The 143,747-nt window shown below is 44.7% G+C and overlaps 3 protein-coding genes across 6 annotated transcripts; 2 read left to right on the top strand and 1 right to left on the bottom strand.

Annotated features, from left to right (window-relative positions):
- Positions 1-36,135: 36,135 nt before the first annotated feature.
- Positions 36,136-41,237, top strand: TEX55 (testis expressed 55). Its single transcript, XM_069849903.1, has 4 exons — positions 36,136-36,204; positions 37,748-38,198; positions 38,470-38,532; positions 39,225-41,237. The coding sequence occupies exons 2-4, from the start codon at positions 38,019-38,021 to the stop codon at positions 39,336-39,338; spliced, it is 357 nt and encodes a 118-aa protein (XP_069706004.1). The 5' UTR covers positions 36,136-36,204; positions 37,748-38,018; the 3' UTR covers positions 39,339-41,237.
- Positions 41,238-51,654: 10,417 nt separating this feature from the next.
- Positions 51,655-63,332, top strand: UPK1B (uroplakin 1B). 4 transcript variants are annotated; one of them, XM_069849901.1, is made up of 8 exons: positions 51,655-51,742; positions 57,385-57,464; positions 58,009-58,209; positions 59,737-59,811; positions 60,540-60,662; positions 60,961-61,140; positions 61,901-61,984; positions 62,646-63,332. In XM_069849901.1, the coding sequence occupies exons 2-8, from the start codon at positions 57,396-57,398 to the stop codon at positions 62,694-62,696; spliced, it is 783 nt and encodes a 260-aa protein (XP_069706002.1). In that variant the 5' UTR covers positions 51,655-51,742; positions 57,385-57,395; the 3' UTR covers positions 62,697-63,332. The 4 variants fall into 4 exon arrangements, with proteins under 4 accessions (XP_069706002.1, XP_069706003.1, XP_069706001.1 ...); XM_069849902.1 differs by having other exon boundaries at positions 51,681-51,699; XM_069849900.1 differs by lacking the exon at positions 51,655-51,742 and adding an exon at positions 55,345-55,504.
- A 3,425-nt stretch (positions 63,333-66,757) lies between these two features.
- ARHGAP31 (Rho GTPase activating protein 31) lies at positions 66,758-133,208 on the bottom strand. Its single transcript, XM_069867295.1, has 12 exons — positions 132,401-133,208; positions 96,085-96,187; positions 95,436-95,580; positions 89,446-89,528; positions 88,825-88,932; positions 86,965-87,110; positions 84,979-85,177; positions 82,559-82,683; positions 80,176-80,235; positions 78,556-79,182; positions 77,908-78,221; positions 66,758-77,032 (listed from the first exon to the last, which is right to left on the bottom strand). The coding sequence occupies exons 1-12, from the start codon at positions 132,498-132,500 to the stop codon at positions 74,579-74,581; spliced, it is 4,464 nt and encodes a 1,487-aa protein (XP_069723396.1). The 5' UTR covers positions 132,501-133,208; the 3' UTR covers positions 66,758-74,578.
- Between the last annotated feature and the right edge of the window lie 10,539 nt (positions 133,209-143,747).

Below are 143,747 nucleotides of genomic sequence, written 5' to 3'. Positions count from 1 at the left end.
AAAATCCAGCACACTAGACATCAAGTGTGCATGTAGAGGGTGGAAAAGGAGGAAAGGAGTCCTTTACAGGTTTTGTGTGGTCGTCTGGGGAAAGGATAAAAGCAGATCATGTATACACAGATAGATTCCTTCCACATGCTCAGCACTCTGTCCAAGTCTGACCATGTTATATTTGCTTTTTGAAAATAAGCATTTTGATTAGAAAAATCCTCTAACAATTCTGCAAAGTGTATGATTGCTTTGTTTCCCTATTCAAAGTTTCCTCCCCACCAAAGAACGGCCATGCAACCTTTGCATCTGACAGCAGCCAGTTCACCTTATGAAGCTTCTTCCTACCTCCTTCCCAGCCAGAGGCCCTGGGAGCATTCCCATTGCCCAACCTACACTATCGCTCAGCACCTGACAGGTTTCTGCCACCTAAGTTGCCTCAAAAGCTGTATTGACCTTTTACATGGCTGCATTCTCACTTAGAAGGGGTGAGCTGGCCCTGGTAGAGAAGAAGACAAGGAAAAGCATCCAGGCCAGCAGAGCAGAAATGACTAAGTAACAGAAAAAAGCTAATTTGGTGTCTGTGGAAACAATAAACAGGAAACTGGCTACCATCTAACCAGCTTAGGTTAAGCTTTGCCTCATCTAGCATCAAGCTTTGGCACCCTTCTACCAAAGAACTACGTAAAAAATGTCAACCCAACAGTCCAGTTTTACCTGGAAAAAAAACCCCAAATGCTAACTATTTTTGAGGAGCAACAGCTTACCTGACCTTATCAGTCAGCAAAACTCCTGCTGACTCTTACATGGATTGGGATTTCTTTCAGTGAGTGGTGGTATGATGGAGTGAAAAGGCACCACATGGGCCTTCTGGGCACGTAGCCCCAGTCTCTTTCCAGGTCTGTCAGGTACCTGCTACATGTCTTCAGGCATCAAACCTGACAATGTGGACAGTGTCATAGGTGCAGCAATCTTGCAAAACACCCTCCACAGCAGCCCTGCCACAGGCAGGCAGGCTACGAGATCGTTTTGCTCCATTAAGGAGCCAGCTCTTGGCAAAGGCTCAAGCAGCTGAAGCATAACACTTCAGAAGAGTTCAGAAGAGCACTGAGGGGAAAGTCTCAGCCCAGCTGTTTCCCTCATTCTCCAACAATGCGGGAGCTGAAGTTTTCTCAGGCTTCCTCAGACTACTTCTCTTTCCACCACACGACCTGCTGTATTTTCCAATCTAGAAAAAGGTTAGAGGAACGTGATGCTGTTATTGATCAGCAGCAGGTCCGGGAGACCCCCATCCTTGTGGATACGCATAGCAACCACCTGGAGGAATGCTCTGTGTATGTCCACAGCCCTAACTGCAATGAAATCCCGTGAATGTTTCTTGGCAAACATAACCTCCTTCAAATTCAAGGGCAAAGATCACCGAGCATGTTGGGTACAGTGGCCTGCATCTACCCTTACTCCTTCAGATAACTCCTGGGGATAAAATGATGCAGCAACAAATCAAGTGAAAATAAGAAAACTTCATATTCTCCCTAGGACTGCAGCACTGCTTTCCTGGTCTGCCAAGACTTAGAAGCTCTCTTGACCTAATGGAAATAAGTATACTTTTTAGTATAAGGACACACTGCATTTGGCAAACACCATCCCAGTTCGCCTTGGACTGTTCCTTGCATCCTGCTGTGCATCAGCTGGCAGGTAAACAGCAAAGATCAGCTTGCCCTGCACAGTAGCTGAGTTAATGTGCTTCCTAAAGAGCACAGTGAGCAAAACATGAATTGAGATCCTGGTGGTCAGGGAAAGAATTTCTGCTCAGAATGGACCCAAATGATTTTCTCCCGATCCAAGCCGATAGGAGCAGGGAGTATTTTAATTACCTTTAGGATCTGGTCACCGCAGCAGATGCTATGCTGTAGCCACACAACACAGTGACACAGCAAGAGACTTTAGCTGCATCTTGCAGCACCTGCAAGAACAATCTGTGGCCCTGCTCCAGAAGGATGGAGCAGCCACAGTGAATAATAATCTTCAGATGCACTAGTCAGTCCTCTCACCCTGGCTCTCTCTCCACCTTACCACCACTTCCAAAAATAGCCTGCGGACTGTACAGAAAGGACATGGGCAAGGAGACATTCTTCCTGGAACTCTGAATTCCTGCTTGAGTTGTCCTTGAGCCTTCCCCAAAATCTTACGCTTACGCCAAATGTTTATTTAGTGAGTGCAGCGCACTTGAGCCAGTTGGGTGCTAGAGATACAAGCACACGTGTTTGCTGCTCCAGCAGTCTATTTTCCCACCAGTGAGTGTTTATACCTCTTCCTTGACACTGATGGGATAGCACAGCATTGATAGAGGAGTTATGTTTGCAATATCCCCAGCATCAGTTGCTGGCAGGTGACCACCGCAGGACTCAGTTGCGTTACATTGCTCACAAGAGCAGGCATGGGACCCTTAAACTGAACGGCCAAGATATTTGCCAAGACTTTACACGCTAGACTAAGCAAGGACAGAAAGAGTAAACTTAAACCACTCTCACTTGCTTTTTCTTTTGAAAGAATTATGATAAGTAATGCAATTCTCATGTCTCAGGGAAAAACATCTTTCTGAATCAAGTTTGAAAGGAAGGCTCTTTCCAGGATGATGCTTTTCATTTCTTTTTCTTTAATGTGGTTCTAAAAAAACCAGTGGGGATGCAGCTGGGTTCAAGAGCCGCAATAGATGCCAAGTCTTACATCACCTTTGCTGTCTCCCAGCTTGTTAGTGGGTTATCTGCTGTCAGAAGGGAATTTATTGAAGGTGACTTTGCTTACAAATTGATCAAAATCAGCTTCAGTGAAGTGCCCTTCCAAGATATAAAGAGATGGATAAAATTTACTCAGTTGATCATTAATAACTTCAGTCTGTGGAATTGGTTACCTCTTTTTGACAGAGGAAATAGAATTTGCAGATAGGATTAAAGCAGTTCAGTCTGAGAAGAAATATGACAGACCTTCGGAGATACACCTAATTAACTGCCTCTGTAACTTCACAATAAAAAAAAATTAAAGCAAAACCCTAGGTTTGTTTTTCCAAACACCTGTGTATATAAAACAGATGTCACCTATTAACCAGAAAATGAAACAGCAATACTTCTGTCAACTCATCTATCCCAGGAGATTTTTTTTGTCCTATCCATAGGAATGGCTATGTGGGAATACTGTCCCAGGTACAAAGTTTTGTGTTTTCTGAAGCCTGTGTATTGTAATTAGCAGGAACCTCAGGTCTGGGGGACGTGGGTATTTACTAGTTTCCCCTCATCTGTCCTCTCTGTACGGAGTCAGATACAGCCCAACACAGGCACAATGGGTCCAATGCATTGCCAATATAGGCTTTGGAGCAAGTGCTCCCTCGTGTCGGTCAGGATAACCTCATCCCTGCCACAACAATGACCTGTGTTTGCACGTCAGGAATATCTGAGCAAAACCAGCCCTGAAATAACAGACAAATTTCTGCACTCCTTCAATGCCAGATGGCAGGAACGGATGTGTCCATGGAAACCCGGGTGGATTAGGCGTACTTTCAAACTTCTCAGAGCTGAAGTAGGCCACTGTGCTGTATCTTTCTCCAGAGCCACTTTGACTCGCAACTCAAGCTCTGCAAGCACTCAGGAGCCGAGACACTGCTTTCCTCAGACCTTTTCACCCTCATGAACATGCTGGTTTGCCCATTTTCTTCATTTCAGGCATGTAATATCTGTGACAACAACTTTGCTTAGCATACTGCAAGGTGCCCCTTTCCTCAGTAGCATGGGGAATTTCTACACCACCCCCTCTACCCCTCTGGTTTCTATGTGCCCTGGAACATCTTGGTGTGCTTTGAGCTAATCCACAATCTTGTCAAGTCTCTCCACCTTCTCTACATCTGAGTTTTCCCTGGCTGCTCCCACAATAAAAACAAACCTTTACAGCTATGAAATCCTCTCCTCTCACCTCTTCCTGCCCATAGACCCCCTAATATTCCAGTGTACGTCTACAGAATTCAAAGCTTTTTATTCAACATTTTGAAATCCTTCATCTCTTCCTCACTCCACTCCCCAAAACTGAGTGCACATAGACATCTTTGGAACAAATTGCTCCCCAAGGCTTTAACTAAATCTTTTCTTTGGACACGCTGTTCTTGCTGTGGTTAACAACTGCCTGTTGTACCTTGTTGGACACATGCTGCCACCCCTGTTAGCAAATGGTGAATGCTACGTCCACATAAAAGCATTTCATAATACTGCTATTTACATAACAACTTTCCAAATTGTACATCGACAGATTTCCCCAAACCATTATAGTAGGTGAATTAAATCTTCCACTAAACACCAGCAAATGGTGATAATGACAAGCCTTCTAAGTAGCACAGTCCATAAAGCTCAGAAAATGGAAATCAATCATGCTTCCATTTTTTTTCCAGAACTGCTGAAAGAATTTATTACACACAGCTGTGACAGAAAATAAATAGATGACAAAATTGAGAAGAAATACACTAAAGTTAGGACTCATGTGGACATACTCCTGCAGTTGTGATACATAATGGGTCTTCAAGAATCTTGTTTACTAGCAGCATTTCTGTGGCTGTGATGGTATATGTGAGGTGCAATAACTTCTGTAGAGAAGCAATAACTTCTCCTAGACCAGCTGATGTAGCTGAAAAATATCAACATGGTTTGGGGCATATTGACCTGCAGAAGGGTTTCCATGCCTGAAAACTCATCTGTTTTTCCCCTTATTACATCCACTGGTCTAATAAGATATATTGCAGGCTTCTGCACTTCTTAACTGTTTGATGTTCTTTGGCAACTACTAGCCACACAATGTTTTTCAGCCACTGACTTGCTTTTTCTCTTGGGGGACTAAAAACAAATACAGACACAAACAAGAGGCTAAAATGCTTGTGCCAGTAGACATATGGACACTTTGCTTAATCTTGGTGTTGCTAATAGTGCCTGTATCAATGACTTAATGGATTGAAAGTTATTTTTGCAAGTTGTCTAGAAAGGCCAGCCGTATCCCAGATAGTGGTGAAAACCCCAGGGATATACAGGGCAGTCTGGGGAGCACACAGCAGAGACTTCCATGTTCAGCAAACATTAATTTTGCCAGGCCCACAGAGCAATGCAGGTATCTCTGTAGTACCCTCATAGCAGCTTCCAGTTCAGGAGGGTTGCTTGTCTCAAACAATGCTATGTTACTCTGTGGCTGAGCAAAGCATCTGTCTTGGACTAAGGCAAGCAAGAGCTCAGATCTTTTGTATCCACTGTGCAGTGTATCCATAGATGAGACAGGTGGCCTACGCAGTGATGGAGAATTTATGTGTTACTGTCCTAAAGGTCAATCTGGGCAAGGTTTCCACTTATAAAGTGTAATGCTACTTATTACCACACCATACAAGTGACTGAATTTTGGGGATCATGAACCTCAACCCTGTCTGTCAGTGCTTTCGTGAGACAAGTGCCCAGCATCTTCTGGGTCTGACTTGATTCTCCAACACAGGGGGCCAACCGTATCCAAATGGTAACTCCTTCAAAATCTAGGCAGCCTTATGGCAACAAATGAAGTATTCTCCTTAGAAGAAACATAAGAATAAAGTAATATAAGCATAAAATACAAGCTTGCACTTTGACACTACCTGCTTGTTAACATTTCTAATTGTCCATGTTCCACTTCAGACTCTGACTCTTTGTAGCAACATTTGCTTTGCTACTGGGAAGCTGCCTTGAGCCCATGCCAGCTGATCTTTCTTTCACCTGTTCTGGAAGGAGTCTAAACCACTCTGTAAATCACTGCTGACAGGAATGCAAGTTTCCAAGCTATTATTGACAGTATTGTCTGCTGTTGCTTAGTGTTAGCTGTGGGCCACATGGTATTTGTCAGAGCACACGGTGCCTGAGGAGTTAATAGTATCTTCGATGTGCACAAAATTAGCTCTGATGAACATATTGCTTTGGCACAGTATGCCATGGCTTCCTAAGCAGGGCAGGGGGTGCACAAGCTGCATTAGCCTGGACCAGAAAGGGTTTGTTTCACAGCAAAGAATAGAATTGTCTTCTTTTCAGAGACCTTACCATCCTCACTACATAAGGAAAGTCAAACGGGTTCACCAGGGCCGGGATTTAAGCTAAAGGAAGAAGTTATCAGGACTGACTTAAGGACAGTGGGAAAGATTAAACTCTGCCCTTACCAGATGCCACAGCCAAGAAGTCCTAAGAGCCTAAAGCAGTAGCTACAGTTAGCAAGGAAAGAAATAGTTCGCATATAACATAAGGTAGATTTGTGTCTCCCACCACAGTCCCACGATGTCAAAAGGTGAATTTTCAAAACATGTTCACCAACACTCTTTCAAATATTCATTTAGGGATTATAACTCCAGGGCCCAACTTGGATAAGAAACATAGGGCAGAGTACAGCCTCTCTCTCTCCATTTTGGACTATAGCTTTAAATAAGTTGGCAAGTAGCATTTATAAACAACATTTTCATGCTCATAAGTAACCAAGACACTCTTGTCCCAAGCAAAGATAGTGCTAACTGCCAGAAGGCTTTGTTTCCAAGTCTACTCTTAACCAATTTTTGCTTCCCTTTATGCATAAAGTGAGACATTTTCTTCTCCCTCCTTTGCACAAAGCAGTCATTATAGCGGGCAATTAACAGCACCGACACTAAAAACCTCAGACTCATAGAAGGTAGTGTCTTCTCAACTTAAACCATGTTTTTGCCAGGTCACCACAGGAACGAAGCTACAGTCCTGCTATTTGCCTTTAACTGTGAACACAGGATTTCAGCCTCCAGAGCAGAGTTGTCAGCCTTGCTCCTTCCCTTACCCCATCTTCTTTTAGTGGTGCTTAAAAAATGTATGCTTAAAAAGCAAAGTTAAGTTGTCTAAGTGCAAAGGAAAGCCTCTTAATTAACACGCAAATCAAAAGAAGGGGGGGAAATAAAGGAAAGACATAGTGATTTAACATTTTCAAGTGAATTTCTTGGACCTTCCCCATCCCTCCACCTCTTTTTTTTCCCAAATCTACCAAGATGACAGCCCCTTTGGGCCAGCTGGACTGAAGAGCACTGTCTGTAAAGCACTGCATTGGGACTGCCAGTTCATTTCACCCTGATGGCACTGGTCTGTACCAGTGACTGGTCAAGGATTAAACCCTCCATCAGATTTTAACAGCCCCTTGTCCCTTTAACAGTCCAATTTTTAGCAGGAACCCTTCTTAGACCCTGGTTGTCTCTATGGTAACACAACAAGTTCGTTTTGTTCTCTCACACAGCATTGTGTGCATATTGAAAAGCACAGTTAAGATATTTTCAAGTGGAGAGCTCAGATCAGCCAATTCTGAAGTCTTGCAAGAAAAATGATTATGCAAATTAAACTCCTAAAGGTGAATGGCAATGAATGCTTTCAACAACAATACGGTTACAGTATGAGAAATGAGAGCAGCGGTCTCAGCAAGGTGCCTTGCTCAGCAGTACAAAGCCCTCTACACCAGTTGCCTTACTTTTCGCTTATCTTTGCAAAATGGTTTGAGACAGAATGGGTCACGCTGGTAAAAGAAATTTTGGCTTTTACAGTTGTTGCTGCAGCACAGCCAAGATTGAGCATAGCCACTGCATGCAGAAGTCAAGTCTCCAGGAATCTTAAGAGAGACCCTCTCACATTAAGAGAGAGGAAAAAGATGTAGCAAGTAGAGCCCTGAGTTCAGGACATGACTGTCAGAGGAAGCAATTTGAATGTCTGCTTACGTCAACCTTTACAGGGCAAACTGCATCTCACCTATTTCCCTTGCGTCACCTGATTTGCATTCAGCAGTAACCTGTGGTAACTCTCACTTGCATGTTTCTCCAGAAAAGCTTGGCCTCCGAGTACAGCAAGTTGGGAGGGCAGGAGAATGTTTCATGGAGAATGTTTCATGTCAGAGGGCAAAAAGCTGAGACCAAGGAAGTTATTATCTCTTCTGGTCATGGTCATCGTTTCTTTATTTTTTCATGGCTATCACTCACCTGCTGAGTGCCACCATTGCACTCAAATTCTTGCTGTAGACAATATGGAAATAGACCTTATATGCAAACAAAGAATTTACTGTCTGTGTAATTGAAGTCTCATCAAAGAAATATTATTTGCCTAGATCTAATTATTAGCGGCAAAAATACAGAAGGACTATTATCTGGGAAAAGTCTAAGTGATAATACAGTTGACATTATTTAATACAGTTCCTGGCAAACATCCCATCTTTCTCTTCACAGGGAGGAGCACAGTGCCAATGCAGTTTCTATAGCAGCTTTATACATATTCGTCTGCCTTCCTTGGTCTGCAAGTCCACACTGCATCCAGATTTACTGCATCAGAGAATTTTTACATTTTTTCCCCTTCTTTAACACCGGTTTTCCCCTGCTCACATGTCCTCATTTCTATGATCACTGGTGATATGCTTATAGACCTAGGATGTACAATGTTATCCTGCACCTTTTCTCATCAGCCCATGCCTCTTCTCCTCTACAGTGCATCCTGTTATCACACCACACCTGCATTTCTCTACAGTGTATCAGTATGAGGAGCAGGGAGCGTGTGACCTTCACTTGGGCTGTCCTTTTGAAAACAGGCAGCTCCCAAAAAGATATGAAGTAGTAGCAGTTTCGTGTTGGTTAGCTAAGCAGTTCTGCTGGGGGAACATGTAATCCTTTAAGAACTATGGAGGACCAGACTTCCAGGAAACCAATTAGAGTTTTCTGTTTGGTAGCACAGATTCAACACAATTTAGCTAAATTGAGGCCTTAATAAAGTCACTTTGCTTCATCTGAGCGTTCTTTGAAGGGATGCACTGAACCAAACTATGGGAGCTTCATTACCAGTGGGCCCTTGGATTCAAGTGGAATGTGAATATGGAGCAATTCTGGGAAGTACTGGTTACCAACCCCAGTGTTATTCACCCTTTCTAGATACATCTGAAACTGAGCACAGACAAGGTCCAAATTTTTCAACTGAATTTGGCTTTTTCTTTTTATTCATTCTTTTTGTGGAAATATTCAAAAGATGGATTCAAAAGATATTTTTTCTTAAAGCTTTGCATTAAAAATGTTGCTTCTGAGGCAAATAAGTTGAGCAAAAAAAAAGAAGTAAGTTAAGAAAAAATATTTCTTACCTCAAAAAAATTAGCGAATGAACATTTTCGGCAAGGTCAACGTTCAATCCAGACTAGGTTCCTTGGGGATTTGACTAGTCAGTTCTTCAAAAATGCCAAGTACACAGACTCTACAACCACACTGAGCTACCTATTCCAGTACAGAGTCTGCCTCCATCTTCTCAATGACCCACACACACACATAAGAAGACAGAGGTTTGTTCCCCTGACCCCGCTCTTCTCCAGGCTGAAGAAGCCCAGCTCCCTCAGTTTCTCATTTTCACGTGTGGAGAAAACACAACCTCTACATCACCACAACAGTGTTTAATCTCAATTCAACTTAATCAGTAGAGACTCATAGTAAGCTTGTATCAATATGGGACATGTTTACCAACTCATTTTTTTTCCTCAGTGTAGCATCATTCTGGTATTACTCTGGTAACAATTTAAAATTTATTTAAGACATATGAGGTTTAAGTGACTTCCCTGGACATATCACTCTTTGAAAGTTAATACAGGTACTACAAAATTTCTGAGTAGGTTGACACATGTGCATAAGGTTATGTTTGGACACCTGTTATGGACTCCTGATCTGCATCTTGTGGCTCAGAGCAGCTTTTTCTGAAGTAACCCTCCCCCATTCATTCAACTCTCAGTTTAAGACGGCACAGATTTTTTCTGAGTATAGAAATATCAGCTCCAGTTACCAGGGATACTATGTTCTAGAATGGTTTCCAGGAGGTGTCATCTCCAAGGATGAATCCTTCTCCCAGAAGAGGAACAAAGCAGCTGGCTTTCTCTAGGAAGGCAAAGGCAAGCAGCTACAAACCAGATTTTGCAGAAGCATCTCATAAAATGTATCATGATACTGTGAAAAGACAAGAGCACCATACTTACCTTACATGTACCAGAAGGGGCCTAGAGTCACAGAGCAGAGCTTGACCTTCTTCAGATCAACAACACTCTTGTTTCTTTCCTCTTTAGCCCCATTCCTTATTACTCACATGTTGCTAGTAAGAAAATCAGAGGACCATGCGGCAATGTGTTTGTGTTGTGGATTTAAAATTTAAAGCCTTTCCCATTAGATTAACTAAATGCAGTGAGCAACATTAATCAACGGCCAAAATATGCCTTGGCCTGCAGCCCAATAAATGAATCCTTAAGGAGCTGGCATCTCACTTCCACCAAATATAGCTCTCTGCTCATTACCAATCCAGCCTGAAATACTAGGAAAGACTACAGGAAAATAGACACTCGACAGAGATGCCAAGTTATTTCCCTGCATGCTGATTTATGCAGTGATACTTCCTGAATCGCTAGCAAGGGGAGCACAAGCTCTGCAAAGAACAGTAGCCCCAGGGTGTGATGTGGAAGTGCACAGCAGAGCTCCTACAGCAGCCTTGCAAGTCCTACAGGTAGAGGTATAGCAGCAAGGTCTTCAGTGTGGCACCAGCAATGATGGGTTTTGACTGATGTCCACTTTGCAGTCATCTGGCTGGGGATTCTTGCCCTCAGTATAAAGGGGCAGCAGTTCAGTTTAAGCCTGCTTATCCTAGAATGCTCAGTGTTGAGAGATGAGCTTACAGCAAGGGCAACTAATGCCCTTACAGAATCAGAAATTCCAGCCTAGACAGCTTTCCTCAATGCCTTGATTGGACAGGCTACTTCCTTTACAGGCAAATTCCTATTCTTTTCTGTGTTACGGTTTCAGCCTACCAGAACCCTCATGAGAAAATCTTCAGCCTCTGGTGACTCTAGCACCCAAAACCCACATGATGAACAGCATCACCAGACGTTCACCTTTGCAATGCTTCTCCTGTCTGCTTAAATAGTCTTCCTCAGCTTATTTCTCCTTGGAGCAAAACTTGGCTTCTCTGAGGGACTGGCTGCAAAGACAGAAACTGGGACATTTAAGGAAATATTCAGGAATTCATTAAGCATGAAAGCTTCAGTAGTCTAACATTTCAACAATGAACATCACTGCCTTCCAAAATAGTCTCAATATTTTTCAGGTGTGTGTGCTCTCTCTCACATTGGATCTTTATTTCTGTTTGTACAGCATCAAACATGCTATGGCAGACACGTGGGTATGGTATTCCTAGTCTCTGCAGCTGTAGAAATAAAGAATGTGATATGCCTAATTGGAGGTGTGATCCAGGCTATAAATTATACAGTCCTGTCAAAACTGAATTAATCATATACCTTGCACCAGCTCAGCTGTACCCTACCCATTAATCCATCTTAACCAAGATGTATTCTAGTGTTACAAATAACTCATCAGTTTCAAAGGCATTACTCCCCAAACTATCCCCACTCAGGACAGACAAGATTCAGATTCAGCCTTGGGCGGGTGATGCTTTTCTAGGCATAAAAACCCTGTACAACAATAACCCTCTCATCTTTAATGTCTGATGATTGTGAAGGGCTAGAAATGGGAACTTCATGCTATTAGGAAAGGGCAATTCCCAGCTGTACAAAAGAGACATATGTCCTGAAAAGACTTGAGATTTTAATGTTATGACTTATTGTGCACAGAAATGCATTTGAGTAATTTTTAAATGGTTGCACAGCTAATTCCCTTTGAGTTCTGCACAGTTGGATTCATTGAAACGGAGGCAACTTTGTTCACAGTAGCTGCATTGTTGTAGTTGTGAAGGCTTTAGGCTGTAGCTGAGAAAAAGTTTATAAGGAAAGGAATTACTTTTTATTAGATCAGCCAAGAGACAGGAAAAAAAAACCAGACAATCTTTTAGGCACGCAAGGCCTTCAAGATTAAATAAAAATTAATCTCTGGATGTGAACGCTAGGGAGCCAAGGAGGAGAGAATTCTTGCAATAAAGGTTTTAAGCTCACTAAATTATGCCAGTGCTTTTGGGGTTTGGTTTGTTTTTTTTTTTTGGTGGTGTTGCTTTTGGTTTTGTTTTTTGCAATAGCAGTTGGCATGCAATGGGCTAAAAAGTTACCAGGGCTCCTTCAGGAGGAGACACATAAACAAGTTATACTTCAGGATACGTGAGGAACAATTCTATCCTCAACTCATTTGAAAAAGCTTATCTGGTACACAACTTGTTCTCATCCACACATCACACCACAGGAAAAACTTTCCCCCTCTAGCTGACAGCAAGAACCTGCAAGTCACTCTTAGCTGAGAGAACAAATGATTATACCCACGAAAATATTTTCTGCTGGAGTTTAGTCGATTTGTTTAGTTGTTTGCTTCATTTTGGCGGTTTTTTCCTAGCTGCTATGAAAAAAAGTAATGCCATGAAAGTAGTATTATGTACTGAAGAAGTTAGAGAAGGTACTTCAGTAGCAGAATACCATAGTTCCATCTGGGAGCAATCCAGGACTGCTGCAATGGCTGGAAAGTAAAGAACATACACAATTTAATGTTTCTCCATAAGAGGGCAAGCTCAGCACTCCCTAAACTTTCTTGCTTCTTGGGGTCAGTAAAGCCAGGAGGAGCAACATTTGTTACAGAAATAATAGGCCTTTAGGAGGAGAAGGCAAGAGAATTTAATCTGAGAAGATTGTGTTTTAAGGGTACCCTCAGGCAGCTTGAGCCAACAGATTTTTGGCCTCTTCCAGGTCTAGGGTATTAGCAGTCCTTGTATACTCTCTGTCCTGTGAGTTCTATCAGCTTCTTACACCATAGAGAGAAAAGCAAAATCTCTCATTCAAGACAACATTTGAGCTGAATTAAACTCCTTAGAGGCCTACTGGAGACAGACAGAGGTAGTGGCTAAAGTCGACCTCCCCTCAGTGCTCTAGACACTGCAAAGCATCTTCAGATTGACCAGGAAAGCATTGCCCCAACTTGAGGCTCATACAGGTCTGCAGCAGGCTGATTAAGACAAGTCACCAGTGAGTGACAAAAAGGTACAATAAAATAAGGCACAGCAAAGTCAGTATCAAATAATCCAGAGAGAAAACACTTAGCTACCCTTTCCATAAGCAGATGGTGCAATGAAGCTTATCTGAGATACAGCAGCATCAAAACCCCACTACAAGAGCCAAGCCACACCTATTTTTTGCTTCTATTTAAGCAGGCCCACTGACACCAGGGGATGACCCAACTCAAATTCACATTTGGCCCTACTTATATAATAACAAACATCAATAAGACTGCAAAGGAAGACTTTAGAGACCCTGTCAGTTGCCTCTATTTATTAACAGCATTTCCTCACTTAGCTCTCACAAGTTTCCTAGCAACATCCTTGCGTGCACATTAACACATATATTAGATGTTGCACAGGCACTTGTAGAACAGTCGGGGCTGAAAAACTTTGCTTTCGTGTTGACTCTGAGGTGAAATCAATTTGCTTTCAGAAGCAAAGACCTTTTAGGCAGCAAAGGCTACCAACACACTCATGACATGTTTGTAAAACCATGGTTCTCTTAGTGAAGGGAGGACCTGCTGCATCCAGTTTCATTACTGGCATTTTCCATGTAAGAAGGAAGTGGGTTATCCTCTCTCTGCAGCTTTCAAAGAAGGCAAATGTGAATATATAGAATAATGTTCTGAATAACACATAAAAAAGTCCAAATAGCCATACAGGTAGACACTGGACAAAGGGTCAAAAGGAGCAGTAATTCACTTCTACAAAACCAATATCAAATCCTCTGTGGCTCTAATATCTGCCTGTTCTGGCAGCCAGATGCTACCCTTATTTCTCACTGGTCAAGACAGTAGCTTTCTTGCCCAAACCGGTTAGCAGATGGGTTCACCTTTCCCAGTACCATTTCAATGAATCCATGGAGGAAGCACTTGTTCCAGTCTGCTGTGTGGGTCAGACTTCATGCCCCATGCACCAACTGTGTCTGCATACTAGGGAGATGAGGATTTGCCAAGTGCCCAGAGCAAAATCTTAATAACTAGTAGGAATGAGAAATTCTTCTTTGTTAAATCTCACTTGCAGCAGTGACACAGGGATAAATAACACCTCAGGCTTGGACAGGGCAGAAATTGTGCCAAGTGCCTCATACTTCCCAGTGTACCAGCACTTTCCAGGAGCAGCACATCACATTTGCCATGTGAATAACACAGAGCTGCATAACTTGCTTGGACTGAAACCACTTGGAGGATCCTAAGCAATTGAAGAGCTTTTGGGACACCCCTCAATGGAATCAAGACAGTCTTGAGGGCTTGGAAGGCACAACACTCACAGGATTCCTCACTCCATGCCCTTCATTTCCCTTGTGGTTTTGAACCACAATTTTTCACTTGGCTGGAAAATGATTTCAAGCATGCTTTGAAACCCAAGTGTACCTTGCATCTTACCCTGCTGAAGCTTCATGCAGTAGAGACATGTGTGGTGCATGAAAATTGCCTTGAGCTGAAATGCGTGCTTCAGGGAGAGTGCTTTGCTTTTGAGGTAAAGACAGCCTTAGCTTGGCTGTTGCCTAAAAAGAGACTTATGAGAAATATCTCAATTTGCCGCTGCCTTTGAAATGGGGTTTCCAGCCCTGGCAAAGGCTTATGCTGATGTGCAGAGGTCTTCCAGATTGGGGGGAAGCTGGTGCCTGGCAGGGTTGTGCCCAGTAGCAGGGAACTGGAGCCAGGAAGCATGCGCCTCTGGTTAATGCTCTCAGACGGCCTGTTGGTATAAGTAGCAAGAGTATTTGCAATGCCTAAGCTTATCATCATCACACTTGAGAAAATCCCTCTCCAAGAAATACTGTAAATAAATAAAGTTTTACAAGTTAGCAGACTCTTCTAATTGAGTAACCCTTGTAAATTAATAACATTGAAGCAAATATGCAAAGACTCTACTGACTTTCTGGAAGATGTCTAATACGGTTCAGGTTTACTAAAGAGCCCAGAGGAGCCGATCCTCAAGCCTTATTGTAATTTGTTGAGACACTAATGACAGTTAACTTTTAGAGGTTTATTCAAGAGCATGGTTACAAGGACAGAAGCACCATCAGTAGGTCTTCCCTCCCAACCAAGCCAGGCGTTAGTCATTCCTGCTACCTTGCAGTCCAACAGGGAATGCAGTGATGGTGTCTCTCCTTCCTTCCAGGAGGTCTTGTGGTGTAACAATGAAAAATCATCCTTGGAGCATTTTCCAGAGCCATTGTGGGAGGTCTCAGGGGTACCTCTGTGTTTTGCTGTTCCTGTCTGAGGGCTCCACATCCTCTCACCCTGAGCAAATGCATCTAAGAGTTTAGCACCGCTAGGTGAAACATGAAAATATGCTCAGTTTCTACCGTCAATGTTATTGCACCTTTTGCTTTGCCCTCTTTTTCCACCCATTACCAGATTGGTCTCCCTGAGGAGAAGCCGTGGTTGGGTGAATAATGCAGAGTGAATATACTTTTTTTCATGGATGAACTTTGTCTTTCTTTGCTCATGGACACTGACAGTGGTTCCTGCTACAACATTCACTGTTTGAATCTATTAGGCCGTTCAGACTATATTTACTTTGACTTTAATGGCTGTGAATATTCACATGCCCTCAGTCACATTGCTCAGAGCTTGTCCACCCATAAAATTGTACTGGTGTTACATGCACTTGGTTGAAAGCCCCTCGCCTTCCTTGCACACTGTAGGATTGGAAACAGCTTATGATGATCCAAGTTAAGTCTGTAAGGAAATTATAAATTAAAAAGCAGATGTAATCCACTTTTATATTGACATGAGAGAGCTCAGGGAGGAGATTGCACTGCTTTAACTAACCCAGGACAGGGTCATGAGTGAGAAAGGCCTCAGGTGATGGAAAGGTGCCTTGTCTCAGATACAGCCAAGCCAGTGGAAAAGCAGACATACCTCAGCTTGCTTTCACTGCCCCTGCAAGGATGGAGGGCCTACAGGGTGCTTCTGGGAGACCAGTTCACAGAAGCATTCTCAAATTCAAGCCATGGAAGAAACAGATTTGTTGAAGCCATCAAAATTGTTGACGTAAACTAAGCTTTTGCACAACTTGGAAAAGGGAATGAAACTCACACATGTTCCCCAACAGACTGGTCAGAGCTGGCAACTTCCAACAAGGTAACATCTTTTCCATCACTACAGCTACCTTAGCTCACTTGCGGAGGCAACTGGCATTGGCCTCAGACCACAACCTGTGTGGGTGCCAATGCAACCCACACCACTTGCAGCAGTGACCTGCTGTGCCCAACCCAACAGCTGTGAAAGGAAGGAAGAGGGCTTCCATTTGGCACAGCTCCCTTCTCTTGAGTCAAATATGTCAGACCAAGGGGTGCAAAGTGTGGGTCAATGACACCACTGCCTGCTTCACCTAAGCCAAATCACTGAGCCAGACTGGCTACTGCTGTGCTCAAACAGGCAGAGTACTGGTAGGACAGGGACTTGTAGCATGGAGGACATGAGAAGAGGAATGTTTTCAATAGTCCACCAAGTCCTCCTGAAAGTCCTGGCCTAGCCTCAGCCCTTCAGTCCTGACATGGTTCAGAAGCCCTGAGATAGCTCCAAGTGCCCAGAAGGGCTCCAGAGCTCCCAGGATTTCTGCCTCTCACCTGCTTGGTTGGAAAATACTCTAACACACAAGACTGAGCCCTGTTTGAGAGCACCAGGGGGCTTCATGTGTGCTTGTGTTAGAATGCCTTTAACAGGCAGCTCTTGCACAGTCCCTTTCTGAGTCATGGGCAGTTTTGGTCAGTGACACACCTGCTTTGTGCAAAAAAATAGCAAAGCAGCCATGCTGTGTGGCAGCCGCAGTGTGTGCACCTCTCCCAGGCAGAGCAGCAGAAGGCAGCCCCAGCTCAGGCAGGGACCTGATATGTACAGAGAAACACAGGCAGTGGTGCATTCCCACCTCATGCAGCATGATCAGCACCACAAAAACACACATCCCTTCAACACAGGGCTTTGAGGCTGCTCCTCATACTCACAACTCCTGAAACTCTCCTAGCAAGGAAATGGACTTTAGCATCAAGAGAGCAGTGATGCCTACCAGGTGCAGGTCTCTTTCTATTAATTCACTGGAACTCCTCATCAAAAGAATAGGAAGGCCTGCTGTGACCACAGAGAGCAAGTGTTTCGTGCAGCCTGATGACACGCAACCTAGCAGAGCAGCACCTCTGAAAGAAAGTAGAGTGAAAGGGGGAAAAAATGGATGCGGAATCAGGGACTGGTATCTGAGCCATGTTTCTCATAGACCCTATATCCCATTCCACTTGCCTTCTTACAACTTGGATGTGTACCATAAGCTTCAGATCAAGACCAGAGTGAGAGAGGAGGGCTTGTCCCCACCAGCCAGTTCTTCTATAGCACAACAGAGCACCTCTCTTTGTCCTGGCCACACCACAGGGAAAAGAAGTGATAATGTGATCTTTTGAGGAACATGGAGTGGGATGGGGATGAGGGACACAGCGCACAAGGCCATGGGATTGCCCTTACGGGCATGAGCTGAGCTTTTGGCTGACATAGAGAAACCAGAATGAATTGATTTCTGCAGATTAGAGGGGCCATCACCAGCCAGCAATAGCTCAGCTTTCCTCTGCACACATAGGTATAGTGGGCAAGAGACCATGACTGTCTTGCAGCCTCCTATAGCCTTCTGCCTTAGGTACCTCTGTGCCTAGACCAACCCCTGAGCTGCTCCAGGGCCTAGAGCTCACTGGTGCAGTGCAGAGAGGCCTGACAGTGCACAGAAGCTATTGCCACCATGGCTACCAAAGGCAGCAACGTTGCTGCAGACAGGCCTTAGTCCCCCGTGGAGTGGTGTGGCCCTCAAAAAACTATCCTTCTTTATCTGCCTGTCTACGCTCCCCTTTGAGTGTTTGGTGTCTCCTCTTGTTCTCAGTTCATGGTCCCCTGCATTGAGGCATCCCAGAGAAGCACTCCTGCACTAAGCCCAGTGCAGGCAGCAGGAGCTAGACATCCAATGCCTGCAAAAGGAGATGCAGTCTGTGGGTTTGAAACAGCAGAAATATATTCCTTCTGCACTACCAGAGCCAAACTTACTTCTGAGCTTGGCAAGCCAGAGATACCATGCCATGGCAAGGTCTTGTTCTTAATATTTAAATGTGAGTAACATCCCTTTGGCAAGTAGATGTCTGTCTGTGGTAAAACAAAGAGAATTTTTTGCCAATGCATCAAGCAGAAGGGAAATTTTACTTGCTTGTATCCCCAAGACACACAGCACAAAATGCGCTCCTGAATTTTGGTCAATATTTAAGTGTCAAAGCCAGTTCTCTGTAAGTACAATTCTGTTCCAGGCTTGTGGCATCTGCAGACTTACAAGCTACATGTCCCACAGGAGAGCACAGAAGTGGAGATGTTCATATAGGGGGAAATATGTATTTAAAATGCATCTGTGTTGTGCAGCTGCACTGTGCATTATTGCACCAGCTTCTCATTTTTTTTTTAAAATCAGATCACTGCAGAAAGAAAAGAGCTCAAATGCAGTGGTCCAATGGAACATCAAAATATGAAGTTAGTTTGCTTTAAGATAAAAAAACATGAAAGCTGCCGATAAATCCAGTAAAATAATCAGTGTATGAAATCATTCACATCAATAGATATAAAGGTGAAGGACGTGGTGAGAAACAGCAACTGGAGGTCCTCATAGATAGAATAAAAGAAGATAAAGCAGGAACTCAGCAATGCTTCTCTCCTCCCTGAGGAGCTCAACTAAGGTTCAGAACTCCTCACAGCCTTACGCTTCAGAAAACCAGGACCCTAAGCCAAGCTGAATCCCAGGACTGTCCTGGCTCTCACGAAAGCCCAGCTCTGCCGGTTGCTGCTGGCTAGATCTCCTGATGGGCTTGTATGGGTAATGGTTCCTCAGTGTCTCCTCTGTGGGTCTCATAGCAAGGAGATCGTGCCAAGAGTAGGTGACACAGGTCAGCCTCTTCTGCTCACAGCCATCCAGTTCCCCACTACCCCAATCAGGAAAGCAAAACAAACTTCTGGAAAGTGAGGTACTGCGCAGTCCTGAATTCCCTGGTTTTCATGCTACCAGCTGGTCTAATTTCTCTTGACATTTCTTCCGTAACAGCAACTGCAACGTGTCAGGATTGATTAAGCCAAACAGTGGGCGAGTCTCAAAGAAGAACACACATCTGCCGTGATCTGCCCCCATCTGAAAGCCAAGGAGCCTTTCCTGGCATGGGGAGGGGCAAAGGGAGAAGGAAGCAGGCATGGTGAGGAATCTTCCAGTGGAAAGAGCACAGCAAGCAGCCTTGAGCTTGAAGGGTTCAAACGCACACCAGCACAGCTATGGCACTTGAACCTGACAGCAGGCGCTTCATGCCTTGTTATTTAGCCCTTCAGATAGACTGCAATGGATTTTTGCAAGGCATACATTAGAGGTCTAGCAGGCTATTAAGGGCAATCCTCCCCAAATCTGAATATGGGACAGAGTTTGTTGGAAGATTTGCAGTAGTGGACGCATGTCTGTGCTCTGGAGACAGAGTTGACTCTCCACTCACAGCCCATACAGTAGCATAACACTGAGGAGCACAGCTATGCTCCTGAGTCGCAGGCTGGGAACAAATGCACGTCTCCAATATAACTAAGAACAAACACAGCTGGTGATGACAACAAAAGACACTAAGTCTGTGGCAGCTGCTTTTTGTGAAGTCACCCTTCTCCTTCCTGACTGTGGCCAGGAGAGGGGCTTACACAAGAGCATGTGCAGTAGTAAAGAATTCTCATACTTCCTGATAGCTGCAATAGCCAAATGGTGGTACAATCTCCAGCCATTTTCCCAGGCCCCCTTCCCAGCTAGAAGGTGAGGCTTGGATGGGTGCCTCAGCTTAGCGGGTGCTGATGGCACCCAGTGCAGAGGCATCCACAGAAACATAGGTTGAAACAGGAGTAAGGGCATCCAGTGGTCTCAATTTTTGGTCAATAACATAATGATGACCACCAGAAATGCTTGGGATATTCTCATTTCTTTTTCACCATTTCTCTCAATTCTAGCCCTGCTGCCAAACCTTTCAACCTTCCAGCAGTGAGACAAAGAGCCTGGGAAATCTCCTCTGTGCTTCCAGTTCAACATTAATTCACAGAAGTTGAGTCCCTGTCACTTTCACCAAGGCATCATGTGGCTTAATAATAAAAGAAATTCCCACAATTGTCATAATTTTTTAAGGCAAGAAAAGTATATTTTAGTAGTAAAAAGAAGCTCTCTCAGTAACTGGCAATACATGTAGGATAGACATGTCATAACATCCCGTACGGATATAATTACCTAAATACTAATATTGGTTGATTATCAAAAATCCTGATCCATTAATCAGCCTTCTACTTGACTCACTCTGCTTGATGTCGTTGTATGTCAGTATCTGAATAACCATGGAAATGCTAGGCTGAATGTCTTATAATTTTAGCAAAGATTTACATTTGTCTAAAAGACTTCACCAACAGTACATTTATTATCACGTCCTTAAAATTAATCCTCTCATCAGAGATCAGAAAGAATGATCACTGCATGACCAAGGAGGCCAACTACAGACAGAAACAAAGAATCTACTTCAAAACCTGTAGCTTATTAGTCAGAACTGTTTATTAATAACTTTTGAGAAAATCTACTGGGAGAAAATAGTATTGAGACACAATTCATGAACAGAAAAAAAGAGAGTTACATAAGCATTGAATGATTAAGCCCACTTTACCAGGTAGTTATACAAGAACAACAAACTCTAAGTTGTGATGTGCAGATGTTACAATACAGGACATTAAAGTTTAGACCTTATTTGTACACTCTGCGTTCTTCAAGTGCTAAGACAAAATTGCAGATGAGACACCCAGCCACACATCTGGTCCCTATCACAATAAGAACAGTTACTTGGCAGAAGATACACTAACCAGAACCGGCTGGGCATAGACAAGGATGGAAGACACTTGCAGGTATGTGGGTTTTTCCACATACGATGGTCTTGCAAACACCCAGAGCTGTGGATTCTCTCCTTAGCACAATCCTGATATATTTTGGTCTATGTATTACACATGCAGGTATTATAATGGTGTATACAACTAATTCCAATAAATCTGTTGTGCTCAGACATCTCTAGATATACCTGGATCACAAAACTCAAGCCTGACTCCAAATCCGAGTCCATCCTTGCCCCACTACTGATGAAGAGCTCCATCTCTGTCAGGGTCCATAATGAAGAGACACTATATCTCCAGAGACATAGTACACAATTCTCAAGGTCATTGTATGTCCTTAGGCATACTCCATCTGCATCCACATCCCACAGTTTATTGCACTTTAAGTCTGTCCACATGGTAAGTGGTTTTCTAATACCAACCATAATTTTGCACCCAGTTGGCATGTAGAAGGCTATATTAAGCCCGGACGATTAATGCTGTCTTTGCTGAGAAGCAAGAAAATAGTCTCTGTGCTATTATACTCTGTCAGCTTTCCCAAACACTTCAGGCAACTAATTCTGAGGATTTTTTGACTGAATTGACACAAAATGCATCCTTCCCATCTTGTTGCTTTTTAAATGCTTTAGGTTATTTTTATACTGCAGTCTCAGAGGTCATTGGCAAAAGCATGTTCTGCCTCCCACCAGGCACTCGAAATTTATGAAGACAGGCAGGTCCCATTTGTTCTGGTCATCCTTGGTGGGTTTACAAACTTGTATAACATGAATGAGCATCAAATTGTTGTTTGTCATCAGAAGCTCCCTGGCTCTGTCCATGGGGACGTGCTTTGGAGCAGATACAGAGGTTACTGCTTTCAATAGATACAGGGAGAAAATGTGATCATTGGTAGATGTGAAATGGGAAGGAGACCACCTGGAGAGAATTGAGAAAACTCGAGAAAATACATCAGAGCAAAACCAGGAGAAGTCGTCATTTATAAAATAGGCAAGGTGGGTGAAAGGTGTGAGAGAAATTCATATTTACATATTCTTGACTTCCAGGACTGAAAGTTTTGTGAACACACCATTCAGAAGACATTCCATCTCAGGATTCAGTTTCTAGATACTTTCTGCATCCCCGTGGTATGAAATGAAGTAGAAGGACAGACGTTAAACACTTAGTTGACATTTGCAGGGAAACAGAGATTATGCTTTGGTAATCACTTTTTACAGGAGCTTGCTATTGTTATTGACTGACAAGGCGCACACCAAGGTGAATTTTGCAGATCAGGAGTGAGTTAACTGTGTGCACTTACAGCAAATGTGAGATGTAGATGTATGGATGGTAGGTACCTACACACGAACCAGGGGCCAGGTGTCCATCTACAGATGACAAAAACTGAGTCAATGTAGGCTGCAGAGTCTGGTGAGCCATTCAGCTGAACAACTCTGTCTACTTCAGCAGGAGCAGCATAGCTCTCTACGGCAACACCTGCATTGACTGGATCTCTGCTAACTGCAGCATCATAGCTTTCCATGCACCCACATTTAAGCAGCAGAGTTGGAGCTAAATCCCGCTGTCAGTAAGAAGATCTGGAAATTCACTCACTGCCAGAGGCCAAAGTGAAACACACTTCAGTCACTGCAAGTCCAGCTGGCCTTGCCTTACTATTGTGTTCTGTTTTTCTTGTAGGTTGCGCTGACTAATATTAGGTATCTGCCTTCAAAGTGTCAATTGCAAACACAGCATGTCCTGATATCAAAAGCGTACGATATTCTTTTGCAGACTCAGGTTGCTTTATAACATCATTATCAGTGAGACTAATTTCTCTGGCTGGTGTCATCCAGGAGGCTTCAGCAATTTTGAACAAAAAGCAGTCCAAGGCCAATCAATTAGACCATTGGTTTGTATGCACAAAATTAGATGGTGCTCAACCAGAACATTTTGACTTATGCTAAACGGGAGATACAGTGGCATGGAACTGAACATGGGATGATTAAACTTCCCACTGTAGACAAATTGTCTCAGTAGCCTTTCTTCTGTCCACAGAGTTGCGATCTCTTACCCAATAAACCCTTTCCAAATGGATACTCTATTTTGCTGGCTGTCTTTCCATGAGCTTTGTGAATAGGCAGTTCCAGTGGTGCAAGCTCCTCCCTTGGAACAAAGAGAATGTTGATGAAAGCTGCTTTTAAGTCAGCTCAATCCCTCTTGGATCAAATGATGTTTGGGAGACAGTGGATCTTCTGTTGCAGCAGTTAGAACAAAGATATTTGTTTTCCTGTAGTTTAGAACATCAGCGCAGTCAACGTGCAGAACACAGCCAACAAAAGGGTCTGTACTGTTGTGCACCACCATTTCAGCAGGAAACCTAGAATCTGGGGAAGGTCCTTGATGCCTGACCTTCAAAAAGGCCAAAGAACGGGGTGCTTAAATTTGAAATCTCTACACCCGCTCCTAAGATATTTTTCCTACAGAGAGAGCTAGAAGCATACTTTCTACAGCATCCAAGTGGCTAAATTTTCCAGTCTTGGACAACTTAATTTTTGATAAGGGTAAGTTGCCCATGCAGAAAATAAGAAAAGAGGTGGAAAGATATTATTCATTTGCCATCCAAGATGTCCAAACATCAGAAGTAATCATGTACTCAGGCTTTCTCATTCCTGACAAAGTCTGAATTGGCAAAGAAGTCCAGGGCCTTATCCTCCACTCCTGCTGGATTGCAGGGCCACATTCTCCGCTCAGGAGCTTACTGGTGGAAGCTCCTGGGGGATCAGGAATTTTATGTCTGAAAACTATTGCCTTTACCATTCTCATAAATAACACAATAACATTTCAATATGATAGATAGCAACTTCTTTTTAATTATTTTTCAGGCAGATGATCATACCCATTTTCATGATTTATACAAATGCAAAGGAGCCATTTGCCTTGTTAGAGATATGAACATTACAGAGATCTTTTCTCACGTGTTGTTGCAAAGCTGAAAGGCAGTCTATAACAAAATCAATACCAAGGCTTCAGCAAAGAGGGAGGAAATAATCTGTACTCCATATGCTGGCTGGATAGGACAATACACTGATAAGGTGGGTAAAGAAAACGAAGCACTAGAATAGTTGCTCAGCTTGGGGGATGCTCTGAGCACTGGTTATACAGGTGGCAGGAAGGACACCAGTGCAGCTGCTACTGCTTTTTGGAGGGGGGGTTGATTAGGATAGCTTCTTGAAGTCTATTAAGGCCTTCAGCTCAGTAAAAACTACAGGGTCTGGTCAGGATCCAAGCCCCATAAGCAAGCATCAGTAACACAGGCCAGACAGGATAGTGGATGAATTAGTATGAAACTCATGGTCTGCAGTGCACCGATTTGTGCATTTCAAACCACCTGCTGGAGACAGCAGTTCGGATGTGTGGGGAAGCAGGACCGGTCCTCCGTATTCAAGCACTGAGAAGCTCCTAGGATATGGGCTGAAAAGAGCTCTCTGCCTCATGCAAAAACATTGCAAAACCCTTCACTTGAGTTGCTTGGTGCAAAATATCTCTGCTCATTGCTGCTGGAGTTACTAAATTAAGTGTGTTACTTTCTAGAAATCCTTCCTGTTGTCAGTGGGTTGCCTCTTACTTATGGCCATTGTCCCTTCTGTTGCTACCAAGGTAAGAAACATAGCAAAGAGCTTTTGTGTAATGAGCCATCACATTTAAACATCATTTGTCTCTGTTGTTTTCCTTTTCTCATCTACCTTTGCTCATTAAACTCCACCCTGCTTGGCCATTAACAGCATAATCATGGGGAGCAATCACATCACAAGATTCCTTGTACCAGCATGATGTTACTACCCCTGCTGCTTTCCCACTGTTCACCAGCTCTGATGGGTCTGTGCTAGCCTAGCATTAAAGCCAGAGTAGCAGTAGCTTCAGAGCCAGCTTACTCCAAAGGCCAAACAGCTGGAACTGTGATTCTCCATATGGAGCAGGTTTTGGGATGGATTTTCTTGGTGCTGTCTGTGACGTTCACCTTGTCCTTTTTCACGTCTGTCACAGCCAATCGCCAGACGTTTGCCTCCACAGAGGGTGCGGAGCCAGTGAAAGAGCCATCAGTCTGTTCTGTGCAGATGGTACATCAGCTGTGGTAACGCTCAATGGAGACAAAAACAGAAGAAGTGAGGTAAAGGAGTAGTGTTTGTGCCTCTCTGCAGAGCTGCTGCAGGATAGCCCCCAGCATAAGAGTTCTCCTATGCTTCCTTCCCTGGCCAGGAACTGCAGCAGTTCTACGCCAAGCAGCTGGAGGAAGCAGCAGCCTCACTAGCAGAGCAAGGCTTTGGGATAAGGGAGCTGCTCACTCCCATCGCTCTAAGGCTGCAGATCCTAGCCAGAGCTAAAGAACAAAGGCAGTTGTGTTCTCCACAGTTCTCACCTTCACACACACGCTTGAATCTCAGCCAAAATATTATTCTTGCATCCCCAAACCTCTTGCTGAGTGAGTTTTGGGGAAGAAGAACACACCAACTGACCCTTACCATGAGTCATTTTTAGCATGAAGAACTACAATGAAAATTCAGAGTCAACATCTGTTATCTAACTCTTAGGAGTAGCCCATCTCTTCTCAGCTGTCCAGCATGGGGACACTCAGATCCTGATAGATGGCACTTTTCACCTGTGCAGGAAGTGCTAAGACCAGGAAATTGCAGCAGTGTCCAGCAGTACCTGTTGCTTCCTATGTTGTCTGAGTGAAGGAACATGTGTGAAGAGTTTAGTCTGCCATTCACAGCAGCTGAGTAAGTCAGGGCCCCAGGGGTGGGAGACGCCAACTGTGGAGCTGTTACTCCTCAGACTCATGGGCAAATGGCTGAGTCTGAGATAGTCCCGAGTGGGCCAGTGACCCTACAGTGCTAACGAGGACCCTGTTAGCCTGGCTAGAAAGGCAAGTTCTCAAAGGAAGTGGCCATGTCCTTCCATCTGCACTAGCATTAACTAGCTCTCTCTGTTTCTTATCTGTATCAGTCAGATCGAGTATTTGTGTGGGATCGCATCAGAGGATACATCAAAGATCATAAGTTCAACAAAACAGCAAAGGCTGGTCATGAGGAAGATATTTCTGAGAATATATTATAGCCTCAAATCCCTGTAGAGGTGGTCAAATTTGAGGCAACTTGTCCGACCTCTAGGAACACTCAGCAGACATCATGATCTCCCAACAGAGGTAAGGTTAAGATCAACCTCAAATAAAGTCCATCTGCCATTTCTCCAGTCATTCAACCTTCCTGTCCAGGTCAGAAAATATGAACGCATTTGAGGTGTGAATATACCCACAATTTGCCAACTCACTGTACTTGACCCATGGGTAACTCTGAGCATCTTTTCTTGGGCTTAATTTGCCATGACAACTAAAAGGCTCACAAGCAAAAGTATTCCTCTGTCAGAGGGAGGAGCCAAGAAGCAGCACGTTTCTAATGGGTGGCAAGTGTACTTTTTTGTTGCCACCTATACCACACTCTACCCAGAAGCACACACAGAGCTGAGCCCAACTTTCTCAAGGCAGACAGGCCTACTTCTCGCAGGAAGCTCAGCCTCAGAAAGTCAGAGCTGAACATCTGTTTCTCCAAAGCTTAACCCAGCAAGCCCTAACAATGGGGTGCAACCTCTTCCATAGTGCAATACTATTCTAGTCTTACAGAGAGATAGAAGAGTTACAGCTCTTCAGTACTCACTAGGTGTTCCTGATCTTTGTCTCCCCATTTTCCACCCACGCAAGTTGGAAAATACTCTTCTAGCCTTGTTAATTAGTCTGTGTACATTTCCTTCACAGGTAAAAGAAAGACTTTCATAATATCATGTCCAACAGTGGTACAGCAGATCTGATCCCTCTTTTATGAAAGGCTTCCTCTTCAGGAAATTCCCCTTGCTCCTCTTCGATTCTCGTTGTCCAGATCCAACTTATTCATTTAAAGCTTTACCCTTTATTCAGCAATACCCTCTAGATTTTGTCAGTGCAGGGAAATTTTACCAGTGTAAACTTGGTTATGGAGTCTGAAAACTAAGTAGTTTTACTGGCAAACATATGGATATAAATCCCCTTCCTCCTTTGTTTTAGTGGTGTTTTGGAAGAGGCTTAAATAAACCAAAAAGTCATTTATTCTAAAAGAATGCCTGCAGGGAACATAAACCAATAGTGCCTTAATTATGCTTGTATGCTCATTTTGATTGCTTTAATGTTTCTAATTACAGTGGAAACACTTGTCCCATTTGACAAGCCAGGAAGACAATTTGGCTCAACCAAGGAAGCTGGAGCACGGGTTATGGGGGATGTACATCACCTTCCAAAATTACTTGCTTCTGCCAGCTTGGAAAGAAAGGATGCTCTCATTGGCATTCTGTTATTTCAGCCTGTCCCTCCTTTGGGACACTGATGGAGTAGCTTTTTCAATGACAGTGCAGTGGCAATTAAAATGCTGTGACTGCCACTTTTGGCAAGAAAACTTTGTGGGCATATGCAGAATCATAGAAAATGAAGTTGAAAGAAATCACAAAGAGTCATTTCTGCTTTTCTTCCAGGAGAAGACAAGAGAATTTCAGTGTGTTCATCCAAACTTCTCTACAGGCAGAAGGCCTCAAGCCATTTATGCTTGTGCTTTATTACTATACCATTAGTAAAGGCTTCTTAATGTCTAACCAGATCTTTGTCTAATCAGATCTTCCTTCTGTTTAAGCCAATTACACATTGTCGTATCCCCCAGGAGACACAGCACTGATTATTACCTCAAAGCATGTTAAGGCCAATACAAATTTAACAGTAAACACAAGGCTGTGAGTAAGGCATCTAAAGGCTGATACTTACATGCAGCTGGATGGAATCCACAGCCTGGACGATTTTTAAGGGGTCTCCATAGACAGTATAAAGTGCTAAAAACTTCACTGCAGAAAATTTTAATCCAATTTGCTTAGACAGAAGAGAAGCATTTTTCCTAATGCTTGCAAAGATGTGTTTCTCTTATATCTAGAAGGTTAATTCAGATCCCATAATAACATAGTCTGAACTATAATTTAGTTGGTAAGCAATAGATGATATTTATATCTTAGTAAGTGCACTCCTAAGTATCTGGCTCCATTTGAATGACAGAAAGCTCCAAGTTCAGTGCTACCTGGCATCCTCAAGAGATATCCTGAGTAGCAGAATGACCTCTGTTGGTGTTCTTTTCTAGCAGATCCTACAAAATGGTACCTCCAGCCTCCAAAGAAAAGTTCGGTGGAAAGAGGTTTCTTCCAGAGCTACAGCACACCAAGCTAAAACTGTACTCCTCATTTAAGAGCTGGGCTGGACCTAGCAAACTAGACCTTGACATTCATGGTGAAGCAGATGAGATCTTTCAAATAGTGGTCTATTTCCAAAAGTAATAGCCTCTGAAAAGCCAGCATATCCTTTAGCTGGCAATCCTACTTCTCCCTCTCTGTCCTCTATGCCACAGAGTCTCCTGTGTCTTTAAATTTGTGTATTACATATGTCCCCCCCAACATTCCTCCCCATTATGTTGATTCTATAGGGGAATTCTGTTGTCCTTTCTTACCTTGTTAACCATCACATCCTTCAAGAACCTGTCTTTAATGAAGGGCAGAATATGGCACTTCCCTCCTACGTTAGCTTGAATCCGAGTTAGCATCTTCATATTTAAATAGACCTTGCTGGATTGTCTTCCAGGAATTGCATGTGGGAATTGTTTCTAGCCTCTCAGCTCTCAGAGAAAAGTGCCCAAGACTTAGGCACATGCTCATGGCTAGACCAGGGTTTTGTCACCATGTTAATCACTGCTGAGCCAAGAGAGCGCATCTAAAACAGAAACAAGGCCAAGGAAAGAGTTAAAAAGAGACAGAAGATAACAGATGAATGTTTTGGATAAATGTATTACTGTCCTTGTAATAAATTCAACCCCATTTTTAGTCTTAGACCCAGACCCTGTATGTGCTCACTTCCAGACATGGAAACCTTTTTAGTTCCTTCTGAAAGCACTAAACCCATGTCTTTAAAGGTCAGTCAGCAAATAGCTCTGGAGTCATTGCTCTCTTTTCCTGGTTGATTCTCTAATCCTCTCTTTGGTCACACCCCAAGAAACTCGCCTGTGTCCATCCTGCCCCCTTCCACTCACCATATTAGAAGATCACCCTTTCCTAGCCACCGGCTCCTTCTGCTCTGAGGAAAGCACACCAGGTCTGATTTCTGTAGGCATTTGGGCTGCTCTTGGTTTTGCAGAGAACAGTAGTTATTCAGAGTCAGGTGGAGCACACACTCGTCCAACCCCTGCAGGTTAGGATTCATGAAAGTTAAGATAAATTAACCAAATACATGAAATTAATCTATATGAATTAAAGCATGTTAAGCCCCACATGGACATTCTTGGATAAAGTGACCTTGCTTTGCCTTTCTTAAAATGTCACCGTGGTGATTCAAGGCCATTTTCCATCTGTATCAGAGCACCCACACAGAGGTTTAATGCACTTTGACTTCTGCACATTAACTCACACCTCACACTAATTTGTCTTAACTCTCCATGTAAACAAGCCCTTAGAGGACTGATATTTTTTCTCTCTCATGTGACAGTTCACTTTATCACAAAGTAAAATGTGTTGGAGAAAACTATTTGTAGTGAATTTTCCCTTACTTGTGCCTGCAGTGACATCTTTTTTTTTGTGAATTGCTGCAAAACTTCTATCTCTGCCTAAGACAGTCTGCTTTTTTCCACTTTAAAACATCTACATTGGAACAGCTTATAATTAGTAAAGCAGCATCTCTCTACCAGTCAGTAAGGGAATGGTTGGCCTGATCTACTGGTGGGGTACAGAGGTGACCCAGGGAGATTAACTGCTGGACTCTGAGTCACACAGGATATCTGCAGCTGAGCATAGAAATTGTGTAAACCCAGGCCTCTTTTACCCCTAAAAACATTTTTCTCCTCCCATCAGTGGACTAGAGATAGTCAGTGAGCCTCTTCAAACCTTAAGATCGTGACAATTGTGTGGGAAAGAAAGAGAGAAAAATTATTGCTATCTGCATGAGTCCTGTGCAGGGACAAATCTCTGCTTCTCCCCCTTTTCCTCCACCCTCACTTCTTACTTAGTAGCAGTAGGAGACCTTCACATTAAGATACTGAACCCATCACAGTTGAAACAGACAAAGCCAGAGTGAGGAGGGGGTGATGGAGGCTGAGACAATGTATTTTTAGTCATTTCGATGAATTATGGAGATGTGGAGTTGATAATTTATTGAAGAAGAGAAACGGGGGACTCTATGTAAATGTTTTCAGATGAATAATTAATGTGGCTTTCTAGCATCAGGGTGTCTTTAATTAAAGCCTCTGTTAAACAAGGCAAGGCAGACGGGACCAGCTCCTTGCAGCAGCTAATTGCACCTTTCCCACGATTCAGAGATGAAGCATAATTTGCATCAATAAAGAAGGACAAATCCAACACAGGGTGAGTAGCATGAGGCTGCAGAGTCCACATTAGTGACCCCAGGACTGAGGTGGTTTGCATCACATTTTAAATTAGCTCGGCATACAGGCCAAATGAGGGACTGGGGGAAATGAGGCCAGAGGAGGCACTCCAGCCACAAGGCTTTGGGGAATGCAGAAAGCCACTCACAACAGCCAATGGATGACAGCCTCTTCAAGAGGGACCCACTGACAGGGCTATCTTGCTGTCACTGCGATATGTTTGCCTTCCAAAAGCCTGTCCCATACCATGTCTGCCTCCCCGTCCCATGGCAAAAGTTGGGTTCACAGCAGAGGGGAGCAAGCAATTAGGTGACATTCGCAGGATGGATTGAAGAGGCAAACCTGTGCCTTCTCACTACCCAGCTGCTATCCTTATCCCCAACATACTTCACAGATGCCACTCCTTCACGTGAACATCACACCTGGGCTCTCTCTTCCTTCAGGGATTTCACAGCTGATGTGCAGACGACTGGATGGAAGCTCACTGTGGACTTCAGTCAGAACAGAGCATCCCCTCCCTCTTGTGCCACATGACGGCAGGACAAAACTGAAGCCTTCTCCCTCACAAGGGTTTGGCCTCCCAGATGGTCTGTAGGGAAAGCATAAAACCATGATAGCTTCAAGAATTAGAATGGGACCATCAATAAATGACAGAAACTGCCTCAGTTAATATCACCGAGAGTCTTCCAGTATAATCCCTAAACTTGCTTCTTCAATCCCCTGAAGAAGAGCAGGTAAATTTCCAAACAGGGGACAAAGAATCATTTTCCTGGAGAAAATTCTCCAAAGTAGACACAGTTTAATTAGTTTTAACACCTTGGCAAAGAAGCAGTGTCTCATATTTTCCATTCATTTTCATCACTAATAACATTCACAATAACATTATAAAGTGAGGAGGGTATAAGAGACAGCTGAAACTTTATTTTCAACAGAAAGTGTTAAATCTAAAGTAAGCTGAACAAGTTCCCAAAGTAAATATCTCTCAACACAGAAGATGATAATGTTTGCTTCTTGCATTGCTACAGATGGGGCTGAAGGGGATCTCAAGAGGTTATTTAGTCCATGCCAGACAATTGTGAAGGAGATTTGCTGACACTGCTACAGGTGTCTCTCCACCTTCTGAAGCCATGCTTAAGGCATTCCCTTTCGGCACTGAGCACAAAGACAACCCAGAGAGCATCCCTTCAGGAAAGGTCACTGTTCTCCACGAACACCTCAGTTTTCAGGCAAACACCAGATCTTCGGGACTGTGAGCTCGTGTTCTTTCTTTGCCCGCACCAATGCTCTTGACAGGTTTGACACTCATCTGCGAGCTCAGGGAAGGTCTGCTGCTGTGTTATGTGGCGCCAAGGACTGCAAGAAAGGCTTGGGCTACACACTCGGAGTCCCTGCGAGCAGCTACGAGGCTCTGCTGCTCTCTGCTGGGAAAAGCGGGCAGAGCCCTAGCAAGACGCCGTACTTCGGGAAGAGCTGGATTTGCCAGCGTGCTGTTGCTTGGTCTGCACACGAGCACTCAGAGCTGCCTGGGCAAAAGCAGACACCTGGGTGCAGTCTCCTCCTTCACGTTGCTTTCGGAAGCGAGCCCACATCCAAAGTTGCTGATGCAGAAACCATCTGGGTGCACGCTGCAGCCCGAGCCTCTCTCTCTTCCCCTCACATCTCAGCCCTCTCTACAGCACACAGGAGCCAGGTTTCTCCACATTGCTCTGTTGCACTTGTACCTGCTCTCCTCCTAGCCTTTAATGCATTTACTTTCTCAGCCACCCTCTGGATGGACCCCACTATACACGTAAGGAACCAATATGTGGAGCAACTGCGTGACCCACCCAGAGTCACAGGTCAGCATGTGGGTGAGCAGAGATGTCTCTCCAAGAATCGCAGTCACTTCCTCACAAGCTGTTCTTTTGATCACTGCTCTGTGCCACAAAGCTGCTCTTTGCTCTCCAGACCTCAGGAGGCTTTAACCTTCCTTCTGGCTGCAACTGTGCAAAATCACAGGTCAGAGAGTCTCAGAGCCACAGCACGAAGGAAACAAGGCCACAGACAGCCTTGGGTATTGGCTACCTGGCCTGAGCCCAGGCAGCAGCTCTGTCACAAAGGAGGGGGATGAATTCCCCAGCCTGGTGCTGACCAGGGTCCTCTGCCGCTTTAAGCATATTTAATTTTGCAGTGTGTTATGTCTTATGCATCCCATTATGATTTTCAAGTACCAGATGAGGTGACAGCAGTTTACGACAGGCTTTTCCAGGATTTGGCTATTCTATATACATATTTACAGCTCAATAAAACAGGAAGAAATATTCAAAGTGAACAGACTGTGGAAAGTGGTTATTCCAACTCTTCACTGCAGACTTGAAACAAACCAATCAAAGAGGCTCAGGAGTGGTTTGAGTGTAATTTATTAACCCAAAAAGGAACGCATTGTTAACCAACATTATTTATCGTGAACAGCTCAACTAGCTCTACTGAACAACAGTGTGATACTGCAGGGACAAATGCAATGAGTTACTACACAGATAGGACAAAACCACCAGCAGATCTTTGTTACAGCTGTTAGAAAAAGTGTGCCCAGGAGACAGACACTGAATCTCTAATGGCCATCTTATTTCTCTGACAATTTATTTAAGTTTTAACTTAACAGCAGGAATGATAGCCACAGTTTCACAATGACTCCCAATAACAGATCGTATTGCTGATCTGCAGCTGGTGTTTTCTTATTTATTTCAAAGTCTTTAAGTTCCAGACTTAGCATATGGTGCCATATAAATAATGATATAATAATACGCTCTTGTTTTCCATGTGCCTGGATAGAAAAAAAAAGCCATGTGATTTATGTTACATGAGCATTGTTTTTAAGGCATTATTTTGCTCAGAATTTTTAATGCATTTAAAATGCATCTTCTGCTTTTTGTAATCTGCTCCTTTGAAAGAATAAACAGAGCAGTGATGTTTATTTAATAGAGTCATTCATCTTGCTTCCTTGTATAAAATCCTAGCCTTCCAGTTCAAGCAGCTAGATCCTTGCAATAGGCAGTAGGGTTGGAAATTGAGAGATCTGCTGTTTACCAATGAGGCATAGATGAAAGGAAGACAGGGGGCTCGAGATTTACCCACAGCAGGATGCTATTTGAAGCCAGCAGGCAGCTGAGAACTGCTTTAGTCCTGTCCAGTAAAGGATGGAGAGTAGAAACCCATGGGAGAAATTCAGCAAGAGTCATGCTGTGGAGAAAACAGCGCTGAGATGGCTCAGCACACAACTACCCATACACGCACAACTAAAAGCAGATGCCCACATCTGCTAAAGTTGTAACTGCAGTTAACTAGAGCAAACACTGCCCCCCTGAAGTGTGACAGGGATGTAACAGTTAAGACATTTCCCTCAGACCCTTATAAGCAGACAAACCAGTGAATATTCTGCCTATAAATTTAAGCCTGCTCCATAGGTCCACAGCTCCTGGAGAAAATCTGTCAGGGTCCACAAACCAAAGACTGACAATCCCAAGCACCAGGGAGTGTACAGTACCCTCTCTCACGTGAGGATGGCATAATCAGTGGAGGAGGAAGAAGTCAGATCCTGAAATCTCCCTAAGAGTTGATCCAACCAACTGCCTAAGACCTTTCAATAATTTTAGACTTTACCCAGCATCTTTTCAAGACCTTTCCCAGTGAACACAGACAAAAAAAACACCCTCACATTCAAAAAGCCATCAGTTCCATGCTGTCTGGGGCCATCACAGTCACACAGGAAAGTGAAAGAGGAGAGATGGACTTGGAAGAGTTGCAAAATGACCTAGCACTCCATGAGTGCAGACAGCAGTTCTCCAGTGATCCAAGATGATCTGAGCGGTCAGTGTGGCCAAGGATATGGACAACGTTGTAATGAGGCCAGTACTGGGAGGGAGGGGGCAGTTGTTTCTCTTAAAAGGTCAACAGCGCAACCTGAAAAACACACAAACTGAGCTGCTCTGAATTGAAATCACATCTGTTAGTTCAGCACAGATTTTGAAGTCTTGTATCTCCCTCACTCTCACTCTCTCATCAACCCCCTTGGCAGTTTCAGCCACTCGTGTTTCAATCCTAGCTCTTGTCACACTGGAGCATGAACCAGAGTATTTCAGAAGCTAGTTACTGTGGTAACCCAGCACAGCTTTTATCTTTACTCCTTTCATCTCCTCTTTGGGGGAAACAGGCAATCTGTTTATTTGCTTTTTCTGATGAAGTTCATCATGCAGCACACAGTCAGGATCTGTGTAAAATTGAGAAGAACAAATACCCTTTGCATGAATGCACATGTAAGTATTTCTCTCAGCACTCTACTACCCTGCCTCTTGCTTCCTTACTTCTCTTTACAAGCTATTGGACATGTTCTCTTCTATCTGACCTTCTCTTGGTCCTTGCAGCTTGGCCCTGCACCACTTGTCCTGACCGCCTCTCTACCATGGTACTTCTTTAAGAGGGCCAAGAAGAGCAAATAGCTGGGGGAGGGGGTGCAAATAATGCTGGCAAGGAGGCTACTGCCAGGCCATGGTCAGAGTCAGGAGTCATAGAATCATAGAATCACTGGGTTGGAAAGGACTTCTTAGATCATCGAGTCCAACTATTCCTATCAATCACTAAACCATGCCCCTCAGCACCTCATACACCCATCTTTTAAACAACTCCAGGGAAGGTGACTCAAACGCCTCCTTGGGCAGCCTGTTCCAGTGCCCAATGACCCTTTCTGTGAAAAAATTTTTCCCGATGTCAAGCCTGAACCTCCCCTGGTGGAGCTTGAGGCCATTCCCTCTTGTCCTGTCCCCTGTCACTTGGAAGAAGAGGCCAGCACCCTCCTCTCCACAACCTCCTTTCAGGTAGTTGTAGAGAGCAATGAGGTCACCCCTCAGCCTCCTCTTCTCCAGGCTAAACAACCCCAGCTCTCTCAGCCGTTCCTCATAAGGCCTGTTCTCCAGCCCCTTCACCAGCTTTGTTGCTCTTCTCTGGACTCGCTCCAGAGCCTCAACATCCTTCTTGTGGTGAGGGGCCCAGAACTGAACACAGGATTCGAGGAGTGGTCTCACCAGTGCCGAGTACAGAGGGAGAATAACCCCCTGGACCTGCTGGTCACACCGTTTCTGATACAAGCCAAGATGCCATTGGCCTTCTTGGCCACCTGGGCACACTGCTGGCTCATGTTCAGTCACTGTCAACCAACACCCCCAGGGCCTTCTCCTCCAGGCAGCTTTCTAGACATTCTTCTCCTAGTCTGTAGCACTGCACAGGGTTGTTGTGCCCCAAGTGCAGAACCCAGCACTTGGCCTTGTTAAGCCTCATGCCATTGGACTCAGCCCAGCGGTCCAGCCTGTTCAGATCCCTTTGCAGAGCCTCCCTACCCTCCAGCAGATCCACAGGACCAGAGTGAGCACCAAGGCCAGGGTCAGTACCAGAATCAGAGTAGAGCCCCCACCGGGACCAGGGCTGGGACCAGTGTCAGGGGTAGAGGCAGGGCCAGGGGCAGAGTTAGGTAAGAGTCAAGCTCAGGACACGGAGCAGGATGAAATCCAAGGCCAGGACCCGAGTCACAACCATGACCGTCACCAGACCCAAGGCCCAGCTCAGCGCCGCCCCCGCTCGGCGCTTCCGCCCTGACCCACGATGGCCGGGCGGCCCTCCCTGCCCACGTGACCGCGTAGGCCCCGCCCACCGAGGCGGGTGGGGACGGTTTCCCCGGCAACCGCTGAGGCGTCTTCCGCCCCACTCCCGGCCCTACGGCGGGCGACGAGCGGCACGAGAGGGCGCGCCGGGGGAAGGGGAAGCCGGGCCCTGCCCTGCCGGAGAGACACGGTGAGGGCGAGCGGCCCCGAGGCTCGGAGTCCTCTTAACCCGGGGGGCGCCCCTACACCCTCTCCGGCTGCGTTCGCCTGCGCTCCCGTTGCTGTCCCCTCTCCCCGGTACCCCCTGCTTCCCTTTCATAGAATCATAGAACGGTTTGGGCTGGAAGGGACCTTAAAGATCATCTGGTTCCAACCCTCCTGCCATGGGCAGGGACACCTCCCACCAGACCTGGCTGCCCAAGGCCCCATCCAACCTGGCCTTGAACACCTCCAGGGATGGGGCAGCCACAGCTTCCCTGGGCAACCTGTGCCGGTGCCTCACCACCCTCACTGTGAAGAAATTCCTCCTTATGTCTAGTCTAAACCTGCCCCTGTCCAGTTTATACCCATTGTCCCCAGTCCTGTCACTCCATGACCTTGTCAAAAAATCCCTCCCCAGCTTTTCTGTAGCCCCTTCAGGTACTGGAATGTCACTATAAGATCTCCTTGGAGCCTTCTCTTCTCCAGACTGAACAACCCCAACTCTCTCAGCCTGTCCTCATATGGAAGGTGCTCCAGCCCTCTGATCATCCTTGTAGCCCTCGTCTGGACCCTTTCCAACAGTTCCATATCCTTCTTATGTTGAGGACTCCAGAACTGGTCACAGTACTCCAGATGAGGTCTCATAGGAGAGGAATAAAGTGGCAGAACCACCTCCCTTGTCTTGCTGGCCACGCTTCTTTTATGCAGCCCAGGATACGGTTGGCCTTCTGGGCTGCGAGCACACACTGCCAGCTCATGTTGAGCTCCTCATCAATGAGCACCCCCAAGTCCTTCTCCGCAGGGCTGCTCTCAATCGCATCATCCCCCATCCTGTATTGAAATTGGGGATTGCCTTGACCCAGGTGTAGGTCCTTGCACTTGGCCTTGTTGAACCTCATGAGATTCACACGGGCCTTATTCTCTGGCTTGTCCAGGTCCCTCTGGATGACATCCTGTCCTTCTGGTGTGGCAATTGCACCACTTAGCTTGCAAACTTGCTGAGGGTGCACTCGATCTCACTGTCTGTATCATTGATGAAGATATTTAACAGCACCAGTCCCAGTAGCCACCTTCCCAATTGCAGCGAAGGGTGAGGGTGATACTGAAAATGCTGGCAAATAAACTACCTAAGACTCCTTTTGGAGTGTTAGAAAGCAAGCATCCTTTAATCAGGCCCAAGCAACACAAGGCGGTCACAGAAATTGGAACCCAGATGCCCAGGGAAGTTGTGGATGCCCCATCACTGGAAGTGTTCAAGGCCAGGTTGGATGGGGCCTTGGGCAGCCTAACCCAGTGAGACGTGTCCCTGCCCATGGCAGGAGGGTTGGAACTGAATGATCTTTAAGGTTCCTTCCAACCCAAACCATTCTATGATTCTATGATTCTATGATTCTATGATTCTATGATTCTAATTAGTGCTGGCACTAAGGGTGACTGAAACATATCTGCGGAAGGATGCAGTGATGTCATGCATCTGGTCTACAAGGCTACATATTAAGCATTCTTTGTTCTTTATTTGTTAAATATTTTAGCAAGAGCCACACCATCAGCTGGTGTGCCATCTGAGGACCCAACACCTATAGTTGAATCCCCACCATCACTGGATGACCCACCTGGAATTGAAATACCAGCATCTGCTACCCAGCCATCTGTAGTGGAATTGCCAGCATCTACAGACCAGCTAATTGTTGAGAACCATTGATTTCTGAGGACCAGTTATCTGCTGTTGAATGTCCTGCATCCAGGAAAAATTCACATGCAATAGGATTACTTGTGGGTGAATGGCCAGATTTCAAAGTCAAGATGTACACGTCTGATTCCACACAAGCTGGTGATAAAATACCAGAGGCTGGGCCATCGGCAACTGCAGTCAAGCCAGCAGACACTACATGTGAAACATCAGAGCATCCAATGGTATATGAAGACCCCTTTGAAGTCTCTGTTAATTACATGGAGAAACATAATATTCTGCAAATATTTCAGGTGAAGTATCTCTTTCCTTTCTCCCTCCAGAGGCTTGCTTGGGAACCTGGGCCTAAAGTTAGCTTGGACCAAATTATTCCTTCCCTGACCCTTCTTTATCTTCTCCTTTCTTAAGTGTAAATTTAGTAAAAACAATGAAAAAAGACCCTTTATCATCTTCGGGGATTGAAAGAGATACTTCTTAAAATGTGTCTAGTGTTGGACCAGAAAGTGCAGCTACCCATCTACCTGAGGATCAATACTTTTTTCCTTCTGTCTATCTCTGATTCAGGAGATCACAGAAAAACTGGTGTACCAGAAGCCTGATGACCCCTTGCAGTTCATATTGCTGCAGGTAAGGTGTCTTGCTGGGGCTCAGCGAGGACTGTTTGTTAGGGCCACAAAAGAAAATTTGCTTTGCTGAGCACACCAGAAACATGATCAACCCATGAATACTTCTTGGGTGGCAGAGAAGCACAGGGCATGAGCAGAGTGCCTGGGGTACAAGGAACCACATGTGCCCTAAAAGGAGAGGGAGGAAAGGTATGGAAGAGTGGGTGTGTGGAAGAGATGGGTGTAGGGGGAAGACTTTAGGACTATTATCTGAAAGGTGAAGGAAGCTTAGGGACAGAGATAGGGCCTCTCTATGACCCTGCAACCCCTATTCTGCTCCCTCTATCCCTCACTGGGAGAGAACACTTTTCCTGCCCACACACCTCTATTCAGGAGAGCTGTCTGCTGATCCTGCAGGGTATTAAAAAAGGAAATTAAAAGTTTGTGGAGTGAGTTGACAGTTTGTGAGTGAGTCAGAAGAAGTGTGCAGAGCTTCTTGAAGAGAGGAGGTTTGAGGAAGGACAGCAGACAGAGAAAAAGGGAGAGTCTTTTCTTTCACTGCCCTCTAGTCAGTCGGGGGAAGCACCACCTTTGTGATTTGCTGCTGGGTTCATGCCATACTGAATCCAGAACCTGCAGAAGAACGACAAGGTCTGTTCTGGGCACCAGTAGCAAGGAAATAGGCAGCCAGATGACCCTTTTCCTTCTTCCCAGGTGCAGTCCATGATAAATGCCAGGCAGGCAAAAATGGAGGGAATATTGCAGGAGAATGAAGATGCAGAGGTGTTTCTGGAAGAGGTCCCAAGCACTCCTTTTGTCCCCTACTGACCTTGAAATTGTGGTATTAAATGGAGACTCCACAGGACCATGCTTTTGTAATGATTGGCAGTAACTTGGAACAGGTCTGTTTGTATCTCCATTTCCTGTATTTTCTGTTCTGAATGCTTGTACTTTCCCTTGGGTTTAAATCCTGTGGCCAAGTATTGGTTTGGAGCACAAACTCAAATCTTAAAGGGTACATGGACCTGCATGCACATGTGGCACACCTTGATGTGGAAGATACACTGAACTTCTATGCAGTCTCTGCATGCAAATGCATAAGTCCCACATTTAGACCACTCCTAGACTCTGTTTTCCTGTGCATAGAAACATCACATCTCAGACAATGCAAGCACAAAAGCAAGTAGAATTAAAAAGCAGCCCTGCACAACCCACAGTTCTCTCTTTGCTTCATGCTGTATTGGCAGCTTACTGACTCCAGCTATGCAGCACCTCCAATGCCCATCTAATATTTTGAAAGGCTGGATTGGAGGCTTTCCTGCTGCACCCAGAGCCTCTCTAATGCAAGAAGCTGTCTCTCTGTCTCTTCCATACACTGGGCACAACTGTGTCACCCATAACCATCCCTGCTGGTTTCCAACCACTCTGCTTTTTGGGGTTGCCCTGCTGGTATCATTTCAAGTACAGTGTATATTTTTATAAACAGAACAGTAAAGCAACATTTGCATGTCCCCTCTGTGGCTTCAGAAGACTTTGGCACTCAGGAATGTGAGAGATGAATAAAACTAAACAAACCAAACCCAAGGACTGGTGGCCCAGGAAATTCAGAGTCAAGTTACACTTTGCAAACACGTCATTTGAACTGCTTTTGATTCTCAAAACACTTACAATCCTCATTTTTGTACTATTGAAGTGTCTGTTTCCACCCTGTAAAGAAAATTTGCCTGCTTTTTTTTTTTTCGTCTCTTGCCTGAAGATTATTGAAAATGTGCAACAGAGCGTACTGTTTTTTTGGCTTCATTTAATGTGCATGTGTAGTAGATGCCAGAAAGTCAGAAAGTTTTTTTGTCACTACAGACTTTTCTCTTTTTTAGGCAAGTGCTCTAATTTCATGACCAGTGGTAGTGTATTCCCAAATGACTGTCTTTGCTCCTGTGAAGACAGCACCATAGAAACTTATCTTTCATCTATCTATTTTCAGCTAAAGGTCTGATGTTAAGGTTGTGTGATAATGTACAGCAGAGCTTGGGCCCAAAAAGTCTGGCAATAACAGAGGCAAGTATTTGGCATACAAATTCTGTGTTTGAGAAGAGTTGCCTTTCTATCTAAGGTTCTTAAAAAGGATCAGTTAACTCCTGTGTTTCCAGGTTAAAGGCAGGTAAGCACCGCTGTTATACATAGGGCAGGAAGATTTTCAAGGTCATTTTGATTCAAAAGTTGGGTCAAGATTCAGAGAAAATCTTCATGTGTTTTATACGACATTTGATGTAGGCGTAGGCATCTAGATCCCACTGAAGCAGTGAGGTGCTTTTGAAAGCCCTACTTATCTTCAGCAACTGGAAGAACTTAATGAAACAGAGAGACTGTTTTTCAGCCTGATGTGTTTTTGATCAAGAATTTATAAACAGCCCTGTGCATACGTGCTCTGTGAATGTAAAGGAAGTGCTAATGCACCTCTGTAAAACAGGAACTGCGTGGAAGATGAAGATAATGGCTGAAGCCTTTTCATCTCTTTGGTCACTTTTCAGCATGCCTTCCCGTGAGATGGAGACATTGGCATGTCTTTGAATTTTGTTGTATGCCAGGACTAGGGTACTTTAGGGTACAGCCTTAACTGTGAATTTCCTGCTTCTGACATTTGTGTATTGTATTTTGTTGTTCTCTTTTATTTATGAAAAACTTCTGACTTATAATATGTTCTTGAACTAAAGGTGTGCCCCCTCAATTTCTTGTGCCTTTCTTTCAATTTAGGCAGTTATGTGTGCCCTTCTTTCAATTTAGGCAGTTATGCAAAGAAAAGTCCTTGATTTCTCTTTCAGATAAGTTGAAGTGAGCTAGAAAGTAGTTTTACAGATGACAGAAGTATTGCAAGAGAGACCCTAACCTCTGTTCCTTGGCAATCTCACGGTCAAAATTTTCTTTTGGTGGCCTCTCCACCTTGTCTCATGCTAATGAAATTGCTGTGTGGTAGCAAGAAGTTCTTCCAGTGCACGTAAGAGAGAGCAGCTGTCTTTCCTGTTTCTCAGGACTGAGGTCCCTCTCCTTTGAGGAGCAGCAGTTGTACAGAACTCAATGAGGCTGTATTCAGGACAGCAGTGTGGACCTGGAGTTGGCATGTGTAGGCTAAGGATGATTCTTCAGCTTTCACAGTACTAGGGGGCAGTTGAGGCAAGGGCTTTGAGCAGAAATCTTGGGGATCTCATAATGAGATGAGGAGAAATGTCATTTCCTTCTCCTCAAGCCTCTCAAATTATTAGATTATGTTTTGAACTGCATTTTTTTCAATAAAAAAAGTCCAGGACCTTAGCTTTATGAAAACAAAAAAGCATGCTCAAGAAGGTGTGCAGATTATTTTGTTTAAGCTAGTGACACACAGCTGTCCTTTTTCATTTGCTTTAGAGTTTTCCTGGAAAATATACAGCTCTAGAAAAATTCTTCTGCACATTAAGGCACTAATGCACCACTGCTGTTTCTGTGTAGGAAGGCTTTTCTATGGTTAAGAAAGGGAGAAAAGTTAGATTTAAAATGGAAGTATTCATTTTAGTCTTGATTCCAGAGTGACTGTCCCTTTTCCATATTTTTTCTCCAAATTATTAGATTCATGTTTCTTCTTCATAAATGGACATTTATCAACATGACATTAAACTGTCATTAAATTTCTTGCCTTGGATGCTCTGAAAGAATTCACAGTTCATTGTGTGTAACCAAAACTATTCCATATAAGTCTTCATAGCATGCTAGTCACAGTATATTTGAATACCCTCCAGTAGTGTGCTAAGCAACGTGACTAACATCTGTTGTTTGTTCTTTCTCCTCTCCATGAGGGAGATGTCTGCGCACTGAAGTGCATTCTTTTTAAGAGGGTGTTTTGTTTTTTTTACCCACACCTGAGTATTGCCGTGTGCTTCTAACAGATAAGGATAAGTCATGGGGTAGAAGGTGGGGAGGTTGAAGGCAGTTCGCAGTTCCCAAGGGTGTTTCTTCTGTAGTTTGAGCTGGGCACCGAGAAAGCGCAGTATTTTCACAGACAAGATTTTCGGTTGATCCATGGACTGGTACAGAAGCGTGACATCCAGTTCAGCTGCCAAATAGCATGAACTTATGGTCTACAGACCATTTCTGTTGCATGAACCTTGTACTCCCCCAGAAGCAGGATGTGGAGGGGCCAAGCCAGGGAAGTGTACTCGTTGTGAAATAAGTGACTTGGATCAAAATATCAATATATTTTTCTGCCACCTTTGTACAGAAGTTAAAATGACTCAGATGCCCCAAGCAATACTAAAGTTGCCTGGTTTCTGCCTCTAACCCTTAAAAAAAGCAACAAACAAATAATGTTGTAACTGCTGATGAAAGATCCTTCGAAAAGTTCACACAGAGACTGCTCTGCTTCTTAGTTAGGTGGAGGGCACAAGCAGGATCACTTTTCAATGGCCAGGTACTTACAGCATGAGACATTTCATTGTGACTCACTGGATATTAATCATTGCTACGTAACGCCAATTTTAAGCTAGTTTAATGCCATTGATTTCAAAGTTTCACAATCGTGTGAAACTCAAAGTACAAAGCAGTAGCTATTCAGGGTTTGCATGTTTGAAGTGGAAGGAATTAACGTCTGGGGAAAGCCAAGCAAAGAGCTTACCTCAAGAGAGAGCTCAAGCTGAAGACTAGAGCATGTAGAAGTGCTTAGAAAGAGAACATACCAGGACAAATTGCTGAAACCCTGTCTGATGTGCCTTCTGACTGTATTCAAGGGAAAGCTTCTTTTGACTATTTTTTCAGCCAGGTTAAATGCAGAAGAAAAAGAAGAAACTTTCCATTAAGGTCAATATTTTAGGCTGCATTCTTTTTTTGGGACTGCCTTCATGGGCAACATTGACATAGCAGCAGCATGTTCATGACCATGCCCCAACATACACAAATTAAAAGGGTAACTTTGAGTCATTGAGGTGGCATGGGTTGGATGAACAGTGTCTTGCCATCTTCTTCTGGGGAAAGGGGGTGGGCTGGAGTGTCACTGCAGAAAAGCTGAAGTTAGGCAAAGCAATCCCCAGAGATTTCGATGCACATAATTCAGGATGGGAAACTGATTGCAGACACTGCAGTAGTTGTTTTGTATTAGAAATGCTTGATATGAAAAAAGGAGTGACCCTTTCTCCCCCAAGGCTATCATCTCAATTCCCCATGCAACCCCTCTGACAGGTGAGAAGAGCTCACCCTCCTTTGTCACAGACCTTGCTGACTTCAAGCTATCTCCATGGGATGTTCATCAAAGAGTCTGCGGTAAATCTTTTATCTGCAGAAAATAAGAGTAACTGCTGGTGTCCTTTCGTAAACTGCAATGAAATAATACCAGGGAAGAAACAAACTTGGGTTTTTTGTTGTTACTTTGAGACTAAAACTAGCCTCCTGTTTATTGTCACTCCTAAATTGGCAAGAGATGGAGGAACAGGGGGCTGCACAGAACTGGACATATGAAGATGCGCCGCTATCTAGTGCAGTTCACAAATTAAAAAAGTAGGCAATGTATCTAAGGGAGTGCAACACACAGCTTACACTGGCTGTGAAAACATCACCATAAACTTGCAAGCCTTTAAGATAAACATCTTGAAGAAAAACAGCTCCTCCTTTGAGGCGTTTTTGGTGTTTGGACAGGTGAGTAGATATTAGGGAGAAGGCTATATTAAAATGCAGACAAGTGGTCAGAGAGCCAAACTTTTTTAACAATAATTCAAAGTTGCATAAACACCACGAGAACTACAGGAGTCCCTTTGAAGAGCAAAGTGATGTGTACTCTATCCTGCTACTGTTTTAGCACCCCCTTGGGTCTAGCATAATATCCTGCCTCATTGCAAGGAGACCCAGGGAACAGTGTTTCCAGTTTGCTGAAATCCCACAGTACTGAAAGCAAGTACTGCCTGTTGGAAAACCCAGTTTTTGGACCTGTTGTTTGAATCCTTGGTAGCATAAAAGAGTTTCCTTGAGAGACTCTTTGACTAGGGCATGATAACATGGTGCTGATAACGTGTTTGAAATGGTGGATGGGAGTGCATATGGGAGCTCATCCTGTTTTCTGGAGCAACAGCTCCCTACTTTTTGTGCTATTAGATATCTAAATCCTTCCAAATGAAGAGGAAAGCTCTTTAGAAAGGTAAGAGCTTGAGCGAAGTCCAGTACAACTATGGATAGAACTACTTTTCGTAGTTACCTTTCATAGACCTCCAAGAAATTGTTCGTAAACCTTCCTGGCTTATTCAAAAATCCTGTGTTGAAATCCGGCGCTTGCGTAGTAGGTCAAAATGCATTTCGAAGAACAGAGTAAAACTTAACCTTTCATGCATGTGCCCATGAGAGGGCAGCACAGACCGGCTGAGCCTTCGTTAAAGGCTATTTACGAGGCAGAGGGACTGAACCAAGAGCTATGTCCAGTCGTGGAGTAGCTACAAGTTGAGGACAAAATGTCAGCGTAAAAGGGCTCGGTGGCCAAAAGCCCAGCTCCATTCATCACCCACCTGAACCTAAAACGTAGGTACAGCTCAGTACGGGGTGGACTGGGTCAAACCTCAGTTACACAGCAGGGTCTGAGTCTCACAGTCTTCTCAAGGAAGTTTCTGTAAGTTACTGAAACCTTAAAAGAGAGTTTCAGAAGACGAGTATTGAACAGTGCCTACAGTTCTGTCTAAGCAATGAGTCAGTGTGAGACATAAACCACACCCTTGCCAAGGCAGAGGCTGTCACCCCCAAGAGCGCTATAAACTAACCCCAGGCATGCATGCTATTTATTTCCATCCCAGTGCTCCTAAGCACAGCACCAGCCAACACCCCTCTGGTATTTCCCTTTCCTCCTGCTGCTGAGGCTCTTGCGATGCAACTTTGACTTGACTGTCCTCCCTCTTTCTCTTGGATGCTTCAGCCCTCTGGTAAGGTGGATAGTGGAGATGCTGAGATAAATCAGACACACGCTTGCAGCAGTTGGATTACAGCGAGCGTGTTGGAAACTCGATAGTGACAGGCAACCATATGTAGATGGCAGTGCTCCACTGCCAGCCCACAGCTAATGCAGAGGAGGCAAACAGGATACCCACAAACACCCTTCAGTAATGAGCTGTAACAATTAATGCAAACAAATTTCTTCAGCTCCTTGCAAACAAGCAGTAAAGGTCTGCAAACAAAACCTCTTCTTTCTACAATGTTGTGGCTCATAACTGACACATGGGATTTCAGAGAGGAAGGTTTTAACCATCAGGAAAAGTAATGCAGTTACTGGTTCTAGATATAACAGCTTGTTCCCAGTTTGTTAGATGAAACTCAACAGAACCACTAGCAACACAGGATCATCACAGACCCAAGGCCGTTGAGGAGCTGGGACCACGTCCTAATAAATATAATGACACTGACATCTGCAGTCTTTCAGAGTTGAGAAAGCTTTTTAATTCACAATTAAGAGCAATATAGAGACACTTTCTAGCAGACCTTCATTGGACATCATGAGCCTTTTAAAGGAATTAACTAGAACACAAGAAGAAAATTTCTGTCTTCTCAAAAGTTTTTTCTCCTGCTACATATTTTGCAAGATCACAGCCAATCCTTTGCCCATGCAGAGTGAGATTTCTAACCTCCCTGTGGTCAGACTCCTCTTCAGAATGAGTTACCCTGCCCTCATCTGAAGATGAGATTCAAGAGGAAGCCACATCCCATTTACTGACTCTTTGACGCCATCAAGGGTGTTGGCTGGGAAGCATTGCTCTTGCAGGGCTTGGCTCCCCATCCCTACTAGGAGAACCTTCTGCCAGTAGGAGGGGAGCCAGGACAGAGCTTGACCTCAAGGTTCCCCCAGGCTCCTCCATGCTTTCTTCCCCCTGGTCTCTGCATGTACAAAATGTGACATGTAGGTTGCTGAAAGACCTGGGTGAGATCAGCAGCTCTGATGCAGGTGTTTTGGCCTGGGTTTTCTTTTGCAGAAATTAGTCTCAGGCCTGTAGTGGGGTTTTCCTTCTAGCTTCCAAGTCAGGAGGGTAAAAGAGATGTCCTTATGGGGAGATTTAGGGCCCAAAGCTCTCTCTGGGTGTGCAAGAGGGCACCTTAAGGGTCATCTTTATGAACAGTAGTAGCAGCCCATGGAGATAGCCCTTTATTTATATGATACAAATTTCTATTTTTGTCCACTATTTTTTTAAGCCTTTGGGTCAAGACCACTGAGAAAGGGACCCACAGCAGTTGGCCTAGTTGTTAGCAGAGTGGTACTGAGATCTGCACTATCATGACCAGTCCAAATCTCCCTGGAGAAGCACTTCCTAGCCTAAATCCAGTTCTTGTACCAGACCATGCAACTTCCTCCAAGTTGTTTGTTCTTTCTGATTACGCACTTCTCAGAAGGAGAAGCAGCAGTTTCTTCTGAAAACTTGGAAGTCCAGATTTTCATGCAATCATGGTAGCTTGGGCTTTACGCAAATACTCAAAACTGTAAGTCTTATCATCATCAAAATACAGCTGTGGTTATAAGCTCATGAATAAAATTACCGTACAAAATTAGAAAAATAAGGTGTATCCCTCTCCTTCCCCAAAATATTAAGAGACCTCCAGTACTTAAGAGTGTACTTTACAGCACATTTCTTAGGAATGAAGAGTGCAATGCCATATTCATGGGTGGATTATGCATCGCCAAATGCAAAATATGAGGTTTACTGGTGTCACAAAGATGCCTGTATCTGGGTTTTGTGCACTGCTCTTCTCCAAGGTATCTGAGGTTTTAGAAAGATGTTACTTACTGCATTCCACATTATACTAAACATATACATACAGTTCTGCTTTTCATTCTACATGTTTGCAGGCTTAGCTGGGGTGGCCAGCCCAGCGACCCAATGGTTTACCCTAGCCCACTATAATTAGCCCATGGTTGTTGCTAACGGTATGCCATTTGTCTCCCCACACTCAGCACTGTTTAGTAAACAGTTTCAGGGACAGAGTTGCTCTCCCCTGATCTCCCTAGGTGGTGTTCAGTTATTTATTTTCCACACCTCACAGTTATTCCTCTTTCTTGAGGCTGAGAATTGTAGAAGTGGCAAGAAAAGGGTCAAAACATTGCAGAAGGCAGGAGGCAGCTGTAGCAAAAGCCACTACCCTTCTGAGGGGGCAGGAGGCAAGGCTGGCGTGAGGCCAGCCCAGCCGAAAATCTGATGGACATAGCAGACATCTGTCCCGCACGGCTCACGTCCTCACCCCCCGTTCACCAAGACAAGAGAAGGGGTGGCCATGAGGAATTCCCTTCTCCTCTGTGGAAAAGCTGGCTCCTGGTCACAGCACATGGAGGGTTTTGGGTGGCAGGCATGAGCCTCAAACCAAAATCTGCCAGAGGGAAGGAAGGTCAAATGCTGGACTGTGAAGAAGTTGTTCACAGCCCTCCCAGGAATGCAGGAGCAAATCCGGCTAGCAGGACTGGGGCTGGGGCCACTGGCAGTGATGCACTCAGGTAGAGGTCACTGACCCAACTGTTGAAGTGGGAGACTTTGCCAGGAAAACCCCTCCCCAGCTCCTCCACTCATGGGCAGCAGCTGTGCAGCAGGCTGTGGCAGGAGTGCTCAGCCTCACCCCCAGCAGTGCTGGCATGCACTGGAAGGGCATTCATCAAAGAAGTTCTCCCTGTGAAAAACACACAGCGAGCTTAAAGCTGAGCCTGTGCACAGATGCATGGGCTTGGCCAACACCGCAGCCACACTACTAGGGATGTCAGATTTTCTGATCCCTCTCTAGCCTCTCTGTTAGCCATGAGATCTGCTCTTCCCATGCATCATCACAAATGCAGTTAGGAGCCTTCTGTTCATGGATGGCAGTTGTTCTTCCGTGATTCTGGTGTGAGGCAAGCACAGAAATTACTCGTGGGACTCTGTTGCTTTGACCATAAACTCCTTTTCCTCCTTGTGTGTTCTCTCCCTCCCTAATTCCTCCCTCTCACATTCTCTCATTCTTATGTCATTATTTCCATGCCATGAAAAAAAGAAATTCAAAGGATGCAGGAAGGTGAATAAGTATTCTTGGAGGTTAGGAGCAGGGCCAGCCAATTGGAATTATCGACTGCAACTAACCAGCCCTTTACAGGACCTTTGTTCTCACTATGTGTCAACCTCCAGCATCTATCCTGTGCCAATTTTGAAAAAAAACTTGGCATTCTGAGTGACAGGTGTGTTCTCACTTTGTCCTGTCACCCAAAGAGCACTTTGCTCTAGTCAAGTGATGTATCTCTTGAGAAATATCATTTTCCGCCTCTCTCTGAAAATACACCAGGCTGTGGCCTCAGCACCTGACCGTCTAGCTGAAACCCCACATGGCAGTGTGTTGTCTCTCCCAAGCCAGCACTTTGCCTTTATCCCACATGCAACACAGGTGTGCACATATGTGGACTGAATACACGTGAGGAAAGCACATGCATGTGTGGATTTGTACATGTGTGGATTTGTACATGGGCTTACACATATGTGGGTCTGTATGGCTCTGTCAGGAGGGGTGTGCACTCAAGAGTCAGTTGCTGTCACAAATGTAAGAGCTTGCACAAATTTATAGGTCTGGCTATGTAGCAGTGTTGGCAAGTTCCCATCTGAAGTACATCAGCACAGATGCAGACCTGCGGAGGAGGCTGAAGCAGCTGCGGGTACCTCACTGGAAGTACCAATGGTGGCACCTGGGCTTCCCACCCCGTTGTCTGTCAGCCCCACTGAACTCCCTCACTCAGGCAAGGTCTCTCTCTGACCATCTGCACAAATTCATGCAAACCCAGTCAACCCATAGTAACACCCACCAAAGGAAGTGCAAAGAACCAAAGAAAACCCAGTCCTAACTCTGTCCTTCCCAATACCAAATTTCTTTCCGGATATCAACAAAAGATATTCTTACCCACTAAACCAGATTTAAAACAAGCAGATGGTGATGGCAGTTTGGGACCGAACACCACCCTCCCCACCCTTACCCACTCTTCCAGGCCAAATGAGTATTTGCACTATCACCTGTTTGCAGCTTCCTGCACAGGGCTAGTGGGCAGCAAGAGCTCAGCTGCAACAGGGTGCTCTCCCAAACCCCATTGTTAGTGCTGGTGACTAGTAAGACCATCAACCTCGCTGTCAGCTTCCCCTCCACTCTCTCCTCCTTCCTCATCTTCTTTTTCCAGATTGGCATTTCCGTGCTTCCTACCTCTTCTCTCTCCCTAGCTGAAATGTTATGGGGTGTCTTACCACAACGGGGCTTGTGTGTAATCATTGCCCCATGACCTGCCAGGCTGTGATATTCAGGAGATGTGCTGCTTATCCCCCACCAGCTGCTCTCAATGTCCAACACTGATGACGGGAGCCTGCCTTCACAGATCCTGGCAGCCCAGCTGATGAGAAAACCGCAGTCCCCAGCACTATGGAAAGATGGGGTGGTGACTACACCAAAACACACTTCGTATGTTGTAGGGACCACAAATAATGGGCAAGAAGGTCTAAGTTATTTAGGTCTAGACAAATCTGCGTCCATACATTTGAGCACCGAAGAAACAAATTTCTTGTCCTCGTCTACTCGATCAGGCTGGCTGCAATGGCTGGGTAGTCTTCTGCTTATCACTGTGATAGCTCATGGAGCCGGAAATGCCAGAAGCACTGTCCTTTTGTCAGGGTGAAATCTCATGAGGATCTCACAGGATAGCCCAATCTTTCTTCAGTTGTCCCCAAGTACCAAGGGGATCCATAAAAGCTGGTGAGGGGGCTGGAGAGCAGGTCTTACGAGGAGCCGCTGAAAGAGCTGGGGTTATTTAGCCTGGAGAAGAGGAGGCTGAGGGGAGACCTCATTGCTCTCTACAAGTACCTGAAATGAGGTTGTAGAGAGGAGGGTGATGGCCTCTTCTCCCAAGTGACAGGGCACAGGACAAGAAGGAATGGCCTCAAGCTCTGCCAGGGGAGGTTTAGGCTGGACGTTAGGAAAAAATTCTTCACAGAAAGGGTCGTTGGGCACTGGAACAGGCTGCCCAGGGAGGTGGTTGAGTCACCTTCCCTGGAGTTGTTTAAGGCACGGGTGGACGAGGTGCTAAGGGGCATGGTTTAGTGTTTGATAGGAATGGTTGGACTCGATGATCCGGTGGGTCTCTTCCAACCTGGTTATTCTATGATTCTATGATAAAATGCTAGAGCTGTTGTAGTTCTGATTTCCCACAAGATGTATGCAAGTGTGCCTAACCAAGGAGATAGACATATATTCTTTCAATGTTTGCTTTTGTCTCGTGAAGGGCTTTAAAAACAGGAAGCTCCCATCACCCTTTCCAAGCTCATTATTCATTTGGCTGATTTTTACACCAGCAGATGAAGAACATCAAGCATAAGGACTTGTGCTTTTGCCAGAGACTCGCTCAAGACTCCAGTAATGGAAATCATGACTTTTGGCAGGCTTGTATTGGAGTGGGTGAGGGAGAGGAAGGTGAAAGTCATGCCTTTTCTTCTATGATCCTCAGCCTCAGTCCCTCTCAGTTCATGACAGGCCAATTAATGCATACGTCTGTGCTTGACTTTGCTCAATCTCAATAAGACTGGATGTGTTAAAAGTTCAGAGCACCTAAGGAAATGCAATGGTATTTCAATAGGCCTGCAATGGTATTGCAAATTTGGTGTTGCAAATGGTATTGCAATTTTTCATATGATCCACAGTGTCTTTCAGATCAGCCAACACCTACACTTCTGTTTCCAAAAAAAATCCCAAGCTAAATAAAATGAAAATGGATCCAACCCAAACCACTGGATTTTCCCCATGCAATGTAATTAAATAAAAGCATTCAAATTCATTTACTCTCTTCTTCTAGTCAGTACATTCTTCTTATGCCCATGTTCAAATAGCAGTCCAGCAATCCTAATATTTATATTTATGTCCTTCCAACTTGCTCATCCTCTTTAAAGTTCAAATATCTCCTACAAGTGAGTCATTTGTCCACCCTTTTGAGATTATAAAAATAGAAATTCTTTAAAGCTTTGTGTTTTCAGCACAACCACATTCCAACACGGTCTAAGATCACAGAGACACCCTCTGCTCCCAGGAGGACCGGGGAACAGGTTTGACCAGAAAAAAAGTTTTCCTCATGTGATGGGCACCCTACCAATCACACGGCATTCTCTTCAAGCAACCTGGACTCTTTAAAGCCCAGCAGAGTTGGGAGAAAGAGGCTTTTTCAGCTTTTCACGTGGGTCAGGATTTCTGCTGGGAAGCATCACGAGAAGGGAGGGGTGAGTGCCTTATTTCAACCATCGTCTTCCTCTTAATGAGGCATGTGAATGATAAGTGTCTGCTAGGAGTAAAGTAGGCTTTTATGTTTAATGGTTTTTATTTTGATCCCCTGGGCTGTGTTTAGTATGTGGGAGTCTGGTACCTGGATAAGGTTAACTGTGGAAGATTATTAAGTATTTCATTTTTCTTGCCGCCGGCTGTGTCTTCTCTATGGCTGTCTTAATTTGTTTCGTATTTTTTCTCTTAAAGACTGGGCAGAAGTGAATGGGAAAATTAAATCTGTTGCAAATACATCTAACTGAAAAAAAAAAGAAAAAGAAAAATTGTAGCAGAGAAAGATGAATCCTGTAATTTCCTTTCACTTGAGAAAATAGGAAGGCCGAAAACCCCCCAAATCCTCTTGTTTTGGCCGTGCTGAACTAATGAGGGAGAGAGGAAAAACCTACCTCCTAGCTCTATTTCCTAAGCAATTATGCCTGATGATGACTTACCAGCCACTCCACTGTTCACACAGGCTTAATTTCATCACAGTCTCTCTTGAAAGGAAACTTAATTAGTCTCTGACCCTTGCTTGATGCTGAGCTTTTATTTTTTTAGCTTTATTTTTTTCTCTTTTGGCAGCACAAAATAACTGGCTGGCTTTTCCTTTTCAGAGTGTGGTTGACTCCTGGTGTACAAGCTGTTCTCTGTCAGAGGTGGCTGCATTTCAGGGCGGGTGGAGCAATGAGGAAAGTCCAAGGGGGCAGGAGGAGTGTGTGGTTTTGTGTGTGCTGGAGGTGTTTGATTTAAAATAAGTAAACGAATCATGAATTGACACTTGTAAAATATTTGGTTTCTTGCAGCAAAGTCCAGGCGCTTCATCAATAACTTTTTAAATTGCATTTGCTTAAAAACTCTGTAACTCTGAGGCTGTCCCAAGTGCTTGGAAACTACCTTCTTTTTAAGCACCTTAAGGGCTAAATTTTCCACTAAAACAAATTGAAAAAAAAATATGCAGGTTTATTGCTGTCTGGCTCTTCAGGCTTCAATGTATCAGAGCCTACAGCAGGTCTTTGGCTTACAGAGGCTTCCCACGGCAGTGGCAGGAGCACGGCACCTCCAGCAGCGATTCCACCTTGCTGGCTTCCCTCCATCAGCACCCCAGCCCCTGCCCAGGCGTCTCACTCCTGCCTGTAGAGACATGCTCTCCAGCCAGGGCTGAGTGAGCGTGAGGGGCAGGAGGTGTGGTGCTCAAACTTCTGCACCAAAGGGTATGGGCAAGGACCAGGTTTCTGCCGTTGAGTGTCTGGGTTTGTTTAGTTGCACTTGAGTGGTTCTGAGCCCTTTGGCGAAGGTGTGTGGAGCCCTTAAGTAATAAAACAAATGTGTCTCTTGTCTCTGCCTCCTTACACCAGGGGATAAGAATGCAATGCTCTGCACAGGGACACTGAAACAAAATGGGATAGCAGGGGGTGAGGCGAAGTCTCTGTAAGCCCCAGCCCCATGCTGAGAGACCTCCAAGAGCAGCATGTAGAAACAAGTGATGCTCACAGAGGTATTTTTGGACATACCTTGGTCACAGTGCTGTGACTCCACCATGACAACTGACACAAAATGCAAGGCAATCAAGATGCACCCCACTTCTGCATGGGGCAATGCGAAACCAGTTCCCACCCATTGGCTTTTTAGGCTAGAGATGGAGTAGGTCTAGGCTAAGAAGGGTGTCATTCATCTATAAGACTGCTGAAATCCTGTCCTAATCTATAGACAGTTCAAAGGCTTCGAAAGACCAACCAGCCTAATGTGTGTGAGCAGTGCATAACAGAGACTGAATCCTGTTTGAAACCGGGAACTGTTGTGAGCAGGGCTTCTTTTGAAAGCCTGCATAGGGTTGTCACCTAAAATACAAGGGCAGAAGCCAACCTTTGCAGAAAGGGGCTTCATTTTCAGCTCCCACAGTTATGCTGCAGGTCTCACAGAGCCACTGTGAGTAGTGGAAGGGAGGAGAGAAAAGGAGGCTGAGGGGAGGCCTTATTGCTCTTTATAACCACCTGAAAGGAGGTTATAGTGGGGAGGGTGTTGGTCTCTTCTCTCAGGTAATAAGAGATAGGATGAGAGGAGATGGCCACAAGTTGTGCCGGGGAGGTTTAGACTGGGTATCAGGAAAAATGTCTTCACTGAAAGGGTTATCAGGCACTGGAACAGGCTGTTCGGGGAAGTGGTGGAGTCACTATTCTTGAAGGTATTTAAAAGATGTGTAGATGTGGCACTTAGGGGCATGGTTTAGTGGTGGATTTGGCAGTGTTAGGTTTACAGTTGGACTCAATGATCTTAAAGGTCATTTCCAATCTAAACGATTTTGTGATTCTGTGATTCTTAGAGGTCAAGAAAGCTTCAAAAGCATGGAAATAACAGATCCATTTGCAACTTGTGGAGGAACAGGGGGAGGCAGAGCTGCCACCAATCCTGGGCTCTGAGAAGCTCAGCTGGATGCCCATGAGTGTCAGGAGTGTCTTGGGGTGTGAGGGGAGAGGACAGGGGAGAAGCTGTAGCTTGGGTTGTGACCAGGGTGTAAGGAAGAGGAAGAAAGATGTGCTTCAGGAGGGATGTAGGGTTTTGTGGTACAATGGGAGCAACAGACACCTTTCCAAAGCTGCTCGGAGCATGGAACAAAGTCTATGGTAGTGATAACTGAATACCTGGGGCTGATGTAGACAGATCATGGCTAAATTGCAAGGTGCCTGGGATACACTGAGGAACACCAGGTTGATGCAAGTTCAAGGCTGAAATACCAGGACCTGGATGCCTTCTCATGTGGAAATTTTGGACGGTGGTTGCAGCTGAAACATTAGTTTCCTTGAGCGTTTCCCTGAAGACCCAGGAAACTGTATTTGGGTCCTAAAACTGATTTTAACTAGCCTGTGAAGAAGGCTCCTCTACCTTCAAACTGATTCGTGTCCACAGGCAGGAGCTGTTGGCACCTGTCTTTCTGAGGGCTGGGAGGAGGACTGCCTACCAATGTCACACCCCATGGGTGGCCATGAGTCATACCTGGATGCAGCTCACCTTGGGCAAGCCAGCCAAGGTTTGCCTTATGCCTCTGTAGTCATGTACCTGTGCCAAGTGCTGTGCAAGCTGCTCTTGCTTAATGCAGCTTACTTCCAAGAGGTGAAGAGCAGGCAGCAGGTAGAAAGCCCCAGATCTCCTATGGCTTCTCCTCTGGAGTGCATTGGTAGGTCAACTCTCCAGCTTCCCAGCTGTTGTCACAGCCTTGAAGCATCCCCCCAGTCTCTCATCTGTCATTCTGATATTAGATCCTCTACAATGGAGAAGGGGTCAGACAAGGGGCTGCCATATATGGCACAGGGGAATGAAGTGGACAGAGAGCAATTAACTTCTTTGGTGCAAATCACTTGGAGGCAGAGGGAGAATTCATTCTAATATGGTAACATCATTACAATGTTTATTTTTAGGTCTACAATAAAGGCTCTTCCTTCCCTTTTCCTCTTCCCGATCTCTTTGCTTCCCCCTGCCCTGCAATCCCATTGAGCTTAGGTAAGGTACCAGAGACCCTTAGTTGCTTAGAAGCTTGCCATTCTCCAGCTATTATCTGTGAACTGGTGACCATGTCCAGCTTTCCTTCCAGCTACTGTAGCCCAGGAGATGGGCTTGCTCCAGGACAAGATGCTTGCTTTCTGTGTCTGGCATGACTGCAGGAACACCTGACCAAGGAGAGGCAAGAGTGAGCCAGGTCCTGCCTGCCAGGGAGGAGAAGACAGCTGGTGGGGAGGCAAGCACATGTGTGGGGTGGACAGCCCACATACAAGGTGTGAGTGCTGTGATTACATTGCAGGAAGGTCCATAGGAGAGAAAGGGAGGAAGAAAGTACTACTCGCAGTGTCAAGGAGAGGGTTGTGACTTTGTTAATCACACTTGGTGTGACCTACGACGCTAGCTATGTTACGCGCTCAACCCTGCTCTATACATGGCAACTGGAGCAGATCTGCTTTTCCATGTAGAACTTGGAGTTCATGTGCCTGTATTTGATCAGGGGAGCTTTCCTTTCTTTTTGGACTGCTCTCTGATTTGGGATGTCTCTTAGCTGGCAATAATTAAAGGCTTTTCTAAATCTCTGGAATTCACAGCATGAAGATCCTTGAGCCAGGCAGTGGTCTCTACAGCTTTCAGATGAATAAAGGACCAGTGCCTGTCTCAGGTTTGGCAGACTCTGCAGTGTTGTATAGCAGGCCATATGTGGTCAAAGATTGCTCAGACCCAAATCTGATCTGCTGTTTTATATGGTCCCTGGGCATGCTGGTTGTTCAACAAGTTTGGTAGAGACAGGGCTTGAGGTAGACCTCAAGAGCCTGCCATTTTCAAGTACAGAGCTGTACAGCTTCAGGTTTATTGAGCTGGCTTCCAGCCACTTGGCTGAGAATAAAAATGGCATTTTACCTTGGAAATAATGGCCTTCCCCACTCACGCTATCATGTGAAACTACTTACATGCTGTGCTGCTGGTATAACGGTGAGACTACTGGAGATCTTTCCATGCCTAACCTTCAAACCATGGCAGAAGGGGTGGTAGAAAATTATGATTTTCCTGCTGGAAGTCCTGCCTGCTCTGAAAGGGCTGCTGATGAGGAGGCTAAAAGTGGTGTTTTTAGAAGGAGTCCACAATGACCTTTTCCTCAAGAAAATCCCCTTCATTGACAGCTCTATTTGCTCTTACTTTCCAACAGCTTCTTTGTCTGCCAAAGCTGGGCCCAATTCAGCTTTTCTTTTGTGGCTTATATTTTCTTAACCACCTAGCAAAGGCAGCTGTCTTGGGGTTGTGTTTTTTTCCCCTTCTCATGAACACATGCTCTCTATTCCTTTGAAAGAACGGCTTCGTTGGCATTTGCATCTGGGCTTGTTTCTCCAAGAGGTCTCACACCTCTGACTAGTGCCTTTATGCATCTCTCTGGAAGGGGATGAATTCAATGGGGGATGCCTGGCCCCAGCCTGCAGGATATGGCGCTTAGGAATTTGGTGGGAATGCTACTTGGCCCAGCTCCCATGGGCCAGCTGCAGCCTAAGCTTCTCGCTTTCTCCCTCATACCTGACAGGGGGGCAGCTCTGCTTCCCAGCATGGGTGGGAGATGGGGCTAACCTTAGCAAGGTGCTGTCAAGCTGTGCACTGTAGGTGTTGGGGGGGGATACCGCTAAAGCACCGTGGTTACCAGTTTGGTCCTGTGGTAGTGCTGGCAAAAATGAAAGAACTATCTAGGTGGATAGCATACCCTGGGGTAAAGCCAGCTTCTTTCTGAGACAAACAAGGTGAAGGCACTGAATTTGTCCCTTGTCCATGCAGGTGTAGCTGATGTTTCTAGTCAGGTTGAAAAGTAATACCATGAGCTGAGGGTTGCATAGATGTTGTTGATGAAAACCCTACCCAAAGACACTGGCTGCCCCAGAGTGGTTCAAATCATCTGTACCTCAAGTATCAGGAAGAGTTTGAGTTACCAGGTTCACACCTGCGGAGTTACTCCTCTGAAACTACTATGAAGCAAGGGATGGGAGGCATACAGACAGGGTCTGCCTGTGGTTCCCAGAGATATTTTTTATTTCTGATGAAACCGATTGTACTGGTCTAACTGAAGACTGTCATTGATTTTCCCCAGGTTGCAGGAAGATGGCAAAAAGTGATGATGGCATGCACATCTTGCAGGGTCTATTAGTCTTTGGAAATGTGATCATTGGGGTAAGTGTGGTGGGGCAAATATGGGTGAAAGCTTCCTTCCAGTATGGCACCTTTTAAAACAGCAGTTCCCAGCCGTGAAATCCCTCTTTACATGTGAAGTCCACACATCAAAAAACCAGTAAAGCAAAACAAGTGGTAAAGGACTGCTGCACCAGCTAATCAGTTGGGTGGGGAGGAGGCAGCAAGGGACATCAGGCACTGTTCTGCAAGACCAACAGGACCTCTAGGGGAACAGCTCTTGGTCCTGACCAACATCCTTCCAGCCACCTCCCTCCATATAGTGAGCTTCTGTTAACTCTTTCTTAACTTCCTCAAGTCTTAGATCTGACCTCTCAGGTCTAGACTGAGTGATTTTTGCCTGCAGTTCTTCTGTGAAGGCAGAAAGCACAATACAAGAGATTGTAGAGTTGGGCAGAGGAGGAGTTGAGTAGCTCCTGTTTGGCAGGAAGTTTAATGAAAAGAAAGCAGTCTCCATTATTCTATGTCCCTGCTGTTTCTTTGAGGAATCTTGATCTAATGGATTTCTCAAACTTATGCTTCTCAGATGTGTGGCATTGCCCTGACAGCAGAGTGCATCTTCTTTGTGTCCGATCCCCATGGTCTCTACCCTCTGCTGGAAGCCACAGAAAACGATGACATCTATGCTGCTGCCTGGATTGGCATCTTTGTTGGTTTTGCACTATTTGCTTTATCTATCCTTGGTATCATTGGAGTCATCAAGTCCAGCAGGACCTTACTGCTGGTGGTAAGTGTAGCAAATTTGCCTACCTACTGCTGCCAGACTGAAAAAATACCACCATAGTTCCCCTGCTCACCTTGGTAAACACCCACTGAGCAAATACAGCTATTATTGGGGAGAAGGAGCCAAATATTATTCTTGATCATGGATGTGGTGTTCCAAAAGGTGACTCCTGTGAGGACACGAGCATGAGAAGCTCTTGAACCAGGTTAAGGGAATTAATGGTGATAGCTACAATGGAAGTTTAAGCTGATTGTCTTGACCCTGACCTTGCCCTGAAGCAATGCAGAGGCACTTGTGCAATCAGATGTAACTGGGATGTGGCTTAGATCCTTGTTTCTCCCCACCCCTTACAGCCTTTCAGCTGTCATATACCATTCAGTTTGGAGGCTGATAAGTAGTGTACAAGGCATTAGTATGTGTTACTATACCAAACATGGGTGCAATTGAGAACATTAGACATCAGCAGGCAGGCATAAATTACAGGGGTGGGGACAGAGAGCTTTGGGTAAGCCAAGGACAATGTTAAGATGTGAACAAATCTCTGTACAGTTTCTTACTTAATCCTTTATGTTGGCAGTGACAAAAAGTAATTGGTGCTTTCATTAATGAAGGGTAGGGCTGAAAACTCTGGGATCATCTCTCTCAGATTACTGTGGAATGGTAGAGTGCCTGTTTTAAACAGGAGACACTTAGAGATCTGAACTCTTGTGCCAGGAAATTTGCCAGCAAACAGCTGAGGGAACAGAATTCCCTTAGCTCTGAATTTCGGTGTCTTGGCTGAAACCCAAGGCTGTGGTTTAGAAGATAGAAGAGGGTACAAAGGGCAGCAGCTGGAGTAAGAAGGGAACAAATGCCCTGAATCTGAGAAGAACATTATAAAATGTGGGGGGACAAATAGAGGCACAAGAATTCTGAAGGAAATATGGGAAAGCTTAAAGGGACTGTGCTGAGAAGTGAACAGAAACAGTGAAATACACTATGAGAGGTGATTCTCAGGGTCCCTTATCATGAAAGAACTTTGCTCAAAAAGTAGGAGTGCTGAGGAAATCTGACCGTGTGAAATCAGGAGGATCTGAGCAACACCCTAAACTGCACCTTCTCCTTCCCCAAAGTATAGGTTCTCCTCCTAGGAGTGAGCAGCTTCTTGCTGAAAACCTTATAACTGGCAAGTGGAAGTGGAAGGAGGAGACATGGTTCAAGCAGAAGTTGCCAACAAGACGCAACAATTAAAAGGGCAAATGTTATTCTAGAACCTATCAAGTAAGGTATTTTCCATGGAGGCAGGGTGGTGTTAATGCCATGAGGTTCTGATGAAATCTTGTCTGTGAGATGAAGAACAATTCCAGTCATACACCTTCAAGAAAGCAGATTGTGAATGGAAACAAGCACAGGGAAGGGCCACGTAAACATTCATGGGCATGGAGGAGATTAAGGAGACTAGGATAGCCTTTGAGAAGGGTTTCATTCTTAATCTTAAAAAACTGCTTAACTGCTTCTCCAAGAGTTAACTCTGCTGTCTGTCTCCCACAGTATATTATTCTGATGCTGATCACTTACGCCTTTGAAATGGCTTCCTGCATCACAGCAGCAACCCACCGAGACTTTGTGAGTATTTCTTTCTTCATATATCTTTGCAATCACACTGGGAAACATTGCAGTTCTAGGGAACACCACGGTCCTATTTAGTTTAGTAAACACCCTGCGTGGTGGTACACTGTAAACTCCAAGGACTGCTGCTGAGTTAGAAGAGGACCCAACGAGGAATGTTTCCGACATCATAATTCTAATCAATGAAATAACTTTGTTTCTTTTCCCATAGTTTTCTTCTTTTTCACACAGTTTTGTTCTTTTAACATTTTAAAATGCTTACAACCTTGTAGTTAAGGAAATAATAGCGTGGGTTAGCTGAATCATCAATACAGTGTTTAGTCTTTCAGCTACAGGGTGATTAATTTATCATACATACAGAAGACAATCTTCAGCATTACCCTAATCAGTGTTACTAGTAAGGGAACACAAGTTATTTGAGATACTGGCAGGGATGACTTGAGGTGCTTCAATTCCAAGCAACATATCAAATGTAACCCATAACTTCTGCACATCTCCTGTGATCTGGTAGAGCTGCCTAAGAGAAGATCTATGTCTTTGTTGTTACTGCTCCTCAAATCCTACTCTTTACTCTCCTCAGTGTAAAACTGGGGGAGAAACAGCATTCCTGATCTCCAGCAGAGTGCTGAAACAAGCACATAAACCTGCCCCGAATAACCCCATATTTGCTTTACATAGCTAGTTATTTACATAGTTCCTGCATTCTTGTCTGTTTTTTTCTGTAGCTCACTCCAAATCTCTTCCTGAAGCAAATGCTGGAGAGGTATCAGAAGTCAGAGACAGACAATAACAATGACAAATGGATGTCTGAAGGGGTCACAAAGACATGGGATAAACTCATGCTTCAGGTAATAATAACACTGAAAACTCTCATTAATTACTAAATGCTCTGCAGCCTTTGAATTTCAAGTCCTCCTTGGGGCAGCTCAGTAATAAAGAGGATGGCATCTGCCTTGAACCTTAGCGAAAGTCCTGCACACTCCCTGTTTTGATTGTTTATCAGATGGCAGACTGTCAAAGGCAGGCACTTCAAAAATCTCTCCCATAAATCTGTGGTTAATGCCTAACCACCCATGTATAGGGTCCAGCCATGTGCGGGGTTGTGAGCTGGGCCCATAAAGACTTCTCCCTTCTCTTGTCCTGCAGAACCAGTGCTGCGGTGTGCGGGGCCCCTCCGACTGGCAGGAGTACACATCTGCCTTCCGTGTTACACACAACGATGCTGATTTCCCTTGGCCACGCAATTGCTGTGTGTTGGATGCCCGAGGGTCTCCCGTCAATCTTGATGGCTGCAAGCTTGGAGTCCCTGGCTACTATAACAGCAATGTAAGATCATCCCAGCTTTTTCCAGTTAACATACATTAGTCAAAAATGCCTTGCTGGAAGGGAAGAAAACAGGGAATAGACTTCCTCCTTCACTGTAAGCTACAGGTGTTTGAAAGCTTTCTGAAGGAGAAATGCTCATAGAGTCCTGGCCGTGTTGCTGATTACAGGGTAGGTTGCAATAAAGGCTTTCCTGATAGAGTGAGAATTATTGAGAAAACTCTCCCAATTACACCACTAAGAAGTGGTATCTCCAACATGTAGATGGGAAATTGCTAAATCAAACTTAGCCCAAATATGGGTGAGCAAGTCAGCAGTTATCTTCGCCTTTTCAGTAGACCAGCTTGTCCTATTCAGACAAATCGCTGGGTCATGAGCATCAACTTCTACACTAATAAGCTTTTCCAGAAGGCATTCAAGCTTTGAAATTTGCCTGTAGCTTCTTGATTCTGGAGGTCAGCTCTCTGTTAGCTGTGTTTGGTTATACTCATATATGTATACTTGGCAAGTCGATGGCATAGGAAGCTGTCCTTGAAGTGTCAGAGAGGAGTCTACTTTGTATTTGGAGCTAGAAGCAGGTAAGCTATCTGAAAGCCATCAAAAAGCTGTGTAGCTCTGGTTTGTCTCCTTGAGATCGTGTGAAATATACCCAAATTGCAATATGAAAGGAGCATGCCATCTCAGTCTCTCAGAAGTGGATAAGCTTGTCGACTTATGGTACAAGCTCAAAGCTGGTGTTGATTCATTCACGGTTGTCTTACAGGGTTGTTATGATGCTATTTCTGGGCCATTGAATACACATGCCTGGGGTGTTGCCTGGTTTGGTTTTGCCATCCTCTGCTGGACTGTGAGTACTTAATATTTGCCTTTCTTTCCTTTTCTCTTTTCTTGCTATTCCACATCCTGTTGGGTGGAGGCAGACAACAGGACTGACGCATTTAAAATGTCTGGAGATTATAGTTAACCATTTGTCACTGATCTCACTTTAGCCTGTTCCACTAACAGGACTACATTTACAAGTTTGCCTCCATTCTGCCTTCCACAAGTGAGGAGATAGATGGCCCTCCAGCTGCTGAGGCTTGCTGCCATCTCAGCAATGTAACACAGTAAACACAGCTTGCACATACGTGTTTGTGAAGGGTATTGGATCATTGAAACAGTAGTCATGACAGATAATTCAGTTTCTATTTCAACGACTTTGTATGAGTTTTTTAAGTATTCAGGGTTCAGCAGCTTTGTGACAGATAATCCCCAGGGAGCCGAGTGATCCAGTAAAATAGTTATTGCTATTATAACTATTCCTAATAGTTAGGCTGCACTTATCTTCTTTCTTCAGTGTGAAGCTTCTGTGCAGACAGAAAGCTTTAAGCTGCCTCTGCCTGAACAGACTTTGCTTTTCAAGAGTTTCTGTTGCTCTCTTCTGCCACTTGGACTAAATGGGACTGGGGGAGAGGTGGGCAAAAAGAAATGGGGAGCAGAGAAACTTAGTTACTATCTTATTGTTTCAGTTCTGTGTCCTCCTTGGTACCATGTTCTACTGGAGCAGAATTGGATACTGAAGGCCCAGTGTCCTCGGCGCTGTCCTGAAGCACTGTGTGAAACCGCATTCGTCTGTCTCCTGCTTCATTCTCCTGTGTCATGGAGGATTTGAAGTTTTCCCGCTACCTCTCCCATGTGTACTTCTGCCCCTGCAAAAACTTGACACACACAGCTGATGAATACAAGAAAGAATCTTCTTATCTCTTCATTGTCCCTTGTTCTGCAGCCTTAATGCCTCCTGGCAGAGGCACAATCCTTCTTTCACTGTGCAAGAAACCCTTGGAGCAAAAGATAAGAAGTGATCTGATTTGTTCTATGATGACATAAGAAATGAAAAAGTCCATATACGCTTGCTCCAGAAAAATGTTTTTCTAAAACTAGGTTGAATGTAAATCATAACGCTAAAGGCTCCAGCAAGGGCTACGTGAGCAAAATTGTAACCTCCCATGACCAATAAAGACGGATGCTGCAAGGGAGAAGACTATAGACATCTCTAATGTATTTTATTTTGCAACTTCTGTTCCTGGTCTCTGTCAACCCTTGCCTTAGAATAAGGCAGATTCTCCAAGAGTTTCAGTGTGTCTGCCGTAAAGACTTGTCATAGATAAAAAGCCTGTTGCTAGTCAAGCCCAGTAAAAGGGTTGCTCACTCCTCAGCAATATGCTGCCTATATTCAAGCCTACCTCCTGTCACTGACGAAACTACTGCATGCGCTCCTGTCTTCAGAAATGCCAGTCCAGAAAAAGCTCCTCTTATTAACAAGTGACTCCTTCAAAAAAGCTGTTATGTTCTTCACACAAGTTTTCACACATCTGCAGGCTGGAATTTGTGCAGAATATGAGGGGTCATGTGCTGTAGTTGGCTTTGCAAATGTGGCTGTCCCACACGCCTAGGTTACTATGCTTCTTGTTTCAGCTACCTGCATGTAGATGGTTACATTCCCTGTGTATTCCCCTTCCTAATCCCCAGATCAGGCAGAACAAACAGAAAATAATGGCAATGAGTAACTCTTGTGAAAAATGTGAGCAAGGAGCTTACTGAACCAAATCCAGTCCTTGTATCTGCAGTTACAATTCTCACTCAGTTAAACAAAGGCTGTTTACTTTGGCCCAGACTCTTCTGGTGTCTTTCCTAGTGAACAATTCAGCAGTTACATGTGTCGTGTGAAATATGCTCCTGTATAGAACATGTTAAGGTGAAGTCTCTTCCTAAGGTTTACTGATTCAGGTCCTGACACTTAACAGCTGCCTTGATTCTTTGGTTTTTGTATATTCACCAAAATACCAATTAAAAAAGAATTCAAGTGAAATTTTTTCCTTGTTCAAGATTGTGTGTTTGGGAAGGGGAAATTATGAAGTTCTGTATCTGGGACATCTGGGGCATTGCAAAGGCAGGTTACACAGTCCTGTGACCCATCCTCCAGATTGGAATGCAAAGTACCATGCTACAAAAGCTCTGTAGCTAAACAGTCCCTTTTTGGGGTACTGTGGGAGAGCAAGAGGCAGCTATGAGGGTGAACAGCTTGAAGGAGAAACATCTCCTTGCAACCCAGAGGGGTTTTGCTGTATGTGTGTGCCTTTGGAAAGGAAAATCCACATAGTTCGGCCACTCCACTTGGTCAGTGGTGTTGTGTCTGTCTTGGAGAGCATGAACTGTCAGTAATTTCCATAAGGAACTTAATCTTCAGCACTTTCTTGTAAGACTCAAAGACATGGGACATGGATGGATCATAAGGGCTGTGTATGGAAGCAGTCAGGGTTTGGGTTTTAATTATTTTTGTGTATGTGTGTGTATGTTGCTGAAAGCTACAGTAACACGTAATTCTAAAGAAATGTAAAGAGAATCGGTGTCTGCCTAAATTAGGCAGAAATAGTAAAAACTCCACTCTGTGCTACTTACCATGAACAATGAATCCCTGGCAACTACAACAGTAGAGGGGAGATAAATGGGGGAGGAGGGACAGTGCAGGCACATAGCCTCTGTCCTTGCTTGGCCAAACACCTACAATGTCTCTTCAGGTCATGGCAGCCTTTGTGGGTAGCTGCACACCTGTATAAAGGTCTCTTCCTCTAGTTATTTCTGAAACTCAAGTAGCTCTGCAGATGGGTGAAACAACTGGCTGTGGGACTTTCTAGAGACTAGTAAGTCCTTCTGCATACAGATGTGGCTGGAGACACGGCCTATAGAAAACTTTAGGACGACAGAAGCAGGTAATTTCAAATATTATCTTCCTTTCCTGATTCTTTGCTTTGCACCCAGAGGTCTCTTCCTTCCTGCTAAATGTGGTACGATTATAGCACTGCATTCAATATAGGGAAAATGCTGCAGGATTTTTCAGGTGAAAAGGAACTGAAACTACTTTGAATAGTCTATTGCTGTCTTAATTGTTCCAACCAGTTGCAAATGATACCATTGACCTGTTGCATAAATGGCAGTTTAAACCAATGAAGTCTGAGTTCTTCTAATTTGCCTCTGCTTCCTAAGACTTTCCTTCACATGTCATATTATGATTTGCATTTTCCGAAAACAAAAGCAGTGCTGAAGAAATTATCTGGGCAATGGTAGATCTATGCAGAAGTGCCAAGCATGCCACCACGCGACCAGAAAACCCCAGCTTTATCCACCTGAACTAAGGAGGAAGAAGGCTGTGCCATCTACACAATGATGTTGAGCAGGCTCATGAAAATTCCTGCACAGCTTTTTCTGGTTTTTCAGCTTCTGAAGGTTGATTCCAATCTCTGCAAGTTCCCTACCTGGGATGCCAAGGGAGGGTGAGAGAGGAATGAACTCCATGACAGGCATGGTGGTGAATGGGTTCATGTGTTGGTTGAGGCTTGTAAAGAAATCCTGGTCATTCTCAGCTGTTTAAATTGCTGCCTTAAAGTATGGATGTATGTGGTCTTCAGAGCAGGCAATATGCACAGATGCACGAAAATTGCTGGACTGAGACAGGATGATGGAAAAAAAATCACCAGATGGAAGCTGTGCAATTTGTTTGCAGATTTGCTCTATATTTCTTCTCTGTAGGTGTGAATATTCACAGTTCTGTCCTGGCAAAACCAGCATGTTTCAATTCTCTCACAGAGTTATCAAATGCATTTTTAGATTATTAATTTATTGTAATATTGTCAGCTCTGAGAAGTCAGTCTCATCAAGAAACATCCTCTGTTCATACTTGACAGAGCAGCATTGCCTCCAAGCCAACAAGAATCCCAAACCCCAGCTGCTCCTCAGCCGCCGTACACACACAAACAAAACCTGATGCTTTTCACATTGTTGGAAGTTTGTGGCTGGCAGTACTGAAGGTTTTTGATCTTTCAGGAAACAGGGCAATGTGTGGCTGCCTTTGTGTCTTTTGTGCCTTGCTCCTATTTTTTCCAATATAATTTTATACATCTTCTTACTTTCCCCACACTACTTCTTCTTCTGCATGTCTTTGCAAAAATCCTCTCAGTCCCTGTTTCTCCTTTCCTTGCTGGTTCATCTATGACATACAATGCCCACTATGCTACATGCTTGCATCTGGCTTCCCACGTCACTGTGAAAATCAGCTCCAGACTGTCAGTGGTGTTTGCTATCCTCTAACTTGGACAATTTATTCCACATTCTGCTCACTGCCTTGGCATCTTAGTTTTTCACATTCCTTACAACAGGGACTCGTGCCAAGCAAATGCTTCTTGGGACCAAGTATGACCTAAAACTAGCTCATAAATGAAGCCTTCTTCTCCCACCCCTTGTCAGCCTTGCCGTCTTTGGCAACTGGGGAAAGCCTGTGCAACGTGTGGTATGCTGGGAACCTCCTGCAAGGACTCTCCCTGTAATCTCAGGCATCTATCTTTAGGAGATCCGGCTGCAAGAGGAGTTGAGGATGACTGATGAGGGTTTATCCTCAACAAGAAAAAAGGTGAAGGTGTTTCTGATCGTGTTAGCTTGCATGCGAGGTGAAATTCCAGCATAGGCAAGGTCATCTGAAGTTCTTGCACGATCACTGATTGATATAAACTCTGAAGGAGTGATCAGCAGTGAGCTGCTCTGGTTATCCAGGCTCTTACTGACTGTGAGTGAATGTGGGACTGAAAACCTTCCCTCTCTATATTTTTCCAAAGAATGCTCATCCTTAGCAGAGTACTGTGACTGGCACAAAGGCTGGGAAAGGTAAAGCCAAGCCACTTCAAATAATCCCTGCAAACAACCAGCCAAGACTTTTTACATCTCTTTTCCACCTCAGCTGTCAGATGCTTGGTGTTTAAAGCAACTTAACTCACAATACAATAAAAAAAAAAGGTGAGGAAAGCAGTTTGTGAGCACCTGTTTTTTTCTGATCTAAACTTCTTCCTGACTCTTATGAAGGAGGAGGGAAAGAAGAAGTTATCTGGTATTTTTCAGACTGGTTTAAGTCTATCTTACAGGTAGATTTTTGAGGTTCTTTTTTTTTCCTTTTCTGGTTTTACTTATTGGGAAACTTTCTCTGTTTAATAACCATCATGTGTGTTATACTTTTTCCTCCAGCTCTGGTAGTTCCCATGTTCCTGTTCCTTGTGGTTTGTTCTTAAGCAGCTACTAAGTTTTCTTTGAAGTCATTTCCTCTCACTGATTTAAAATATTTCCCGATCTTTTCAGAAAAAGGATTTAAATGAGAGAAAGATACGTGCTCCCTGTAGCAGAAGTGCTATGGAAGGAAACAGGTCCAGTTTCAAGATGGATCTGGATCCAAAGTGCACAATGTAATTCCTACGAATTTTCCAGGTTTGCAAAATGTGATTCATCTTACACTGAAGTCTGCAAACAAGACACAAGAAAATAGCGACCCTTTTTTTATTATGAAGTGAACTAAATATCCTTGTTTTAACTCTCATACTGTATCTAACTTTTGAGTGCATCGGGACTTGCCAGGTCTAAGCTCTGCAGTTCCCGTTCATTTCTAATCATTAATTCTGAAAATGTTCACCCTTTACCGTTGTGGTGAGACATGTTCTTCAAAATGTTTATCCTGCATAGACAGAAAATGAACTCAGAGGTCTCACTGACTTGGCCATTAGGATCCTACTCTTTCTGCTGTTGTTGATGCCTTGTACCAGCTTGGCCTAAGTCGCCTTTACTGGGCTAAATTTCCTTCCCTGTTCTGCCTGCCTTCCCTTTGGTGCCGGTTGATCTTTAGCTCCATCCAGTGGGATACCAGCATGATGTCCTGTTGCCCATGGCTGCTGGACTCCTGCATTGCAAGGAGGATGCGTGAAACACTGGTATCAAATGCTCTTTGGCACTGGGTTAGATTGTTTCCTGGTTAACTGCCAGTGTGGGATTTTGCTTAATCCTGGTTTTGGCGTAGTTGAAAGTATCCAAGATGTTATAGATGTTGCTTCAATGCAACCTACACAGATGACTCTGCTGAATTAGACTTTCAAACTCATGGTGATGGGAAAACAGGCAAAAGGAACTGGCTGAAATTGTTTTCAAGCACTACCATGTATTTAAAACCTTGGTTTAGGGCACAGTTCTGAGTGGAGCATGAACAGGTCTGCTGCGTACCTTTTGCATGATTTTCATAAAATAATGTAGGCAGGGAGGGGGTAGTTTGAGATTATTCTCTTGTTTTGTGGCCAACTCATTGCTAGACCCTGTGGCACAAAGAATACAAAAATACTGTTTCTTGTACAACACTAACAATTGACTACAGCTAACAACAATTCCAGAGTTCAACAGACATGGTTTTCTCTCTCATTTTGTGTGCCAGTTGCCATGGTAAGCAGGAAGAACAACGCAGGCATTTTCCTAAAGGGAAACTGAAGTCATGAAAGAGGTAGGAAAGGGAGTCAAGCCCTAAGTTCAGATGCTGAGTAGGAAAAAAAACCCAACAAGGTATTTTATTTAACCTAATGATTCATCTGTTTTTTTAGGGAGAACAAAAGCAGACTGAACTGCAGTTATATCTACTGAGGCTAAAACCACAAGAACCCCTCTCTTTTTGGTTTGTTTTTTTTTTCGTTCCCGGAGTAGAATAATGGGCAGACACTAATAATATTCACTTGCATGCTGCAGCTCCGAGACTGGATCAATGAGGGCACTGCAAGAATCCAGGGAACCAGGGAACTTAATTCAGAACTTTTAAAGTTCTTACTTGTCCTTTACAAATCAACAGAAGTGCATACATGATACACCAGAGGCTTCTTAGTAATTTCTGTTGTTCCAGTTTGGCTTCCCCTCTACAAGCATTGGGAAACCAAAGTATTTCCATACTCTGCTCTGACTTGATCTACATGATCACAGGCAAGGCAGAATTCTACAGGATGTGCTAAATAGGAGGATGTGATTGAGCATCACTGAAATTTCAGCCTGCTAGAACTAGAAATTGTAAGAAAAAAGATTAATTTTGACCTCAGAAATTTTAAAGCATTTTAGATAATAGTAATCCTACAGAAATCTCCAAGCCTTCACTTCATTTTCAGAGGTTTAGAGCAGCTGCAGCCCTCATAACTTCCAATCAGAAAAGTGTGTAATCAGGCTCTAACCTTCATCTCCACAATCAAAATCCAGACAAGCACAGCTTAACAACCTGGCCACTCACACAACAAAATAAGGGCGCAAACTCCATGTCAGAAGACATGCATTTGCACTGCATTCATAAACCAAATCCAGGAAAAAGAAAGTGTTGCAAAACATCACTAGCGCGCAGGTCAGTTTTTATAAAAAATCCAGTTTAATCTCATGGCTGAGACCTGGCAAAACATCTTCTGTGGCATGTGTTTTTCTTTCTTTTTTAAAGCAATAAGGCAAAAAAAGGCAGGCAAGTGCACACAAAGAACAAAGCTTAACAAAAATGCAATCCATCAGAGCTAGCAGGAGAAATAATCACAAACCAGGGCCAGTGTGATGAGGACAGTCCTTTTCACAGTGTCCGACTTCCAGCCCTTCCCTTGACCTGGCACCAAATAATATTTCAAAGGGGACTAGTGCCTGCGAGAACAAGATCTAAGGTCTGGGCTGCTGCATGGAGCCCTCGAGAAGCTTTTGTGTCCTGCCATCCTTCCTTCACAAGACTGTTAAAGTCCTGCTCCATCTCCAGGGGAACTCAGAAGCAAGCTTTCCGTTCCTTGCTTGGAGCAGAATTAGCTAGCACCAAGCCTTTGCATCAACTGGGAGCAGGCAAAAGCTAAACGAAACAGGGATAAGCTACAGCTCCTTCCCCAACCCTAGAGATTATTTTTTCCTAGAGACGGAGAGGAGCAAAAGGGACAACTGCAAAACTTGGGCAGGCCTGAAAGTAATATATGCTCCAGTATATTGTTTGCATTTTCAAGCACTGAGGAAAAGCTTGTAGTGGAAAGCTGAATCAGTCTCTGGTGTCCCCTGATCTCATCCCTCCTCTCCCAGGACAGGGTCCTGCTCAGGTAGGCAGATTCAGGTCTTCTGCACACCTCAGATTAGCCAGAACTAATTAACCTCTCCTCTATGAGCAAAAAGGCAGTTGATCTCACACCCTCAGTGCAACAAAAGTTGCAGCAGAAAATGGTTCCAAGTATCAGCCCAAGTTTCACAGATGTGCAGGATTCCATTTAGGCAATTCCTTTGTTTTAATCACCTTTCATTTTTACATATTTATATAGAATGTTCTTTTATTTATATATATATATAAAAATTTAACACAATATTCACCACTACAGGCATTTCAGAATTCATAAAGAAAGAAAAAAAATACTTTGATTGCACCACTTGGACTCTGGATGGGGGAAAATGTTGCAGGGCTTATGGATTCTCTCTAACACAGAAATACGTTCCTCTGAAATCCTAAAGGTGAAAAAAAGTTCTTCAGTCTTTCTGAAGTGATAGCACGGGTTGGACAGCTCAGAGGAATGTGGTTTATAAGGTAAGATACAATCCTCATTTCTGTTTACTCTTCCACCAGTAAGGCAGCTCCCACATAAGCTAACATTCCATCAGGGAATTCTCATCTTTGCCAGCCCAACCATTTCACTCTGAGCATTTTTACATATTCACTTACCAAGACCTGCACAACCCCCCTGACTACATGGAAAGAATAAGTGGAATTTAGTCACTTGTCTCCCATTGACAGAAGTTCACAAGCAACACATGCTAGTGATACCATATCACAACTGGGGCCATCTGCAAACTTGGGGATAGCTTTCACACTCTTCATAGTCTCAGGAAAACTGAAATGTACTGCAGTGTCCCTGAAATGATTCCTGTAGAGCTGCAAAAGGTGTTCCAGTCTATTCAGAAAGGTCCTTTCCATAATGCAAAGACCAACTGACCTAGCTCTCCTGTTCACAAAACTTCAAATTCTGGGCCAGACCCATCTTCCACAAACATGATCTATCCCTCTCCATAATGCTTTCCAAAAAAAAAAAATCAAACCCAAAACTAAGCAAAAAACCAAAATCCTTTCTTAAAATCTGTAGTATTCAGTGTAGTGCTGGAAAGCAGGAGTTTGGTAGCCATGAGATACCACTGCAAAACCCTGAACTTCAGAAGAGCTTCCAGTGTCAGGTTCAGTCTGCTACTGCAGGGTGGCAGAGGACAGCCTAAGCGCTCTGAAGGAAAGATGACATCAGGTCTGACCCGGAGGCTGACCTCAGGAATGGCTTAGTAAAGTTGGATCTCAGGAAGCTCCAACCACACAGTTGGCATCATTCAATGGGAGATGACTTCTGTCTTCTGACTCTGCCCAACTATCAAATTCTGGTCCTTGAAGCTGATATCAGTGTCAACATGGATTCATCATTAAACATTGCAAACCCTGCAGAAGTCCAAGTCTGGAGCTGGGAATGGTGACACTTACGCAATGGTGCTCATGGGAACTAAACAAGTACTCTCAGCTATGTAGGATGTGGGGCTCTATGTCAGCACTCTTGATACAAGTCCAGTTGTGACCACAGAGCTATGGTGACATGCTTGCATTAAGCCCAGTTGGCTAGGCTCTTGGACATTTGATACGAGTTGAAGGCTGAAGATGAAATTGTAGGTAGAGATGGGATTGCAGTTGAAAATAGACATGTCATTAAAGAATCTCTGCTTAATTACAGTCCAGGACCTGAATCTGCGTTCAAATTCTGAAATACCTTTAAAAAGTATAGTCTGGATATGATTTTAGCTGAGGCTGATCTTTAATATTAAGTAAACATTTCTAATAATTTTCTCTTGCAGGACTTTAATCACTTATGCCAAAAGTACTATCACTTATTGGAGTACTGTTGAGAGTTGAAACAGTGTATTATATACAAATTGCCAGACCTCATTTCTTGTTCATAGATCAGCTTATATGAGAATAAGGAGGAGGAGGGGAAAGAACAGTTTTAAGGTGCCAATGTTTCATCACATTTTCTTTTTCTTTTGATACATTTCTTCATGAGCTTCACTGGCTCTGCTCCAGATGTCTTGGCAGTCAAAACTTCTAGGAACTGAGAGAATATAAATCCCTGCCCAAATTAAATTATTCTGATGATGCCAAAAAGCCCTGGGCATCGTTTTCACGACTTTTACTTTCTGCAAAGCCTTATTACAATACCTTGTATCACACCTTCCTGAGCCATTTGCCATTACCCCATCTGTGGTGGTATAAAGCTTTCCCATGAGACAGTAAAAAGCACATTTGGGTGTCATGTAAGTGCAGTGCAGATCTGTGGTAACTATGAGGGGCGTGGAGGACTGGCATTCCCATAATTCTAGTGAGAGGCTGCGCAGGCATCTTATGGTCTGGGAGAAGGACAATACAATTGTCATGAAGCTGCTTATCCTGGACCTTCTGTCCACAACTTGCCCAGGCAAAATATCACCTGACATCTCTGAGAGACCATGGACCTGAACAATAACTCTGAACTCTAGACTGGTTTAATATTCTCCCTCAACAAAACTGACAGCACAGACTCAGTTTTCTGCTCTGTTCACTTTTACATGCTGTTGCGCACAAGTGAGAAGTACAATGGGAAGGATCAAAACCTGCAACTGGTAACAAGGAAAAGCCCTCGGCCCTCCTATTTTTTCATACTCCCTTTGGATATGTCAGGAGAAAATTCCACATTCCTTCTGCTTGTGGGTCCAAAAGTTCTCAAAAGTACTCCCTCCCCTCTAGCAATCAAAGAGACCAGAGAAAGCACTGTACAGACTCTGGGCCCTCCAGCCACAATGACACTAATTTACACATTCAGTACAAAGAACTCATGGGTTGAATTTGCTGACAAAGCCTAAACATGCATCCATTGGGAAATTCTGACTGACACTCGTTGTGGTGGCTATAGCACTTCCTACTAGATGCTCAGTTACTGCTCAGACTATTAGCCCATAACACCCATCTGAGGGCCTGCAGACTCAGACATCTCTGTGACTGATGGCCCCTGCAAGCACTGTTACAAGCACAATCTCAGGGCTGGCAGCACTACCTGTATTTCTGTCTCCTCCATAGTCACTAGTGACATCTAAGTTGCAGAAACAGCATGAGCTGTACCTGACTTCACAGTCGCCTACAGTCATATTCTAGACAATAGATGAGCCTGTGGTTAACATAGAGTTAGAGGATTTATAAAGGAAGATTTAATTCTATTCCTGTGGCAGCTGTTGCTTATATGAATGTGTATTTGCCTATAACAATAACAGCCTTTCACGAGAGAATTTAATTCCCTTCAAATCCCCCTCTCAGCATATTGTTCGTGATCTGTTCGGCAGTCCCACAAATCATCCTCTTTACCATACTCTTAATCAATTTGAAGGCACTGAGCAGCAGGGAGGTGACAAACAGCTATGCTCTCAAAGAAACAGTAAAAAATCACAAGGAGAGGAAGTTTAAAGGAGGAAGAAGCACCTGGGGACATGCCACACAGTGGCAATGAAAGACCAAAAGTCAAAGATGTGTCAGCCAGGGTGCAAGAGGGCAATAGCCCAAGGACATGCAGATCAGAAGATCCTCTTCTTTTCTCTACTGTTGGTACCATACAGCGCAGCTGAAGATAGTTGTAGAGGTGTCATCTGGCTGTAAGAAATTATGAAAACAGTCGATTCTGGCCTTTGCTATGACCACATCTTTGCTCTCATTGATAAGCAGCCTGAGAAGTCTCTACTACTCAACATCTAGTTACACACTTATTCCCCACTTACACAGATCTTGTCTGCCCAAGGAAGGCGTGGCTGAGCACAACAAAACTCGTGAGCAGGACTTGAAGATTAAAAGAACAACTAGGCGTTTCCTGTCCAACTACTTTCATTCCAGCCCTTGCACATCCTGGAAAGAGCACATCTTTGATGCAAGGAGAGAGCTGGAGGCAGTGCCTTCAGGTTGTATGTTTGTCACTGAAACCTCCTTGGATGTCTCACACCCTGCATGACTTGCTTACACCAGCTCCACCTTTCTCTTCAGCTATCCCCAACCTGCTGCACTGTTTATTTACACCAATTCAGACAACAGGGATTGATAGGCATAGCCCTTCACTGGTGGCTGGGAAACAATGGAAGGAGGTCCCAAACATCTGGACTAACCACCTCAGCAGATGTTGTGCCCCTGCACTCTGGGTTGTAGTGCTTTGGAACAGTGCTTCCTCCTAGCCCTATTTTCTAATTATACCAAGATTTATTTTTCCTTTTTTTCCATAGGGAGGATGAGACTTTTACAGGGCTTATTAGACAATAAGTATGAGGAAATGCAAGTTCCTTGGGACTGGCTTACAAAAAAAAAAAAAAAAAAGCAGACTTTGCAGGACTTGACAGGGGAGAGAAAGGGAAGGAAAAGCATGACAAAAAGACTATGACCCTCTGTAGTAAAATGCTTTGCAGGAAACTGTAAAGGGTTTGGGTCCATCTTGCACAAAATAGTTATAACAACAGCAAAATGGCAACAGACTTGGTCTTGGACACTCCCATCTCATCCACTACAGAAAAAGAATAAGAGAAGCAGGTGCTATTCAATCTGCCTCCCACTTCGTCCATCCAGAATCACAGAGCGCCTCTGGGGCTGGTAAAAGCAACTGGTAGAGGTCTCCAGTCTCTGGCCATTCTTGGGGATGGTCATTTTGTTCCGCAGCGTCACCCCCTCAGGCGTTGTCCATGAAGTCTCAGTCAGATCACCACAAATGGGACTTGAAGATGTGGTCTGAGTGGGGCTCCTTATGGGTGATAACAAGACCCTGGAGTCTGCTGAAGAGGAGGGGTGGTCCATAATGGGGAAAGGAGGACTGAAGAGAATCAGACTCTGGGGCCTTCCAGGCCTAGATCTATAGGAAGGCTTGGAGAACCCTGATGGCCTCTCCATCTTTGAGGACTGTGGGTTATCTCCGGATGCCTCTCCCTCAGAGGTGCGCTTTCGGCGCAGAACAGGGGCATCCAGAGCTGGGTGATGACTGGACTGCGATGGGTCTAGTGGAGAGCCAAGGCTGTTGTACCAAGGACAGGCTGATTCCTTTTGAGCTGGGTCACTGTTTTCTTTCTCTGCTTTGGCTTTCTTCTCTGTCAGTGGGCTCGTGGGGTCCTCATGGTGGCTCCATGCCACCCGTTGAGTCTGCCTGATGGTCTGCTTGGCTTCTGCTTCCTTTTTCTCAGCTGACAGAGTGGCATTCTGAGCCTGCAGGGGCTGAGGGATCTGGGTGTACTGAATCTTAGGTGGTATCACAGGCACTGCTCTAGCCTGGCACATCTTAATCATGAAGGAGGTCCTGACTGCTGAGACGCTGACAGGGGCAGAGTTACGACGGCCAGTGGTGGCATGGGCCATTGCCAGGTAATCCAAGTCTAGGTCCACGTGGGCATTGAAATGAGACCCCCAGGAAACACCTTTACTGGCAGCAGGGCAGGCAGTTGGCAAAGATGGAACAGAATCACTGCTTCTTACTTCCTTCTGCCCACATAGGAGGTTCCCAGGGGCAGAGGCCATGGAAAGGCTCTCAAACGTGAAGAAATCTGGGGCTGGAAGGAGTGAATCCAAGTTGAGGGATGAGGGCCTAGTCTTCACTTTGCGAGGTGTATCTTCACCTTTATTACTCTGCTGTGACTCAGTGGGAGATGTTTTGGTAATAGTCTCTTCTGCCAGAGCAGTGTCCTGAGACATAGGTAACTCTTTCTCTGTGTTCTTTGCCTGTGAAGAACCGCTTGGGCTATTTTGGTACGGTAAAGACAGCTCAAGCTTTGAGGTCCAAGGGTTTTCTTTGCTCACATCCACTTTCTTTTCTTCTAGCTCTGACAAAGGGATTTTAGAGGATCCTTCTTTCTCAGTTGGTATTTCATCCCTGCTGGGGGGGTACCTCAGCTCCTCAGGTTTTGAAGGTTCTTTTGGAGGACTTATGCCACTCTCATCTTGCTGAGTTTTGCCCAGAGCAGATGAAGAGATGGGTTGTGTTTTGGACAGCTCACAAGTCACTGGCACAATGTCACTGCATGGTTGTTGCTGGTCAGTGGCATCAATGAAAGGGAACGGGATCGTCCACAGACTCATCACTGTGTCTTTACTGTCCAGGGAGAGGCTGCGACTGAATCGTGGTCTGAGAGAAAGGCCTGTCCCTGCTCTCTGGTTCTGTGGCTTAAACTCCTGTATCTCCTGCATGTCCTTAAAGGTAGGGGAATGGAGTGGGCTTGTAACCCACTGGTGATCCTCCCATGGCTCCACAAGTTCTAAGCTTTGCACATTATTTGTCCAGGTATCCTCATCATCCTGGTCACCAGCATCGTGGATTCTGCTAACAGTATTGCCCTCCTCCAGCTCCTGGATTCCAGCTCCACTTAGTGCCTTGGAGGACAACGTGTCCCTTTCATCAACAGCCATTATCTCAGGCTTCTCCCTCTGAGTCTGGACTCTAGTAAGACCATCCTTTTCCCTCTGCAGCTGGCAAATGCAATGTTTTTCTCTCCCTGACTCTGGACGTGCTCCTTTGGAACAAGAAAACTCATCATTTGGGGCAACCTCATTAGATTCTGATTGACTATTAAGCTTCCAGTCCAGGGGAGGAGCTAGACATTCATTCCTACTGTCCACCACTGGGTGGTGGTTCTCTGGAGGGGCTGTGCCAGCTGGAAGAGTACCCAGTTTGAGTAGGGCTGAAGCACAGCTCTGCTGTGCAGCTACATCAGACTGGCACTTGTGGAGGCTGTCTTGTTGTTCCATGTTAGTGGCACCAAATAGTGTCACAGGAGTTTTTGTCTGTGGTGTTCTACTTGCAGATTTCTGCTCAGAGAGAATTGGACTCTTCCCTGGGGCAGAGGAAGAACTATCTGCTTGTACTGAAGAAGAGGATTCAGAAATTAGGCCCATCTTGGGAACAGCAGCTGGCAAGAGCAAGAGCTCCTCTTCAGGTTCAATGATTTTCAGTTCCTGCTGTATCTCTGGCCACAGCGGTTCTAGAAGGGCATTTGCAGGGTCCTCAGTCTGAAAAACAGAAGAAATGTCGTGACATGGCAGCTCACAACTTACTAGTGAACATCCCTCCATTTTTCTCAAACAGCCCTCTTAGAATAGACAGGATCCTGGATGAGCGCAGTCATAGGTACAGAAACACAGACACATGTGCTGCTACCAGTCCAAGGAAGGAAATACATCTATAAACAAGTGGGTTCTTGGAGGAGAAGATCTGAGGTGCAGCCAAAATGAGGCCTGGACAGATGTAAGAAGAGTGAGATGAATGAGTAGTTGGAATGTCTCAGACACTTTCCCAGCTCTTCCCATTCAGTCTCTCTTGGCCTTGCCAGAGGATCTGCATTCCCAGATTGCACACACACTGCAATGAGTAATCTATTCAAGGAGCTATGCCAACAGATCTTTAAATAGCTGTCCAAAGATGAGTACTGCTGTAAGCAACTCAGTGAAAAAGATCTGCTAAAGATACAGAGGACCTAAATAATAATAATTAAAATAATAGTGTGTAGGGAATTGAAATAAAAGGACTATTATGGCTGTACAGGACAAATAGGACAGTAAAAAGAGAAGGGAAATTCAGAGACCATGGGTCAAAATGCTCAGACATCCAGGCAGTCTCACATCTGGAGTGTCTCAGTGCAGACAGATTCTACTGACTACAATAGTATAGTTACAGGAAAAGAAGATTGAAAGTAGCCATGTAAAGGTAAATCACCACATTATGATGTGGACAGAAGTGACATCAGTACACGGTCAATACTTCACTGCTTAGCATAGGTCAGAGACTGAGTTTTCATGACTACAGACACCCAAAGAAACTTTAAACAACTTCCCAGACACCATCATGACATTGTCGCCCATCTATTTTCTCTCGCCTACTTCCTTACCACATCTCTTAAGCGTGACCTTCCTTCTGTCTTAGCCGCCTCAATCTCCTGCTGAGCACAGCTGCCTTCTGAGGAGACATCCTTCATCTTGAGTTGTCCTTGCTCTGCTTTGTCTGTAGGGAGTGGCCTCATACGATCCTCTGAGGATGGTGTTTGTTTCAAGGTGGGACTCTTCTCTGAGGACTGCTGGGTGCTACTGGTGCTGCTCGTGCAGCTGCTTTGCCCACATAACATCTCCTGATTTTCTGCTGCTGGCTGTGGAGTTTCTAAGGGCTCGGGCTTCCTGCCTGCCAACAGCTCCTCAGGTTGAGAGCCTGGATCAGAAACACAAATGAATGATGTAACTACTTCTGTCTGAATACACGAGCCCTAAGAAAAAACAATGCTGTTTCAACTCAATGCCAATTAACAAAGCTGAAGAGTTTCCCCTGAACGCAACTGGATATTTCTGGGAGGCCACCCACCTCCCCAGTCTCTTTAGTGCAACAAGAACCAGCCTAACCTGTTACCATCAGCTACCACCCTGCTACAGCTCAGTCTCTTTCCTGCCACAAGAACAGTCTGGAGTGACCTCCACACCACTGAGCTGCAGGGCAACTCCAGTAGCCCAACAAAGGCTCCACATAGCCCTCTGTAACACACTTTTACCTCTGGATGTTGCTGCTGGTAGAGTGGGCTCCAGTTGTTTTTCCTTCTGCTCCAGCACCTGCTCTGTCCTCGTGTGAGTCCCTGCTTCCAGGGCACAGGGGCTCGTGCCCTCAGCCACCAGGGAAGACAACTCCTCCAGGCTGGAGAGGGAAAGCTTCTCCTTGGCAGGGACACGGCAGGGAGTGCTGTTAGTGCTGATGACTGCAGATACCCGCAGGGGGACAGAGACGGCAAAAGGCTCTGAGATGTTCAGGGCTTTCCTCTGGTGACGAGGGGAGGCCTCCAAGGGAAAGAGGCTGCTTGGGAAGCCTGACTTGGAGGCTGTTTCAGAGGTGTAGAACATGCGGCCACCTTTGGAGGAAGTCTGCTCATTTTCAGCATCCTCTGCTGCCCGGAAGACTTTCAGCTGCTCAGGGGGTGACTTTGCCTGAGGTGTCCGGGAAGGACCTTTCTCCCCACTCAGGTCTGAGTTTCCTTTGGCCCCCATGGCAGATCCTTCCCGCTCCCACTCATTCTCCTTGCTGAGGTCATATGAGCTGCCTGTGCCTCCTGTCCGCATCTTCATCACCGGAACAAAAAACCCTCCAGTAGTCACTGTCCGTTTGAATCTGCTCTTTTCATCGTCCCCTAGAAATGGGAAGAAAGGAGGAAGCCAGGGGGAAGCAAAACACTAGCAAACAACCTTCCTCTATAAGCAGCCCTCTTCAGACCCTGCAGGGATGAGTCCTGCCCTGGTGAACACCCATATTTCCCCAAACAGGTGGAGACAGCAGGTGCTGAAGACCTTACAGGCTCCAGCCCTGGGGCTTCCTACAAACTAGTTAGGCAGGATAGGATACTCTTCAATGGAAATCACAGAGTCATAGAATCATGGAACGGTTTGGGTTGGAAAGGACCTTAAAGATATTCAATTCCAATCCCGATGTGATGGGCAGGGACGTTTCCCACCAGATCAGGCTGCCCAAGGCCCCATCCAACCTCAGATGGGGCATCCACAACTTCCCTGGGCAACCTGTTCCAGTGCCTCACCAGCTTCATTGCGAAGAAATTCCTTCTTATATCTAGTCTAAATGTATCCCTCTACAATTTCTAGCCATTCCCTCTCATCCTATCACTACATGCCTTTGTAAAAAGTCCGTCCCTAGCTTTCTTTTAGTACCTTTCAGGTACTGCAAGTTCACTGTAAGTCACCTAAGACTATTATTAGAGGCCACTTTTAAGCAGATGCAGCCAAGTCTAGGGCTAGCATGCATTCCACAAAGATCATAGTGCTAGGCTTTGTTGGCTTATTGCAAGCACTTTTCACTTATGAATGCGAATTTTGTGCCCAGAATAACCAAGAAGGAAATTGAAGCAATCCCACTGCTAATAAAGATGCAATAGACACAGTGGTAACTCTCAGGTGCTTGCACCAATATTAAAGACACAGAAAAAGGTTAAAAATGCATGCACACAAAGATGTGGGCACATGTCAGCAGCCATGGCATGAGCATACAAAGGTGCACATCACCATGAGATAGGCAAAGAAACAGACCACTGCATCCTCGGAAGCACAGGGGAAAGCTTAGAGTGCAGAGATGTAATTCTTCACCATTACAGTAGAGGTTATTGATATCTCACCTTCCACTGGCAGAGAACACAGCGAGTCCATGCTCTTCGCAGGCCGAATAGTTGCTTTTTCTGTGGAAAAGTTTTAGAAGCAGGCTTCAGACCCTGCAGCTTTGCAGATCTCAGCCCATAAAGACCAAAGGCAGACATCAAAGTTATTTTCCATTTCCAGGCATTCCCCTTCTATAACCACACCATGCAGTTTATTACCCACAACACTTGTCCACACAGCTGGTGATCTGTTAGTGCTAACAACAGCTTTGCACCTGCTGGACATGTGGAGAGCTATACTTAACCCAGCCAGTCAACCCCTTCTCCACTGTGCAGCAGTTACACATCCCCAAACCTGTTATGTGCCATGGCCCTTCCTGATCAATTCAGACTATTGGTTGTGGGGGCTTTACAATTAAACTGACATAAATGCCTTCTCACCTGTCATTACGGATAGGAAAAGCTAAGTGATTTTTACATTGCACTCTCAGGCTTTTTTGCTGGCATGAGCACACCTTGCCTCTAGCAAGCACTCCAGGAAATTTATGAGGCTAGTAGGCAACCTGTTTTCCTTGTCATCTTCTCTGTACTCGTTTGTCCTGAAACAAGCTGCTTTTTTTCGCCAGACACTCTACAGGTCTGTTCCTGAGAAGTTTTGGAAGTGTGTAGCTGTTACTGCTCTGAAAAGGGGAGATGGGGGGAATGTAGCTGGCAAAGAAGACAAGTTAGTTTCTGGCAGCCCCAAAAGGGTGCAGGGAGCTCTGGAAAATGTCTGGGTGCTATTTAGAATGCTGGACAAAGTAGGTATGAAAGTGAGTGGGCTTGTTGGACTTCATCTGTTTATATAGTTAAGGCACTGGGACTGACTTTCACACCAGCATAGGAGAAATTCCAGCTAGTTTTTGCATTTATATGGAAACCTGGCTACTTTTTATGTTCAAATGCCATGATGTCTTGAGCGCTGGCTCCACTTTCCCAGAGGAACAGAATTTAAACTGTGGAGATCACATTTTATGACTTGCAGATTTGTGTGCGTGGACACAATCTGTGTTAAAACTATGTTTTGAGTTTCAAGAGCAAGTCCATCTGTTTACTTACATTAGACTGTAAGCAGAGAGCACACAAAAATACAACATGGCAGCTTCTCTAAAGCTCTACTTAAATGCTTAAATCTCTGCACAAGGTTGTGCATTCTTGTGTCCTGCTAGTGAAAACGTACAGCCTCCTGTTACTCAGTACTGTGCCTGGAACAAAGTTTGGCCCCCACAGTCACTGGGCTCCAGTCATTCCTGGGCATCCTTGGGTTAGCACTATTTTGGGACAGAGTAATCCTTATCAAAGTGAGGTGATTCCATGATCAAAATAGGACCAAGAGCTATTTTGAGATCTGCATGGGCACCCTTTGTGAGGCCATCTGTACATGGGGGAAGGCAGGGGTCCAGGAAGAGCTGGATCCAACATTTGGCTTCACACTCATTTCTGATCCTACTACAGCCTCTCTTACATGTGGCAGTAGGCAATGTTGCCAATATTAACTATTTTATTATAAGTCTTGCAATGCTTGGTAGTGCTCCTCCAAACACCAGCTCCTGGAATCATGAGATTAAAAATATCACACCTTCATCTTCTTCTTAAAAAGCAAGTTTCTTGTCCTGGAGATACTAAAAAACCTAGAACATAGAAACCTAAAACACATCTTTATGAACTCAGGTAAAAAAAGGGTATGCTTTCTTCTAAAAACTCTGGCTACTTTTAAGTCAACTTCATGATTTTTAGAACTTGAGTGATCATTTCTGAAGACTTGGAATTGGCACTGCCATGTGATTTTCTAGGAAAGAGGGTGTTCAAGAGATTGCAGCTCAGGACAGGCTGGAATTTGGGATTACAACCAGCAGAAAAAACAACTTCTTTCTTATAAATCCTGCAAAAATAATAGCTTCCCTCAAAGTGCTAAGAGCAAGGAGCCATAGGAACTCCTGGCACTTGGTTTTTCACAGACATTGAACACAGTTGTTTCTTAAACGTCTTTTAGTGGAAGAACAGCCATTCAGGCAGTGCCGTATAAAGAACGTGAGGAGTCAGAGGCTGGCTGGACCAGAAGAGTGGACTAATCCAAACCTACAATGCATTTTCTAGTCCCCAAGCTTGACAGCTGAATAACAGGAGCCTGCTTATTTTGTACCAAAACAGAATATTTACTGCAACTGCCTGGCATATCCTCCTAAAAAGGTGCTTCTCACCACTTGAAAATGAGATGTCCATGAAGAAAGCAACAAACATGACCCCTGTAGATTATCTCATGTTTAACAATATTAGTGTTGTGTGGATACAGGTTGCCCCATGCTATCAATATTGCAGGAGAAAACTGCAGAGAAAAATACTTTATTGAAAAGTGTGTTCTTACCAGAGAGCTTCTGTGCCCTTACAAAGACACTTCCATTTCGACTCAGTTTAGACTTTGATTCTGAGCCAGAACGGCCCAAGTTAAATATTGACTTCCATTTCTTGGACTTGGTAGATAATTTTCTCCTGGAAGGAAAAAAGGGGTCAGAAGGTTATCAAACCCTAGACATTTGTGTTTTTAATATCCCACAGAAGCTTCTGAGCATTCTCCCCTCAACACTGTCCCTCTTTTCTTCTCACACTTCTTTTAATTCTGAGGCATGCAAAGCATGCCACACAACAAACTCTTGCTTTCCTGGAAGTGATTTATCTTTATTGCTGATTTAACTATGTCATGGATAGATGGAAAGACACCTAAGTCAACGTTTCAGAGAGCTCACTCTGGCATCATGCTAGCACAGCTGAAATTGACTGAGTGATCAACCATGCTTGTATCCAGAAAGGAAAGGTTTCTGAGGCTAGAACTATCTTGAAATACAGTAAAGAAAAGTTGCCTTTTTAACAGGTTTTAATGACAGAATGGAAGATAAATTCTAGAGAACTGATAGAACTGGTACTATTGCTTGGTGTGCAAAGCTATTCTCTAAAGTACTCATGCTATAGTTTTTATGAATTTGCAAAAATAAAAGGATCCTGTAGTACAAACTAGCTATTAATGCTTCTTATGCCAACATTAATTTAATTATAGGTGTTATATGATTACATGCAAGTATAATGTACTAACCAAAAAGGAGGAAGCTTAAAGGAATTAAATCAGTTTCTCACAACTGTCAGAGGAACTGGGACACCAGTTCCCTATGTCGTTTTGGAAATCCCAGGTTTAAACAGAAAGAAGCTGCTACTCCTGAAGCCAATTTTATTCTATGCCTATTACCATATGAAGCTCTGTTTTAGTTGCTTTACATACCCATTATGACTCCTCTTTCAGTCTCTCCTTTTGCAGAACAAGAATCATCTTATCTCCTTGTCTTGCTCTCCCTAATGGGCTTTCTGCCCCCCTCATTCTGCTTTTCTTTCAGATCAGTACCCAGAAGAGCACAAATCAGACCTACAAAGAGGATTATATCTTGGGTTCTCCTCTTGACAGTAATCTGCTAGATGGCTCCTTTTTGCTTTTCTATATCAAGTGCAAAGATATATCTTTGCTCTGGTGTCTTATGGGTCAGTAGATTAATGAGCCTCCTGCTGCAGAGGCTGCAACCTCTCAAAACCAGGCAGTAGAGCGGTCATATATTAACAGATAGATAGACCAATAGACAAATACTTATGCTGAGCAGCAGTGCCAACAACTGCAGTAACCTCCGCTGAAATTGGACTCTTCTCTTGGCATAGGCACAAATGGCATAGGAGCCACTATGTAAACATCTCTCCATCCTAGAAGTGAAAATTTGCCCTTCTTCTTGGCTATGAGTGCAGAAGAACCTGGAGAATGATGAAGCTGAGCAGATCAATGCCACCAGACATGTCATGGAGCAGCTGCCAGCAGTTAGAACTCATAGGAGAGCTGTGTCTGGACCTGCTCCATGCTCAGCCCAAGTTTAGCCAAATCCTGAGCTGACACAAGGATACAAATACAATTAATTTCTCCTGCGGGAGTTCTGTGAGGTTCTGCCCCAGCAGAGGGATGATGTGCTGATTTTGGCTGGGATAGACTTAGTTTTATCCATAGTAGCTAGTGTTGGACTCTGTTTAAGATTTGTGCTGGGAAAAAAAGTGTTAATAATACAGGGATGTTTCAGTTATTGCTGTGCAGTGCTTAGACAGAGTCAAGGCCTTTTCTGCTCCTCATATCACCCCACCAGTGAGTAGGCTGGGGCACAGCAGGGACAGCTGACCCCAACCAACCAAATGGATTTTACACACTGTGTGTTGCCATGTTCATCATATAAAGCTGTGGGAAGAAGAAGGAACAGGAGGACATTCAGATTTATAGTGTTTTGTCTTCCCAAGTAACCATTATGCGTGATGGAGTCCTGCTTTCCTGAAGATGGCTGAATAACTTCCTGCCAATGGGAAGTGGTGAATGAATTCCTTGTTTTGCTTTGCTTGCATGTGCAGCTTTCACTTTTTTTATTAAACTGTCTTTGTCTCAACCCAGGAGTTTTCTCACTTTTACCCTTCTGATTCTCTCCCCCATCTCACTCAGGGAGGATTGAATAAGTGACTGTGTTGTGCTTAGTTGCCGGCTGGGGTTAAACCACGACACATGAGGTTTAGTGGGGCTATGAACACAGCAAGTGCAATGCTTCTGAGGAGCAGCTGTGCCTCTTTTGAGATGGTCACAGAATTTTTTCTCAATAGTGGCTGTAAATTCAGGTGTGCAAGTGTGCGGGTGTCTGTCTTAAAAAAAAGTCTCGTTCACAATCATGCTGGGGAACCTGCGCTTTTTTGTTTGTGTTTCACGCTCCTCTTGGCACTTACTTGCTGTCAGGGAGGTCAACAACTGTGTGAAAGAGGGACCCAGTTACAGGTACAATTTCAGGCAAGCTGTTCTCTCTCCTCTCCTTCCGAGCAGGGTGGGAGGCAGACAGACTCCGTGCCTGTGCTTCTTCCAGGCTTACCAGTTTCATTGGCAGGGAAGCTGAGGGGAGGGTCAGACTTTTCACAACCGATGCGCTCTCTGAAAAGCAAGAAAATACATTCCAGCCTGGGGTGAGGAGAGAGGAGAGCAAGAGCTTCATGTCTTTATTTGACTGGAACATCTCTTGTGGAGGGGGGAAAGGAGCAGCACGTGCAGGGAGAGAGGCTTTTTGTCAGATAAGTCTTCCATCTCCCCAGCAACCTTATCCATCTGAGTGCATTCCCAGCAGGGGCCACGCTTGCCAGCCAAAGGCTGTGTTACACAGACTTGCTGCCTCTGCTGTAGATGCTTTGGTATGAAAGAGGCATCTCAGAAAACCACCAGGATTCATACATTCCCCTTATTCCCTTCCTTCCTCCCTCCCAAGATGTGTGATTAGTTCAGTCCCCAATCCAAATCTGGTGCCTAATTCTTTCTCTCACTTCCACATCTTTCTCCTTGTCTTGTTCCAGGAAGAGGAGCAGTTCTGAAAAACACATTACTTTACCTTCCTAGTGCATTTCAGGGCTCTGGAAGGCAGTGTGACCAATAGCCCTAAGAACTGAAGGTCTCTGTTACCATGAGCAGTGGCAAAGCCAACTTCCCATATGCCACCCCAATAACAGCCCTGTCTTAAATAGACCACCTCAAAGTGCTTGAAGGAGGCACGGGCTCTGGAGTCCATTCAGTACTTAGCCCTGCTGCTGAAGTAGGGTGCAAGCTACTGCCTGTGCAGAGGAGCTGGGTGAATGTGCACTTTCCGATGAAGAAATCAAATGACACCATCAAATGGGTTCCTCTCTTGACTCCATACAGCTGTTAAAAGGGCAGTGGTGTTCAGCACTTATCAGACTTGGGCCAGTTTGGGGCCTGTGACCAGCAGTACAACTAAAAGCCTTAGAATTTACTAACCAGCATTTTGTTACAATGCTTCAGGCAGTACAGGAGCAGTTCCTCACTCCATGCCTTCTGTCAGAGTATAAATAAGGGCAGAGGAATGGCACTCGCACTGGCAGAGCAGGATTGCTACAGGTCAAGCAGGGCACCACACTGGAAATGCAAGGTCCAGGGACAGACTGGGAGATATTAGCAAAGAATGTCACATGCTATGGGAAAGGCAGACAGGACAAGCTGATACAGGGCTGGAAAGCAGAAAAGTGGTTACTCCCTCACTTCTGAAGCTATTACAAGTTTTCCCAGTGTGTTAGAGAGAAAGATGCATAGTTCTGAAATTATGTGAGGTCAGTGTGGATCCAAAACCTCTCACTTTACAGACTTAAGAGCATTTTGACAACAAGCCCGTCACTAAATGACAAAAACAACATCTCTGAAAACTGTTGATGTCCCACAATAAAAAAGCCTCTTTTATGAAATGTCTCCAAGTACAAGACATAAGTATTTAGAACACAAGCTTGTCCTGGGAGCGTGGCCTCTGATTTGGGTGAATATGGTGGCTGCAGGGCAGTTATCATCTGTATGAGGACTTATAACTGGGGAGCTTGAGAGAAGAATTGAGACTGTGGCTGATGAGCTTAGATAAAAAGCTTAGTCCAGGACTGAAAAACAATCAGTCCTTTTGTCAAAAGGGTTAAGCCAGGTGAGATTATGCAAAAGATGAGCCATAGGACAATCTAGGAGTACGATAAAGCTTGCTAGTATCCAAAAAGAAGATGCTGGAGATGGGGATGAAGAGAACAAGAGTAATGAGAGATTGGGCTCAAGGTGTGTTCGGGGATGTCTGTGAGCACAGTAAGGGTTGATATAGTTGAAATATTAGTGGAAGAGGACACAATTAGAGCTGAAGTACATGGCAAGTGACACACAGAGTGGTTCAGGAAAGTTGTTACCAATGCTCTCCGCACAGCTGGCTTTTCTGTTTGTGCTGAAGATCTGATCCACATGATTCAGGATGAACTCGATCACCAGCTGCTGCACTCGCACCTCCAGGAAAGCTGCATCCCCATTGCAGCCAACAGCCTCGATCTCCTTTGACCTGCACCAAGAAAGAGGTAGCCAGCATTGTCACACACAGCCCCTATGTAGGAGATATCGGCTTTCTTCCTGCAAGGCTTAGAACAGGAATATTTTCCCCACTCTTTCCGCACCTTTTGCTCTTCTTCCCTCTCAGGCCCTCATCCTCTCTGCCTTTTCACTCTTTAAAAAAAAAATTCCCTGTTTTCTCTGTCACCTCTGCTGCTTTCTTTCCTGCCTGTGTGATTTTCCCTACTTCCCTTTTACGTTCATCAGCAGGAGATAAAACTGTGACTCTCAAAGTCCACTCTTCTCCCTCCGTGCTCTTCTTTCAGCTGTTGCAAATTTGGGCCTGAAAGGCAATGCAGGAGCCTTCAAACACTGCTTCCAGATCTCTACTCAATGCTTCAGTCATCTCTCAGTGAAATCCCTTAGAATCTTTCTCAGGTCTTACCCCCCATCAATTTTTTCAGTGCTTTGGCGTGTGCTCCAGTAGTCTCTTCTCTGCCTTCCTGCACTCCCCCTTTCTCACTCTTACTCTCAGCAAAGAAACATTCTTTATCTTGACATGCCAAAGTGTTGCTGAAGAAATTATCTCTGGGCAATGGATCCTTTGTAAAGTTAATGACTGGTATGTTAGATAATAGCTTGGGGCATTGCCAAGAGGATAACCCTGTAAGGAGACTGCAGTTGCATTACTTGCTCCTTTCTTTTTCTCCCTAGGACTTGCACTTATGAAAGACTGCAAAAGGAATCAGACTTCAGGTTTTTTTGACAAGGTCAGATGTTAGAATAAATATATCTCTGTAGCAAAGGTCCACTTTGTGATATTCAAGAAAGTCAACATTTGATTCATCTTCAGAACCTGCTCTGCCTGTTTTGTGATTTAAAAGGGTGAGATAACTCTTCAGAGAATGCTTTTCAGGCCTGTACCTTTCTAGCCAATGTCGCTCCCTCCTGTCCTCTGCCAGCCCAAGTCTTCACCCACCAGCTCCGACATCATCCCTCTACTACCTAGCTGCAGTCCTGGACTCTGGCTGCATAGTTCATTCTTCTCAATACATGGGCATGGGATGGACAGCAAAATGATTAACAGGATAAAAAATATTTCAATATTTTTTTCCAGATACTATTTTTTCTGGTTCTGCGTAGCTCTACAACATATCAGCCAAACTTCTGCTTGCACCTTGTCCAGGCCTCTTTCCAGCAGAGTGCCAGGCATAGCTAATATGACAAACTACCTGGTGGTCTTGAGGTCTGACACTAGCTGACACCTTAATCCCACAAAGTTTATCTGATTTACGCTCAAGCAGATTTGGGCACAGGCCTGTAGTATTATTACTGCGTTGTCCTCCCTTCCAGGCCTTACTGTCTCTTACTGCCCCACTGCAGAAGCACTGGCACTGTCAGAAACGTCATTTCCGTTCCACAGTGATGAGCTAACTCCTCATTTTTAAATCAATGTGCTCAACTTGCAAATAACAGTGCTTTTTTATAAGAAACACACAAAACCACAAACTGCCTTGAATGCTGGCAGTAAAACCTCAGATTATTCAACCTGGAAGAATCTTTTTCTTCTCCTAAAAGCTATTTGCTCTGCTCTGCTCTTCCCTTTAGTTGCTCTGCTTTTCCCTGTTTTTCCATTTCCCTCAAGGGATGGGCCTGCAGGCTTAGGTGCTGGCATTCCACTTGGAGCGTCCGCATTGGTCTCTGGATTAGAGGATTCTCTACTGTACCTGAGGAGATTGGGAGCCCACACCAAGGCCAGGTTTCTGGTGTGCATGTTGGTCATATTGCTGAAGGAGGCCAAGTGAGTCAGGTGCTTGATCAAGTATTCCAGTGTTCTGCAGTGGTTTCATAAAAGAGAGAAAACAGCATCAAGTGATCAATGCCTGATAGCAGCGAGCATCTGAATAACTGTGATCTGGAGTGGCCAATGGTGGGGCAGGATCCAAACAATCTTTAGTGTGATGAGCGTGAAGAAGATGGAAGATGGATGGGAGAAGGAGTGGCATGCTGCAAAGGCTTAGGGCTTAACTCTTGCTCAAGTGCCTCTAGGAGATCATCATCTCACCACCACTCCCAGGACACTGATCAAGGTTGCCATGGGAGTCCTACCGAGGGAAGTCGTACCGATGATAGACTGCAGCAGCGAGAGCTTGTTTGATCTCTAACAACAGTTTGTACAGTTATATTTAAATGCTAGATAAATTGGTGTCAGAATTGAAGTCAGCTTTTGGGAGTGAACTTCTGGGTGTTAACTCCTGGGTGTTAACTCCAGTGTTTTTTCAGGCAATATTCCCTGATGGTGAGGGTTACTGCACTGTTCCTCAGCACCTTGCTGGACACCTTCTCACCTGTAGTGCGATGGGGGGAGCTCCTGGATGACATTCTGAATTCTTGCCAACTGCTCATCCTCAGGAAAGCGTGATACTGCTTCCTGTGGAAACAAAAGGAAACAGTCCGCCTTGGCAATGGACTCAGGGGAAAAGGAAGAAGGATAAGGGCAGTCACATGAGACAGTTGGTCTCAGAGGGAATGCTCTTTTGTTACCTTGCAAAGCTATTGGTATCAATAGTTCCTTTCATTCCCAGCACAACAGAGATTTGCTGTTTTGTTATTTCATGTTTCAGCACATCCTTGCCACATGTTGAGACAGGGTAGTGTTTTAGGGAGAGGGGCATTTAAGGACTTAGAGTCTCAATTAGGAGTTAGGTTTCTTGTAATATTTTTGGCTGTCATATGAAGAGAACTAAAGGGAGTAAGTTTCCATCTTTTATTGTTGAAGAAATTTTAACAAAATCACTGTCCAGGTAGATTCATTTAATTCTTATACTCAGGTTTAGACTAGGTTAGACAGAATCAAGGTCTATATGTCTTGGTATTGAGCAAGTCTCTGTGGACCAAAAGCTTATAGAGCCATGATAAGCTTTTGTCTGTATTCCTAGGGGTTTTACTGCATTGGTATTCATCTGTTCAGCTATTCCTTTTCAGTATTTGTGCTGGGGGAGGACAAACCACCAGCAAGCTCAAACCATCCATGACTGTCTGGGAACCTCCTGGCTACCCTGCTGCCACTGGAGTTTGGAGCAACTTCAAAGAGAGATGCTGGGATTCATGCTGCCAACAGAAGCCTTGCCTACAGTCAGATATCAGCATTGCTAGGAAAGGAAGGAAATAAACTGTCCCAAACCACCCATTGCTTAAACATTACAAACCTGAAATTACCAGCCACAACTAGAGAAGCATCTTGTAGCAGTCACTACAACATCCACACTGACACTGCTATCTCTGTTCTGGTCACTATCCTTTTCCCAGCAGACCATTTCTCAAGCACAACCATCAGCAAATCGAATATTGCCCATTTCAAGGCCAGAGATGGATATGAATCATAGAATCATAGAATCATAGAATCATAGAATCATAGAATAACCAGGTTGGAAGAGACCTACCGGATCATTGAGTCCAACCATTCCTATCAAACACTAAACCATGCCCCTTAGTACCTAGTCCACCCATGCCTTAAACACCTCCAGGGAAGGTGACTCAAACGCCTCCCTGGGCAGCCCGTTCCAGTGCCCAATTACCCTTTCTGTGAAACATTTTTTCCTAATGTCCAGCCTAAATCTCCCCTGGCGGAGCTTGATGCCATTCCCTCTTGTCCTGTCCCCTGTCACTTGGGAGAAGAGGCCAGCACCCTCCTCTCTACAATCTCCTTTCAGGTAGTTACAGAAAGCAAAGAGGTCTCCCCTCAGTCTCCTCTTCTCAAGGCTAAACAACCCCAGCTCCCTCAGCCGTTCCTCATAAGGCCTGTTCTCCAGCCCCTTCACCAGCTTCGTTGCTCTTCTCTGGACTCGCTCCAGAACCTCAACATCCTTCTTGTGGTGAGGGGCCCAGAACTGAACACAGGATTCGAGGAGCGGTCTCACCAGTGCCGAGTACAGAGGGAGAATAACCTCCCTGGACCTGCTGGTCATGCCGTTTCTGATAGAAGCCAAGATGCCATTGGCCTTCTTGGCCACCTGGGCACACTGCTGGCTCACGTTCAGTCGGCTGTCAACCAACACCCCCAGGTCCCTCTCCTCCAGGCAGCTTTCTAGCAAGACTTCTCCTAGTCTGTAGCACTGCATAGGGTTGTTGTGCCCCAAGTGCAGGACCCGGCATTTGGCCTTGTTAAACCTCATGCCATTGGTCTCAGCCCAGTGGTCCAGCCTGTTCAGATCCCTTTGCAGAGCCTCCCTACCATCCAGCAGATAAACGCTTCCACCCAGCTTAGTGTCATCTGCAAACTTGCTAAGGGTGCACTCAATGCCTTCATCCAGGTCATTGATAAAGACATTGAACAGGGTTGGACCCAGCACTGAGCCCTGGGGAACCCCACTTGTCACTGGCCTCCAGCTGGATTTCACACCATTTACCACCACTTTCTGGGCCCGGCCATCCAACCAGTTTTCCACCCAGGAGAGTGTGCGCCTGTCCAGGCCAGAGGCTGACAGTTTCTGAAGCAGAATGCTGTGAGAAACTGTGTCAAAGGCTTTACTGAAGTCCAGGAAGATACATCCACAGCCTTTCCCTCATCCATCAGTCGAGTCACTTTGCCATAGAAGGCGATCAGGTTAGTTTGGCAAGACCTGCCTTTTGTGAACCCATGTTGACTGGGCTTGATCACCTGGTTCTCTTGCACGTGTTTCATGATAGCACACAAGATCACCTGCTCCTCTTGCATGTGTTTCATGATAGCACTCAAGATCACCTGCTCCATGACTTTCCCTGGCACTGAGGTCAGACTGACAGGCCTGTAGTTCCCTGGATCCTCCCTGCAACCCTTCTTGTAGATGGGCACAACATCAGCCATCCTCCAGTCCAGTCCAGTCCAGAATCATGATTTATTCCCTAACACTGGGAATTGACACCTATTCCCTCTAGTTTGAACTTGCTCACTGATAAGAATAGAAAAGAAAAACAAGTGAACTCATTAGTTTGGTGTACATGAGATGTGGATGTACTTGTTTTGCCCAAATTAAGGGTAGATTAACTCCTTGTAGTACAATAGTCCATAACTACAGATCCCTTCTTAAAAAAAAAAAAAAGCCTATTATCATTAGCCCAGAAATCCCAAGTATAAAAACTCTGTGATCTTCATACCAGCTTTCTAGTTGAATGGCCTTGCCTGAAAATGAAGAAGGAGAGAAATGCAAACTCACTGGTGCATCTAAATCACTATATTTCAGCTAGATTGCACAGACTATATTCTCCCCCAGTGCTGATTTACATTCCTATATTTATCTTCCAGATCTCAAAGACCCAATGCTTAGCAAGTGAATATTAGCTTCTCTGAAGACACAACCCATACAAACCCCCAGCTCACATTTCTGACCCATATGTGTTGTGCCTTTCAAATCCGAGGCCCCTTCCAAAACTCAGGATTATGGCAGCAGAATATAGAATTCAAGGAGGAACCAATAATTCAATTTATTACATGTCTGTTAATCATGATATGATTCATGCCATTTAGGATTTTTTTAATCCACTGGTGAATCTGGGAGTGCACAACTCACCAGCCTTGGTTAACAAGTGGAATAGAGTCCAAAAGAGAAATTCAGTCTGGCCCCATATAGCTGATTTTCTTTGAGGGAGTACCCAGTCCCCCCATGCCCAGGCAAGAGCAAGCCAAGCAGAGTCGATTTATCTCTTCTGTGAAACAAGCATCCATCACCAGAATACAAGGTGGCAAACTGGAGAGGATGAGAGGGCATCATTCTGCAAAAACTGATAGGCAGTGAGGTCATGACTGGGATTTACATCCGTGAACTTAATACAGTGATGACCAAAAGGCCAATCTCTCCCCAGCCATTAAGAATTCATCTTTCCTTAGGCAGAAATGTCTAAATCACTCTGGTGGTTTAAAGTGGAGCCTATCCCACCTCAGAGACAGCTCTGACTGAGTCAGGCTGGGATTAGCATGCATCTTTTATCCCTACCAGCACTTTTCTGCTGAGGCACAGCTGCCACCATTCCCTGTCCTGACACCCCATGCATACACGTGCTCCTAGCATTTTTTCTACTCCCTGGGGAACAGGTCTTTTTTCTTTCTTTCCTCCTGGTATCTGACTGTGCTTCCTGTCAGCTGGGTTACCCATTATAAATCCCTAATGCGTAGATTTACATGAATAATGGATCTTGTGGCTGGGCAGACAAACTAAAAAGTCGAAGATTAAATAAAAAAAAAAACAAAACCAACCACTTTTAGGTCAATCCAAAGTGATTACAATATGGGGACCTGACACGAGTCTTAACAATACAATTGTTTGAGGTTGACTGGAGTGTCACACTCAACTAAAAGTGAAAGAAATTGTCATTTAAACTTGGGGCTATTTAACCCTTTTCTGAAAGATGTTTTATTGAGGAGTTCAATGTGTTGATTTAATGTTGAAATGTTTCTTAACAAAGTATTTGTAAAAGAAACATTTCAACAGTTACAGAAGTGTTTTTTCCTTTTGTTTTTGAATAAAAGTATTTACCAAATGTATCTAATGAAAATCTGCAAGTCATCATCCCAAAACTGCACTTTTCAGCAAACATTCTTTCCTAAAATTTTCCATCTAAATCTTCGTGTTTCCTTTAGAGCGTTTCTTTTTCATAAATCAGTTCTGATAGCCAGGAAGACAGCAGCCAAAGAGCTTCAACAAGAATGAGACTCATCAGTTACTGTAAACGGCTAAATAATACTCTATATTTTCAAGGTCCTATTCATCCTGACTGTCACTAGTTTAGAGTTCCTATCCTATATCCTCAAGATCCCTATATCCTGAGGATATAGGTCAGTTTTCCAGATCTACTTGGAAGCTTGACTAAGTTTTGACTATACATCACCTGGAAACACAATGTTACTTAAAATTTGACATCAAAACAGCAAGACACCTAACACTGTTGCAGGTCTATCAGGCAGCACAGCGAACAAATTCCCACCTTGTGTTCCCCCTAGCTGTAGTCCCTAACAACTACCTGACTTCTTATGGAAGATTGCTGGTTGGCTGGTCCCATCTGTCGTTGCTCTACAGCAAACCCCTTGGAGCAAGTGTGCCTGCCTCTTCTGAGAGCAAGCAACAGGAAGTTTTTGGAAAACATCATCTTTTGTGGACCACGCAGGTCTCTCTCAGTGCCATAGCAGCACTGCCTGGAAGTGCTTGAGTCAGGACAGAGGCAATGCAGACAGCAACACCTGAAGCTAAGGTTGCTTGAAACTTCCCATTTCATTTGGACATTATTTTGTGAAACTTCTCTGACATTTGTGGCTATGTCCATCCCCTCCACCTCCCAACAAATGGGAAAGAATAGAATGACAGAAACTACTAACAAAGGATGCAATGTCCCCATGTCAGTTGTTTTAAGAAGCTGGTGAAAATTCACACCTCTGGCACGAAAGATTTCAGCCTGAATGACTGGATTTAAATCTGTTGGTGTCATAAACAACTGCAAGTGGATTTAGAGTGGTAAAAAGCAGGAAACCTTAACAACAAGCTTAGCTCGCTGTGCCACCTTTTAATAAAATATTATCTGTCATCAAAATTAGACAGCCCTCTTAGAAATTCAGGCTTTGTGGTCTTATTTTCCTGCTCCCCCGCAGTCTGCTCTGAGGCTCCAACTCTATCCATGTGTAATCTATTGTTGTTTTGCAAACCGAGTTAGTACTCTTTGAATTATAATCCCTTTAAACAAGATTAGAGATTTCTGCTTGGCTAGCTGCCATTTTCCTCCACCATTTGTATTTATGACATGGTCATGATGGACGTGATATGCCATAGCTGGCATAGTCTGTGTCATCATTTGCACTCTGACAAACTCTGTGAAAAATGCTGCAGATGCAGAAAAGTTGGTGCTTTATAGATGAGCTGAGCAGTCCATTTGTACAGGCATCAGGGACTGTCAGAGAGACAGGGAGAAGGAAACTGCACCCTTATGTTTATGATCACAAGCCCCAGGTGACCTAGAAGTCTCTTCATGATGGACAGTAATGAGGAAAAGAAACAGAATTAGTAATTCTGGGAGGAGGTGCACAGTGGGGAGAAAGAATAACAGCAAGGAAGTAATGCAGTGAAAAAATGAACAAGATGAAGGGGGAGAAGCAGCAAAGAAACCAAGAGAAATAAATATGAAATGGGGGAAAGAAACAATGACAGGGAAAGAGAGCCAGCACAGGCCAAGAAGAGAAGAGCACCGAGAAGTGTTTATACAGATATATGCACCAGAAGCCAGAACATTGGAGTGAATCCCAAAGAGCTCTCATGGAGAAACCTGCAGCACATCCATACTGCTGGAAAGGAACACGAACAGCAAAGGATCTCACCGTGAATTTCTTGTAGAGCTCATAAGTGAGGAGAGGGTTAGGCAGTTCCCTGAAGTACAGCTTGCAGAGCGACCCCACACAGTGGATGTCCTGGAGGTAAACTTCCCTTGTCAGATCTGGGCATTGGTCAGAAACAAATTCTTGTCTGAAACAATATGGAAACACAAAAATGTAGGTGAATAAGAGCTATTAGCCTCCCAGCACTCCACCCTAAATATTCTTTTACAGCTAGAGGAAAAAAAATAAACTGGGAAACAGAGGTGCCTCTGCAGCCTGGTACAAATAGTGTCCCAGGATCAGGCCCCAAGATTCCAACTAGTCTCTAGTTTCCGTAACATAGTCACATGAGTGGACCTCAAACCGGTATAAAGAGGTTACTTTGTCTTGAAGTGAGAGAGAACAAGTCAGCATTTGTTCTGAGGCTCTCCAGGCCTTTCCCATTAATAGATACAGAGGGAGATACCATTTTCCTTTGTGGTGGACTAATCCCTAAAAGATTGTATTTCCCCAATGCCATCTTGAGAGACAGCTTCTCTTCTGTATCTGGGTAGAGGTCTGTTGGCCCCCACCTATGCCTTAGGGGCTAATACTGAAAAGGTACTGAGCAAGGTAACCGAGTCCCTCTGTCACACAGACAGATTGCCCTTACCTCAGCTTTTGTATGTTGGATGTCACTCCTGAGAGGCGGTAGATCCCATCCACAATGCCATGAGTCTCAATGAATTCCGCACAGCTCTTCAGCACATAGGGTACTAGGAGGAGAAAGCAAAACGAGATGCCCAATGAATACACACTGAGAATGTCCACGAGTCACCACAGGAGAGACGGTTTGATGGAGTGACAGAGGAGGCTGTCTGCAGATGCAGGGATGGGTACAACAATGGGAGAAATACAGGGCAAACCAAAAGTAAACTCCACAAAGTATCCATAGCCAGTTTTCAGAGCGAGGATGCACCATGGTTGGGCCATGCCATGCTCATTGCCATGTGACAGTGACTGAGCCTGAAGTCATAGAAACATTGTGGTAAGAAAGGTAGCATCTCCCTCTCTTTTTTTCTTTCCTACCCAGAAAAAAAAAGAGGTAATTTCATCCTAATTGAATGCATGAGCTAAAGCATGAGGTCCTAGGAACCTCCCCCCTCCCCAAGACAGAGCTCCAGCCTCACTGAATCATGCCAAAAGGTCTGATTGGCTTGGATGAAAATCAGAGAAGCATTTGCACTTCCATATAAGCCGACATACCCACAGTTTAGTGCTCATAAACTCCCACAGAGGGGGCATAAAGTTCAAATATTGACTAGATCTGCACACTGACAAAATACAACATTGGCTTCAAAAGAACTCCATCAACAGAACCAGCCAAAGACTTAACCAGCCTTAAAGCTGAGAGGAGCCAGAGGAAGAACACTTACATCCAGACCTGGACCCGAAGTGTATGTTTATTTTTTCCCCATTATATAGGTATAGGAAACCCTGATCCTCTTGGTCAGACCAAGCCTCCCTGTCCCCAGTGCTATAACAACCCTAGCTATAACAATAACAGTAAGAGAGCCTTTCCTTATTAGGTGCTAGAAACTACTATGTATTTAATGCAATGCTTCACATAGCCATAAGCATAAAAGTCAGTAAATGCAGAAGTTAGAGTTCCCAGCTGTAATGCTGACTTTGCTGCGCTGTGCATTCAGGAAGCTGTGTGGAAGAAAACAGACTAAGCCACACATTTGACTGGAAAGCGAAGCATAGCAATTACTGCATCTTTGCAACACCACAGAGATAATGCTTTGGCTGGACCTTTCCTGACTACTTCTGCTTGAAGTTCAGAACCATGATGACATTAGCACATGCTTCATCAGGTGGGATTGAAAGACAGCACTGAACAGCTTGAACAAAAGACAGCTGGCATATTGGTGTATTTCTCACTGAGGCCAGAGCCAGCTTGTGGGTAGACTTGCCCCTACCACGCTGCCTGGGGCACAGGCTGCAGGGAAGAGGGCTCTCAAGCTGCCCCCTATCCCAGTGACACGCTGTTACCAAATGAGGTTCCCACCAATCTGGGAAGTGCTACCCTTCTGCTTCCCGACTCTTACTGAGGGAGGTAAAGAGGTCCTTCTAGTGTGTTTCCTCTCTTCTCTTTTGGCCAAATGCAGGAATGCACGAAGTGCCAGTGATTACTTGGGAATCTGAATGGTCCAAATAGACTATTTCTCCTTAGTTGACAGAGCCCCTCCAGAACAACAGGGGAAATTTGACCCATAATGCAGGTACATTAGCCATGCTGTATCACACCCAAAGCCCTTGGGTTGATTTTTAAGACGCTGAGCGTGTTGGGCTAAGTTTAACAGTGGAGCTTCTGGCAGGGGCCCTGGCCTACTAAAACAATGTTCATGGGAAACCACGAAATCACCAGGAGAACAAGTGACGTCTACAGAGTCAAAGCTTTGTCCACAGTAGTCACACAGCTATAGGATTTTTTCTCAAGGTCTTTTGAGGGGAAGACACATCGGCACCTTCCAGAAGGAACTTGGGAAGCATTCCTTTCAGTGCCTACAGCACCAGCTTCCTAAGAGGACTAGATGATGTGGGAGGAGACAGAACAACAGAAAAGTATGATGTTAAAATCCTGCCAAGAAAAGCCCATGTGACACATCTAGAAAGAGGACCTTCATATCTCTGAGTAAGGCCTGATTATCTGTAACAGCAGTAGGGAACTCAGATCATATGATGATGAGCATGCAAGAAATAGAAACAAAACAAAACGGAAAAGCAAAGTACTTCAGGCCCCTTCTTCACTTCTATCTGGTCAGGCCATACCATCTTTGTGGCAGGAGTTATGCATACATAACATGTTAAGACTTCCCTCTTTGTAGGAATCTCTAGGAATAAATCTAGCAAAACCAAAAAAGACAGACAGATCCATGTTCACTTTAGACCCACTTGGGTGGGAGAACAGGTGAATTGTTCCATGCCACCTCAAAAAACAAGAATTAATTGAACAGAAAACCTGATTCAGCAGGAGAGCTACGTGACAAGGTTTGTTAAAAAACTAAATAGCCTTTCATACAGACAAACTTCATCTGATGGTGCTTGGTTCCCACACAAATGGAGTCCCTGCCTACAGCACTCTTTGTTAGATACTTTTTGAAATCTCAGTGTTATGAATAAGCACACCAACTAAAAGTGCATATACTGATGTTTATTGTGACTAATTAGACCTTTAGCAAGTAAGACCATTTCAATCACACTTTTTTTCTTTTGCTGAGTTTTAAGATTCCTTGGGATAAATTAGGTCAAGGGGCCTCAGGCAGGTAAGCAAACCTCTTACGCAAAAACCAGCAAGATCCATCTGTTGAGGACTGGTAAGCAGAAAAAAAAAGGGGCCTAAGGGAAATAATCTGTAGCAAACACAAAACTCAACCCATTTTTAAAAGTGAATGAAGACTCCACAGCAGAGACAACCTTATAGACTACTAATAGACAATATGCACTGAGTTCTACAGATATCTCTTATTCCAGCCCTGAAATCCCCCATGCTTTTCTGGCCTGGGGCTTCTCACATACCTCTGCCAGTGCCCTTTCCTCATTGTGTATGTGATTTCTCATCCTACTAGGTCTTTGGCTCTTATGAAGAGAAACAGCCAGTTATACCAAAATGCATGGCAGTTTTGTGATGTCAAAACAATCCCAGATAGGACACATTTCACTTGCAGCCAAAAATTACAAACTTTGACCTTAGATCCCCAGAAATGAAGGGACTGCATCAGCTTCCTGCAAAGCAAGCCCCTAAATGCAGCAGTTGTATAAAACTGAAGCATAATACGTTTGCTTTGGGCAGAATCTGCAACTCTGAAATTCCCTAGGAGCTCTGATCTCCTACAAAGCTGAGTCTTTGATGCACTTGGGAGAGGTGAGATTAGACTGGCAGTGAGAAGCTCCATCCCACCTCCAGCTGTCTCTGAGGTGCTCTGATTATTTTAGATGGGGGTCCCAGTGAACCAAAGCAAAGGCTGTGATCAGCCCTGAATGGAGGGACGTAGAGATTCTAGCATGTGATTTACAACCAGACCCAACTGGTGTTACAGAGCACACGTAAATCAGAGAGTTAAGTCTGAAGGAAAAGTGGACATGAATGGGGATTTGCAGGGGCTGCGCGTGTGCATGCAGGCATAGAAAGAGGTGTGTGGGGGATGTTCAGTCTTGACAATTCTATAATTAAAATTGTGCTGGAGGCTTAGAAATTTGGAAGAGCAGCTGGTGTCACACAGACCCTGCTTGTTCTTCCAGACGGCCAAACTGTCCTCATTTAAAACTACAATAGAAAACAGATGGAGGAGGAGAAGAGAGCGTGGAGCAAGGCATCAGTCAGAAGGGAAATTGAGTTATAAACATACTGCTCACAAAAGACAATACTTCTCTTCCCCTAGACAAAAATAAACCAGAAGGGCAGTCACAGTAACTCGTTCCACTCTCACTGGATATCACCCCCAAGTTCAGTGTATGCAGACATTCACCTTCACCAAGGTCTTTTCCTTAACCACAGCTCACACCTCCTCCTTTATATGCATGTGCTACTCCTGCTTGGTCAGGTAGTGTGTCTCCCTCTCCTTCCAGTCCCTCCAGCATTGCAGTGCCAGTGGTGGGCTCTGAGCATCTCACCTCCCACCACTGCTGGAATGGATGAGGGGCTCTCCCTTTTCCTGTCCCTTCCCAGTCATGGTCCTACCATCCACAAAACCTCCCCACCAGTGAGCTAGACAAAGACTTCATCTGGCACAGGGGTGAACATTTTGTATCAAAGCTGGGGAGACCTCCAAGTCCATCTCTATCTGAATCACCAGGCAGCTAAAGTATGTGAGAATGCTAGCTGGGAGGGAGTCACCCCATCTAATGACCAGTGGGGCGATGGACTCCTGGCCTCTCACCAAAGCCAGCAAAGAGGGAGAAAGGCCCTGGTACAGCAGGAGCTGCAAGCAATGCCCTGTGGCCTTCAGTGCTGCCTTCTAGAAGAGACTCTCAGTCTCAATGGGCTACAGAAGAACCCTAAGGAGGAGGTTGTTAAGTCAGCTGCTGTAACCAGTCAGTATGAATACTGTCTAGTAAGATTGTGCTTAGTGGTTTCTTAGACTGTTCAGGGTACACTGTATTGAACTGGACTGAATAGCAGCAGACTTAATTTTTGTTTTTATCCTTCTGTTGTTCTCTCAGAGAGCTCTTTGCAAAAATAAAAACCAGTGACAGAGCTCCTCAGGTCCTCCTTCAGGGTTGGTTTATGCCACATGGAGGACATTTCACGTCCTCTTTAATTTTATTTTTATTGTAATTCAAGTAACGGAATGATAAATGCAGACATTTCATTTCACCTGAAACTGCAACTTCTTGATGTTTGACTTGCAGGAAATAGTTTGAGTTTGTTGTTTGGGATTTTTTTTTTCCCAAAAATGAATATTGTGCCATAAAAAAAAATGTTGTGGGGATTTTTATTTCATCATTTTTTATTTCTTATGTATTAGCACCTAAATTTATTATTTTTAAACTGTCTTTCACTGCACTCAATAGCAGTTCATGCTTCCTATCCTGCCTCTTGTTTCAATTTAAATAACAATTAGGAAACATTTCCTCCTAAAAAAATAAGTGCTTCAATTTGTACTAAGCAAGAGCTGTTATTTTGTACAAACAAAATAAGAAAACAGTACACATTTCAGAAGAAACAATATATTAAACTTGGCCACCTAATTACAGCAAAGGAAGTATTGCATAAATGGCAACATACTGGAGAGTTAGTATATCTAATGTGACATTTTTCTGCATTTCCTGATGCCTCCTACTTTAAATCACAAGCTTTAATGCTGATTCACTAGATTTCTTTTTTTTTTTCTTTTTTTTGCTGATCTTGCCTGATTTTTACTAGGCATAAGGTTTACTGAGAAGCAGATTCCAGAGGAGATCAAAGTGTGCTCTCCTTCCTGCAGCTTACCCGAGCCTTGGCTCAGCACGGCAGTCACAATTCCAGTTTGATTCCCAATGTGTAGTCCTAACCCATGCTGGGCTAGGATAAATTCTGCCTTGCCCCCAGGTATCATGTCCTTTGCCTCCCACTGTTTCCTTGTCAACAGTGGCCAGTGGTGGAAAGAACCGCAGCATCCATAATTTCTGTGAAGGTTCACTCCTGCTCAGAGACTAGGCGCCATGGCAGAGCCGTGGATGAGGAGAGTTTGCCCTGCCTGGGTGTAACTGCTACTAGTACAAACAGAAGGCTTCAGACTCCAGGATGTGTATGCATGCTTTTCACCAGCGCTAAATTCATTTTACAGAAGATGAAAAAATAAACTATCTTGCCATCAAATTTCAGTGTTTAGTTTGGCTGTGAGCGCTGAGCTTCCACAACCCCACCATGCGCACACACACCTGTGTTTGAATAGTGTGAGATAGCAAAACAACACCAAAGAGGCCCAAAACCAAATCACCTCGTTAGAGTCCTCCTTGCCTCTTCCCCCTTAGCTACCATAAACACATTTTAAAAAGGATGAATAGCTGGCGCCGAGGTGATCCTGCCTGCACAGACAGCACAAATGAATCACCATGTAAGTCACACGTTTCATTTGTTTTTTTCTTCTACTTCTGTGGGAAATGTCCCTGCGATGAAAGCATCATCCTGAATGCAGTTGTAATTCTGGTGGGCAAAGACATGGGGAAAATAGACCTCAAATCTGTCATATGCTGTAAGCCATCCCCCTCCATGGCCTGAGTGGGAAGTGGAACCACTGAGCACTGTTCAGGATGTGACACTTTGATTTCAAGCAAATTAATTTCAACACAGCCTACAGGCCCACTGTGAGTTTGAATGAAGACAGTGGCACAACTATCAAGGGGTTTTTTTGCCACTGATATACCCGGCTTAGATTTCACATATCTAAATAGGATGTGTTGAAACACTTGATTTTCCAGAGCATATCTGACAACTCTGACGTTCCAGGCAGAAATAAAAGAGCCCGTGGCAGACCTGGCCAGCTCATCGACAACACACATCAAAGAAAGTTTAAGAGAAAGCACTGCACAAGCAGATATTGAATGCTGACTCTCAACCCCAGCGGTCACCATGCCCCTCTGAAATGTGGCTTGTACCTTGACATAGCTAGCAAATTCTGTCACGCAGGCACTTTTGAAAAGAGTTTGTACTAAATACTACAATAGTTTTGTAGGGAAACATCCTGCTGTGGGTTTCCTGAAAAAAAAAAAGACCAGATAACCGAACAGGATATCTCCACTCCTAACTTTTATGGCTCTGTGGTAGAGCCACCTCGGAAAACAGCAGCTTAGGTTCTGCAGGGCAGGTCAATGAGCTGCGCACGTCCTCAGCTGGCCATCTGAATCTGAACAATTCTGATCCACAGCTGATTAGGGTGCATATGTTCACTACAGCACAAGCAATTGGGGTAACTAATCCTGGAGGTAAGAGTAGTGAGCAATTTATGCTGTCTCAGAAAAGGGAGTTAGGTATAACTATAGAAAAGATCAGAACAGTTTTGAAGCTTGCATATAATGAATTTACCACCATCTTGGGAAATGCCTAGATACTATGAGGATAAGCAGGCTATGAGGCAGGAATTCTGCTATTAACCTAATTTCTGATGACACATGCTAAAAACACTACTGAATCCAATGGCTGCATCATCACAGAGGGAGCGCAGGAGTGAGCGGGGCAGTGGTGATGACGCAGCTCAAGGAAGCAGGGAGAAGCAACCTGCAAAGGAAGAGTGCAGGTAAGTGTTAAGCACTGGGATGGATGGCCTGTGACATAGGCTCCATTTGAAGTCTCTTTCATCAAGATCAATATATCAGCACTACACTATTGTGGTTTTTTTTCCTTTCTTCACTCTTCTTAAGCATGGACACCAGTGTAAGCCATGTTAACCTTAACTTAACATGTTAACCTTAACATGTTAACCTTAACTTAACATGTTAACCTTAACATGTTAACCTTAACCTTACTTAACTGTTGGTAACAAAGCAAGGAAAATATATGGACTTCATAATTTTTTTTCCTCCTCTCAACAGATTTTGACCTATATATTTTCATCTACAAGGGCTTCAGCAGCAAGTTAGAAAACAAGCAGTGAACAGCCTCTGTCTTCTAAACGAACTTGCTAACTGACACACATTTACTTAGTTTCTTAGAGTCCCGAAGTTTCTCAAGAGGTGACTTTGAAGCGGTTACACTTATTTCTTGGCTGTAAAGAGTGTAGAAACCAACATTTCCCTTGACACTTTTAACATGGGACTCTTAGGATCCCAGAACCTGGAGAAAAGCAATTGAAGGGGATCAACGCATACTCCCTACCTGCCTGCCAGTGTTAGTTTGTTTGTTATTACTTTTTGTCCTAGATTTTAGTGTGCCAGGTCACAGTGATTCTACGTTTCTCTTTATGGGGAAGACTTTTGGGGCTGTTAGAAAGAAATTCTGGGTGCTTAGATCTCAATGTGCATCTGAAAACACCTGCTACTTTTGAAGCCCTTTGTATTGTGTCTTTCACAAACACCACCTTCATACATTGAAATCTGTAGTAATCTCTATAGGACATAGAATTTGCCTCTTGCTTCTGTGCTGTTCTGGCATGCCATCTCACTGTGCACTGTTAGAAAGATCCTTAGTCCACTTCAGTGGACTTCAAACCACGCTGGTTTGAAGGGCACATCCAGCTGGGCCAGCTAATGCAGAACAGCAGTGCCAATAATCTCAGGTGTCTGAAAGAGAGAGCAGGGGCAAATCACCCCACTGAGAGCCCAGGTTAATGTTTGATAGCAAGATACAAAGAAAGTGAGAAGCTGGTCCAGGACCAAGTGCTCATACGGATGAAATATTGCATGGCTGAATCTCACAGCACTTATTTATAACTTCTCTTTTTATTTTGCTCTCTGTCACATGGATGGACAGATGCAGACTGACACTAGATTATGCAGTGATGTTCTTTCACTCAGGCCTCTTACTGATCTTGCCTCTAGGGCTCTCCTAGTGAAGAGTAGATACAGCAATTTCCAGAGGTTGTTCCAAATGAGCTGTTTTACGGATAGTCAACAACTTAGGGCAAAGAGCAAGGAAAATTGCTGACGATCATTATGTATCGCAGACAGACAGATGAGGAGCCTGAGTACAAGGCCACAAAGGCTGCAAACAAGAAGTGAAAAGCAAATGAAAACAGACTTTTGAGAAAAAGTAAACAAGGATTTATGATGTCAATTTGATTGAAAACAAACATGCGAAGGCACTAGCAATAATTAGTTACTACAGTTTGAAGCCAAGCAGCACAAAAATCCACTCCATCTTTGCTCAGTTGCTAAGAATACATTTAGGCTGAGTGTTTTTATCTCAAGGGTGTCTGGGCCTGACTCAAAGAACCACACTCATACAAAAAAAAAATCTAATCCATCAGCATTTTCCACAAGAAAAAAGAAACCTTGTTTCTTCTACTCCCTCTTACCTCCTGCCATGGCATGCAATTGCTAGCAAACAAGGTGTAGGAAGGATAGAAGCATTTTCACCAGCTTTACAGAAGCATAAAATGATGGTGTTAGGTTCAACATAGAGTGGAGAATTAAGACTGCTGCTGGCAGCAGAAGGTCACCTAGAAAAGCTACTCCCAGCCCTGCTTAGAGGAAGCTGAAAACAAGTCAGACTTTATTTGAAGAGGATTAAGCTGTGGGTGATTTGCATTGCTGATGTTTGTCTGGTGAAACAAGGTGCTGTTCTGACCCATTCTAAGTAATGCCCAGCGTATACAATTACCACAGCCTGTGGGCTCAGTTTCTGTGTCCTAGCAGCATGAAGACAATTCTGACAGAAGCAGCACCTAGTAAGGCACTCATACACGTAAATAACTTTATATCTATGTATATATCAACATATTTATGTGTGCCTACATATACATATATGCATGTGGTTTTGCACATACAATTTCATTCATTTATGTATGAGCATATGCGTGTTAAGAGGTTTTGTATGTATTACTAGGAAATTCTTCATAGAAGAATAGCTTTTTGTAATAAGCTGTCAATCAAAGCCTAACACCTACAGGTGGTATTGATAGAGTCAAAACCTGCAGCAGTCTTGTTAGGCTGATGTCATAGGTCTGGGGGACACATCACTGCAGGGTGGTGCTCTTACTTGTCGAAGCACGGTCAGCCAGCCAAAGAATAAGCTATTGCCACAAATGTTTTCCATGCTCTACAGTCCTGGGTAAAGTGCATTTAGCTAGTGCATTGCTCTGCATGTTGCTTCTGTGTTGAAGGCCTTCCTGGGTGAAGTACTTGTGCTCAGTCAAGGAATGATGTTGGTTTGTAGGTGGATTCCTCATGCATACATGGTTTTCTACATCAGCAAGTCCAGAACCGGTCTCAGTAGATTGGTTTTACTCTGTAGCTTAGTTAAGACTGGTAGCCCATGGGATGTGGGTCATTTTGTCTACACTTTTTAACTCCAGAAGCTGTACTCTAAACTGTACCATACAGCCTTGACTGTGGGGGATCATATTTTCCTTTCCATACACCAAGGAGGGTAAAGAGCTCTAAAAGAAGCTGCTGAACAGCCTGGCTCCGACATCTGGATGTGGCAATGCACCTTCAGGGCTTCTTTCAGAAACAGCAGGGAATACAGTGCTGCTCCATCTGCCAGCCTTGTGGCACATCAGCACCTCACATACGTTGCAAGAGGGCAGATCACTCACTCTCTAAAGTCTGTGAGAATCATCAAGGACAGCAGAGAAGGCAGAACAGCATTTGCAGATGGTGTCACACAGCCTCCCAGCTTTCTAGAGGCTGATGCTAGGTTGGAATTGTTTAGAAGAAAATATTTCCTGCCATGCTGTTTGTGTCTGTCTCCACCCCAGGATGTCGGCACATAACTACCAAACTACAATCCGAGCATTCCATATGCTCTCTCCTAGGCTGACCTGCAGGGACTGTACCTCTTCAGCTGCCTGCCAGAGGGGTAAAGGGATCAGAAAAAAAGAAACGAGCTCAGTCAGATCAGTTATGAAAGGAGTCATGATCGGGCTTTTACAGTCCCTAGCAAGAGAGGAAAAAACTCAAAGCTGAATAAAATGCTACAGCATCATGGTATCTTCTTGTTCTACAAACAGAATCCTATCCCCTCACCTAGCAGGGACAAGGCAAAAGAGATATATCTATCTATATGCTACTCTTCTTTGTATTCTCAAGGCTATTCTTCTCCCAGAAGAAGTTGTCCACATGACTTTTCTCCTCCAGAGAAAATTCACCCAGTTCCACATGGGATGCAAGTTTCTTCCCTTCATCTCTCAATAAATATGTACGCACGGGGTTATCAAGCTGAGGGTCATTCTCAGTGCTAACAATGGAAAAAAGAAAAAGCAATATCCAGCTGTTACTAAAGTAGTAAACGTAGTAATTTTGCAATTGTGCTCTCCAGTTTCCAAGCCCCCAGTGGATTCCTGATATATTCCATATTTTCCTCTTTATTTTGTTTTCCATTTGGCAAAGGATAGGCTCCAAACCAGTGTGAAGAAAAACAATCTTTTTTTTCCCTCTCTCTTTTTTTTTTTTTACAGCGCTATCTCTGCTCCAAGTCAGGTCAGGTAGTGCTTATCATTTCCGCTGTACTGCAAACACCAGTGTGCATGCGTTTCCTGCCAGCAAGTCCTAAACCACAAGCTGACATTGTTTTCAAGGTCCAACTCGTTTGGAGGCAGGAGCAGCTCTGCCGCACAGTTCTTCCTGTTGATGTCAGGCCCCTCTTCCTCCAAAGCAAATGGGTTTCCTGCCAGCATCTGTGTCCTTTTCCATGAGGACTAGAAAGAGCCATTTTCCTACACTTTACCTTTGGTGAGGAAAAAAAGAAGAGGAGGGGTAGTGTAGACAGGGATATAATGGGGAGGAGCAGGGGTGGATGGATTTTTTTCTTAGCAGTGTTGAAGAACATCTGTGGCCCTTTTCAATTAGGAGGAGGCAGGAGAGATAAGAGGTCAAAACAATAGAGCTATGTCATCCCTGGTCAGTATTTGCAAGTACCAGAAAAATCACTTATTAGCAGAGAACATCAGAGACTAATCACAGCTGCTGATTTCCCACTGCTAAGGAATGTAAGCTCACAAAAGAAAAGCTACAGTCACCACCCCCATGCTCCAGCAGCGTTGTCATAAGCTGTGGGAGATGCCAAGAGTTTTACACTAGACTGTTGCCTTCATTTTTATTCTTTCTAGTGGAGGACTCTCTACCACTGCCAGCACTGTTCCATCAACAGTGGAGAACTGAACTGAACAATGATTGCAGAACATGGTTTAAACCAAGCTGAAGCACTGCAGCTCTTTGGACTGCCATCACAAGAGCCACTACTCTGACAGAGAAGTGAAAACCTAAACAGACTCCATTTCTGACCTCCACAGAATCCATGGCATTCAAGGTTTGCATTTGTCCCATTAGAGAAGCTGATGAGTTTGCCCCAGATCCCTCCAGGATGTTATGGTTATCAGTTTGCTTCACAGCATAAGAAACAGCCCAGTAATGTGTGATTACAGGTTCTGTCATGGTGAAGACACAGAAAAGGGCAGAGCACAAGGAGCACAGCCAGCCGTGGCAGCAGCATTGCCTGCCCTCCACAGCATTTCAGCCACACGGCTCCTGTGGCCTCCCACACAGGACAAATTGCTGACATGCATTAGGACATGATCCCCTGCAAGCAGAGGTTTCTCGTGGCTGAGGAAATAGTCCCTAAGCATCTTATATACCATGTCTATAACCATGGCCAAACAGATGGCCTAAGGGGTCCCTATCAATAACCAGAATGGGACCTGTCCCTTGGAGTCTGAAGGACTGATCCTAATGGTCCTCTGGGTTGAGTTTCATGTATATTTCAATAAAATACATTGCTATAATGTCATTTTTCTCCTTCTTTTCCTATCTTCTGCCTGGTCACTTTCCTGTGTCACTACAGGAATTAAACAAAGGGTTACATTTCCAATTTCTGGCTGTAAATTGCCACAGAGGCTGACAAAATTACTCCATCTTTATGCAACTGTATCCAGCTGCAGATGTGGCCCCAAGTCTGGCCAGAGCCCATGCAAGAAGGTGAACTGGGGCTTAGTTTTCCTCAGAAGAAGAAATTCTTACTCAAGGTGCAGTTGCAAAATCTTGATGGCTGGTGCGGGTGTAAGATGCAAAGGAAAAAAGTCCACCGACATTCTCAGAGCAGAAGCTGGTGAAAGCCCCTGAAGTTTGCAATGCTGACATTTAGGCGAGTGTTCCCAGCTGCAGAAGATGCACCCTGCGTGGCTAAACTCAGCTGGAGCTGTGCCACAGCTCGCACATGAAAGCAGGACAGGGGCATAGGAGCAGAAACTTCCCTGCACTTTATTTAGAGACCTCCATCCTACACAGTGCCAGTGGCTTTTCAAGAAGGCGCCCGGCAGCTGGCAGTACCAGCTAAAACCTGTGAACGCCCTGCAAGGTGGGACCTCATTTCCAAGGAGCAAAATCACGCTTTGACAAAGGAATGCACAAGACAGACTGGCTCCACTGGGCTGACATTTTCCCATCAAGCTCTCCCTCTCTTTTAGTATGGCTTGCTATTCATGAATGAATTACCTCAATCCCTCTTAAGCAATGTACTGACCAGGAAAAGGGCGTGGACATTATTAATGGAAAAATCCTTGAATCTTTTAGTCCTGTAACATCACTACAGTTACAAGGAAAACAGGATACCATGCTGCATAGGGGGAGGAAGAAGAGAAAAGGAGCAAAAATCTAATGACCTACAGGGACTGACTCGCAAGGAAGAACAAAGTGGTGATGGTAAATAGGTAGAGCTGGCCCAAATTACCAGGAGAAGAACGAATGCACACACTAGCGGTCTGTACAGGGAGCATACACCACCGAGGGAAAGGGCTTGTTCCAGATTATCAAGGGGTCGTGACTAGGAATGACTGAATTAAATTATGAGGGGAAATTTAGTGGAATGGTAGGAAAAATCTCCTAAGAGTAAGACATAGTATCACGTTGTAGAATTGCCTTCTCAAGAGAGGGGGTAGGAGCAACGCTGTGTGGATATTTAAAATCAGGCAAGAGATTACTCTGAAAGGAATGCTCCTGCATGGGCCAGTGTGACAAAGGCAAAACAATCTTGCCACCTTCCTATGTCTTTATTGGGCAATGCCTTTTGAGCCACAGCAAGATCACTGGGAAGTGCTTGCTGTATTAATTGTAAATAAAAACATATAATGGCAGCACTCACTACTACAAGGCACAAGCGCAAACAGCAGCTGGAGTTTAAATTGGACACTAAAGCATGCAAGAGGAAAAGCTACTTGAAATTCTTTGAATAGAATGATTATCTAGTAGGAAAGCGTGCATTTCACAGAATCAAAATATTTCACTGGAACACAGGAATTCAGTTTGATTTTTCAGCCTAAGAAACACACAAATATATTGTTTCTAGAAGGCAGAATATGTTCACTTCTGTGCCATTACCCTCAATGTAGTATAGCCTTTTGGATAATCTTTTTTTAAGGGAAGTTTCTACTTTCTTGTTCTGATTCCATATGAAAGGAAGTCTTGCAGTAAGGGAAGATGGAGCATAGTTCAAAACAGGAACCAACTCTAATGGATATCAAGTGATATTATCAATGACTGGCTAGTGTTTGCTCCACGCTGTACACTTCTGAGGATGGCAGCACCGTACCCTGCAAGCTGAAACACATAATATTGTGTGTGTTTCTAATCGATGAATGAGAGAAAAAAGGAGATGAGTGTCCCAGAGTTTGCTTTTCAACCCTTGGGATACAAAAAACTCTTATTTGAAATCTTGCTTGTATCTCTCATCCCCCATTGTGAGGATATAACTCCAGCACAATGTCACAGAATGTGCTTCACTTCTGTTGGCAAAAATCTAACCCCTTTGGCGAGGAGTCATGAATTAGCAGAGCATAAGTGTAATCCTCATCCCATAGGTGCAAAAAATGAGAAATAGAAATGAGTTGGCAGCCTGAAGTCATGCAGTGAGCTAGTGGAAGAGCTAAGGTTAGATTGCACAGCTTTGATTCCTGCTCTGTAACTAAATCACATGGCCAGTTTTCTTGTATCTGAATTCCTGGTAAAAAGGAACTTATCTTCAAAAGTTCAGAAGCTGGTAAAGCACACAGAGATTGCAACTGGCTTAGCAGAATCACTGACTCAGAAAGTGGAGTTTAAAGCCTCACACAAATGTTTTTTACTGAGAGAGGCTTGATTTTCCCAGTCCTCTTCCAAGCCAGAAAGACTCTCCCTACCCAAATTTCTAGGCAAAATCTGGACACATGGACTAAAAGCTCAGAAGGAGATTGATGATCAGATTCTTGGAGCAACTTTTTGGGTTGGTTGCCATAAAAGTTAGCCTTGTACTAAAAGATGAGACTTTCATACCTCCGTGCCTGGGAATGTTTGGAACTGGATATCCATGCTTTGGTCTCACTTCTAATTATTTTCCTTTTTTCCCTCAGAGCTAAATACCACAATAATGGCAAGAAGTTACCCAGAGGCCATCTGAGGAGGAACTGCATTATTTCTCATCATTTCAGGGAAGGGAGGTTGGGGGAGGTGAGAGGGGAGGCCTAAATTTCCTGGAAAAGATGTCCTATCCATTCACAGATCAGTTCTATCAAACTTCTTGCATTACGTGTCCTCTCTCTCCTCAACTCTCCATTGGTTTCCTTTCTTTACCTTTCATTTTTGTTTCACAGGACATTCAGTTTTCAGCATAATGTTCTTCCCATGGTGACTAAACTCAAGCTCCACCCTTGGGACCTGGACCGAGGTTTAAAATCCCTCCCCAGCAATAAGGCGTTTGGATGTGGCATTTACAGTTCAGGCCTGTATCTTCCAACTGCAGCTCTAAACTGCATCAAAGGCTTTTGTTCCTAGCTTTTGTTCCCAGCTTTTGTTCCCTTCTCTGTTCCCTTGAAATGTCAGCAAACATGATGGTTTTGTTGATGCTGTCAGGGTGGTCTGACTTCTTCCCACGCTGGGCATGCAGATTGGGTAGCTGTGGAGCAGTCAGCAGTTCACTGGGTGTCTCCTCTAGGATGTTGTTGTTCCTCACACCAAGGCAGTGGCCTGAAGCAGCAACACTGCCATGAAATCAACAGAAAACAAATCCACCTCCAGCTGCCCTGGCTCGCACATGGACACGCAGGCTGTTTGTTCCAAACCCGCAGCTGCCAACGCTGCCAGGAGGACAGGAAACCATGCTGAGAATTCAGGGCTGTCCTCGGATACTTGGATGGATATCCACCCCTTCAGATATTCCTACTTTGTCTGAAGTAAGGCCCAAAATACAGGCATTACTGCTGCCTCCTGAGCCACAGGCTGCAGGGCGGTCAGAGCTCACAGCCCTCACGGCTGTTCTAGGTCTCTGCAGACTTCCAAATGGAGACAGTTTCTTTCAAATCTAATGGGGAATATAGGTATGTCCTTCCCCAGACACCTCCTGTGACCTCCCCACACGCTGTCAGGGTCACTCTGAGATGACCTGGGACCTCCCTGGCTAAAAGCTTTTCCTTGGTCAGCACTGGCTGCGCTGCAATGTAGAGGCAGACGGCAGTGCCAGGTATCCTGACCTGTGTTATTCCCTGCAGCCTCTCCCTGAGCCACAAGGACTGCTCACAAAACTTGTCTGCCTGCAGTTACAGCATCACAGGGCGGTTCACAGGAGGGATGGAGAAAAACATAGGTTATGAATGAACTACAAACCACAGGCCATATTTCTCTTCCCCATCACAGGGACCGGTTTTAGCCTTTCTTGCCCTGTAAGGGTTGCCTTAGCATCACTCCTTTGCCCACCCGAAGCATTTGTGCTAATGGGGATCCTCAGGGCTTCCAGGACATGTGTATTCCTCTCTTTGCTTTGCCTCCCAGTATGCTGCAAAATATCAGTCATGGCTTCTCAGCTGTTCAGAAATAACATGTTTGGCTTCAGCTTGATGAGCCTGAGTAGTGCTGCTTTACTGCACTTTCATGGTAACCATCATGTTAAGGATGTCATCATACTTAGGAATGAGCTGAGTCCCTTCTCACTCTCTGCTCTGTACCTCTCAGTTTCAGTCAATCTTTTCCTACCACAATGGGTTTTGCCACTGTTTATTATTAATTCATTTTCTCCAATTACAACAGAAAACAGCTCTGGCCAAAAAGAAATTTTGCAGCATGTCTTAAAAAAGATCGTATTTGTCTGCAGCTTGGCTTCATTTAGGGAAGGTCGTTCTGTGGTCAAGCGCTCTCAAAACAGACAATACCTTGTTTCCAGAACCTCCCAACCAGGCACTGTCTTTGGGGCTTTCAACTTGAGTGCTCCTCTGACACATATCCAACCTCACCAATACTTTCTCAGCAGTGTGTCAGTCAAGAGATTTATCCCAATACAGTCTACTTCTCTTGGAGTTGATGCTACGATCATCTTCGATGACAGCTGCAGTAAATTGCAACAGTGCTACCTGCTGTTGACAAATTCACCAAAAATTTGATTCTTTTTTCACTCTTGACACCAGCTGTGCTCTGGTGCATTCGTTTGATTTCTCTGGCGATAATTCATGGCTAACTCTGGTGGTAACAGGGAAAGCATGGATGTTGTGGAAGCACGTAGTTAACAGGGGAGATTCACAAGTACCCACATTAAGCAGATGTTGCTTTTGTTCTGCTGTTTCACCAACCTAAATCATAAGCCCTTTAAAGCTGGGAACACTTGCTGTACATGCAGATTTGAAATACTTCCACACCAGTTGGCTGCAGCATCCCAGATTTATACTAGTGTCATGGAGGTCAGAATGTGGCCCAATGCCAAGCAGCCTGTGATTCTGGAGGAGCTCAGTGGTAGAAGGCAGTAAGCTGAAATGGAGGTAAGGTGTCAGAGTGCTGCAAGGTGCTGGAAAAGCTTTTTAGAACCACAGTAACAAAGTGAAGACACCCTTTCTGTGCCAGCATATGAATCTCTTATACTTCTTGTGTCCTACTGTGAGAGACCCTGTCTGTTGAAGCACTTGAAAGGACACATAGGTTCCAAGAGCGACACACTAGGGGAGTTCTGTGGGGGTAACATACAGCCAAGGATTATGTTTCTAACTGGATCCCTTGGCTTGTACAGCCCTGCTTCATCCAACTTTGCCACACAGCCCTGCATGTTCCTTTCTACTCCATAGTTTCATATACCAGAGGACAGCTGGGCAGGGGACATTCAGCCAGGCCAGCTCTGCCTCTGGCCCACCTGAGCAGAGTAGGAAAGGGCCTGCAGGGAGACACATCAATACGAATGCATGAAGTGCAGACACAGCTGTCATGGAGTACAGAACACTGCCCTGGCACCCTGAGCAAAATAGAGATAGAGTCTGGTTTCACATGCAGCCCTCGGGCCGTGCCAGGTTTTAGGACAGCTCAGGGTAGAGATGGGAGCCAGTTGTAGAAATCTTGTACCTAATGCACTACCTTGATCTCAAATGCTGGGCATAATTGCATGGTTTAGTGGCATAGCCTAGTTCATAAATCCCTTGGTTTTGCAGTATGCAAGAAGACATTTGGGTGGATATTTTGTTGGACTCAGGGTGGAAGGAGAGATGGCAATGCAAGTAGGAGTCACAGTCAGCTGTGTATCAGCCAGCTTGTCCTGCTCAGAAGAAACACACAAAGGAAACATTACAAAAGACAGTGGTGTTCCCAGGGAATCCACTTTTGAGTCTCGCTTTCCTAGCTGCAGCCTGAGACTCCTTTATAAATTGCATCAGGAAAGCAGCATTGGCCAACAGAACACCACAGCTAATAAAAAAATCTGAAGAATATCCACTGTGCTCAGCTAGTGATGTTTTAAAGCCTATTATTTTTTTGCATCTGTAGTCTCCTGCGCAATAGTATTTACTCTCCCTTCCCTTGGAGCCAAGCTAGAGACAGACTCGGATAAAAACCAGCAGCTGAACATCCCAAATTTCAGGGAAACTGAACTCAAGTACCTGTACTTCAAATCCAGCCCTGATCAGAACAATTTGAGAAGAACCCATTCAAAATGAGCTGGGCTCCAAACAAGCACCTTCATCTCCTGCTCTGGGCAGGAGACAATAGAGGCCATTGCCAGACCTCCAGAGCGTAATCCAAGCAGAGTCTTGGGATGTCCAAAACCCATGTGCAACTCAAATCAGCTTTGTAGACCTATAGACTTTTGTAAACAACAGACACAGGGTGGTTTTCTTCTCATTTCATTTTTTGGGGGAAAATTTCTTAATTTTGATTCTGTAGTGCTTGTGTAATCTCAGTCCTCTTTTACGCAACAGCCTGGGCACTCCTGACAGGAATCTTTGTAGAGGAGAAGAGAACTGGAAAAATACGCACACAAATTTAGAAGCTGCAACAGAAGAATACTTTGAAGGAAAACAGGGGTGATTTTTATTATTGCCTTATACGAGCTCAGAATGTTGCAAATTTAAACAAATTTAAACAATTATAAAGCTGGATATTTAAAAATACTTAATGTTTCACAGTCTCCTTTGAGATGAATCAGGTATCCAAACACCTGGGGACAGCAAAATCCACCAGGAAATGCAGAAAGATGAGATACATCAAGACAGGAAGATTCAAGGCTGCCATTGGAGAGACAAGGAACAGCAGGAGATTCCCGCAGCTTCTTTTGGGTAAGAAATGTTAGTACTACATGTATGTGTACACTAAACAAAAGGAGGAAGAAAAAGAGAGGGCTAAAAAAAGGTTTTTGCAAGACTCCTGCTGTTCTGTGTCTCTCTCACTTTGCTCTGATCTCTCTGTATATGTCACTGGCTGGCAGGACGACTGCTTCCTGATTCATGATTTCATATTTAATTCTTCCTATATAAAAGGAATTTAAAGGAAATTATTACAAATGGTTTGGCCACACTGCATCAAGTCATTGGAAACTATTTCATTACGCTTGACGTATTCTTTTTTTTCCCTCCTTCTTTTTTTTTTTCCTCCTTTAAGAGAAAAGTTAGATGCTTTCCTAAACACTTTCCAGACTTGAGCTTTTCACAGATTGCATGTGGAAGGGAAACACAGCCCAGGCCTGGAAGAAAGAGGCTCTCATACTGGACATTTCAGTAGCCTGGGGCATTGCAAGCGGTGTCCTCAGCGGTGTTTCCTTTCAGAGAGACGTTGCTGCATGAAAATGCTTTGGGTGTAGCAATTCTGTGCTCATCCCACAGGCTAATGAAAGAGGCAACTGTTCCATGTTGGGAATTCAGAGAAACCTCTGGCCAGCAGTGGCTGCTGGAGGCACCCTGATTAATGCTCCATTGTTCTGCCCACACCAGCAGTCCTGCTAAACCTCTCCCTGCTGAAGCCCCTGTCTGTCCAGTGGTTTGGGAAGAGGCGAATAAAATAAGTAAATATGGTCATTGCTGAGAATAACAAAGATTGGGGGAAGCAAAGAAAGAGGAAGCAACAAAAAAAATCCTTTAATGCACTACATTTATTCAAAGGCAAATGCCAAGGAATTGGGTTTCTGGGCTGTGTTTCTTTTGTCTTTCAAACTCTGGGATCTTGCTGTACTGAGGTCTTTGAGACACTAACAAACACGCTGCAAACACAAGAAGGGGTGTTGCAGGAAAAGGGCGTTGAGATCATGCTTAATCAAACTTCCTTACATTTTGATAGCTACAGTACTGCCATATAAGTCAATCATCTCTTTGCCCTTGCAGTTCTTTGCAGCCAACACAGCTGAGCCACATGCTTTAGGCCAAGACCGGTATCCTGATGTTAGTACATGGCTGATGGGTTTCAGAAGCAAATAAACAACAGGCTATGTTAATCTACTTGCACAGATTTATCTCAAAGGGGGATAAACTGCATGAACCAAATTCAGGAACTTATTTGTGACTGCAAAATCAGAGAAGCTTTGATTCAAAGCCCAAACTTCCAAAGCAAAGGAAGCTGAGGCAGTATGTGAAGTGAAGGCAATGAAGCTGAGCACATTTAAATGTTAAGTATTGAAAGCTTATCCAGGCGAGACAAAGCTTCTCTTGCTCACGCCCATAGACTCTGGAACTGATCAGAGACTGAAGCTCATTTTAACATTAGTTAGGCACCAAAGGGGGAAAGAAAAAATGTGGTCTGCTTATGAAAAAATGCATCAGTTCCAATGCAGTAACTCAATGGGATCTCCTTGCACTTTCCAAAATCAAGCTTTTTTCAAGGGCTGAAAAAAGCCAGAAATAATTCCCTCACCTCTCACTCTAGCTCAGTTTTGGGTAATGATCTGGAAGAGGATTTTTGGATGACAAGAGTTGTTGGCACAATGAGCACCTTCCTTTACTCTCCCCTGTTTATGAAGAACACTATTCCTGTCTATCTTTCTGCTGCCTGTACCCAGAAAAGTATCTTTTCATCTGCTCTAGCCCTATTACAAAAGATGCTGGGATTTTTAATTTTGCTCCCACTTATAGCTCTTTCTCTTCTGCCATTCATTGGCAGTCACCAGTTGTTCCAGTTCAGTTGGTTTTGCTCCTAGACTAGTTTTCCCAACCTTCCCCTCCTCCATTTCAAGCATACTGGAATTTCCTCACATGCTTTCTCTACTCCACCTTTGCCCCTATTCTCTTTCTCCGCACATTCCCTCCAGTCACGTTTTTGATTTCTCAGCTACACTTCTTCCCTCCCAGCTGTTTCTTTGGATGCATTATCATTAGCTTCTATCAATAACCTAGGCTGGGCCTGGTCCCAAAACCAGAATCAATTGAAATTGCTGCTGGTGACTTGTAAGGGTCAGTCCTTTCCATGAGCCAGCAATGAACCATGTCTCATCGTATGCAAAGAGAAAGCTGTGTTATTGTATATTTTCCCCTCTAAACAGACACTATGAAATGAGGATTGCAGTCTTGCAAAAACTCTTTGTGGCACTTTTTTTCCTTGGTTTGTTTGGGTTTTTTTGGTTTTTTGTTTTTTTTATTAAGATTAGCAGAACTAAAGACAGTGTCCTGGCCAATTCCCAGTTTAGGTTAATCTCTTCTGTTATTCCAGATAGATGCTGCATTGTTTTTCCATTTCCTAGACCCAGAGGTTAGATGGTAAATGGTTGCCATGTTCTCTTCAAAGCTAAATTGTCACGTATTGGGGCAGAGGCCTCACTAACTTTGAAGAAAAGCTAGCAATCTTCCTCTCTAGCTATGTAATGCCACCCTGGTGTTCTTCACACCTCTCTCTGAGGCTATTAATATGGAACCTGCCTGAGACAGGCAAGCTGGGTGAGTGCCATCCTTTTCTGCCCTCACTGTCATCCAATGTGGTACTCCCCACCACTGCAGGAGCCTGCTTTTCACTATTGAGTCATGAAAAACACCTCAGACCCTCCACACTCAATAATAAAACTAATAATAATACTGAGAAATTGGTACTAAAAAGAGGACTATACCAGCATTAGTTAATCACTGAGGGGAGTGGGATGCAGAAAAAGCAGGAGTAGTCTAAGGTTTCTCACTGAGTCAAGCAGTGGCAGGAGTAGAGCTTGCCTGTGGCATGGCACTGGTGTGACTCCTACTACCTCCTTTGCTCTACCCATTTCAAACTCCAATCTGAGCAACTCAGCCCTCAGTCATGGAACATAAATAAAAAGCAAAAGGTGTTCTTTTAAGCCTCTTAGGTCTCTGCCAGCTCACCAAACCAGATGCGGGATAAAGTAAGCCAAGCTGAGTGTGTAAAAACCTCATTTCACGCATGAACACCCATGCTCCCTGCTAGCCATCAGTAGTGTCCAGGCACAGGGTGTGCCATGGACAGCACTGCCCAGGGTGTGTCTATGGAGCCCTTCCCAATATTTCAGACAACTGTGCTGCTGGTTGCTCCCAAAAGCACTCAGCCAAAACCACTGACACATGTCAAATCCCCCAGGAAGCTTTACCAGCCCATCCAAGCAAGTTCAAGGAGCCATCTGGCCAGGGATGCGAAGCCCACATGCTGGGGGACCAACCTCCTGCTCCCCAGGCTGGGATAATTGTTTGGCCATTGTTTGGCCACTGAATCACTGCTCTGTTGGACTAAGGGTTTGTCTCATCGGGACAAGCTGATTAATATGCAAACTGCCAAGGGAAGAACATCAGAGTTAGCCCTCCCCCCTTTCCTCTCCTCCATAATAAGAGGAGAGGCTTGTGTATAGCCAACACCCCAACACAGGGAGGGAAGAATTGATAGGGAAGGGGTGGGGAAGGGAGAAGCTCCTTGAATACTTCCCATTCAAACTCAAGTAAGGGAGCCCTCTACAAACATGGGAGAGGATTTTCCAGCCATACTCAAGATTTTGTTTGCAGAAGGTTCCCTTTGAACTTGCAAGCAGCATATGAAGCCACCCAAAGGTCTCAATGGTGCACAGTGCTACGTTTGCTGCCCTCTCTCCCTTGTCCCGCATTGGCCAAGACCTCACTCTTCACTACCAGAGCCCAACCAAAGACCTGAAAGAACTGCACAGACAGGGCTGCACTGATGTCTTCATGAGGTAAAGAAAGCAGCACTACTGCTATCAGCCTCTTTTCAAGGAGGTAGAAATGAGGAAATGGATAGAAATAAGGCACTTTACAAGCTTTTCTTAAGCAGGTGCACCTGCACTATCCTCTGAATCACAGCTATACAAAAGCTTTTCATATCCTGCAAACATACTCTGTCAAGAGGCAGGAAAACATTTTTCTGATTTTTCCCATTCTCCCAAAGAAAACATGCATGTGTCTTTCCCCTTTTTCTGCCAATGCTTACTTAAATTTCCTTCATACTTATATAATATTGCAAAGAAAAGCCTTGCTGTCACCCTTTGTCTATCTGCTAAGTCCTTCCACCATCCTGCCATGAGTGCAAATCTGGAATAAGAGATGCATGGAAAAAAAAACATGTAGGGAACCATTATTAGGGCAGGGATAAGTCTCCAAAGCCCTTAGGATGCAGAGCTGCAGTTCATGTCTGCCTTTAATGCCCAAGAGCTAACATCAATAATTTAACGAGCGCCTTACATCCTGAAATATTTCACAAACTGCAAAAACAAGACTCACTCCACCCACCCTTCGGCTGGGAGGTGGCAGCTGTTGAGCTGGGCAGAGCAACATTATGTGACAGTTTAAGACACTGAGTGAAAAAAAAACAAGTCATACTTCCAGCTGAAATTGCTTGTGGAAAGGTAAAGACACAGCACAGCATGTACATAGATAAAAAATAGTCCCTACCTCCTAGACACAAAACATAAACCAGAACTTTTTTAAAGGATTGGGGGCCTTGTTTACACTGCACACAAATGTCAACATTTCCCTATATGATGCCAAGGCAACAACTTGACTGAGCTGATACTACACTTGCCATCTTCTGATTCACTCACCCCATTCCTGCAGCAGATTTCTTTGGGCAACTCCCATGCAAGCGCTAACCAGACATAAACCTGCTTAGGGTGTAATTGCTGCAAGCACAGCTTAAGGCGGAACAGCAGCACACTTATAGAGCTGCCACATTTAGGAGCCTAAGTAGTATCCAGTTAATCTTCCTAAATCTCATTATTGCAGCAAAGTGACAGATGGGTATTTTAGTTGATTAGAAATGAGGACTAATTAGGACGCCTAGCCCTTCTTTGGATTTATTTCATTGGTTCCTTCCCTACTTCCGAAGCATGTTTATGAGCAGAGCTGAGCGGCTGCCTCCACTGCCATGCTCTGCCTGCCACTCCAAGGACAGGTTGCCTACACCTGGCTGATCTAGGGATGGGACTGCAGGAGGATGCCTAGAGCGGGGGGACCCCAAATCAAAGCTATTTGGATTCAGAACTGAATTTCCTGACTCAGAACCCTTTTTCTGGCGTTACACAGCAAACTTCGGGCAGCAGTATGTGACTGGCATTCGCTATCAAGCCAGGAAGGAAGAATAATGGACTCAATAGATCAAAAACAGCTCTTCCCATTTACCGCTCTTAAGCCTGCCTTAGGAACTGATGCTTGATATATTGACTTTGGCAACATGTGCATACTGCCATCCTGGCAATAAAGTTATTGAAATGGAGGAAGAGGGGAAAAAAAACCAAAAAAACCCCAAATAAGTAAGGGGGACTGAGAACATTTCAGAGAAGGGAGAATCCCCCACACCCTCTCTGTAACCCTGAGCCAACACCTCAGGCCAAACCCCACTCTCCTTTAAGAGATTCCAGGACATTTGTTTTAACTTTTTTTTGCTGCATTCCTCTACCTTGTTGTACTTCTGGTTTCCAGCTGGGACTGGAAAGGAGAGAACAGAATTATAGAAGGAAGTCTGTTGCTCTATTTTTCTGGCTTAATTAGAAGCAGAAGATGCAATAAAACTCCGAGAGTTTGTTCTCATTTAGGCCTTCATGTATCTGAAACTACCTGACCAGAGCAAGGGTAAGGAAAATGCAATACTGAGTGGAGCGCATGAGGAAGATAAAAAGAGAAAGAGCAGAATTGTGAAATTGTTTCCCTCTCTGGGTTTGCATAAGGAAAGAAAGCAATTCAGTCCCACCAGCAGCTTATTTATTTCACACAAATTGCAGCACAGACACAAGGGATCCAGAAGGAGGCTCACCCTGCCTGATCACACCTCTGAACCTCCTGAGGTGTGACTGCCATCACTACCAGCAACACCATAATGAGAGATGAATAGAAAAACAGGCACTAGTTGAACATGGAGCAAAGGGTTTTCCACAGGCTGATTGGCCCTGTTGTGCTGCCAAGCTGCCTGTCTACAACAGGACTGACAGCCACATTCACTGCTAGAGGTGGCATATACAGAATACTTAACAGTATTAAAAATATCCCAGCTAAGTTATTCAGATCTAGATAAACAAACCCTTCTTTTCTATTCTCCCACTGTTCTGGGTTTGCTAAATCAGCATTTTTTTATGAGCCAGTGAATGTAGATGGTGAGATCAGGCACAGATCTAGCCTAGATTCTCATCCCTGCATCCCACATGTAGAGAAGGCTTGTAAGCATGTCGGCACCTTTCAGGAAAAAAAGGCAGTACCAACACTACTGTGTTTGGTGAAAACCACAGTGATATCCTTTAAACAAAGTTGATACTGGAGCATTTGACTTGTTCTCCTGTCTAACACTCTGTAGGAAACAAGTTACACAACTTAGTTAAAACAAGAATGTCTCCTGTCCCTTTGGATACTCAATTTCTATTTTAGAGATACAGGTATATCTCCTCTAACCATTTTGGCATGTGACAGTATTTAATCACATTAGAAAACCAAATGCACACACATTCCCAGATGGGAGAAAGTAAAGAAAGGATGCGAGATGTAAAGAGAGCTTTGCATTTGGTTTGGGGTTTAGTTTTTGTTCTTTCTTTAGCAGTTCTGTGCTTTACAGAACTAAACAAAGCCTCCTGTTCCAAATGATAAATCTTCAAGCTGTTCCTGGCCCCAGAGAGTACAGGAGATAATAGCATTTCCAAAGGCATTTAGTTAGCTGAGCCTTGAGTGTAGAAGAGGGCAGAGAGAGGAGCTGGAGATAAATGGTTATGAGCCCAGCTCAGCTGCTCAGGGCATATTTCTGAGAGCAGCAGCCACAGCTGAGAATCCTGCATGGGGATGCACATTTCCCCTCCCCTTGCCCAGTCCCTGTGGTGAAAAAGGTCATGTAACACAGCCACTGTTAAAGAAAGAATTCTGGTCAAAGCCCTCAGTTTTTTGCACAGTGTCTTTGTGGGGGGGCTGTACAACCACCACCTGAGAAAAGTGTGTTGCTTCACAGCATTAGTTGTAGGCTTTCTATTAAGCCAAGGTTCTGGAAAGATTTCATCAAATGCAGCAAATCATTGTATTCTATAAAGCATACATTACTTTTTTTGAGCTGGCCAGCAGCAAAACTGCAGAAACCATTATGGATCAGTGGCCTTTTATGAAGACACTTCATTTTCAGCATTAACCAGGGCAGAAAGAATCCTTAACTCTGTCCCAACTGCATGTTAGTTATAGATTGATATTTCCAGCCTTGGCTGGGAGACCTAGGCCAATTTCTGATATAAACCCTATGAATTACTGGGAACTTCAGATGAATGAGGAAGATCATTGCTAGCAGGTCAAGTGATGTGATCATTCACCTCTGCTCAGCACTGGTGAGTCCGCACCTCAAATCCTGTGTCCAGCTCAAGGCTACCCAGGGCAAGCATGACACAGACTTACTGGAGCAAGCCAGCTCAGAGCCACAACAACTAAAGGACTGGAGCACCTCTTGCAAGGACTGTTCAGCCTGGATAAGAGAAGGATCACAAGGGATCTTATCAATGTGCACAAATATCCAATGGGAAGGAAAGGAAAAACAGAGCCAGGATCTTCTCAGGGGTGTGCATTGACATGATAAGAGGCAGAAATTAAAAAAACTTGAGATTCCATCTGAACATCTTGTATCAGAAACGGCGTGACCAGCAGGTCCAGGGACGTTATTCTCCCTCTGTACTCAGCACTGGTGAGACCGCTCCTCGAATACTGTGTTCAGGGCTGGGCCCCTCACCACAAGAAGGATCTTGAGGCTCTGGAACGAGTCCAGAGAAGAGCAACAAAGCTGGTGAAGGGGCTGGAGAACAGGCCTTACGAGGAGCGGCTGAGAGAGCTGGGGTTGTTTAGCCTGGAGAAGAGGAGGCTGAGGGGTGACCTCATTGCTCTCTACAACTGCCTGAAAGGAGGTTGTAGAGAGGAGGGTGCTGGCCTCTTCTCCCAAGTGACAGGGGACAGGACAAGAGGGAATGGCCTCAAGCTCCGCCAGGGGAGGTTTAGGCTAGACGTTAGGAAAAAATTCTTTACAGAAAGGGTCATTGGGCACTGGAACAGGCTGCACAGGGAGGTGATTGATTCACCTTCCCTGGAGGTGTTTAAGGCACGGGTGGACAAGGTGCTGAGGGATATGGTTTAGTGTTTGATAGGAACGGTTGGACTCGATGATCCGGTGGGTCTCTTCCAACCTGGTGATTCTGTGATTCTGTGATTCTGTGATTCTGTGAACATGACTTATTTTACTGTGACGGTAGTCAAAGGCTGAATTGGATTGCCCAGAGAGACTGTGGAATCTCCATTTGTGAAAATGTTCAAAAACCAGCTGTACATGGTCCTGGGCAACCAGTTCTAGCTTGCCTTGCTTGATCAGGGAGTTGGTCTAGATAATCTCATGAGGTCCTTGCTCATATCGATAATTCTGTGATTCTGTAACATTTTCTGTTGCTGGCAAGGTAGCTCTTCCCATATGCACTTTAAACTACCTGAGTCCAAGAGGTTATCCGGTCAACCCAACACTTCTTGGAACTGAAGCTGTCACATACAGCATCACCTGCTGGTGCTAGGACTGGAGGTAGGCTGGTTTGAAACTAATTCAGTCTGCTGCTCCCAAATGGGTGGGCAGCAACTGAGGCAGAAGAAATGAACACAAGTGCAAAAAAAGCAAGGGGTTTGCTTTATCCCTTTTGGTGCACTGCTAAGATCAAAAGTGCCTCCACTGGGCAAAACAGGAATCTAAACCAGCTACAGAGTTGTGTTCAAGGCAGTAGAGTAAGACAGAAGAGGACTGGGAGTTCCCTGTCCTCTTAAGTGAGGCATGCCAAAAGACTTGTAGTGTTAGAAGCTGAACTCTCACACATAAAAATAGCATTGATTTGGCCCTTGAGTGAGCGTGAAGTTTAGTATTGACGTCTATAATTTCATTATCTGCAAGGGCCTAGACATCTGACAGCAAGCTAGGTCTCAAGCCAGGTCTCAAGCCCATGGCAAGTACTTCCATACCTGCAGTCACACTGATGCAGAAGACCAGAAATATAAATATAGGAAACAAAAGGTTACACTATTTAATTAAGTATGAAAGTTAATAATACCGTCAGCACCATTGCCCCACATTATTTAATTTGTCACTAAATTCAATTTATGTTGCACTGTTCTCTGTCTGTGTCCATTGTAAACATGCTGTAGATTTTTTTGTTGTTGTTGATAATGCAAAACACATTCACTGAAGTTATCGCCAGAGAAGCTGAAGGGTCTGGCATACAAACAAAGGACAGCTGGGGCGTAAGGCTCTGTGAATGTATGGAAAGTAGATGCTAGTAGGCAACTAGCATCACTAGTTGCCCTTAAAACAACCAGCAGAGAAGCCAGTTAGTAGCCTTTGTAGTAATAAGATATCTGTAGGTTTCTGTGTCAAAGCTGTAAGTGCATCTGGCACCCAAATTTTGTGATTCTTCTGTGGTTCAGGACTTGAGGCAGACTCTGGTAGCTCTCCATTCTTTAATCACCCTCCAGTTTGTGTTTCACACTTAGGAAAACAGCATCCTTAACATATGAGAGACACAGTTGAAGTAGTGATGTGGGCAGTGAATCTGAAAGCCACCCCACCCCAGGCCCTTCAGAGCAGGACTCGTTATATCATTACTGACGGGCTATTTCCCCTATCACTCTTAAAAGAGAAGCACTGGAACATAAATCTTTGGCGCAACTCTGACTGCCAGCCAATGTTGCTGCTATAGAACTGCACCATATATGCAAAGCTCGAGTTACAGATGCAGGCTTTCTAGCATTTTTTTTTGTGTCACAAGCTCTTCAAACTAGAACCAGGCTTACACCAAAACTTTGGATCCAAGCACTGAAGAAAACTAGGGATTGTCCAGACTATTTGTTCACCATGTCTGCATCAGTCTATGCTGTACAACCATCCTGTGCCATGGCAGCATTTGGCCCACTGCAGTTTTTCCCTTGAATATTTGAGAGATGTACCACAAGCAGTGAAGTCCCTGCTCCTTGGTTTGCCAAGTCCAGATGAAATCAGCTGTTAGCAACAAAGAGAAAACTTCTGCTAAATCAAGATACACGTTCCAATCTAGAATCTTCAGGCAACTCATGTGATTCATGCTGTTCTCAGGGGGTGGGGGGAGGTAGGATCAAAGTGGGGCTTAATGCATGCAAACACATGTTCCTCCTGCAGTGCTTGGTAAGGGAAATGTAAAGCAGGAGGCAGCATGGAAGAGCTCTCCACTAATTGCACAGCACTAACAATGGAAGTCAATAGAGAACAACATGCTGAGCTGGCAACATGAATGCTTAACTGCAGTAACACTACCACAAAGACACAGAACTCCAGCTCCCAGGAACCAGAAACAGATTGAGAAAGTAACACAAACATCATCCAAAACAAGGAGGAACTGCGAAGTAACAGAAGCAGACAGATGGCTTCTGCTCCCATTGTACCCAATGTCTTGTTGCTCTCACTTTGTTTCCATAGTGGCTGGTATCCAGGACTCAACATGATGCTCCACTTGTGAGAGAAGGTGGAGAAAAAACAACCTTTACGTTATTAATAATTTCCCCCACACTATCCATTTTGGAAGCAGAGTTTCTCGCTCCCTTGTCTGCTGGACATGCCTTGGCAGACTCTGGAAGTCCAAAAAGCTGTTTTCCCCTCAAGCCCAGCATGGCTCCTCCATCTGCCAATTCATATACTCAGCCCTCAGGGCCACTCTGCCACAGATCTCCTCCAGTGTACAATAACACTGTCTACCCTTTTTTTGCTCCTAAACTTCAGAGCTCAACCACCCTTTTTGCTCCTGTCACAAAGATGAGGGGATGTAGCCTTAAGCATCCGCACAGGCTGCATGACTACAGCCAGGTACAGACCCCACAGAGCACAGGTCCATGGGGCTTGTTACCGTATCAGCAGTGGGAAAATGCAGAGCAGAGTGCTGCATTTCAAGCCAGCCCAAGAGGCTGTTGTTGTCCCCTTCTCCTCCAGATCCCTGCTGCTTCCTTCCTTGCAGGAAGACAAGTGTTTGCATAGCCTCAGAGCGAGGTAGGTCAGGGGAGAGATCTGGATTGAAAGCAAGCTGGCCACAAAGAGAGAAAAAGGTTCCTTTTCAGCTGGATCAGTTCTTGAAACAGAAATCCCCAGTGCTACCGTTTCTAATTTTAAGAGCAGGATGAATGCAGCTCTTCATTCTTCTGCAGCAGATTAAATGAGTGTGTGGCATTTTCATTTTTCCAAGGAGACTTCCAAAAAAAAAAAGGCCTCATCTTTTTCCTCCATATTGCTGTTAATGATTCTTCAGCAGTTTTCCCAGGACCTTCTGCATGCATCACTAACCAAAAACACCTACCCAAAACCATGCATTGGTTTCAAAACATCAATGCAGGAAGAGCAGCTTAAAAATATATATTAAGTGGATGCAAATACATCTTTGCGTGGTACATACTTACATGCTGTATGGACTTGCACGCACGCACGCACACACATCCTTGTTCTTATCCCACAAACATATGCAGCTGTACATGTAAGTGTGAGGAAGGAAAGTCATGCAATTCAGAAAAACTCTTTCACGTCAAGGTAGCAGGTTTAATGATTGGCTCCAAAGGGAGCCTGTCTTGAAGTAAACTATTTCCTTCCTGCATGACAGGTCCCTTCATCCATCTGAACACAGATAAGGCAGTTTCATAATGAAACACAGAGCATCAAAATAGGGCAGAAGGTAGCATGCTAGGGACTTGTCCCAAAACAGCCAAAGAGTATCCAAGGCCACCTTTCTTTTGTAAAAAGCATATTACTGCTGAATTATTGTTACTGCTTTCCCTTAGAACTACTTGTCTATCCTGCAGTAAAGTCTTCACCTACTGTAGGTTTCAAAAGTGGTTAAGATTCTCTTTGAGGAGTCGGCAAGCCAGAGCTCCCGTGTTTTTATGAGACCACTAACACCGAATGGAAATTTTCCTTACTCTTTCATTCAAATGCAGTTGTGACAAGGTAGAAGCAGTGGTTGCACAGCCACATAGCGTAGAATCATAGAATCATAGAATCATAGAATAACCAGGTTGGAAGAGACCCACCGGATCATCAAGTCCAACCATTCCTATCAATCACTAAACCATGCCCCTTAGCACCTCATCCACCCGTGCCTTAAACACCTCCAGGGAAGGTGACTCAACCCCCTCCCTGGGCAGCCTGTGCCAGTGCCCAATGACCCTTTCTGTGAAACATTTTTTCCTAATGTCCAGCCTAAATCTCCCCTGGTGGAGCTTGAGGCCATTCCTTCTTGTCCTGTCCCTTGTCACTTGGGAGAAGAGGCCATCACCCTCCTCTCTACCCTCCTCTCTATGAAGAATATTACCCTCCTCTCAATGAAGAATATCATGTGGGCTATCCACAGTGTCGTCTCCTTCTGTATATTAGAATCCAGGTGCTCGTAAGGGTTTCCTCACCCATCTCCCTATGCTGTGTTTGCAGACAACAGCTCCCTTTCCCTCCCCAGCCTCAGGGAGTGCTGCTGGCCAGCCCTGCTATCTGCCATGACAAGAAGAAGCCTCAAGCAGAGAGCACAAGTGAGTTGGTGGTTTCAAAGCTCTTCAAACGAAGCAGCTCTATTTCCACAGCAAATAACAAACAAAGCTGGTAAGCAGCATTAGACAAAGAGATAGAAAGTGCCTTGGGTGCTTCAGGGTAAGGATAACAGGCATTAAGGGAGCTGCGGTGAGGATGGGAGGGGGCTAAGGGAAAAAGCTGATCTCATTGCATCCCAACCAGACAACATCAGGCAGGAAACATGTACAAGAAACCACAGAGGGGTACAGTGACAGCAGAATTATCTCTCCAGCAATAGGGGAAGCTAGGACACACAGTGCTGACCTGAACCTTGAGAATACAATCTGAGATTTGGGTTTTTGCAACTGCGGTAGCATCTTCTATCACATCTAAGTGCCATCATACTAAAAATGAAGGAAATTGTTCAGCCTTTCTCCAAGCCCTCCCTGGCTCTGAACAAATGAAGCCAAGGTAAGTCTGAATCAGTAGTAGTTCCTAGCAAAAGGATGGATTATCTTTTACCAGCATAATCAGTCTTTTATACATGCTGTGTCTGTTTCCATTTAAAAAAAAATGGAAGTTGTACCTGGCTGTGTGCCTGAAATGCTAGTCAGAATCTCCCACAGTTAGAAGTTCTGAGAATATTAAACTCCATTTTAGCTTAGTCTCTCCCATATTAACAGCTTTGACGCTTTCAGCCCCCTCTTACAATACTTCTGCAATTAACCAGAATAAAGACTACACCTTGTGACCGTTTTCTTAGGCAGTTCAGACCATCCTGCCCCAGCTAAGGTTTGTGTACAACCTTGAGTTACATCTTCTCTGAGGGCCTACACATAACTAGGAAATGATAATGGTGTTATTACAGGAACTAAGTCCTGACATGCAGCTCTCATTGACTTCAGTAGAAGTACTATATGCCTTTCTCTTCTGGAAACCAGGCTTATTATTGAGAGGCCAAAATATGTCTCTAATGTTAATCTTCAGGGCTATTATCTGTTAGCTCCATTGCATCCATACTACACTTTATTAAAGTTTGACACAAGAACATGTTTCAGAACAAGAAATTAGTATTACCTTCCTGCAGAACTGGTGCCTATCCATGCCCAAAGCCTGGCACTGCTTTCTAGTGAAGCTCTGACACTCTAGAAGATCATTTGCCTCTGTGTGTGGTGTCACCGCTGGCAGTGACAGAAGAGGGAGTATGTGAAATAAGACAAAGTTAACTCATTGGTATTGCCAGCCACCATTCTGTTATGTCTTACGTGAGCTTTTCCTCAAATCCACTGCTATTAAAGTCATTGTTTGAGAATTGTAGTGGAAAGGAAGAAAAGCTGATTTTCCCCCAAGTTTCTAGCCCTCTTGCCAGTAGAAAGACTTGAAAACATAACTCAGATATACACTGAAATTTCAAACAACAGAAAGCAGAAAAAGGACCCAGCACTGATTTTTATTTTATCTCATTATTTTTGTTGCCTGAGTCATGATTTTAAATGTTTGGGAGCACCAATACCAGTCTGCCCGCATAAGGAGCATGACCAATCTCTGTGTAAAGACTGCCAGCAGGAAAAGGCCAAGTACAGTCAAACACAGTAGTGACAGGAACTGAGCTGAAATACAGTGAATTCAGCACATCTGACCTTCAAGCCAGCCACCAGATAGCAACATCTCTCCCACACCACTGACCTGGGTCAGATCTGAAGAATCAACTTAGGACTAATGTCTTTATATGACATTTTTAGTCTCCTGAGCTACCTCACTTTACCTTGAAAAGTCTTTTCATCTACATCACTCTTAAATACTTCGTAGTTCTGCCACAGCCTTTGCTGTATTTTCATAAAGTTCTTTGTAACAGAACCTTAGGTACATCTGTCTGGTAAGAGAGACAGCAGGATCTTTTCACTGAAGCACAACCAGCTCTGAAGCAGGCCGTAGGAAGTTATTAAACAGTTAAATGACAGGAGAGGAAATGCTGATACCTTAAGCAGAATATAATTCTCTCCACTGGAATTTGGCAACAACACCAGGACTAAGGGCCTTGCAGAAAGCGCAAGCTGCTCTTCAAAAACAGCAAGCATGTAGGGACTCAAGCTGTGCATCTCCTCAACAAAGCACCACACAGGTAGTGTAGCAACCCCTAACTGTAACAGTCATGTACCCATCCAGAGGGCAAAAAGCCAAATTGAATTGTCCGCACTAACCTCCGTCATCCCCTGGGATCCCTTTGCCTTCCCCAGCCCCAGCACCAACAAAGCAGATCTCTGCTTCCCTTCGTTTGTGTTGAGTGTACAGGACCAGTCACACAAAGCAGCATTGCAGGACGGCGCAAAGCAGACCTGAGCATGAAAGTATAACCAATCTGACTTGCGTCCTGCCTGTCTTACAGCCTCTTCCTTTTAAAACCTGCATTCACAAAGATCCAATACAAAACATTTTCTGGACAGTAGCTAAAGTGCTCTCCCACTCTTCATCACTCCTAGATAATATGAACAGCCTGAAATCTTTATGGATTGCAAGTAGGGAACAACCAGAACCTGCATCCTACCAGTTAAACACATAGTACTATCTAAAGCAAAAAGTACTTGCTTTACATCTCTACCAGAGCCCCTGCTTTCAGAAGTGTCAACTCGTCACTGGAAGCAATTCTTAGCAGGACAATTCAACTATACTCAAATCTACCATCTCTCATAACCTAAACACTCTTCTAATTTTGTTTCATAGTTACAGGTTGCAAATTTGTGATGTCCTGGTGACATTTCAACCTTAATTTCTTTCCAAGACCTCACTTTGACATATTTGGTCACTTTCCTCTCGATCCTGAGAGCCCTACCAGCAAAAAAAATAACATCTCTAATTCTCTCACTTCTTCTCTCCCTGTCCCAATGAATTGAATTGTACCAATCTAGCTTACATCCTTCCCAATAAACCTGCAACAATTCAATCTTTCATTTCTAGATCCCACAGCGCTGGGTAATGGGATGTACGATTCAGCAAATAGCAGTACTGCATAAAGGGAAAAGAACTTCATATTCTCCTCCACCGCTCCTCAGCACAGAGAGATGAGTAGGCTGGAATTGTGAACCATCCCACAAATGAGACTTGAGACAATGTCTTTCTTTCTTGTGCCCAAAAAACTATTTTTAAAAAATATGATATTTGAGGTAATAAATTGTGCTGTTCTGGCCTAATTTCAACTGCAGTAACTACATTTCTCCCTCTAAACCCCCATTGCTACTTCAACTGAATATACTGCCTGTGCCTACCTTCCCTGCGTTGTTTTTCAGTGTTCCTATAAACAGCTGTAAATTGTTCCTCTACCGCAGCAGCTCATATTAGCACAGGATGGAATTTATCTCTCTGTACCTGGCACTGGCAAAGTGGTATCAGTTCATTAAGTCTGTTACTTTTGTTATTTCAATTCAATTGCTGTTAAGGGCTATGGAAGTCAAAAGATACAGTAATTGTTATGGATGACTCGCAATGAAAATGAATGACTGTTTTCCCCCCACAGCTAAATAAGTGCACATACATAACATTTTGGCTTAGGGATTTATGTACTACCCTCTTCACTGTGCAACGGAAAAGACTACAGTTATGTAGTTCACCCCTCTGCCACTGCAGTTCTACACTGCACTTCATCAGCCATGCTCATCAGCAAATGAAAGACCTGATTGTACAGCCCTACCCATACAAAGCTGACATTGCTGCTAGGTGGTTTTTGCTTGGAGTAGCCTGACACTGGTAAATGTTAATTCAAACTGGAACATAATGCTAAACCTGGAACATAATGCTCACATCAGGAACAGTAACAGGCATGTATTTATTTTTCCTCTTGCTAAACTGCAGGTCTTTCTGTATGCCAAACTCTTAACTGCTTCTCCTGTCATCCAGCCTTCTTTAAGAAATATTTTTCTTCTCCTTTTCTCATGCGGCACTGACCATTTTAAGCTCAGGACAGTCTGATCTTATTGCAGTTACCTCTTGCCTGAGCTACCATATCCTCATCCCATATCTGGGGCATGGAGGTCACACGGAATAGGAGAGAAGAGAAAGGTAGCAGGCAGGGTAGTAAAAATATTAGCTCAGCTGCCCCTCACACTCATCCCTACTCCACCCCACACCCCAGTCTCTATCCTGTCTCCATCCAGCAGTGAAAGGACAATATGGGAACTGTAGTGGAGTCTAGGAGGGTCAGATGTTCCCAGTTCCTTACTACAGCCCTGCAACGCTCTGGTCTTGTGGACTTCAGGAGGATTTCCAAGTGCAGGAGGAGGCAACACTAAGTGCAGTTTGGATTTCCGAATCTAGTTCCCTATAAGCCTGCTAACTCCTTCCACAGCCATGCAGATGGGAGAGGGCAACACAACATACAGCTGGCAACCTCTGTCCACACTTAGGCAGCCTGATAGTCCTAGCACAGTCCTTTCCCCATATGCAGCTCTACTCATGCAAGAGTCATGCAGATGCATCAGCAAAGCAATCTTCCGATTGTTCATTCATTGTGAGCAACAGGGCAGTGACTCCACTTCCTGGGGATAAACCAGCTCTAGATTGTCTAGACCTCAGCCTTGGGAAAAGTCCAGTTTGCAGTCCTACTGCTAAGAAAAGAGGGGGACTCATGCTCTGCTCGTCCGCTACCAAAGTGAGAATAAAGAGGCATTTACCATCCTGCCCAGAGCTCTCCAGATATTCCGTCAGGTCACAGCCGAACGCGCTCGCAGCTCCCTTCCTCTTGAGTTTCTGCTTGGCTCCCTTGTTCTTCATGAGGTTAGTCCCAAAAGAGGTTTGTCCCCCTCCTACCTTGCCCCCCTCCCCCCAGCCTCACGCTGGGCAACAAAAATCTTGCTCTTCTCAGACCACCACCCGTGTCCCGCTCCCAGGGAGTAACATCGGGGGTCCTGTACAGCGTCCAGCTGGAGAAGTAAACATTAATCCCCACCAGATGTTGGGCTGCTCCTGTGGCAAAGGAAAGTCAGTGCGAGAGGAGGCTCCCCAGCCAGCAGCAGCAGTGATCATAGCCCGAGCCCGGAAGGGTTCTCATCAGAGGGAAGTGGGTGGTGGATGGGTGCCCACATCAGAGCTGGCGAATTGGGGACAGGCGATGATGGGGGGAACGTCTTTCCCTCAGCACAGTCCCAGGACTCTCCACAGCCACCTTCTGGGTTTTGTCAGCTGCACTGTCGCCACTTCCAGCAGAAAGCGTCCCAGTCTGGTCGTCCTTCTCTCAGCTTTCAGAGGAGACTGGAAGTTCAAACGGACTAATGAAAAAGGACCGGGGAAGACTCTACACAAGGCTCCTCTTTGGCTCCCCCCCTTCCCCTCCTCCTGCCTTTGGACAGTTAGTGGAATGAGAAACCAGCTTCCTGTCCCGACTCTCGCTCGCTCGCTCTCTCCTTTCCCCCGTTTTACAAATCCTAGGATTATCCAGCTCAAAAAAATGCTGAAAGGAAGTTAGCTGAGAAGGGGGGCGGAGGACGGGTTTTGGCAGTAAAGTGCATGTGTGTGTGCGAGAGGCTGAGGGAAGGAGGGTAGAGGAGTTTGGGGGACTGGGATGGGGATGAGGGGGAGGAAGAGGGAAAGCCTGACAGTCGACAGATAACGGACTGCCTGAGAGGAAATCACTGCAAGCCGAGCTGAGCCACAGCCCGCAGCGCGGTCAGGCGCTTCCTGCGCTACCGATGCTCAGCTCTGAAAAGGCCCAAGGAGAGGCTGTTGTGGAGGAGAAAGACCAGGAGCCACTCCAGTAAAACCTCTGCCTCTGTTCATCAAGTCCTTCCCACCTTCGAACACGACTTTGTCACTTCAGGATTTGCCTTCCTCTATAGAGGTGCAGGCTGGAGCTACTGAAGTGCAAGAAGAGGGCAGAAGATTGGGAAACTAAAGAGAGGGGAGGAGGGAAAGCTTCAGCTCCCTCCTCCCAAGCAAGCAGTAACAGATGCCATCCGAGCATCTTAGTTCGTGTACTTTTGAGTCAGCTCTCATAAAAGGCTTCCCTTGACCAACCAAGGGGTTTAGAGATAAAGAACTGAACTCGCCCAGTAGCAAGAAGAAGGGAAATGGGACGAGTTTGCCCTGAGTCTCGCTCCCCTCCCTACAACACCTTCCTAGTGTAACCTGCAGTACACACACAGCTCTGCTTGTAGGAACAGTCACTTGCACTTATCCACATCTTTTTATCCCAGAATTTCACACCTCTTTTCAGGGCTGGGTATGCTAGTGGGCCGTATGTTGGACCTAGGGAAGCAAACTTAACTCTGCTAAGCCTTCACTGCCCCCTCTTGCTCCATGCCAAATATAACTGTATGGCCCGGGCAAAAATAAACATACAAATGAAAAACAGGAAATTGCAGCTTTTCACCAAAAATCAGACCAAAGATGGGGAGAGTACTTTTGGTCTGGAGGAAAAATGGCCAGGAAACAGAGCAAAGGACTTCCTTAACCCACCTCCCCCCTCAACCCTGGGGTCAGTACCTTCAGAGAAACCTCATCTCCTCCCACAGATCTCTGCAAACTCACCATCTTACCCCTTTATTTTGACAAAGTGCTGATTTTCAGAGAAATCAAGCTGTGTTCCAACAGCTGCCAAAAGCCAATCAGGTTCTGTCTGTTGGTATGGTAACATTTTTTCCCTCAAAAGTGTGGATGTTACCGCTTCACATACAAGAAAAAATACCAAGAGCGAAGGACCCTGAGCAATTAGAACTCCTATTGTGCAGTTTATCACCATAATTATCATCATTATCCCCATTTTACAGCTTGGTGGCTGACGGGTTGAGGGGAAGATGATTTGCAGAAGGGTGTGAGAGAGATGTCTGGCCTGTCAGCTTCCACCTTCCTGCTCCTGCTCCGACTCCCAGGCTAAGGGGGAAACTGAGCTCTCGTCACCAAACCAATGGCTGTTCTTGGGGACCCTCAGAGCTCACAAAAAAATTAAAACATCCTTGAATTTATACTGGGCTTCTTACAGCACCTTAATGTCAAGTCAGCACATGGGATCCTTCCCTGTACCAGCACGCTGCCAAACCCATTGCGTGCTGCAGTGCATCCTGCCTGCCTGCCAAGGGGCAGGCTTCAAACTGGTTGGACAGACAACAGGATGCCCAGACACGGATGTCTCATCAGGCCACCCTCCCAATGCCCAGGCAGCTGGCAGCCTTCTGGAGGAAGAAAAGCCTTCTCCGTGCCTCCTCAGGGAGGGGGAACATCCTCCTGCGCATGCCAGCCCTCTTCTGTAGGGCTGAGTCCTAGCACTGAGCCACTGGGGGTAAATTGCTTCACCACTACCAGCAACCACACCATCTTCTTCAAACTCCTGAATCCCTCTCTGCGAGCCACCTCCATGAACCAAACAGGACATTAAAACTCTTTGTGCCAGTCTCCTCCATCACCTTTCATCAGTTGGCATCACTAACAGGGTCTGTGTCCCGAGCCCTCGCCTGTCCCCTCTGCATAGTGACCCACTGCACCGCATTCCTGTCCTCACCTCCATGCCCTTCCTCATCTTAGGTACGGTTTCCCCCTCCTCTTCCTTTGCAAGCCTACCCAAACGGGATGTATTCAATAGAGGATGGCTTCTTTTTAAAAAAATAAAAATAAATAAAATCAATTCCTGCATGTATATTGCTTTCCTCAGGTGAAGTAGCTATGGCCCCAGGCACAGCGAGGACCACCCTGATGTGGCCACCATGCAGCATGGAACCCCTGCCCTGCTCCAAGGAACTTCAGTGGCCTATAGACCTGCCCACATGGTCAGGCCATCACCCTCACCCTTTGGCATTTCTCGGTAGGCATTTTCAAGCTGAAAGCACCATTTCTTGGAGTCGGCTCTGCAGCAGTTCCCTGCAGCTGTCTTTGGGAGCCAACATAGTGGGTGCCATCAGCTGATGAACACTGCAGGAATTGAGCAACCCATCTGACTTCGGGGATCTGGGGGCTGGACTTTGGGTGGGTGATGGCATCCAGAGCCAGGCTTTAGGACTTCTATCAGCCATTGCCACTGGAGTGCTGTCATGGGAGCAAGGAGAGACTGCCACCGCCTCTGCCACAAAAAAAGCAGTATTTGGAGCAGAAATCTGGAGAAGAGGATCTAGGGGGAAAAAAAAAAAACAGATAGGATTTTGACTTTGTTCATAATGGGCCTTCCAGTTTGCTGCCCTGCTGCCCTGCACCAGGTAACCCATGGAGGGAAGAGGGAGTTGGAGGAAGAAAAAGGCATGGCAGGTGAAGTGAAAAATGTGTGCACCGTGGGGCGTGACAGAAGTGCCGAGGAGCTCCAGGAGAGCTCTTGTCAGGCAAGCTGGGCTACTGGGGTGGCTTTCCCCATGCCAGGGTGAGGTTCAGTGAAAGGACAGGGGGGAGGTCGCTGTGGGATTGCCCAGGGAGCCCAGGGCCGGAAGGAGGAGGAGGTCAGGCAAGGTGAGTGGGAACCAAACAAGGGAGGCTTTGCAAACAAAGTGCTTCATATCAGAGCCTGAAATCAGTGCTGACCCAGGGGATTTTTCTAAGGAAAAAAAAACAGAAGTCTGGATTTGCACAGCAGAGGAGGCAGGGGAGGTCTCTGCAATAGCTAGAGTGAGTGTCAGGGATAAGGAGTAAGACAGTGTCCCTCCTGGAAAAGCTTTTACACATGAAAACTGGCAAAGACAGATAGGAAAAGAGCTTGGGCCAGAGGTATGAAAATCAAAAAAGAATCCAAAGCTGAAACTGCTGGAAAAGAAGGGAGAATTTCCCTCTCTTAAAAAAAAAAACAAAAAAACAACCAAAAACACAGAGAAAGAAAAAGGTGAGTCTGCAGAATAAGAGAAATCCCAGAGCTCTCACAGAAGCCGTCTCTCCATAGAGATTACTTCCTAATCCTCACCACCTTCCAAACAGCAGGATGGCCGGCTGCCCCACAGTACCACAGCCCCAGTCAGGAAGTCCTTGCCCACGACACTTGCTTTAATTCCTTCCCTTTGAACCTGTAAAAATAGGTCAGGATTTGAAGTCAGTCACAAAGGCCTCCCAGTCAGAGAATGCTGCAGGTTCATGCAGGAAGGTGGGGCACCTTCCCATCCCGCTTTGCTGCTCATCTGCCATACCTTGCTTATTGGCTTGAGAATGGGTATGGGAAACCATGGTCTGTGTGTGAATTAATGCAGGACTGATAATGACTTTATAGTTCTCTCTGTTCTCACAATGTACTGTCGACCCCAGAAGCAGTCAGAGAGCCTGGTGAATGGCTTTGGCCACTAGGCCGAAGTATTTCTTCCCTTCTAAGAGCTGGTTGCCACAGTGGAGGCGTCACACATGCTATTTCTGGGCACCCATCTCTCCCCTCCCTGCTGTGTTTCCTTCATTGTGTTTGAGCTCTTTCCTATCCATGGCTTTAAAATCTCCACTGATCTGCCAGGCGCCACTCAGCACAAAGAGCGGGGGGGAAGGGAGTGGAAGACTCCGGGAGGAGGGGATCTGAACCCCTGAAAATAGCTCTGCTGAGTACGATTGTTTTCCTGACACAGACAGTTCATTGTTAGACCCTGACACGCCAGTTCACCCACCCTCCCCACCCCTTGACATACTCTCTTTCCTCTCCGGTCCCTCTCCAGCCCAGTTTCCTGTCTACTCTTATCCCCATGGCTGATGCTGGAGCATATTGTGAAGCCTAAAGCCTGACGCAGAGGCTTTTGTTTCTATGAGTACACATCAGATGGCAGACAACAGGGATACCCTTCACCTTCACTTGCTGCAGGGCACCCACCACTCTCAGTTCCTCTCAGTTCCTAATTTCATCTTATTTCCAGCTACATGCCCTGTCTCCCTCAGTTCTCACCTCCCTTTCTTTTTGTTAGCTACTTCACAGATCCCAGTGTTTCAGCTACAAATGAAGGAGGCATCTCGCATCTGCAAAATACTGAGCATCCTTACTGCTGTCTGCGTATCCATGACACAACGGTGTAACTAGGAGGTCCAACAGACCTATGCCCAGTAGGTTATGAGCCTGCATGATGATGTGATGTCATCACAGTGATGTCACCAAAGACAACCAGAAGAGAACAAATGGAACATCCTTTTTACGAGGAAGGTATTTTCCTTTCACTGTGCTTGTTAGGGCATAGGGCAAGGATCTACAGCCAGAGGACCAGGTGTAGTCACCAACATTTTAGGAGCAGGCGTATACTCCTGTCTATCATAGAAACATAGATTCATAGAATCATAGAATGGTTTGGGTTGGAAGGGATCTTGAAGAACATCTAGTTCCAAACCCCCTGCCATGGGCAGGGACACCTCCCACTAGATCAAGCTGCTCAAGGCCCCATCCAACCTTGTCCTTGAGGTCTATTCTACCTCCTTGAGTATCATCCCAGATGCACTGAAGTCTGAAGTACATAATAGCCTAACATAACATGATATTCAGTTATTGACTATACACACCACAACTACAAAACGTACAACTACATTTTAGCCAGACTGTCTTCTCCCACTGCTTAGTCACTTCAGAAGTGTCTTGCATACAGAAAAACTGATGAGGAATGTATTTCCCTTCCTTTACTCAAAGCACAAACTTGTCTGAACAGCAACAGTTTCTTAATCCTGAATTTGTACAACATCTAGCACAGAGGAGCTCTAATTCTTGACTGGGGACTCCAATTGCTCTTTATTTAAACAACATGAAGACCATTACAGAAAAGCTTTCTATCTCGCAGTCTAAAACTGTATTGATAGCACAATGATATATTATAGCATTATAAAACAAACTTTCAGAGGAAAAACTCTACCAGACAAACTGCACTGGTAGCAAAATCTTCCTTCACCTCAGAGGTATATTCTGAACCTTCTCCAAACATCTTACCAATGAGATGACCCATTTGGTGAGGCAGAAAGGTCACAAACCTCTCACCATGGAGCCATTCCCAACTCACATAGGCCTTTTCAAGAGTATCTTGCCAGTAGCTTTTTGGATAACATGGAACAGGCAGCTGGGAGCTCTGTGCTGACTACATGCAAGACAGCATGTCATAAAGAGAGAGATGATTTCCTCAACACGTTGCCTCACTGTGAGTAATGACAATAAGGATTCCCACTAAACCCGGAAATGTTTTTGCCAACTTTTTTTCCCCATGATCAGGTTAACAACAATAAGGATTCTCACCAAACTAGGAAATGGTTTTGCCTCCTTTTCCCTCCTGGTCAGGTAACCAGAGAGACATACGGAAATTAAACAACTTGCTTAAAATTGCATTGTGACTCTATAGCAAAGCAAAAAGCCAAATCAGTAACACCTATAAGCTTGGGAAATGCCTTAATCATAAGCCCATTTCTTCTCATGTCTTACCAACCTGTGAACACAAGCAGTAACCAGATTCACAAGCACAGCCAGGATCTCTAGGAGCAGAGAAAACTTAACTAGGGAAGAAAATACTGAGGAAACTTATATATCACTTCAGACAACTCTTGCTTAGTCACTATGTCCAGCAGCTATATTGCCACAGACTAAGGGAGAGCAGAAGACTTTCAGTACCTGTTCCTCCACATTTGCACACCACTGGTTTTAAACAGTTTCCCTCTCCCTTTACCTATAAAGACTACTCTAGCAGGAATGAGAAAATAGTTGAGCCAGAGGCCTGTCATGCAGAAAGAGAAAGTAATTTAGTCTCCTCTGTTCTCAATTCTGCCAAACACCAGCATTGGTAGCATACTATAAATGTATACTATACTACACTATGCTACACTATAGTATACTGTATCGTTTCTGATTAGCCCAGCTCACCCCCACTCAGAGGACACTGACACCAACACCCACTTCAGTGCCTGTATTTCCACCTTCAGATGTCCTGCTTTTATTATCTGTTCTGCTAATCATGTTGCCATGGGAGAAGGAAGATGTGGGTTAACCTAACTGCATAAAACCAGCAGCCCATGCACTTGCATTATTTTAATGGTGATGCAAGGTTCAGGACTGAGTATCTTTGTTATAAGGACCAAGGTGGAAGGGAGGAAAGGAATTACTTTAGAGGTTCAGTCAAGCAATATTTTGATCACTTTCTGTATAAGATGAGGGCTGTTTTGTAACAGTATCTTATTTGTTTTATTATTTAAATAACAACCAAAAAAACAACAAAGCTCAGGGGATAGTCACTATTTTAGGGATAAAAGCTAGCCTGTTACATGCTATTTTTAGAAGTCACTTAAAACTTGATTTCTTTTATTCTGGGCTCTTCTCTTGATCACTTGCAGGAATCAACTTTTCCATTAGAGAGTTATGTATTGTTTTATCACAAGCTTTCCACTAAGACTCCTTTTATTGTATCTGAGTGTCTAGCACCACAAGAAAGAGTTCCTGTAAAGAATGGTCAGCTGTGATGATGGTCTCCAGCTAAGACAAACTGCTGAGAGAAACTGCTACTTTACCCCTTCTCTCTGTCTCTAGCAAGGCAAAGTATAATTTGATGGCAGGAAGAGGGAAGAGAGGAAATACAAGTTTGCAAAAGCCACACGTCCCCTTTGCAAACACCTCTGTGACAGGGCTGTCAGCTGTGATGGGTAGAGTGCTAGCAGCTGTGGTGGGCAAGGCCAGGTGTTCTTGCAAGTGGCAGCCTGCTGCACATTTGTTGTTTCTTGTTTCTACTCACTGAGCTAAATCCCTGTGGGGAAAGCACTGGTGGGTCTGCACAAATGATATCCTATTGTCTTCTTCGCAAGGCTGACCATATCCCCTCTTCCTTTTACATGTTCTCTTTCTGCCTTGCACCACATCCCTCTTCATGGTCCGACATGTGTCTAGGTTAAGTGGAAAAACACTTTGCCTTTCTACTGTGCTCTCAGATGCTGAAGGTACCAAACAGGGAATTCAGATACATGGGGAGATGCCTTCTGTGTGAGACTCGAGTGCCTCTCTCTCAGGATGTATAAAATTAAAGCTCTCCATATACTCCCTCAGGGAACGCGACATTTCTCTTTCAACATTTCCTTACCTGCACCCTGACGTTTCTAACAGGAGGTGTTTTCTGTGGGGATGTGCCAAGTTGTGGAGGAAGTTTTTACACTTCTTTGGTACACTTGGTTTCTGTTTTCCTCTGCTTCCAGAAACATCACCAACCCTGCAGTGCTGACAGCAACATTATTTAGTTTGAATATACTGAATATCAACATCTCCTGGCAAAGGTGGCACTAAGTTATCTTCTTTCCATCACAGGCCAAAAGGGTTTGGCTTGCCTTCACTCTAACACCTCATTGTCTAAATCTGAAGTTCAGATTATTTCCTGACTCATGCCGAAGTTATACTGGGTGTGAATTATAGCAAAGAGTAGACAGAAGACTTCAGGCTGGAACCAATAATATTCTCTCCGAGCTTTGCAATTACTTACACAGTTTAACAGGCTACTTTCAACTTTTATGGCTAGTGCATCATCATTGTAGCTGACCAACGATGGGACATTCGGGGAGCCCTCTCCTGTGTAACTGAGGTGGTTATAGAAGGACTGGTGTCTTTTCTGCAGACTAGCAGAGGGGTTTTGTTATCTTTAGAGAAAGGTTTGGCTAAGAAGCCTGGCTCCCTAATGCTGCCCTGCTATATTTAGACCCTCTTCTGGTGTGCCCACCCAGTGCTGTTCCCTTGTTTGTTTCCTACCAAACAATGAGACCTGAAAGAATTGCTTGGAAAGGGGCCAGTGCTCTCTGTCAGGCAGCCAAGCTTTGCAACAGCCCTTTGTAACGTGCTGTACTGGGAAATGGGAGGCAATTGTCCCTCCTGCTTCAGCCTCCAGCATGGGCTTTTTCCCCATGCTAAGGGCTCCATGGTGTGGCCTTGCCCCAGGAACTGTCTCTGAGGAGGTGTCAGAAAACACAGGGAATGGGTCAGGATGCCTAGAGGCAAGAAATCAGAGTGGAAAGGAGCAATGGAAGATCTGCTCTCTGTTCTCCCTCACCTCTAATCCTGTATTCCTGCCAGCGTGTGCTTTAGCAGCAGGTTGTTCCTGGAAAGCCTTTGCTATCTGCCCTGATTGTAGCAGGAGCTGCTCATGAACATATAGGGTTACAGGTGCAGTCACACACTTCTCACTCACTTCGTTTTTCTTTTCTGTGCTCTCGTGGTGCTTGGCTAATCATTTTCTACAACCTCAGCACTGCAGGGTGAGAAAAAAAAGCAGTTCCAGTCCTAGTGGTGAGCAGAGCAAGAACCATGTTAAGACTACTTTTGCTTGTTTTAAACAAATGGAGCCAAAGGAAAAAAACAAAGGGGAAGGGGGAAAAAGGCCAGACAAGGAGAGAAGAGAATGAACAGAGATTTCTTTAAGACAGAAGGATCTGCCTGATCCACAGCAGGCTAAATGATGAAAGCCTGGAAACTGCAGATTTGTATTCCACTACTTTAGGTTCCAACTTTGTTGCTTCTTTCAGCCTCCTGAGCCAAACCCTCTGTAGCCAGAAAAGGACATGTATATCCCTGAGGAAGGTTCCAGGAACACCCTTCAGTTGGATTTGGTTTGGGTTTGCCTTAAGGCCCATAAGCATTGGAGAGGTCAAAGCTTGCAAAAAGAAAAAAAAAGAAAATAAAAAAGTCAATATTTCCAGTAGGGGGAAAAGGTACTGAGTACCAGAATAATAGCAAACTTAGGGCAAGAAAAAGATCAGCTAAAAAGGTATCTGCTCAAGCATCTGCAGGTCCTGCCTGAGAAGAGGAGTGAAAATCTCCTGTGGGGAAAAGGGGCGCATGCCTCAGGTGTGCCCCCAGTGCCAGTGTCATATGCTCACTCCACTGATCACTGCCATATGCACTGTTCTCTGGCAAATGTAAGAGATGCTGAGACAAATTCAATGGCTTGAGTTACATTTACGTAGCATCTTTTCTGTAATAATATCAAGTCTTTGCAACTTGTTCAGCCTGGACAGGCTGCATCAATGGCCTGAGACCAATGGTATGAGGTTCAACAAGGCCAAGTGCCAAGTCCTGCACTTGGGACACAACAACCCCATGCAGCAGTACAGGCTTGGGTACAGTGGCTGGAAAGATGTCCAGTGGAAAAGGACCTGGGGGTGCTGAATATGAGCCAATAGTGTGCTCAGGAGGCCAGGAAGGCAAATGGCATCCTCGTTTGTATCAGAAACAGCATCGCCAGCAGGACCAAGGAAGACATCCTTCCCCTGAACTCAGCACTGGTGAGGGCACACCTCATATACTATATTCAGGTTTTGACCCCTCACTACAAGAAGGATATTGAGGTCCTGGAGCACGTCCAGAGAAGGGCAATGAAGCTGGCAAAGGGTCTGGAGTACAAGTCTTGTGAGGAGCGACTGAGGGAACTAGGGTTGTTTAGCCTAGAGAAAAGGAGGCTGAGGGGAGACCCTATCACTGTCTGCAACTACCTAAAAGGAGGTGGTAGCAAGGTGGTTGTTGGTTTCTTCTCCCAGGTAACAAGTGGTAGGCTGAGAGGGAATGACCCGCAGGTTGCACCAGGGGAGGTTCAGATTGCATATTAAGAAAAATTTCTTCACTGGAAGGGTTACCAGGCACTGGAATGGGCTGCCCATGGACACGTTTGTACCACCATCCTTGGAGGTATTTAAAAGGCGGGTAGATGAGGTGCTCAGGACTATGGTTTAGTAGAGGACAGGTATGGTTGGACTCAATGCTCTCAAAGGTCTTTTCCAACCAAACAACTCTATGATTCTACTTAAAAGGAACTAACTTTTAAGAACAGCTTAGGAGAATGCATACTGGCAGGAAAAATGCAGCTGAGGGGCAAATAAATATATAATATTTTGACATCAGAGGTACACAGCTCTGATTCACAGGCATTGTAGGACAGCAGTCTTTGGCAGAAACTGTGTAGATGAGTGTAGAGTACAGGGAGCAGTTCAAATATTACAGCAGGCAAATCAGGTAAATGGGACAAATTAATGCAGCAAGGAAAGGCTCTATTTCAAACTGACCCCTAGCAGACTGGTTCTACAGGATACAGAAAGCAGAAACCTGCACTGTTGCACTTCAACACAACACAGAAAACAACTTGAATATGTCAAATGTCACTA

Source organism: Phaenicophaeus curvirostris, chromosome 1 (assembly GCF_032191515.1).
Source record: "Phaenicophaeus curvirostris isolate KB17595 chromosome 1, BPBGC_Pcur_1.0, whole genome shotgun sequence".
Lineage (NCBI taxonomy): Eukaryota > Metazoa > Chordata > Aves > Cuculiformes > Cuculidae > Phaenicophaeus > Phaenicophaeus curvirostris.
This window is presented reverse-complemented; position numbering and strand designations above follow the sequence as displayed.

Coding starts and splice junctions, on each gene's coding strand:
- ARHGAP31 (XM_069867295.1), bottom strand. CDS start 132,500: ATGAAGAACAAGGGAGCCAAGCAGAAACTCAAGAGGAAGGGAGCTGCG. Junction 80,236..82,558: donor AAGGGCACAGAAGCTCTCTG/GTAAGAACACAC, acceptor ACTTTTCCACAG/AAAAAGCAACTATTCGGCCT. Junction 77,033..77,907: donor GGTCACGCTTAAGAGATGTG/GTAAGGAAGTAG, acceptor TCTGTTTTTCAG/ACTGAGGACCCTGCAAATGC.
- UPK1B (XM_069849899.1), top strand. CDS start 55,429: ATGACTGCAGGAACACCTGACCAAGGAGAGGCAAGAGTGAGCCAGGTC. Junction 55,550..57,384: donor GTGGACAGCCCACATACAAG/GTGTGAGTGCTG, acceptor GATTTTCCCCAG/GTTGCAGGAAGATGGCAAAA. Junction 59,812..60,539: donor CAGCAACCCACCGAGACTTT/GTGAGTATTTCT, acceptor TTTTTTCTGTAG/CTCACTCCAAATCTCTTCCT.
- TEX55 (XM_069849903.1), top strand. CDS start 38,019: ATGTACACGTCTGATTCCACACAAGCTGGTGATAAAATACCAGAGGCT. Junction 38,199..38,469: donor ATATTCTGCAAATATTTCAG/GTGAAGTATCTC, acceptor TCTCTGATTCAG/GAGATCACAGAAAAACTGGT. Junction 38,533..39,224: donor TGCAGTTCATATTGCTGCAG/GTAAGGTGTCTT, acceptor CCTTCTTCCCAG/GTGCAGTCCATGATAAATGC.